This window comes from Saccoglossus kowalevskii, chromosome 22 (assembly GCF_978046115.1).
Source record: "Saccoglossus kowalevskii chromosome 22, keSacKowa6.1, whole genome shotgun sequence".
Lineage (NCBI taxonomy): Eukaryota > Metazoa > Hemichordata > Enteropneusta > Harrimaniidae > Saccoglossus > Saccoglossus kowalevskii.
In genome coordinates this window covers 26338318-26482496 of record NC_140662.1, presented here as the reverse complement: position 1 = coordinate 26482496, position 144179 = coordinate 26338318, and the positions used below count along the sequence as shown (strand labels likewise).

Below are 144179 nucleotides of genomic sequence, written 5' to 3'. Positions count from 1 at the left end.
AATAGCGCCTCACCTTAATCCGTTCACCACCAGACTTTCTCGTCCGAATTTGTCAAAACTTTTTTTTATATTCCTCAAAATTTCTGGAGATCATTCAGTGAACCTTAATTTTGGAGTCAATAATTTGAGTCAATTTTTGGTCTTTACTCAGAAAAATTGGTTATTATTAAGGTTGAGATTGACTGTACAAGATCAAGGTCTATCAAAGTTTGATATATTAAAGTCATCCCAGGTTTCAGTCATTGCTGCACCCAAATGTTATCGTCTGATTAACACTCGCGGCCTCACGTGACCACCTCTATCGTTGAGGGTGCACCTAAACAAACATACTAGTACGCTTTGTTCCATAAGGTTACTAAATATGATTATGGGATAGTAAAACTACGTTTATATCACCCAGTAACTGAGTAAACAAGATGGGAAGCACTTTTAAAGAATAAAGGGTCAATACAAACGGCGTTTTGTCTGGCTTTCGTATGAATTGCAAAAATATTAGTACATGACAAGATTGGGAAATAATCCCGCGTGGAATAAAGAATGCCACAAGTCATCAACCAACCCACGACTGACACGTCTTATTGTACAGAATAACTTTGAAAAAAACGTGATAGAATCATAAACGCAGAATGTAACTTTTGAAACCCGTCCTCAATGCGAGATGTCACGATGTGAGCGTGTCGTCTCCTTGGCAACACTAAGATGAGTTGAAACAACGCTCTAGAAAATTTCGTCGTGGACATTGTAGAAATCACATTACTAGTCTGTTTGGTATCTGAAATGCAAGCATAACAACCTATCTTTCATTGTGTTTTTAGGACCATGTCACTTGTTACGTCGATATGTTGTGCAAACCTCAGATGTTACAACAAAACAACATCTGTGACGTCATTGACAGGACCAAACTCAGCGTAAACGAAACATGAGCGTGACGGTACTGCGGTTGAAAAAAAAAACGTGTCAACAAATACGCCTCTTTTTGATTGATCTGCCTATCCTCGGGGGCGGACATCCGGGCATTTTCACCGCCTGGCAACCGGAGGCGGTGAAAACAATGGCCCAAAACTCGCAGAAAACGGTATTTTGGGATGAATATAGAGACTCCTCTGAACAGTGTAACAAGATTAGCCCTACGTGTGTAACATATATAAATTTGGTTGTTCGGGATTACTTCAAAGTTGAGTTTGTGTTGTTTTCTCGAATTTTCACCGACTCGACCGGCGTTCCACAGCAGCGCGCACAAAGCCCATAGAAATACGTGGTACAGTGATGCGCGTCTAAGCAATGTAGAACGTCCGTGACATAGCTCCGCCCCCGGGGATTAGGTGTTAGGGTTGCGGGCCAGTCAGGCAAAATTATCTTTGGGTATTATACACTAATTTACAATGTATCATATATATATGCCGTTCCCGGGACATTCTCCGATTCAGCGAGTCTGGACGCCGTCGCCAGTCTAGTGTTTACTCACAAAAGACTCGCACATGGGGTTTTCTATAGCATGCACATTCATGTAACTATGGTGACGCGACAGCAATGGAATGGTCAAATTGAAGAAGTACTCAAAAATTCGACGTTGTTTCGGTTTCGGCCCGGAACATGGCGACCGCCATGGCCGTTTCTATAAAAACTGTAATCATGTTGAAACATATCTTTCGAAAAAAAACTAAACAAAAATTAAATAAATAAAATAACACGATCAGTAAAGTCACAATCGTCATCAATATACAATTTTCTAGTCGGAGATGATATGTCACTGCAGTGCACAAGGCAGCTGACGTGAAAATAATCCCACGACTTTTAAAATAAGAATGAATTTCACTATTATGCAGAATATACTCCGAGTACGCTTGGGTCAGGACGACCTAATTGTCGAGATCAGGCGATCATGCCTCATTAAATGGGAACTGACGTGCTAGAAATACTAGTGACCACTTCAATATCACTGACATGATTTGTCAAGGATAAAGGGTCAATCATTTGAAATCACGGGGGTGGCAGGAAGAGTGCGACCAGTTCACATTTTTCTCATGTCTTATTTTGTACATTATATTTTTCTTGAATGCAACGACTTGCATGATTTTTGTTCTCTCTTTTTTCAGCCACCCCCATAATTTCAAATGGTTAACCCTTAATGCACTTGTTGTCTGGGTAGCGATAACTCGAAGCAGGCTATCAAACAAAGCAAATACGGCCCAATGAGCTGCGAAGCACCTGCATAAACACAATTAATAAAAAATAGATTTTTCATTTGACGTTGAATCAACCAATAAATAACATCGCTGCACACATAGAGAGCTAAGTTACTAGCTGTAGATTATTTCATGTTTTCACACAATGTACTCATGGGGGCGCTAAATTGAAATCTCTCGGTTCATTACTTCGATTTCCCCTTCCACCAATTACAGTGACTAATTTAAACCAATTCTTCTCCAGGGTGTTTTTCAATTAGTGGAATGCTACATGTTTTAATGCACTGCGTTGTCTGACGATGGACAAGAAATTCTCTCTTTGATGACAGTCACGGACCAAGGAAAGTAATTTCGATCAGAGCTGACAGGCAAGTATTGTAGTGCGTCAACATTCTGACAATGGGGGTACGTGTGTGTGAATCGCCTAGAAAACTATCGGAGACGGCGGATATGATCGAATAATTAAAGTGGCTCGCCGTGTCATCATTAAATCTAATTCACGCATAGTCGCCGCAGGCTTGTTAACACAGGGTCAGCACAGAACCACAACAAGGCATTTCCATTTATTAATGGGCTACCATTGCCGAGTTTTGGGCAAGTATGAGATGGGTGACCTGAAGTAGGCTAACTGCAAAAACATAGTAACGTTAATAGCGGAAGTGAGCGCTACACTAAGCTTGTTCAAATGTGTGGATAATTGCACGTGAAAAATACAGGGGAAAGAAACACAGAGCTCAAAGAATATTTTGTTTTGAAATTGTTCGAAGGTCTGACATTTAATTAATTAATTCAGACATGCCGCCAACTTGGCGCATGCTGCCAACAATGGCAATACTCCAAATGATTAAATATAGTTGATTTTGGTTATATTTTCGAACATTCATGTTTATTGAATATATGAATCACGTATTGATTACATATAATGGAGCACTCGTAAAAAAGAAAATGAATTCCGTAATACTTACAACATCAATAACGAGCGCGTGATGGCGCCATTCATAAATCATGTCTGTAATAAACCAAGTGGGTCTGCCATTCGCAATTAATTAATCAATTAATTAACCTTTTTTAATTATATTGCACTCGTATGCACATGAGTTAGTCACTTGGACGGTGGTCTTCGAGACGCGCTGTGTTAAAACCAAGGAGACGTCACCTGCGCATGCGTCAGATGACCATAGCGTGTCATTGTTTACAAACAAGCGTCTACCCATGAGCCTTTGCATTTTAGCGTGTCTTGTTATCGTCGCTTGGGACTCAATTCCCGCGCGTGCGCAGGTGACGACCCTCTCGTTTTAAACACGTGTTACTGATACACAGTATTTTATTGAATAAATCAATATGTATTTTATTATAAACTCTGTAATCTACACGTTATTGGTGATACAGAGAGAAAGAATCAGAAAACGATGACCGATTTTGTAATTGCCACATTATGAAGAGATGTCTGTCACTGTCACGTACGTGCATATGAATTGTGAAAATGTAGAATGAACATACACCACAGATAGAAGTCGTGCAGCGCACCTTTTAATTTAATGTAATTTAATTAATGTAATTGTATACGTCGCATAGGACTCACATAAAACGCACCGCAGCGACTGTGATGTGATGCTTGCCTTCAAATATTTGAAATAGGATTGAACTGGTCGTAAATAATTCAGGCCTAGTCGAGAGAGGGCGCTAGACTGTGAAACTATTTGGCAAAAGCACAATCTGACAAGCACAGCGCAATATTAACCTGGAGAACTCAAAGGATTATGCTCCCTGGGTCATAGGTCAATTTTAAGTACAACTGTGATAACGATTATGAAAAAATACTAGATTGTTTATTCCAAATTAATTGTAATGGACAACCTGTTGTGACATTTACGTTGTTTTGTGCCGCCATGAAAAATAGTTATTCTATTTTTCTCTGATCTCTGAATTTTCGTGAAAATTGGTTTCATTTCGACCCCTTGGTTACGTCACAGTGGTAATGCGGCGCGCGTTTGTAAATAGTTGAAAGCTGCCAGAAAAAAATAATTTACTATATAGATAATAACAGTAGGTACTCGTAGTCCTTGGTAATTGGTCAATACAACTACACGTTTCGGACAAAGTAAATTTTCCTCAATGGTAAATTTGAATATACTATCGAATATACTTTCGAATATCTTGCGCGTGTAGTTAAATCTCCGAAGCAATGAAAAAATCGTATTCTCAGTAAAACTGTACCAAAATGCATTCCGACAGCCAACGTGGTAGTTCTAAATTGATCGATTCTATCGCCACGATGTGAAAAACAATCGATAAATAGATGTGAAAGTTTTTTATGACATTTGTTGGTGTTCTCTTTAACATGATCATAACAGGTCATGGAGAATGCAGAGGTACATCAATATTTCACTATAGTACTATAATTGCTCAAAATTGTTACCAGCCTAAAGTTAATTAACTAGTATGCATTTCGAGACATCACTGTTTCTGCATGCCCTGTTGAAATGGAACAATTTTGAACGCAATAATATCACGAAGCTAGTGGCGCCAAACTGGCTGCCTTTTGAATTGTTTTGCAATACACACAGTTTTAGAACCTGTATATTCCTATATCGTGGTTCTGAGTTTTGTTGAGAATTGATATGTAGAGAAATCGCTGACATGGTTTTATCTATTCGTAAAAGGGATGTTGTATATTGCTAGCATTATTAATATTTTATACCGGGTCTGTTCTGTCGGGGTTAACACATTTGCCAGTTTCTACCCCTGGTTCCTCAGTCTGTTTCTACTCTTCGCTACCGAAAATATACTTCAATACATTTGCTATACGATTCATCTGCGCCTTGAAATTGGACGTAGTGCTTTGATTGGTCACATTTTTAATGAGTAATTTATTTATTCACGTCATTCAAACGCTCCTATTTGCCGGTAGTAAAGAAAATCTAAATCGGCGCCATCGTCAAATGTCTCACAAATCCTGTATGCATAAAATCAAATCTTTCGATTAATTTTCCGTTCTATAATTCGCTAGAATATACCACACAATGAGCGGAAAGTTTAACAATAGCAGGCTGGAAAGTTCGTTTTCGTTTTGAATGTTCATCGAGTATTCGAGAAATTAATGTTTGTTGTGCGCTGCGTTTTTCGGAATTCATACCTCGGTACGATGCAGGTAAATTAACGTTTAAGCAATGAATAAATTAAGGTATACATTAATGGTCATGGATACTCAGTTTCATATTATTGTTAACCTTAATAGACACAATTTGAATTTAAAAAAACAACAAAATCACGTTTGTCATTTATCCATCATGACTTTAAATATAATAGTCGGCATGTAATAATGTTGCAACCGGGAAATATGTAATATCTTAATGATATTGTAATTGTTATTGACATATATGGTTCATTCTGTGAGTAAACCTGACCATGGCTGTTAAATGCCTAGATTAGGTCGATATTTGGGTACAAGATATAATCAGATTGTACGACTGTCAGAGAAATGAACCATACCAATCACCAATTGGTGTACCTATGGTTTTACGTGATTCGTGCGTGATATCCTATGTGTAAGATTAACCGGTGTGAATAATTGTTCTTATTTATATATTAACCTGTACTAGCGACCACCAGTCTAAATTATCCCCGATTGGTTAACGGAGCGGTAAGAATGTTTATTATTGGGCGTTTTGGGTTATATTAACAGACCCAGTTAGCTTGTGACATTTGGTGACAGTACGACTGGACAGAGTATATGCTATATATTGTTACACTTGCACATATTTTGGTTACAATTTTAATGACAAAATAGTCTGTAAAATCAGTGAGGTCTGGATTACCCCGCCTCTATTAATATTTGTTCTAGTATATACATGATCTTAAAATGGTTAGAAAAATTACCTTCAATCGCAAAATATAAAAATCTAACATTTGCCGATTTACAAATTCGAGGGGAAGGGGGGGGGGTAAATTGAGGAGAAATTTGGTGGCGGTTGAAAAAGAATTAGTTTAACAATCCGCTAAATTTGTGCATGAAAAAGCTATTACGATTTCCCGGATCCGAGCGAACTTTGGTGTTGCGGACAAATGCATTTCAATCCGTTCTGTAATATTGTGACATTGTCACAATCCTAGTTCAATATCCTAGCCAAAATGTGAGCCATATAGAGTCGCATTACGCAGCGATAGAAACTGAATGTTTCGCCATAGTTCAGGGAATAAAAAGTACCAGCCGTGTTTACAATTCTGTGAGATTGAGACTGACCACAAGCCTCTAGGCTATATGAACTGCCAAATTTACTAAATAATTGAATCATGCGATGGACTATATACCGTCAATTGTTTTCTTAATTAGCAAAAAGAGTAACATAGGGACAGACTATTTACTTACAAATCCCGAGGATTAAGTACAAAAATAAACCAATAGTCTTAAACGAAATAAATGTAATAAAGCAATTTATGGTCATAAATCTACTTTGTACTTCTTGGCATTTGTTGCTACAGTTTTCCTAACCTGTGACAATTATCACTGATTGTATTTTTAATGTAACCATAATACCATTTTGTGACATGGTTGTATCTTAACATGGGGTATGCCAATAGACATCTGGACTGTATTATACGAAAATGAATTATGTATTGTAAATGTAATTACGTAATTTAACTATAGTATAAATTGATTAGCCCGGAGATCAGAGGTAGAACGTATAGCCCAGAGTCATAGTCATGTTTGGGACTACATGACAGGGCTTTGTGACCATCTCCCTATCAAATGGCAATTTGTATGCGATATTCTGGCGTCAACCAGGCTCGGTCGAAAACAAGCACTTGCGGACCTTAACCAAGGTCGCATTCTTTAGTGAACTTGGGTCTACCGGCCATGAGTCTGATTAGATATCTAAAATTGGGTTGTATTACGTTCCCAAGATAATGTCGCTGGACTTCAATGGATTAATATACTGGTTATGAATGAACAGGTCTCATGCACCAATTAATGTTTTAGGCAGAGGGTAACCCGCCTATCCACATAGTTCATACCTACCATAGACTTCAGGTCAGTCAAAATGACTATTTTGAACTGTAGGCATTAATCTGCGATTCAGCCAATGACGACGGAGAGAGAAATCTAGTTCAGGGGAAGCCCAATGACCTCATAGATTTTCTTCCATGTCACGCAACACGTGACCGAGGCAAAGCCCAATGACCTCATAGATTTTTTTTCCAAGTCACGCAACACGTGACCAAGGTCATTTCCCTGTATGCGAGGACTAAGCCAATTGGTGGTGGGTTTCAGAGCAATAACACAAAACAATAAAGGGTGCTCCAGCTCGGGACAATATTCCCTACTTACAACTACCACCTAGGTAAAACCAGTGACAAACGGTGTCTTACCTTGCCAGTGTCACCCCCATAACAAAGCAACTGCTGATAAGGTGACGAGGATGCTCGACCCAAACCCAGATTCTTGAGTAACTAGCATTCCAAACAAAAAGAGGCCGAAACAGTTCTGCATGAGGGCATAGGCTGACAGCGAGACCTGGACATGTCCAAGGAGTGCTGACAGGAGAATCGTCTCTGCACAAATCTGTATCAGAGACTACTCTATCACCTATTCACAGGGATCCCTGCAGTCGTTTGGGCCGGGATCAGTCACCAAAGTCTGACCCCCTATGACGGAACCCAACCTAAAAGGACACCCCTCAATGGTTGGGTGTCTCTTAGGAAATAACTGGTAAAGTTGTCTTCATTCTCCAGAAGCCTGCCTCAGTATATGCTCGAGGGGGGCACCTGATGCAAGAGCAAATGAGTTAGCAATCGCACGGTCCTCATGTGCTCATACTTGGTGTCTCTGTAGACCCTGTGTCATGGATGCCAGATGGTCATAAACCTCAGACACTGTCGCAGTGATCCACCTGGAAATGGGAGTTGGGGAGGCTGGTCTGTCCTTATCCTGGCCATAACACATAAACATGTGTTTGCTGCCATGCCTCGACTCACTAGTGCGGTTCTCATAGTAACTCAACACACAAACCGGGCAAAGAAGCAACTCCTCTTGATCCTCCGAGCTGACAATGTTGGCCAGATGGGGGATGACAATTGACTATGGATTGTGTCCTGGGATTTGGTACTTGGCGAGAAACCAGATTCGTGTATTTAGCACAGCTTGATTGTTCATAAAGGCGGCACAATCATCCAAGAAGGACAAGGCCCTTAGCTCAGAACAACGCCTACCAGGCGAGAAGAAGTAGGAAGACTGTTTTCCACGTCTAATATTTCAGTTGTGCTGATCCAAGAGGCTCCAAGGGTGGTCTTCTTAAAGCAGACAATGCAACTGACGAGTCCCAATTGGGTGGTTCCCTTATTTGGGGTCTATGCCTCTGATGGAAAGCAGTAAACAGTCTCATAATAATAGGACAATCAGCTAGTTTTGACCCTAAAAACTCTCGATGGTGGGTGACAAGGTTGATCTAGACAATACTCGCTGCATAGGACAAGCCCAACTAGTCAGCCAAATGGACGAAAAATTCAGCTACCTGGCCAACAGAGGAATGGCATGGATCAATCTCTCTTCAACTACACCAATCAATGTACACCCTTCATTTTGAGATGTAGACTGTGTTGGTGGAATCCCTATTCGCCCTGGCCAGGACGCTGGCAGCCCACTCAGATCTGAGCGAGTCTACTGAGAGCCTTGATGTGTGTAATTGGTACACCACTGGGCTCATTGGCAGTGCACCATCTGGTTCGGACAGCAAATCCGGTATGAGCGGAAGCACCACTGGTGTTTCCAACAGCAGTGGAAACCAGGCCCTGCTTGGCCAGTTGGGCACCAAAATGCAGGTGCGCTCAGGAAAGGCGTAGGAAATGTGGACCCATGGGATCGACAGAGCATCCCTAGCCCAGGCTCCTGGAGTCAACAGGAGTGTTCCGTATGATAGGAGCTTGCATTCTGGAGTGTGGTGAACAGGTCCAACTTTGAATTGTCCTATGGCCGAAACAGTCTGGAGGCTACCCATTGGGGTATCTGTCACTCTGCCGCAAGAGGGCTTCTGCTTGACTGTTTTGCATCCTTGGAAGGTGGTGTGCGGTTAGCTCCACAATGTATTCCAGGTATCAAAGGAGAATTTGTGCCACCAGAACTGACAGCGATGGGGATGTGGGTCTCCCCTCCTTGTTGATATAGGAGACCACTGATGTGTTGTCCATGCGAAGTAAGAATCTGTGGCCTCAAACTATGGGTAGAGAGTGTATCAGTGCTAAGTGCACTCCTCTCAGTTCAAGCCAATTGACGGCCGTGAAACCGATACAGAGGCCATATTCTTGGTCTTGTTCGTCCAATAGCTGCACTTCCCAACCTGCCATAGCCGTGAGGTGGCAATTGCCATCTACCAGAGCAAGGCATCCCTTGCTTGGTCCAAGAAAGTTACTCGCCTCTCCAGTTCTTGTAGGTGAGCCAGGTGCTGCAACAAAGTGTGCTGTACCGGGCAGTTGCATAATGCAGATTGGGGAACTTCACTGCAAACTCGTCGTCTAGGTATGGGTTGATGTGTACCGATGCAGCCATAGCACCTCCTGTTTCAACACTGTATGGAGCCATGCAAAACCCCGAAGGGGAGCACCCTGAACTCGAATTCCTAGCCCAAATGGGCGATTCAAAGGAGTTGCTGACTCACTAGGTGGAACCACAAACACTTGCGGATGGAGGCTCAGACTTATCGCCAGGTTCTCTATCTTGTGTATAGTGTAAGCTTTGTAAGCAAACTGTCCAACTCCTGTCAGATTCCTTCAACTATGCAGGGATCCCCTGACACCCCCAGCTGGATCTTGTAACCGTGTATAACCACCAGAAGAGTCCAGGAATCGGTTATGTGCTGCCTCAAAGCTGGAATACACAAAAGCAATCTGTGTGCGATAAATATGGCCATGGGTTCAGCAGTTCTACATCAGGGGTGATCTTTCCTCCATCAAGATGAGACCCTGTGAGGCCTGTACAATTCAAAAGGTTCAGACTCCTGCTGAACATATTGTTGCAGGCTGAAGCATCGAACTTGCTTCCCCTGCAAGCTGGGTGGGTGACCATCCGAGGTCCCTCCCCTGGAAGAGCCGGGATGCTTGCCTCCTGTTTACTTCTGGCCAGTGGGTGCTGACTTTGGTCATTACGTTTTCTCAGCTTGGGGTCCTTTCTGCTTGCCCTTGGCAGCAGCCAAACTGGCTCACGGGTTTCACCTGTACCAACTCTTTGGTGGGATCCTGTAGCATGAGACTGCTCCTTCCATTCTCAAATCAAAGCGAGTGGAGGAGGTCAAGTCTGCGTAACTGAGGCAGTGACGCACCATGTGACTCATTTCACCAACGAAAACAGCCCAAACAGCAGATATCCAGCATAGCCTTGTGGTGTCCCAATGACTGTGTCTGCTAGTATATGAGGCTGGTGCATTCTGCTTTTGACACTTCATAGTGCTAGAGGTGAAAAAACAATGGGTTCCAGTGGGCCGGCCACAAAATCAAAAGGTAAGGGTCGCAACTAAGGGCGTGGATTGTTTCTGACTGAACTGCCAAAAGATTCCATAAATGCAGCCATTCCCCTTTGCCTGTCCCATGAAACAAAATTCATGATACCAGGGTTGGGAGAAGGAACCAAGGGAACTGGTCGGTATGCGTGATTTAGCTCCAGACTCTATTGGCTTTGGTATCAAACACCTCATCAATCGAGTAGAGCTTGGTCCAGTGTAAAGGGTTAAGCATGAGATTGCCTCACCAAGGTCCACCCACCAACACCATCTGTGCGGTTCCACTATGTTCAGCACTTGGCTGGACCTTGAGAGTCAAGCAGTCAGTGTTGCTTTGGACCCCACCGTCTGTATCCCTGAAGCGACAGCACTACTGAGAGTGACTGCTCCAGGATCGAGGGTGGTCCATGCTTTGGCATCACCAAGAAATCTTGCGAGCAGATCCACATTCTACCATAGCCCAAAGTCAGAACTCAAACTGGGAAGGAAGTATGATGATATGATGGCGAGTCAAAGGCTTCAATTCTTGAACGCTATTCGCTGGAGAACAGACTTCTTAACATGTCATAATATGTCGGGTATCGAACATTTCTCCACACACTAGTTAGTCCATGGCTTTCGATTGTGAATGTCATACATTAAAATATGTTTATGTTGTATGTTGTGATGGTGGTGGTGTTTTATGTTTATAACTAAACATTGACAATGAAATAAACTTACATCATTGAGTTTTCAATGCATTCTGACAGGATAATAAGATGTGCTGAAACGTGCCCGCTATCTTGAACTTTGCTATGGAGCTGTGAATTCTGATCCTTACTGAAACAAAAGAACTGAGGGCGCTATAACAAAATCTGGCGAAACTAGTGTATAGCATATTATCAGATACATTTGCATATTCATCCAATATGTACTTGCCATGCACAAACGCCCATAAAAACTACTGAATTAATGTTTTTAATGTGTAGTCGAAATTTGTGTATGGAAATATTAATTTAAATATATTAACACCTGTCCATTTAAATTGTAATATCCACATGCAACCCCGAAAAATAAAGTAATAACATTTAGATTTTGTAAGAAAAGGAGTTAAACCATTTTTGCGTGTGTTGTAACATTTTGACAACAGACTAATATTGATGTGTATTTTTTCAAAAAGTAAAGAGTTTTAATCAAAAAGTGTTTAAATATGCACATCATCCTTAATTTCAGGTACTAGTATACAGGCTTTGAACGTCTGCATCAGATTAAATATACACCACCAGACTAAGATGTTGATGTCGGTAAAGTTTCAATCCAAGGTTGCCACGAAAGCATTTGAGAGAAGACAACTCTAACAGAAATATCCGTGTTAAAATATAAATGCAAACAATGTAATGTGATCAGGCAAATATGTAATACAATAACATTCCACAATTATTTAATCAATGTTTAAAAGACTTCATTTTAAAGAGGACGGTTGTCATCTGCGCATGCGCGGGAATTGAGTCCCAAGCGATGATAACAGCACATGGTAAAACGCAAAGGCTCATGGGTAGACGCATGTTTGTAAACATTGAAACGCTATGGCCACCTGACGCATGCGCAGGTGACGACTCCCCCGCCTTAAGATTGAATAAAATTATATCATATTACACAAAATTCCCATGGTATAAATTGAATATACTAGTAATAAATTTATTTGTAAATACTAGTTACAAAATGTGCAAATTAGAACAAGTTTAGAACTTGACTCAACACAAGGATACCATAGACCCCGCTTTTTGGCTACACACAATATCTAATCGTTATGATAAAATACATGTTTACGTTGTAAAATAGCATACCCCCCTAAATATACGTTATCCTACATTTCAATCACCATTTAAATACAACGACTTATCTGCGGGGACGGACACCCGGGCATTTACACAGCCTGGCAACCATCAAGGTGAAAACAAAGGCCGAAAGCTCCCAGAAAACTGTACTTTGGGATAGTTATTGAGACTCCCCTGAACAGTGTAATAAGATTACCCCTATATATGTGTCATGGTATTTTCACCGCTAAATAGTGTTAAAAGTGAAAGTCCATGCGTGGGCGTTGGCCACACTCAATTTAATGCAAGGAACTTGACCCTCCCAGAGGATACATGCCAGAAAACATATGGGATTCTATTTATTTTAGAATACTTGAAGTCACATAGCCATGTATGGCAATGGGCAGTTAGAATATACCAACCTAGAAATATTTCATTGGCTCTCCCAAATGAAAGCCAACCTTCTTATGTTTTACGAGCCATGGCCTATTTAAGGGCTAGTAATATTGTACTTGGGTTTTCTAATGCTTACGAGACAATACTTTCATTAACCAGGTATTTATAAATAGTTATTATATCGTGAACTACATTGGTTGCTTGTTGATTGAAATGGTATTATACTGGCGTCTTCACATTACCTAAATAAGAAGATTATTGCAATGTGCAATATATATACACTCGGATGCTCAGGATTACTTCAAAGTTGACTTTGTGCTGTTTTCTCGACTTCAGACTTTTTCACAGGCTGTTCGACCGACGTTCCACAGCAGCTCGCGCAGAACCCAAAGAAATACTTGGTACAGTGGTGTGCGTCTTGGCAACGTGGAACGTCTTCTGACGTAGCTCCGCCCCGAGGATAACGATTACTAAACCGATGATTACGATATAAAAATAATAATTCAAATAAATTACATGTAATCCATGCAAATTATAAAAAACAATGTTTGGTTGCACACCATTGGTCATGTGCTTGGTTCTTTACTACAAGTGAAATTGTCCAAAGCAGTTTAAATATTACAATTACGGTAACAAAATAGGCTCGCGAAGTTACTATCTTACCAGTAATGGATTACACACAATATAAACTGGATGGCATCGTTTTGGTGCACAAACCAATAAGAAACAACCTCTACCAAAGTCACATGCACACGTGCAACCAAGGTTCAGACTTATGACCAATTGCAGGGCAACCCTTGACCATGAGCCTAAGCAATCCTGGTGAGCCGGTCGGGGTCACCGACAGTCAGTGAACTTGCTTCAAAATAGAATATGGAATTACAAATCTGATAAAGTAGGAAATTACAATGAGATATTAAATACTTTACAAGTACACTGAATGAAGAATTAACTCATTACAAATAAAAAAAATGTTTTCTCTAATATCATTCGCTCTCTATAGACAAGACCGTATATACAAAAAGTGTAAACTGCATACAAATCACTCAATATTTACATAACCTACAAGTAGAAAGCTTGGTAATATAAGTTACTTGTTGATATCATATGGGATATAGTTCGTATAATAATAATGTTCATTAAACGACTAATTGCACGTGTAAAGTATTGAAAACTATAACTAGACGTACGTTGTCATAATCTTAATTACTATTAATTAAAAAAGTTTGCTGACTGTTGTCGATACTGCATTACGCAGCCGAGTTCATCGTTACTCATAATAAACTATAAACACTAGCGTCAGTTTCAAAACTTAGTCGTTAGGGGTTTCTTCGGGGGTTGTAATTCGACACAAGGCGCTGCATCCGTATAATGTCAATCAACCAGCCGACACCAAGTACTCCTAATGTGAACGCGTAAAACACGCACCATTTTTTACGACCAAGATACAATTGATGAATACCTACAAAATAGCAAACATAGAAATATCAACAGTTGTCTCATATACTTGTTTATACCATCACAACCGATGCTACAAATTTAATAAATAAAACAGGTTTCTCATATTGATAATGCTGACTTCTCACTCTAAATGTATGCCTGCTATTTCAAAACCAAATGCAAATATTTGCTATCTAAACAAAAATAAAATAAATAAATCTCGATGCTGCCTCAGCTGACATGAGTCGCCTCGGGCCGGCCAGCAATCTTCCACGCAGAGTTTTATTTCTACGAATATATATCTGCTACCAGAAAGCGTAGATTCTGGCTGTCAGAATCTTTTTTTTTATTTTCCGTGGCACAAACGGGATGGCAGTAGAACGAGTTAACCGTTAATACCATGAAGTGATTTCTTTTGTTGACAGGACTGTCAGCTTGAATAACCGAGTATTTTTTTTGGGGGGGGGGGGTAAATTATAACTATTTCACCCTTTTCTTTGCTTTTACAAAAAATATCATTATCAGTAAAAAGAAATCCTAGAATTTCGAGTGTTTTTGTTATTACAGGACTCTCGTGTTGATGTATTAACACTGGTAAGTTTTAAATTATCTGTTTGACAAGTCATGGAACATATGTCACCATATGACTCAAGTCTGGTTTTTGGTACTTTGAGTAATTGCTTGTTGCTAAAGCGAAGAGATCTACCAGGATTACTTTGTTGTATGAAATCCGAAATGTACGGTGGAGCCAATGGATATAGAGCTTTGTATTAAGTAATGAGGAGTACTTTGAATTGGATTCTGTGACTGGAAGCCAGTACAACTGTTGGAGTATTGGTGTTATATGATCAAACCTTTTTGTGTGAGAAATGTGACGAGCAGCACTATTATGGGAACTTTGAATTATGGGATTCAGCCCAAATTGTAACTCGATGTTCAATTAACAGTTAACAGAACTTCGAGTTATGGGCAATCTATATCTTTGTTGTTGTTGAACATCCAAATTTAGTAACTTTACTGTTATCATTTTCCACCCATTCCATACTGTTTGTAACCTAGTTGACCCATATCTTAGAGTACCTTAATAATTTTACAGGAATTATTGACTCATATCCAGCAGGTATAAACTGATGAGAAGATGGTCGCACTCGAAAAGATATGGTTTCAAAACGTCAGTAGCAGTGGGTAACATTCAATCACACAATCATTATTATCTCAGTCAATCTACGCCTAGAACCCCTACAGACCCACCATTCATCTCTCCTACAAGCATGGGTGCAACTAACTTTATCTCGGTCACCAATAATAATTTGTAGCAATGTGGTCCTTTTTAAATGCATCACTGAACCCTCGGCCTGTATTAGATATTGACCAGTATCAACCAGACAGGGACTTCAACTTTTAAAATGTTATGAAACAGTTTGTCAGAAATTTAAGCATCATCATTTTGACCTTTCACCCATTTGTTAAATTTGTTTTCAGTATAAATTGTTGTTGTCCAATTGCTGCACATATAGTACTCTCTATTAAAGCACCCTCTAGCTATTTTATTATATTCAGTGTATAGCGCCACCTAGTGGCAGCAGATTTGCACTCTGCTTCAGTTTTTGTTCCCCTGGCTGTTTGGTATTTTGCCTTTGTTCTAGAAGTCCGTTTATGGTGATGGCAGGCCGTCATATACGCAGTTGCTCCACCTGCTCAGTTCCCATAACTTCACACAGTGGTCGGGCGGGAAGCGTTTGGCGACTCAACAGTGAAAGTTTTTTTATGTCTGTGGAACAGCCACAAAACAAGATGGTGATGTTAAAATCCCGTGATTCGACACTACGAATGTCGGCCCCCAAACAAGACAAGCACGCCTCCTGACTCACTAGCTGAGAACAGAAGGTAATGCTTGATTCTATAAGACAATCTAGAACCGGAGATCGAATTACAATGACAAATGCTCAAAAACAGTAATTTGAAATCAGCAACAGCTGTTCCCGCCAAATTCATCCAAGCTAAAACCATCCGTTCTAAACATGACGACTCCATCTTCAAAGAAAACAATAAGCAGCTCAAATTAGCAGACCATAACTCATCATCAGACAGCACCACTGAATCTTCCAGAAATACAAATACATCAAGCCAAGATAATACTGCCATCAAACAAACCCGATGTAGCTATTAGATTATGAAGTTTTCAATTTTAAAGCCAAAAAGCAAAAGCTCAAATTGAGTGTGGCACGTTGTAATGTTTTCACACAAGTCCAACCAGTGAGGCGGAAATAGCTTTTATTCACTCACACGATGTGTTTCATACAGCCCGCCATTACAAGAATGTCGTCAAACCAACCAATAGCTTACATCACGTATTAGGGGTCATCTCCAGTGACCTACAAGTAAGGGGCGTCTCACAAATACGTAAGTATAAGCATACATTACACTTCCCCCTTTTTAAGCTGAGAACTTGTACAATAGAATCTCAAAGTTCAAATGTTCTTTGCCTACTTTAACAAAACAACAACAATAAATGTTAAATCCTATCATCAGAGGGGAGGGGTTACTCGCACAAATCACCCTCAAATGGGTCCTCAGCATCCATTTTCCCTACTCTACAGTTTCGGTTTCACAATATTCATCCACATCATGGATATGGGTATATTCTTTGAACTTTGAAAACATCAAATTCATGACAGTAAAAACTCACAAATCTAAACGAACTGGTGGTTTTCTTATGCGTGTAGAAACCCTCAACATTGGTTTGGGTGTAGGTACAGGTAACAACGGTTTACTAGGAGAAGCAAGTGGTTCGATCGGAATCTGTTTACTTACTAAATTTTCCCCTCAGCATGCATCTCTCTGTCATCATCATGTGTAGAAAGGGAACTATACATGTTGTAACCTGTACTAAACCATACTTTAGATAATCTAACATGATCAGTGTGGCGTCTCACCTCACGACCATATTCTAATCTAACTATATAAGAAGAAGCATTCTTCTCTACTACCCTACCATTTAACCAATGTGGACCTGGCCTAAAGTTGCAGACAAACACAGTCATTCCAACTTCAAACTCTCTGGACTTTGTATGCGTGTCATGCCCAGATTTTTTGCTTTGCTTGAGCATGAAGTACAGTTGATCGCTCATTTGGTTTTGGTTAGACCAAATGTGTCCTTAATTTTCGTCCCATAAGTAGCTCTGCAGGCGTTTTACCTGTCGTAGAGTGTGGCGTCACTCAATATTTGAACAGAAATCTTGACAACTTTGTTTCCACACTCTCACTACAAGGCTTTTTCATTCCTTTCTTGAACGTCTGAATCGATCGTTTTGCCAGGCCAAATGGATAATACCATTTGCATTCATAAATGCTTGAAAATTACTGCTTGTGAATTGGGAACCGTTGTCTAATACCAGTGTAGTTGGTAATCCCTGCGATGAGAACAGTCCTCTCAGTTCATTTATTGTAGCTTCTGATGTTGTACTAACCATTGGAATTACCTCCATCCACTTGGAATAAGCGTCAGTCACAATGAGAAACATTCGGTTCAGGAAAGGTCCTGCGAAGTCAATGTGAACACGATCCCAAGGTCCTTTAGGATATTCCCATGGATGCATGGGCGTTGTGGGTGGTAGTTTAGCATTGATCTGGCATGCATTACAACTCTGCACAGTAGCTTCAATATCCTTGTCCAGATATGGCCACCAAACAGAATTTCGTGAGAAGGCCTTCATTCGGACAATTCCAGGATGAGACTCATGTAGTAATCTCAGAATGCGTAATTGGCCCTGTGCTGGCACAATCACTCTACTTCCCCAAAGAATGACACACTCAATTCTGTTTCGCGGACAAAATATGGCTTTATTTCTGATTCATTCGCCCTTATACTCGCTGGCCATCCATGATGAATAAATCATTGAATACGTGATAGGACTGGATCACTGTCTGCCCATTTCTTAATATCACTTGCAGTCACTGGTGAAACATCTAAGAACTCCATTAATAATACAGTATCTGTTGGCATAGGAATTTTTAGAGGACTTTCGGGTAGCGGAAACCTACTTAGTGTATCTGCATTACCCATCAGTTTTCCGGGTCTATACACGAATGTGTAGTCATATGCAGACAATGTTAAACTCCATCGTTGTATTCGTGGTGAGGTCATAATTGGTACACCTTTAGCTTCATTAAATAATGATAGTAAGGGTTTATGGTCACTCAATATTTTAAAGTGCCTACCAAAGAGATAATTATGAAATTTCTTAACCCCAAATACAACTGCAAGTCCCTCCTTTTCGAGCTGTGAATAGATTTTTTCTGCTGGTGCCAATGTACGCGAAACAAATGCGATTGATTTCTCTGAGCCTGTGAGAGAGTATGGCTCCAATACCATAAGGAGATGCATCACATGCAAGTAACAAATCCTTGCTTGGATCATAATGAACCGACAACCTTGAAGTATTGAAAGTAAACTCTTTGGATTTCCTGAAAGCATCATCCTGTTTTTTACCCCAGATTCATTTTGTGTTCTTGTTTAGTAACAGGTGTAGTGGGCTAACACGGTAGATAGATTACCCACAAAACGACCATAGAAATTGAGAAAACCCAAATAGAACTGTAATTCTGTGACATTACGTGGAATGGGTGCTTCCATTATCCTTACTTTCAACAGGATGTAACCCTTCAACATCAATTTTGTATCCTAGGTATTCTACTTCTTTTGCATTGAAAATACATTTTTTCTTTTCTTGCTTGAATCCCCACTTCTGATAACTTGCACAGAACTGTCTCTACATTCTGCGAATGTTCAGATTCTGACATGTGGTATACCTTGCAATAGACTGTCCATACATTTCTGCCATATCGACGGTGATAAAGAAACACCAAATGGGAGGCGGTTATACTGGAAGAGACCACGGAGTGTATTTATTGTGGTATATTTCTTGGTTACTTCATCCAGAGGAAGCTGTAGATATGCATTGCTTAAGTCAAGCTTGGTAACAATGTAGCATATAAATCTTCAATTTTTGGCCTTTGACACCTGGTTTATCATTACCTTGTAATCCCCACAAATACGGAGAGTTCCATTACCCTTCAGAACAGGGACAATAGGTGTGGCCCAGTCAGAGAACTCTACTGGCTCTATGATTCCATCACGGAGAATTCGATCCAATTCTAAGTTAACTTTTGTTTTCATCGCATATGATACTTGGCGAGGCTTGAAGAATTTCGGTTGAGCATTTGGGTCTACATGAATTTTCCCTGACATTTTCCTAACAGTGCCTAACCTTTCTTGAAAGACTTCAGCATACTTGTCCACCAGTGTTTCATGAAACTGTGAACTCTTAATATGACAAATATCAGCCCATTTTAGCTTGAATACCTTCAACCAATTTCGGCCTAATAAATTTGCACCACATCCTTCAACTACTAGGATTGGAACAGTAGCACTTTATACCTAGCATGAACATTCATTGCACCCAATACTCTGATTTTCTCACCTGTATATGTACTAAGCACAGAGGTAGATTTACTAAGAGCTGGTATTTTACCTAAAACATTAACATACGTTTCTACACTCATCAGAGACACAGATGCCCCAGTATCAATTTGCATGGTTACAGGCTTATCATTTATCTGAAAATCGACCTCTAGAGGGCGCACTTTCTCTTGATCTTACCCCACAACATTGAAAAGTGTATAACTAGTGTCAAGAGTTTCTGAACTAATGTCACTTTGTACTAAGTTTGTTGCATATTGATCATCCTTTCGTTTCCATGCTTGTTTACCATGTTGTTTACTTCTGCATGCTTTGGCAATATGTCCTTTCTTGTGACAATGATGACATTCAGAATCTTAGTCGTTTGTGTTCGATCTGCTCAGTTGTTTGCAGGTGACGACTCCCCGCCTTAAAAGCGGGAGGGTCGTCACCTGCGCAAGCGCGGGAATTGAGTCCCAAGTGACGATAACAACACACGCTAAAACGCAAAGTCTCATGGGTAGACCCTTTTTTGTAAACAATGACACGCTATGGCCTTCCATGGCCATCTGACGCATGCGCAGGTGACGAATCCCCCGCTTTAAAAAGCGGGAGGGTCGTCACTTGCAAAATAATGTATTTTGTTTCCTCTGAAAACAGACGACCACTTTCGATTCACGTGTAATTTGTGGCTGTGATATTCTGTGTATATACCAAAGCATGAGCTACTCAGTTGGTGGCTGTCATAGAAACTGTGGTGACAACACGAGTATGCAAAGATGGTGTTATAGCAGTTATAGTTTGTGTCAACCAGGGATGTACTTAATAGACGTGTTGGTAATATACCACAGGTGTTGTTAGTATTTACTACCTCTATTCTCAGTCATATTCTCGCTCAGTGACGGAGCTACGTCACATAATATATTACTCAAACTCACACCTCTGCACAATGTATTCCTAGTAGAAGCTCTCCGCGAGCTTCTGTGAAACGCCGGTCGAAGAGCCGGTGAAAATAGCTTAATTGCAAAAACAGCAACCCAAATTTATATGTTGCACATGTATTGTAGTCTTATTACACTGTTTAGACTCAGACTATTGTATTACTAATCTGAGGTTTAGAGGAGTCTCAGCAACTATCCAAAGTACAGTTTTCTGAGAGTTTCCGGCATTTGTTTTAATAAGTGATGACTGTCAGGCGGTGATAATGCTCGGGTGCTCGCTCACTGCCGTGCACATAATACCATTGAACTCAAGTGACCATTGAAGTCACGTGACCTACACAGTCATCACCCTTAGAATTTAACAAGCCTCGGGGAATATGTGACGGTGGTATATCAATGAAACCTTTATATGTTTTGAATAAAGCAGTATTACCAAAGCACAAGTAAACACGTCACCATCATATGATCCATGATCATCACTTTCGGTTTCGATGTTTACTTCACGTTTTACTGTGTCGTCATATGTCAGCCATAACTCAACAATAAATTCTAGAACTATTTTAAACAAAACAATTTAACTTTAAAATTCTTACAACAGTACAATCAATGTAGTAACGCAGTGACAATGGCGCTAATTAAGGTCAGGGGTCACACGCAACAAATTAACTGGGCCTAGACAATTAGAAATCGCAGCCAAAAATTCAATCAAAAACGAGTCAACCTATCCCATTGCTACCACCAGATGTTATGGAAATCGTTAACCTGTAATTTATGGTGGACCCCCCCCCCCCCCAATAACATAAGTATGATCACGCACTGACTCTCTTACCCACTGGAATTATTCGAGGATTGACAGCTCGACTAGAAAATTATAAACATTTAAATATCCTGAGTATAATGGAAGTCAAAAATTGACAGCTTCCCTAGCCATCCAAGTGGTATCACTAGAATATAGGCATCATCTAGCCTTTTTACAGACTCGTCTTGGTTTACAGCTCTCACAAGCCATGGCAGTCTGATTATGTCGACAATCCAACCAAATCCCAATGCCCCGAAAGTTAATAGATAAACGATTCCGAAAAAACGTCGGCCTAAATAAAAATGGTGCAGTCCCAGCCAACCAAATGGAATGCACAGTATGTATGCATCACCAATACTATAATCACCATTTTCAAAAAATAGACTCCTGAACGTATCGCTAAGTTTTGTCATTTTCGTACGGAATTATGAACTAAACATGTAGTGACGCAGATAGTATAGCTTTTGAATGCCTTATCATGCATGTCACATGATTGAAAAGTGATTTTCCAACTAATTTGCATAGCTATCAAGCACCCGGACACACGCAATTCAAATAGATTTCGGCAGATTAATAAGGTTTCTTCATTTTAACCATGTTATTTGAGAATATTTATATATTAATACCTTATCAGGTTAAAATTTTGCACACAAGTAGATTGGCACTGAGGCGATGTGTAATCAAGTTTTTTGCTGACTTAATAACTTCTACGAGCGCCGTCTATAGACCACTTTCCCGGAAGTAGCAACTAAGCAAGACTGGGGTGCAAAAATACCATTGCTTTATCAGGATATACAAACAGGACATACAAACAAGATATACAAACATTTCAGTTTGTTGCTAGTCTCTTGATTTGTTATACTGACTTTCTCTCATTACAATATACATATTGCTATTAACCAATAGAAAATGTTAATTCTAAATGTAAAATAAAGATATTATTATTTATTATTATTATTTAAACTGATCACTGTGAGAGCGTCAATGTGTTTGCTTTTGAAATAGTACGCCTCGAAGCCGACCTGCAATGTCAAGTCTGAAGACATCAGCCTGACATTGTTTTCTACCTTACTTTAAAATATTACATATACGTCGTTTCATGTCGTATTGTTCTTTCCTATTTTTCAATGTATACGACGCAACAATCTCCTCGTCATCTGCGTTATCCTATATGATGAATCACTATTTATTTACATTCATAGCGGGACACGTCTGGGCAAGAAAGGTCAAGGATGTAAATGGCCGTTTAATTACAGTTATTCTTTTTCTTTTAACAAGCACGGTAGGCAAAAGTAGTGAACTGTGTGCCAGTATAATACTATAATGAAAGATGAAAAATAAGTTATTACTATGAATATGTGTACTAATATTAATAACTTATTTATTTATAAATGTGTACACAAATTGTTTTATTAAAATCTCAACAAGTAACTTGAATTCATTACAACTACGGAAGATGAGTCGTACTATCTAGCAGGAAGAATGATATCTCTTGTACATGGGGGGGGGGCTGCTTTTTTATTTCAGAAACCTTGTACAACAGTCTTGTTCAAGGTGAAACCAAATATATATCTGTTTGTTTATTCTTGTTTTCAATCAAATTTTAATATTTATCATTTGACTATTGGTCACAATATCCACAGATTAGTGTAAAACATCACTCACATATATGGCCTTGTAAGCATCACAATATTCCTGTTAAAGGTCATCATTGTTCTACATGTACGTCATGTTGTTCATATATGATATGATATGACAGCATAGACTCCCATTGTGTGTTTCACACACAGAAGTCAAAGTTTTACTTTTGAGAATTGATAAATTTACCAATTCTCTAATGTGTTTTTACGAAAATGAACTTGTACCAGTAATAAAAACAAGTTTATTAGTTTAAGATTGATCCAGAATTTAAGCTGGCTACCGTTTAATTCTGAAATAGATTTGTGGTAGTAACTTGCAATTACTTTTGGGTTACTATTGGTGCTAGCTGCTTGTGCCCATATGACCTTCCTTCAATATCTGTATTGAAAAATATCATTGTTTGAATTAAATGGCATACTGATAGTATATAAGGTTATCATACAAATGTGCATTAACTTTAACTTAATGTCATTGAGCAATATATAATGACAGTTTAATGTGATAGATATACTGAATACAAATTTGTTGATTTCTTAGTATTGGATTTATTATGTATTAGTGTATTGTTCGGAATGAGGATTGTGCATTATCAATTAACTTGCCCCAAATAAATAATTGGTAATTGCAAGGGGTCATAATGATTTTTGGTTGTTTTTCTATCGTTGCTTAATATGACAGGAAATGTTTAAGCACATGCCCTGTTTGTTGTACATGCGAGGTTTAAGATGAAAGAGCACAGAACAAAATATAACTGCAAACAATGACCAGGGTGGTTAGCCTGAAAATGACTTATATGTTAGGCATTTTGAAAAGATTAATTAGCTCATCCATTAAAAATTTGAAAAGATTTGGTTGAAAAAACAACTCAAAGTCAACTAAAGAGAGCGCGGACATATTAATAAGTGACTGTTGAAACGTGCAAACACTAATACCACATTGATCAATATGCCATGTGACATTTTTGTTATAGTCTATAACTTATTTTTCTGTGCTTGTGAAACTGTGTAGGACAGTTGTGTTTAATTACAACTACTTAAACAAAACAATTCATTTATACTTGAACAAAGAACAGAAAATGGATTGGTGGAGATGAAATGACAAAATACTTGCTTCAAGTTCATTATTAAGCAAATTAACTCATGATGGTATTAACACACAGTTAATGCAGTTGTTGGAATACAATAGTTTTTCAATGATTATAATGAATAGTATAGTCATAAATTATATTTCACCGGTAACAGGGGGGGGGGCGCAACGCCGAATGGTCAGTGGGATATATATCAGACAAGATTGAACAGTAAATACAAGTTCAAAAGACACGAGTCCGGTCTAAGGCTAAGTACGGAGATGGACCTATCAAGTCCATGGGCTAAGAGAGTGATAGAGGGACTGCGGTTAAGTACTGTCCAGACGCTAAAATTACTACCTGGTGCAACAACACTTGACCGTTTAGGGCAAACCTACCTTCTCCTGTGCAGTGGCGGATCCAGAGGGGGAGGGGGGATATGCCTCCCAAACGCATGACGGTTCATATCATCTGGATTACGCATAGCTTCTCTGCGATTTACGCTCCGTAATTTTAAGCGACGCTTGCACCCCCCCCCCCGCCAATACATTTTGCTGGATCCGCCACTGCTCCTGTATACGTGAATCCATCATCTGATTGTTGTTGGAAAATAAGAGATTTAACGAAGTCACTATATTGAGACAAGAACTTCACGGATTCACGCCCTGGTCGCCATTCCTGTTCGACTGTACCATTTTCTTTGCGAGGGGTTGCTGCTTTGATTGCGTAGCGTAAGTTGCAGAGTCAGCGCAAAACGAATTCCTAAACTTGCTTACATGTCGCGGAAGTTGCTGAGTTGGCGCGGAAGTTGTTAAGTCGGCGAAAAACTTGCTCACATGTAGCGGAAGTTGCTGAGTCGGAGCGGAAATTCCTAAGTCGGCGAGAAACTTGCTTACATATCGTGGTAAGATGCTAAGTCGGCGCGGAAAGTTGCTGAGTCGGCGCAGAAGTTCAAGTTGGTTATATATCGATGATTGTCGCCATGGGCCACCGTATAAACTAAATGCACGTACTACTCATGAGCCACTAATTTTCATTTTAGTTAAAGCGGGAGAGTCATCACCTACGCATGCGTCAGGTGGCCATAGCGTGTCATTGTTTACAAACAAACGTCTACCCATGAGCCTTTGCGTTGTTAGCGTGTGTTGTTATCGTCGCTTGGGACTCAATTCCCGCGCATGCGCAGGTGACGACTCTCCCGCTTTAAGTAAATCCATAAACAATTAGAAAAGTATTTAATGTTGTGCCACCGAAACTGGTCCGTTTCATAAAGGCGGAGTAGATGGGAAAACTAGTCAACTAATCTAAATACGAGAAAAAGTTAACGTTTTTGATATAAGATGGAAGAATGACCACCCATAATCAGCCAATCTAGACTTAGTAATATTGAATCATTCAAACCAATGTATATAACACTAATATATTGTATTACTAGTGATAATGTCTGGATGAATGTTCTTCTGGGAAACTAAGTTAAGATTATTTCAATGCGATATACTAAATATTTGCTGGAAGGTGATTATATGAATTGAAACAATAATACTAACAACACGCTTTGTGAAATATAACTACGAACACATCGTTCCTTTTTAGTATAAATATTAGAAATGCTATTCTAAACTGTAATGATATTTAGTCCAAAAATATTAACTGTCTATTAATGTACCCATATAATACAATTTTCGATTCGATGTAAATAACGGTCAAAAACTGTTTTTGAACAATCGATATTCTATTTTAGTATATTTTCAATATTCTATAGCTAATAAATTATTTTATTCGGTAGTAGTATTGCATTTGCTACGCTCATTGTGGTGAAAGGCGGCCAAGTGTATTCTAGATAATGGTCGATTAAAAAGTGGGAAGTTGGACGAAATGAGGCTGTAGTTCAAGTGACATTAGCGTATTTCTAATTTAGTTTTAACACATACAATATTTATTCACTCACTGTTTACTATAGCTAGAACGCTGTATGTTTTTTCACTTTCAGGTTAGTTCTTCTGCAGATTTCTAGCAACCAACAACGTGATTTTTTATTTGGGATTTCGCAAAACTTAACATGAATCGTTATGGCATTCATAACACAGCACCTCTCCATGTTTCAACTTTTAAGTTGTCAGTTAACAAGGTCATTCATAGTAGCACTTCTATGGGATTGATGTACTAGAATGAATTGGTTTAATTATCGTTGTTCACTGATGACATCATTGACTGGCCCTCTAGAGGCGAAATGACGCCTGGCAAAGCGGACTTTTGTCGTCTGCTTCACAGCCCGTTTTATACCCGATATTTAGGACATTTCGCAGCACATACAAGTTGTTTTTATCGACAGAATTCATTCATAGATCTCAAATTACATGTACAGATTGTCAAGCCAGACCTCTGCTCCCCTTAAATTGCTTCAATAACGTACCGTTTTCGTAGTTTATGCAGTGGGGTGTGCCAGCTGGTATCTAGTTCCCGGGCTCCTATCCCGGGGGTGGACTTTGGTAATGGATACCTTGGGATGGGGATTACCGTGCCCTCCGGATGGTCCAGGAAATATGGGACCAGAACTGGAGATGTCACTGTTGGGATTGCACTTGAATCAAAATCTCGTTTGTTTGGACTACATGACAGGTATCGGTAAAAACATTAAATATGAAAAAGTGGTCAAAATGCAAACATGTTAGCGTATTAGGTCACGTATTACAAGCAACACATTATTCGGATCTTGCTTGGCCGCCATTTACTTCTGATTATTTCGATTGCTAAATGCTATTAGTGAATCTTTTCAATATTAGACAGTCCGAAACTTTATTTAAAGATTAAACGTCCTAGATAAGATTTCACAACTATCCACCATTCCACAGAAAAGGCCATACGCTAAACAACGGGACTTGTACTCCGATTACTGCCTCGACATTTTTAATACTTGGCGTTTTGCTGGGGAATATGCCCGGGGGGTCACTCTATATTAAAACCTGCGCCATGTGCGTTCTTGCTAAAAAAATAATAGACCCCTAGGGCTGGCAGCACATTGGCAAACCATACCCCCTATTGCGGACGCAATGTCAATTTAGTACCCCCTAGAACAGACATATTGAAGAAAAAAACACCCCCTATTTCAGACACATATTGAGAACATCCCACCCCATATTGCGAGCATTTTCTGTCGTTTTTTTGCAATCAAGTGGAGTGTGATCAACTCAAACAAGTTACTATGTGTGCAACTCCTGTTGGTGTCATTCATTGTTAGATGAAGAAAGATGAAAACTATTGACATGATTATGAATATGATCATTTATTTTATAGTTTATTACACAATGCACACAACTTTGCCTTGATTTTTATTCCCTCAGGTATCATTGCGCAATTTTATGTTCAGCTCCGGGTGACTTTGGCATGATTACAGGGCAGAAAAGCCAGAAAAAAAGCAGGCGCTAGATGCAAATGAGACCGAGGCGCGAAAGAAGTTTCGGAAGTGTGGATGACTCCGGGGAATGACTTTCTGTATGCGGCTTATTGTAATCGACGAAACGAAACAAATCGGGATAACACACATAATAAAAATTAAACTTTAATCAGTGAAAATGGGTTTTACACGCACAATATTTACAAAATACTTGCCGAAAATAATAATATTTAATACGTATATGGCTCGTTTCGCTAATTACAGATAATCACAAATCTGTAATCAGCGAGTACACGTACAATATTAACAGCCGTCGGTTGAAACTTGACCAGTATATTCACCTTTCAGTCGCGTATATAACGACATTAAACATTTGCTGAAAATAACGGGGATTTTATGATAAGTGAATGGTTCATTTCGCTAATTATAGATAATTGTTTTATGAAGTTTTATACACGACTGAAAGTTAAAAATACTGGTCATGTTTCGTCCGATATTTGTAATTATTGTATCTGTAATTTAATAAGACCCTGTTTCGCCGCGTGATTGCAGATTTTCGATTATCTGTAATTAGCGAAACGAACCATTTACTGATTATATTGTTATTATCGGCAAATGTTTTATTTCGTTATATACTCTTACTAAAATGTGATTATATACTGGTCAAGTTTCGTCCGACAGTTGTGAATATTGTACGTGTCAGACCCTTGTTTCGCTGATTACAGAATTCGATTATCTGCATGTAATTAGCGAAACAAACCATTTACTAATTAAAATCCCGTTATTTTCAGCAAATGTTTTATGTTATTGTATACACTACTGAAAGCTAAATATACTGGTCAAGTTTCCACCGACAGTTGTAAATTTTGTACGTGTAAGAACCTTGTTTCGCTGATTACAGATTTGTGATTTGCGAAACGAGCCATATACGTATTAAATATTATTATTTTCGGCCAATATTTACCATATAAAACCCATATTCACTGAATACAGTTCAATTTTTATTATGTGTGTTATTCTGTTTCGTTTCGTTTCGTCGATTACAATAAGCCTTCTCCGTATGCTTGTGTTGGAAGTGGCGGGTAATTCACAGTGGGAAAGTTCAGGCGGACATTTGCGGCCTAGTCGGGGCTATGGGTCCGCCAATTCGGGGCCTTGGGCGGTGTATGAGAGTGGTTGTTGCAAGAGCGGGCCTACAGCGGACGCAGCAACCCTCTATTGCAGACATTAGCATTTTAAAGGGGGCCTGTTTGCCTCCCGCGCGGGCCCGCTCTGGAAGGTGAAAAACACCCCGCTTACCCGCTAAATTTGGAACGCACATGGGGTAGTAACAGCATACAGAGTGAGGTACTTATATTAATGTGCTTGAGTAAAGCTTACTATTGTTTTACAGAGTTTGTGGGCGCCAAGTAGTGTCTAGAAATGACTCAACATACTTGCGAAGAAAAGTCGATTGAGCCCTGTTTCGATTCGGCGATTTACAAATGCTGAGGTTGTGGACATCACATTTTTCGGTAGGAAGATAATGATACTTATCGTCAGTTTCAGATAGAACTCGAAAGTAAAAATAATGTCATTTTTTTTTATTTTTAACATATGTGACATTATATATTACAGGGAAAATAAAATAAAAATATATGGATCATTCTACTCGGCTCGGAGTAAATGTGTGTACATGATGTATTGAAAATAGCATGGTTTGTCCATTTTATGGAATTTTACTATTGTTTCATAATTTAGGGACATATTGCTCGGTGAGACATGATAACTAATTTACATATGGTGTCTTGAAATGTGCTTGTGGGTATCTTAAAATATTTAAAAATGATATTATTTATAGTAGAGTTTTAATGACAAAATGCAGTCTATGGGAATATCACAATTTTACAGCTTTTGACAAACAAAAAGGACTCGGAACAGTGAGCAAAAAAACTGCATAATGTTGAATAATATTAAAATGATTATTATAAAAATTTTGACGAAATATTGTCACTGCGTTATGCTCTAAATATGCGCACATATGGCATTCTATCTAAAAGAAATATGTTTTTTTTCACTAGTCAAATTATTGAACCTAATTGAATTGAATTAAAAGACCAATATTACTAGGATATAAATATGATATGGGGTCACAAGACAGCTGTGTTGAATTCACATCCATAGTACCACAAATCATATTGGCAAATATGATAAATTCCTGTGACTATTACGGCAAACACTGCACCTAAAATAATCTCATATAATGATATAACGTTGCTGACAGAATAAAACACTTAGTATTATTGTTATTACGACACTTGTGCAAAAAGCATAAATCGTAAAAAAGCTGGGGTGAAGGATAAATAGTATACATTGTTTTAAAAAGTATTTAAAGAGGAGAGTTGTCACCTGCGCACCTGTTTGTAAACAGCGACACGCTATGGCCGTCTGCCGCTTGTGCAGGTGACGACTCCACTGCTTTAAGAAATATTACCGCAATGTTTAATTTTCAGCAGACTGCGTCATATACTGCTGAATAATTATTTACAATGTTTAGCATTTTTTGTTTTTTCCATGTTGCTATACACCATGGCTATATTATACTAAGGCTATATCATTATGGGATATTTGGAAGAAAGGTTAAGTTAAATAGTAACGGTATATTAATAATAGTAATTTCGACTTTAATTATAGTACCGGGTTATGTCTCTTGCAATACATGCAACAATTATAGAATAGAGCGATAGAATAACATACTAAATACAAAATCTGACTTCAAACATGTAAATTGTTTCAAAAATCTCTTCCACTTTTGAATGCCATATACAGAAGAAAATAACAATAAATATTATTGTTATATAGCGGTATTTGTATGAAAACAGAGGGCCTTATATTTCGATGAAGAGGGCATTATACGATAGGATAGATGGCATTATACAGTAACATGCAAGGAATTATACTGTAACATAGGGCATTATACCGTAACATATAGGGCATTATACCGTAACATATAGGGCATTATACTGTAACATAGGGCATTAGCCCATGATAAACAAGACAGTGTAGAGAAAAGTAGAATTCAATCTCTCTTACATATACAGGAATCCCTCGAGTTGTTACAATATATACAAATAATCTCACTTTTAATTGCTTATTTCTTTACGTGTACCAGAGACAACACTATATAAAATATGATTCTTAGGTGAATAAACATAACATGTCATCTGATACATGTATATTGATATACTGCCCCGCGGCCGTGTAACACTCGATGCAACGTTTACACAGCCAGTGTTTGTCTCTCTTGTTTCCCACTAAGGAAGTCCCCTTTTCTCGTCACTTTCTGATTTGGCTTTCTCAGATTCGCTTGAAAACGTGGGGTTATCGTAAACTGAATGTGGTGGCGGCGCATGCGACGTTGAGCCATACTGGCCGGATCCGGGCTGTCCTTCGTAGGGTGGAGGCGGCGGTGATGTGTAAGCAGGATTCTGTGGGTATTCAACAGTCGGTGGTTGGTTCTGATACGCTGATGGGTCGCCCGGTGAATGTGGAATGGAACTTGGAGGCAAGTTGTCGTATACATGCACTGTAATGTGGTGATTCGTATGGCCAGGTGGAGGCAGAGAAACGCCCGCAGCGGTTGGTGCATATATTTGCAGATTTTTGTGCATAAGTTCTTTATTAACGCTCTTCACAAGACAAGGCATTCGTATAATATCAACCAGCCAGCCAACGCCGAGTAATCCAAAAGTACACATATACAGAACCCCCCAGCACGGACGGTTTAAGTAAAAATGATGTAAACCTACAAATAAAAGAAAAACAATTATATTTAACACAATTTAATATATTACCATTATCAACTTTAGAACAATTCTTGGAAGAATTCTTTTATAAAAATTACACTGGTTGTCTAGAAATATGTAGGAAATGAAACGATATCGACTGCACGTCAATTCACAGCCAATGACAGGTTGATTATCGGACAACTCTACAAATATCGCCCCACGGTTGTTTAAAGTTCAAGCGCCAGCAATTTTTCGACGATTATTCCAATATAGGACTATCCTCCGGCGCGGACATCCGGGCATTTTCTACCGCCTGGCAACCCTCGCGGTGAAAACAAAGACCAAAAACTCGCAGAAAACGGTACTTTGCGATGGTTGTTGAGAGTCCCCTGAACAGTGTAACAAGATTAGCCCTTCGTGTGTAATATATATGAATTTGGTTGTTCAGGATTACTTCAAAGTTGAGTTTGTGTTGTTTTCTCGAGTTTTCACCGGCTCCACCGGCGTTCCACAGCAGCGCGCACAAAGCCCATAGAAATACGTGGTACAGTGGTGCGCGTCTTAGCAACGTAGAACGTCTGTGACGTAGCTCCGCCCCCGAGGATAAGCTACTAGTATTTTGTTGTTTCCATGACCACAAATGCCAACCATAAAATTTCAAGTGAATATTATATTATGCAAGAATGTCAAAGTCCGTCTGTTTGGCAAAGAACTAAATTTAAAATTAAGAGGAAATAAACAATTATTCGAATTATGTTTCTGATAACACCATGTGAGTATTTATTTTGTACAATGTGATTAAAGTTTACATTGATGGTCGGAGGTTTATAGGGAATAGACACTCGTTCCCTATTGGCGGAAAAGATATAACGTCATTTATTGGAACATACCAAATGGGGTATGTAGTTTTTCAATAGTTAATGATTAACTTCATATCGACCGTGCGTAATAGCCGACGAAAAAACTTAATCGCATTCACACTCGACCAGGGCAGTTACGCGTTTGACGACATACAAATTCGATTGTGCATTCGGATCACAAATATGTCCAATTTCAATAAATAGTGTAATACCCAAAATACATAACAGTAAGCCTACCTAGCCAGCCGAACGGTACAACCAGAATATAGGCATCGTCCAGCCTTTTTCTCGGCGGTAATGGATGTCCTATGGCTTTTTCACGTAGTTCTTTGTTTATATCGCTCACAAGACAAGGCAACCTCAGCAGGTCGATAAACCATCCCCATCCAAGTAATCCAAACGTACACAGGTATAAGGTACCCCAACCGTAGCGCTTCAAGTAAAAATGGTGCAACCCCAACCAACCTAACGGAAGACACAAAATATAGGACTCGACCAGACCCCTGGTCGGTACCTCAACGTAAATAGGAGTTTGAGCTGGTTGGGTGTTTACTGTTGGCTGGCTGCTTGCAACCGACTTCATCTCAGCTTTGGTTGCCATAATTGCAGGTGCACTGGACCACGTACGTGTGTACAAGGTGTCGTACTGTAACTGACGGCAATACTAATACCTGTGGATTAGCACGGGGTACAAGCCTGATGAATATATAACTATTAACACACGTGATATGGTGACGTCACCATTGCTTGAGGCATCACGTCAGTCACGGGTGTATGACAAAGTCGTAACCATGGAAACTAACTTTAAGTTGTTTGCATAACTCGAATATTGTTGAATTGGACGACGTTAGGATGCAGTCATTTTTTACCTCGGTGGTAAAACTATATTGGTTATAACAGATTGCCCCTTACTCCAGCTTTAATAAAATGAACAACCCTTTATATGACTCACACGAGTGTGATAAGTCATGTGCATCGAAAAGAGGACAAAAACCGTCCCACTATCAAATTGTGACGTCACAATACAGTAAAGCATGGGGTACAAGGCGTCGACATATATGAGTTCGCATTATGTCATTAGTCCGGTGTCAATCTAATATTTTGAAGAAAAACTCATTCGGTAATTTTTTTTAACAATATCACTATATTCATGATTTATTTTTTAACGCCAATTATTCTCGTCTGGTAGGAAAACACTGGGGTTATGAGTCGACCATTTCAAATGATGGACGGTTGACTCGGAAGCTTTGTTGAAAGAATGGCAGCTAGACACCGACATAGAAAATAATTTCCTGGCAGAAAAAATTGTTGCACATTCAAGAAAAATGTTGTTTTAAACTGAAGAGAAATAAACTTCGGTGGGGTACATATACACTCATGTACAGTACAACAATTCAGGAATATAAATGTCTTACAGTGTGGTGGTGGGCGTCGTGTAGTGCGTGTTTGATTTTTGTGTAAACAATGTAGTTTATGACGTCATACCAATTATTACTACTATTTGTATAAGACGGTCTTACTACTACTGGGTATCACCCACGAGGTGCACGACAGCTCTGGTGATTGTTGGTGACACCTGTAAAATCTTCAGTTGCAATTCACTTTACAGCGCTGAAACACAACAGCTCAACAATTACTAACACTATTTGTTTAGGTTAGATGTTTCATTTTAAGTTAAAAGTTCATTGGCGGATTTAGATGGGGGCCGAGGGGGCCGCGGCCCCCCTATTTTTAACAACCGACAGGGCTTCGCGCCTTAGGCCAACTTATCGGCCCCCACTATTCCAGAATCCTAGATCCGCCCCTGAAGTTAGACATAGTGCATTCGGGTCCGAATTTAAGAAGTGAAACCACATGCGCTATAGTCGCCCAAGCCCGATTTCACCTAAAATACAGTGTGATTTTATTCTGTTATTCCACAGAAATGTCTATACACCGAGTGATCTTTAAGTGTATATAAATTGAGCGACGATGCCTCATTGCAAATAACATTTACAATGCAGAAAACTAAATATAGCTAAGCTAAGGGCCCCAGGCTTAAGATAAAATCCTAAGTACAACTCCACAACAGTAAGTCCAGAAGCAAGTCCCTATGTGTATGCGAGTTTGTCACCCTCTGACCAACAACAATCAGATCCAGCCTGTAATAACCGGCACTGTCAGAAGAGAGTCTCGGAGGTAATGAGAAATGAACCATCACTAAAACACATGCGTGTTAGTTAGTCTAAGAGCTCTCTAATCGTGCATCTTGGTTGTAACACCCCTTTTGGGTGTGTCCACATTTGAATAGGAAAAGCTGATCGTCTCCACAACCAATCTGAAAGTGTGGTAACTGTCTACCCTCTGTATGGCCAATGAATCTATGAGCCTGACATTTCTTGGATTCCAGTGCTCACTTCCAGTCATGTCAGAGTGCTTGCTGGTCCCTTGTACAGATCTGAGTGTGAGAATAGCCTTTATGCATGTAAGTGGAACAGCTCCAGCGACACAGACAAAGTCAATGGGGGAGGAGGTATCCTCCTCAGCTGATCTATCAGTAGTGACCAGTAGAGTGGTGTCCATCTATGACTCAGTCAGAATTGCACTCTCAGTTTCAGTAGTGACCAGTAGAGTGGTGTCCATCTATGACTCAGTCAGAATTGCACTCTCAGTTTCAGTAGTGACCAGTAGAGTGGTGTCCATCTATGACTCAGTCAGAATTGCACTCTCAGTTTCAGTAGTGACCAGTAGAGTGGTGTCCATCTATGACTCAGTCAGAATTGCACTCTCAGTTTCAGTAGTGACCAGTAGAGTGGTGTCCATCTATGACTCAGTCAGAATTGCACTCTCAGTTTCAGTAGTGACCAGTAGAGTGGTGTCCATCTATGACTCAGTCAGAATTGCACTCTCAGTTTCAGTAGTGACCAGTAGAGTGGTGTCCATCTATGACTCAGTCAGAATTGCACTCTCAGTTTCAGTAGTGACCAGTAGAGTGGTGTCCATCTATGACTCAATCAGAATTGCACTCTCAGTTTCAGTAGTGACCAGTAGAGTGGTGTCCATCTATGACTCAGTCAGAATTGCACTCTCAGTTTCAGTGTCATTTGTGTGTTGTTTAGATAGAGTCAACTTTCTGAGTGTTGAAATTATAAATGGAAAAGCACCCACATAAATGTCCCCGGTGGTGGACACTGCGTCCCATGCCAGCCTCTGACAATGGGTGTGTCACAAACACAATCCTTGAACAGTTCTGTCGCAATCTGAAGTAAGATCTGCCACTCTATGCCTCAAATTTAGTCAGCGACTGCGATGGTATGTCAGCTATGACTTGCACTCTGAAAAAATGATATGCATTGTAAATCAGTCTGGCATTTCCTGTGTCAAACAGTTCAAGAGTCATGCTCCTCCTGGATGAGGTTGCTTGATCGCTGTTGAGACATTGTCACTCTTCACAAATACATGTCTGCTTCCAACGTGTGGTAGAACTGTCAAGAGAGCTGTTTTCAACTCAATCTGCTTTCTGAGCGATGTGTCAGAGACATTGTTCTGGTGTGCAATGTGGCCTAGGAGCCCGAGCATCTGCCAGAGCATCTGTTGATGTAGTTATGCCTGCCTCTTCTATTACATTTTCTGAAGGATGGTCATTGGAAAACAGACAGGCTAAGTGCACCTATTTTCACATTTGACTGTAATACACCTGCCCACATTGACTATGAACCCAAATGATCTCAGGAATACCATGTACTGTGTTTGTCTAGATTCTCTTTCAGAAGAAACCAGTTCATTATGTACAGGTATACCGAGATGTCCAGCATGTGGAGTTGAACTTACTACCACATTGCACATCCTTGTAAACACTAGCAGTGCTGGGCAGAGGCCGAACAGAAGACTCTCAAAACTGATATGCCTTCTACCACAAACCTCAACAATGGTTAGCTTGCTTGGTGCTTTGGTCCAGGTCTGGCAAAGGTCATGTTTTACGTTCTGTCTGATAGTTCATGCAATAACCACCTTGAACGACTTAAAGTTTATCAGAGGTTCAAGAATGACAAACCTAGTACTGGTCTTAGCTTGCGTGAATTGTAGGAATGATGTCACTGCCTGCATCACCTTTTCTTCCACATGGTTCCTTGTCAACATCCCATAGGGGGGGGGGATCGATGTCAGGGGTGGCGGTGAGCACAAGGTTGTACATTCCTCCAATGCAGTGTATTGTTTGTTAAGGCAACATTGATTTCTCTTGGTGTCCCCTCTCAAACAATAGATGAAGGAGGATGTAGCAGTGTATGTGACTGACTAACTGACTGACTGGTTACCACTCCAGTACAAATTTGAACAACCTGGCTTGAAAAAACATGGGATCATGAGTAGGACCAACTACTGTAAATGCATTAATTATTCACTTGGTTCTACTTTTACTATTTTTGCTAATAATTAAAATTTGCTAAATTAAATCTGTGTGAATATGTAAAATAATAAAATTGCCTCTTTGACAAATTCACAAAATTAAAACACAGAGGGGGTATCGATGTCAGGGTGGTGGTGAGCACAAGGTTGTACATTCCTCCAATGCAGTGTATTGTTTGTTAAGGCAACATTGATTTCTCTTGGTGTCCCCTCTCAAACAATAGATGAAGGAGGATGTAGCAGTGTATGTGACTGACTAACTGACTGACTGGTTACCACTCCAGTACAAATTTGAACAACTTGGCTTGAAAAAAACATGGGATCATGAGTAGGACCAACTACTGTAAATGCATTAATTATTCACTTGGTTCTACTTTTACTATTTTTGCTAATAATTAAAATTTGCTAAATAAAATCTGTGTGAATATGTAAAATAATAAAATTGCCTCTTTGACAAATTCACAAAATTAAAAAACAGTGAATATGCTCAAAAATATCAAAATAGTGAAATTAAATTTCAGTGACAATAAATGGTTTTAACGGTACATAGAATGTATGTTTTATTACTATGAGCATGACGAGAGACAAGCTTGTGACAATGTTCAGCATTGTGTCAAAAGCCCAAATAACACAAATGGAGAAATGCTCGCACTCATGACCACAGGAATGACACACAGGATGTAGATCATTATCACACACATTGTCGACAGTCTGAACAATGGTGTGGTATCCTCAGTGATTTCTGTGTTACCGTTTTTCCTGCCAAAACAGGTGTGTCAGCCATTTTGAAATTGACAACCGATCAACATAGACAGGTAAGAAACAAACTTTACAAATTTCATCACTGAATGTGATAATGAAACACATGCACAGCTTCGAGCAGCTCCAAAATTTCCAGCCCATGTTTTCTGTTATAAAAGTGAGAAACTGAAGATTTTGCAGGTATTACCCATAAACCCTGGAGGTGCTGTGCACTTGGTGGGTGATACCATTATTTTTAATTCCCAGGGTCCAGTGACTGGCAGTAATAAGACAAGTAGTAGTAGTAGTAATTGGTGTGATGCCATAAACTACATTGTTTACAACACCAATGCATGATGACCACCACACTGTAAGGCATTTATGTACTTCAACATTGCCAATGTGTTATGTCATTTCACAACATATCATTTTCAAAGCAAGCATTGAAAAAATAGCCAGGGTATTCCTGAACACATCAGTAATAAATAACATCCCTCTTGAATACATGGACATGCAATGATATGCAATTCTCAATCATTTATTCAAGACAACTGTGAATATAATATCAATACAGACAAGACAAGTAATTATAAATGAATATATATTTCTGTTAATAGCCAATTAGTCCTACATACAATAATACTGATATAACAATGTATCTAATACATACAAATAGTATCAAAGTAAAATTCCACTCTTCTATTATTACTGGCATGGTATGTAGCGTAAATAACAGTTTACATCCTAGCAGTAAACACACACACACACACACACACACACACACACACAATATAAAAATTTGCAATTGGCACAATATTTCCAAATTTGGGCATATAAAGATTTAATCTACAGCATTCCAATATTTGAATAACTGATGCTATTTAAGGTAAAATGAAAAAAACAGGACCATATAGGGTATATAGGATGAGAATTGCTCCTACATATGAAGTCATATGTAGCTGCCATATAAGGTATATGAATAGTCAGCTGCCATATAAGGCATATGAATAGTCAGCTGCCATATAAGGTATATGAACAATTAGGCTAAATATTAGCATGTATTGCAACTTGTGGGGGTGGAAATGGCTTCTAACACAAAAATGTGTGAAAAATCAACACATTAGTTAGCATAATATGAATATTCATGACATAGTTAACATAATGCAACATTTGTAGCATTTGTTAGCATAATATGAATATTCATGATATAATTAGCATAATGCAACATTTGTAGCATTTGTTAGCATATATGAATATTCATGATATAATTAACATAATGCAACATTTGTAGCATTTGTTAGCATAATATGAATATTCATGATATAATTAACATAATGCAACATTTGTAGCATAATATGAATATTCATGATATAATTAACATAATGCAGCATTTGTAGCATTTGTTAGCATAATATGAATATTCATGACATAATTAGCATAATGCAACATTTGTAGCATTTGTTAGCATAATATGAATATTCACGATATAATTAGCATAATGCAACATTTGTAGCATTTGTTAGCATAATATGAATATTCATGATATAATTAACATAATGCAACATTTGTAGCATTTGTTAGCATAATATGAATATTCATGATATAATTAACATAATGCAACATTTGTAGCATTTGTTAGCATAATATGAATATTCATGATATAATTAGCATAATGCAACATTTGTAGCATTTGTTAGCATAATATGAATATTCATGATATAATTAGCATAACATTTGTAGCATTAGTTAGCACAATATGAATATTCATGACATTAAGTAGCATATGAATATTCATCATATGAATATTCATTACACAATATTACCAAATTCAATATAATTCATGAAAAAGTTTTATAAACTTTTGTCAGAAGCAAAAGCTACAAAATGTACATCTACTATACATCTCATAATTTGAAAAACTTTGGAATGTTTCAGAATTCTTGGCTTTTCACATAAACCCCGCATTAATCAATATAACCTTGGAAATGTATCCTATATTGTTATCAGACCATACCAAAAAACATAGTTAAACTATACAACACCTTGCCCATACTGTCATCAGACAAGTATCAAATACAAGTATGACAATTTTTTTCAGCATCTGCTTCTCGACCAGCAAGAAACATCACAATATTAGGCAATTAAAGCAAAAAATTATAACTAAGTTACAATTAATATAATAAAAATAAACATTACAATTATTATGAAATACACACTTACTTGTAAGTAAAGCCTTTATATAATATTTCACAAAACTGATAATTCCCGAAAATCAAAATTACATCAAACGCACATTTCCATGAAATGAATTCTGAACATTCTTAACAGCCATTTGTCTTTCAGAACATATTAAAGACAAACTTTAAGTACTCATATACACATTGTAAACTCCTGATTTATGTAAATGTTTTATTAAGTATGAACGCAATTATGGATTTTTAGACATGTTAGAAAAATTTAAATTGTAAAAAAATAGTATGAAAAATATTTGAAATAGCAAAAAATTGGGGCTAATTCAAGCAATTTGAAGAATATGTAAAAAAAAAAGTGAAAACAGTTTAATTTTTATTTATAGAAACTTTTCAGATTTGTATTCAATATGGCTCCCATGATACGTGTAAACAACATTATTTGTTGTACACAAACTGTCTTTCCCTTACAGAAATTGTCAATGCCTATTCATTATTTTATTTATTAATTTTTGAATTGACATTTTAATAGCCGTCAAATGCCCTCATACTTTAAGTCAACATTGTCGCATTGAACCAAAACAAGTTTACAGCTCAGTATTGCATGTTTTGATCATTTCTATCCAAAATTCAACAAAATGATTCACCATGGAGACAAGCATAATATGGAGATATGTTGATCAACAAAAATATCTAGCCATTCATAATTTTTTAAAAACCATATTATAATGTAGACGTAAATAATGCAATTCAGCAAACATCACAAATTTGTAATTTTTTGTGAATTTTTAACTGTGATTAAAATATTTTATCCTTCACTCCAGCTGCTTGTCACCGTATCTATCCCCATGACATCCAGAAAATGGATAGGTTGTAAAGCGCCCTCTATATTCACATTCTTAGAAGAACTTGTTTTTATACCAATCTCCCACGATTCAAAGCATTTATCCAGCATTGCTTGACAGCTGTGTTAATCTTTCAATAATGTCAGGAAAGATACATTATATATGTCATATGAATATGCATAACATATTCTTCTATTATTTAAAGATGAGAAGGTGGTGCTGACATAGCCATAATACGGGATCCTGTCCTCGTAACAAACTGACAATCTTTCTGTGTTCTAAAGTATGTGGTCGGCAGATATGATTCAACAACAGATATAAACAAATTATTTACAAAACAAGTCATTGATCAAGAAGAGAGAAAGAGAGAGAGCTGACACATATTGATTGGGATATGGTCCCTTATACAATAATATTCAATGGCAATATACAGTTGTAGATTATTGTTGTTATCTCTGCACACTAGATGTCTAAGGGGAAAACCTTTCTTGCTGTCATGTGATATCTCCTCGATGGTCTTCTAATAAAATCTCTTTTGGACGACCGGATGATTCAAAGTGTTTATGTTTATTTTGACGAAACTCCAGTCTTAAGTGATTGAGTTCATCTTCTTTTGCCTAATTGGAGTAGAGAAACAATTATTAAAATGAATTACACCCCCAGCAAATAATATATATTAACCACACAGCTGCTCGTTGTATCCACATTGAACTTTATACTAGTTACAGGGCTAAATGTAGTCATTCAAAATACTTGGAAGATGATTAATCAATAATTCGCCAAAATGAATCAATAAATGAATTGATCACAATTGTTAACCATTGTCCATAGCTTAGAATTGGCTATTTCACTATTCATTAAGGAACAACGTCAAAAGATCGATGTCGGATACAAAACTTAATTCCTTTAGTTTTTTTCAACCCCCCACCCCCACCCCCCACTGAAACTTAATTGATAAATATTGGTCATGGCGTCAGACTACATTCACTATTAAATACAAATTCAGTGATAATCGGACAGTAGTATGCAAATGTTCCAAAATCTGTGGGAAGTGACAGGGATGATATAATTTTAATAACAATTTCCATGTGGTATTATCTCTTGCATGTACATTCCCAGGGAGAGGGTTATCATATGTTTGAATATCCTGGAGAGGGATTGATAATTTCAGCAGAAGTAGGTTTGCGAGAAAAATACGAAACTAAGATATAAAAGCAAAGTTAAATAAATGTTTAATTTTTTCAAAAAATAATCATGTCACTGCGAATCCACAGATTAATAATAAGAAAAAAATTCCATGGTTACCTGTAACTCATCTTTTAAGTTTTGTGTTTCGTGAGCTATACTGTGTTTTATTTCTTCTATCAGGCTGTTTTTCATCTTAAAATAAAACACAACAGATATTGTACTTTTGTAAAAGTATGGAAATTCAATGCATCCCATTTTCATCATTTCAGTGGAAGTTTGCACAAGAAAGAGGCTACCACACATACCGGATTCTGCCGTAAATTCGCCCATCCAAAAAATCGCCCTGGGCGGTTTCACGGCTGGTGGGCCCTTATTTGGGGTTCAAATTTAAAAAAATTATCATCAAATATTTTTAGGGGGGGGGGGCTTTTATTTTCATTGAAAAATCCACCTACGCCGATTTTCAACACCGGCAGTTGGACCACCAAAAACGAAAGAAACTATTGCAGAAGCTCATCTAAAATTTTATACATTTTTTTCTAGCTGGATTAAAAAGTAGACCGCGCATCTTTCTCAAAAAAAATCACATTAACGAACCTCGTGCACCAAATACAATTTTTTTTTTTTTCATTTTATTAGTAACTAGTATATTCTAAATAAAAGAAGTTTTAAATAACAACGAACGCAACTGCACTGCTCAGTAGCAAATGGTCGTGGTAGTGCAATCCGGTCATGCTGCGTTTTACAATTGTTGATTACTACCTAGTAATGATTATAATAACATGCAAAAAAAAAATTTTTGAATTTTTATAAAATGCAAATAAATTCCAACTTATTTCATCGTAAGCGAATGATTCCGATCGCATTTTCAACGTTCGATGCTGTAGAAATGAATATCCACCATGTTTGACCTGAGATGTTGTTCTTTGACCTGACAGGTCAAATCGATAATTAACCAATGAAAACGATGGATGATGCCAACGTGTTCAAAATACCATAGCTCATTTGAAAATGTTAATGTTATTGAACGCAGTACGGAAGAGATTTGCTGATGTTGTTGTACGATCTTTTGGCTTGGATTTTGATTAGAAAGCGGCATGATTTGTTTTTAAATTAAAAAATTAGTTATTAGCATTTAAAGAATAATTTAACATTATTTACAGCGATAACAGCTCATTGTCGAAACAAAGCTAACCCATTCATGCAAGTCGCAATAAACATCAATACTCTTAAATAGGCGTCAATGACTACGGCAAAACTTTTAGGCATCAGATAAGATTAAAATAACACCTAAAAAACTGCTGAAAAATCGCCCTGGGCGGTTTCTTGGACCCATTTTATTTTTTTTTAAAAACCCAAACTGTCGTTTAACGGCCCTGGGCAAATTTACGGCAGAATTCGGTGATTATAAAGCAAAACACATTCATAATCAACATCAGGAGAGTTCTTCATAATCTCACTAGAAAGATATGCAGTAAAGATGTATACCCTTATTTATGAATGAATACTAACCTCCTGCATAGATCTTTCAATTTCCCGCTTTGCCATTCTCCGTTCCCTTTCTAACTGCCTCTTGACACCGACAAGTTCCTGCAGTAGATCATCTTTCTCTATCGCCCATGGCAACGATGATTCCATACTGATGTCGGACATGGGTGTTGAAAAACCAGATTGCCTCGCTGACATTGACGATTGTACTTGAACGTTATACAACAGGCTGCGATGATGAATCTGTTCTTTTAAGAGGTCAATCATCTATTAAATAAAAACAGTAACATGGCAATCAGGTGCATTAACATTTTGCATGAATATAAAATGTATTTTTAAAGCGAAAAAGGTCGTCACTGACGATAACAACACACGCTAAAAACACAAAGGCTCATGGGTAGACGCTTGTTTGTAAACAATGCCACGCTATGGCCATCTGATGCATGCGCCGGTGACGACTCCCCTCTTTAAATACATCACAATCTTAATGTTGCGTAAAAACTGTGTTTATTTCAATGCTAAAATCTTTCACATTTTAGTTATTTTTTTTTAAAAAGCTTTCATCAATTTTAAAACAAATGGACAAACAGAATATTTTCAAATTAATTTGAAATCTTAAATGAATCAAGCACGCATATTGTAAACAGACAAATTTTTGGAAATTATAACCGTATTATGTTTTTTTTATTAGTATGAGAAAACATTTAATATTGCTGTTTTTTATAATTGTATTGCGATCATTATGCCTTGTATAGTAGCATATTTGTCATTATTATACATCTGTCACCGTAACGCCATAAAGTACAGCGTTCCGTAATTTTGCGGTATTTTACAGGGTATTTTTATCCTACCATATTAGGAAATACAAATTCCAAATATGGAATGATTACGCGTATAAGTGTTCTCTAATAATAAAAACAAACATGGCTGCCACCAGGGTTTGACCGGACTTCATACAAAGAAGTTCGCTGATTCTGTTCTAAACAGATTTCGCCATTCCCATGATGTATCCTTGGTAGGAAAAGATGTATAATAATAAGGTTATTACAAAATTACCTCAAAGTATGCACTAAGACAGTACGCTGTCGCATTATCCTCCACTGCGCGTCGGTCAATACTGTCGCTGTACTCTCTTCGTTTATACTTTGACGTATCTTCGTAATAACCTTATATTATCACAGTATTAATATCACTGATAATGTTGAATTTTGTTGATTTCGATAACATTACAAAATTGTGACCAGGGAAACAGGGATCGAGTCACAGTGAAATTTTGTCTTCATAAACTTAACAATGTCTCATGACAAGGATTTAACAAAACAAAAAATCTTCTTCAAAACCACTGGACATATACAAAGACTGCTATATACCTGTTTAATCATATCTAAACTCTGACAAAGATGTTCTGGAACTGTTTCTTCATGTAGTCGATGTCCCTAAGAAAATAAAACAGTATGCATAAAAAATTTAAACTTTCATCTTTTTAGTTGAAAGCTGAACAGAATAAACAGAAGATTCAAAGCAAACAAGAAAAAAGTTTTCAGAATTTCATAAAAAGTAAATAAAGAATAATAACGTGCATGGAAGACACTATTAGTTCACAGCAAAGATCAATATTGCATCTTGAAAATGTTATTTTTTTTAATTTAATATTTTTAAAATATAAATAAAGTATCTAAATTATTTTTATTTCAAGATACAATTACATGCTTTTATTCAATTCTTAGATTCTGAAAAAAAGTATTCCAAATAAAAAACAAATTCATTCAAAATCATTTCATAAAATGACTCACTCACTTGCATGAACTTATATTTAAATATATAAATAAAATATCTATGATATTATTTTTTACTCAAGATACAATTCACATGCTTTTATTCAATTCAAAGACAGAAATGAAAAAAAAAATATTTCACATAAATATTAAATCCTAGTTTATTCAAAAATATTTCACAAGTGACTTGCTTGAATATAGTATCCATCCCATAATAGTACTCTATGTGCCTAAATAAAGTGAAAAAAATAATTCAACAATAAAAAAAAATAGTGCAAAAATTTGAAACATGCAAAACATTTATTCCATTTACATTTATGACAAGGAAAATGAAAACCATTATTATTTTTAAAGAAATAACTGATTACTTAATTAACAAAATTAATTATTTTTCAGCGTTTTAAAAGATTGGGGCATCTTGGTGGATGACATGACGATAAAAGATAGCATTATAAATATACATTATCAATATTTTGACAAATATGTAAATAATTTTTGTTTAAACTAAGTTTTTTAATTGTGCCAGAGAAACTGTTACATCTGAGAAAGACTCCTTTCAATAACTGATATACATGCATAGGCATGTTAAAATACAATGATGAACAAATCCGATGGAAAATCATGACTGTCAAAATAAAATGAAGAGAAACATAATTCAATTTCAAAAAAATGTAATTATTCATATTATGGTCATCGAGGAAAGAACACAGAAATACCATCCTTGGTCACCTAACACAAAGGTCAACTGAGGTCACTGGAACAAAGGTCAACCGAGGACACTGGAACAAAGGTCAACTGAGGTCACTGGAACAAAGGTCAACTTAGGTCACTGGAACAAAGGTCAACTGAGGTCACTAGAACAAGGTCGACTGAGGTCACTAGAACAAAGGTCAACTGAGGTCACCTGGCATTTCAGTCACTGGACAAAAAAAATCAAAATAGGTCATGAGACAATGTTCAATTAAGGTCACATAAAACTAGAAACATACCTTATCACGTATTTTTGAAATTGTCTTAGTTCTTTCTGATAACAATTTTTCCATCTCATAGACCTCTTCAATAATCTTCAATCTCAATTCTTTCAGAGACTCCCAATCATCTCTGAACAAAAAAAGAATGGTTGTTTGAATGATTCAACAAAAAAGTAATGGTTGTTCTACTGTTTGAGAAAAGACTACTAAAATTATGAATACAATGTCTCAATGTCTAAAAAAAACATGAAATTTCCTGGCACTGAAAAGTGTCAGGGATGATTAATTATCTGATTATGAAACAACTACAACAGTATAAATTGTTTTTTTAGTACTGTAGAAAAGATGTTGTTTATTAAAATGTGTGTGTATATCTTTGCATGAAAATTGATAATGGTTTTTGAGTATGTGGTGGCCCTAAACAGATCGTCTGGTTTGTGCCTTCACAAGAAAAAACTTGCATAAATTTTTGTTCTGTTATTCTGCAACTCGTTTCACAATTTTATTTCCCAAATAAGACATAATATTCCCCCTAATCTGGTGTGGTGAACAAAAAATCTCATTTGGACAAACAAAAAAATATTCATCTTTTCTGAGGTGGTCCTTGGGTATAAGCCCACCCCTTACTTTCCTTGATTTTACATGTTAAGAACCCCTAGGCCTAATACCACATATATACGGTATCTGTAACATAATTTATCAATATGAACCTAAATGCTGTCATGGTGAAAATTCACTGGAGTTCAATTGGTAGATTGTGACAGTAACTTTCTTGGGATTGGTGTAGTATAAAAGTATATAATAGTCTTGTCATAGAAATGCCTTTTTTTAATTGCAGACACAATTACAATACATGCTGATGTTGGGAGGGAAATTAGGGGAGGGTTGGGGTCTGTATATTGTGAAGGTTTTGGTTAGCTGATAAAATCATAAAACTGCTGTTACCTTGTTCTGTATTGCCAAATAGAGTTTCATCTTTGAAATTTGTAATATATTTGGCAAATACAAGATAAAAAAAAATATTTGGTGTCATGGACCAATTACAGAAAATTTCATTGCATAACTAAACATAATGAAACAATGTGTATTGAACTAAGTTTAAAAAAAATGAAATATGGGTGATACTAAGATATGCTAGTTTCAGGAATTACATGCCCTATGTTACTACATGGGCAATAGAACATGTTCTCTTTTGAAAATGTCTGCGCGTCCACTTTGAACCCACCCATACCCATGTATTTGTGAAACTGTATTAAAATAGACTATAATGTCCCTACATTCATGTTTTGTCTAATCCTATACTAAGCTAGACAAAGGTCTAATTTGTTAATGCAGTAAGACTGACTCAATGACTATCAATGAAAGGAATACTGATCTATCAAAGAAACTAATTTGATTTTAATTCTGATCCACTTAGTTTGAATAAAGACACATATTCTTTGAGAAAAAAATTACCAAGTGAACCTGGCTTCCCATATATTTCAACTCATTTCACAAATGTCCACTGAAACTAAAATCCTTACCTTTCTTCCGGGTCCAACTGATCATACACCGACTCAAACTGTTGACCTGATATGATCTCCAACGATATAAGATCTGCTTTATATTTCTGCACACCTTGCTGTAAATATCGTATCTCCTTCATTGCGCTCTGGAGAAATCGAAAAACAACAATATTCATTCACTTTTAACCAATTATCACATGAATGATGAAACCAACCACGTCCACAAGAAAACAAATAAAACTAATTTCCATGACATTGTATGACCTCACCTGCCACAACAATGTGCATAACAATTAGACAGTCTTTCTTAAAGTGGACAAAAGCTTACCACAGGGCAGAAGTATTGACTCTCAAAACATACTGTTCAATCCCCTTTTGTACGACGCTTCTGCATCTTAATCCTGCCACAATGGCTGCCTACGTACCCACTGTTGTCCTTTCACAATACTATACATGTATACAAATTGATTTAAGTTTCTAAAGACAGTACTAACTATATTGACAGTTCTGAGGTGGTCGATGCCATGCATGTACAGTAGTATAGGTGTATAGATTTAATGAGTTAAATATCCTAATCCAAATGTTGATCACTGACTTTAAAAAATGCAGATAGTTGAAATCATGATATTTATCAAAAAATAATTTCAAATCACGGGTAAACATGGAGGCTAAACAATATGGGTTTTTTTTTTAGTTGAAAAGCACTTGAAAAAAAATATTTTTAATTGTTGTAAACTGAAAATGTATTTTTTGATAAATCCAACTTTGCTTTACAGATAGTTGAAATCATGATTTATCAATTTTCAAATAAATTTAAATTATGGGTAAATAGGAAGAATAAACAATATGGGGTACCTTTTTTAGTTGAAAGGCACTTGAAGAAAAAATGTTTAGTTTGTTTTTTTAAAAATCCAACTTTGCCCAGGTTGAAATATCTTTACTAGTTTGTCAAATTACACACAATTACCATTTTGGTAAAAAGTTATTTTCTAGCAGTAAAAAATAAAATTGTGAATTATTAAATTTTCGCTTGGAATTGTTTTCGCTGAAGCACATATGATTTGAATGGAGCAAATAAAGTACTTGTGAATGAATAGGTGTATCTTTTTTCCGCACCTGCTGTAATCCACAAACTATACTATAAAACTTATCAGAAAATCTCTTAAATTATGTTTGCATTACAGTACCTCTAATTCTGTCAGTGTCTCCCACTGTGTTGGCTCATCTCGAAATAACATAGGCGGCAACTGAAGACCAACTCGACGATTAGCCTGTAACATTAAAATACAATAACTATATTGACAGTTTACAACAGGCATAAAATAAATGACTGTTGAAAACAAAATGGCCATTGAAGACAAAATGGCTGTTGAAAACAAAATGGCCATTGAAGGCAAAATGGTCGTTGAGATCTTATTGAGAGAGAGAGCCACAAGACTTATTTTTGCACCAGAGTAGTGTCTACACTCCTAGTCTACAGCTTCCGTGGCCATGGAAACCATGGTATTTGTAAGTGAACATGATGGTGGTTGAGAATCGAACACTATATGGAGGGGGGGGGGCAACAAGTTGCTTGGCTGTCAGTCGCATGAAGATCTTGACGACCATTCGTAAATACGGTCTATTACATAAAATTTTAACATGGATTGTGCACTGATTTAACTTGAAATGTAGACAATAAATTTATTTCAGAAAATGGTAGGAGACACTTACATGATTTGGTTGTTGGAGCAAAGCTTTCAAGATTAGCTCATCCCTCATTCTATCATATTCAAGTCTTGACATCCAAACCTCTCGACCACCCCTCATAACTCTAATGAACTCATCCTCTCTTAAGGGAGTGACATCATCATCCTCATAGCTGCTTCCATGAGATAGGAACTTTGAAAGTCTACTTGAACGGCCGTATAATTCGTCCATGAAGGCTTCATGTGGGGAATCATTCAAAAATGGCTCTGTGTCCAAGTTAGCTTCCTCTGCCCAGCTTTGTTGATGCTTCAAACGTGGTGGGCAATTACGTTCTCGGCCATCAACACTACGATAGGACTTTTCCGATCCTGGGTACTGACTGGATCTGGTAACCCTATCAATGAGATCACCGTCTTCTGATGCGGTTAGCGATGGCTCTGACGCGACATAATGCCGCTCACCTGTAGGAGACACCACGTGTTGATGTCTCATGATGGATTCAGTCCCAATATTCATCTGTTTGCCGCTTATCAGCGACGAATCCGACATGCTTTGATTACTATCTAATGAAGTAGACGTTCGTAGAATTGGAGAGATGTCAAGTTTATTCAAATGGGTCTTTTTTAGATGTTGATTCTCAGTAGAGTATTCGGCATCCACTTCAACCTCAGTTTTGACTCCTCCAATGACAGCATTACATATAACCTTATTTGTATCAGCTTTTTCACTGTTTGAATTACTTCTGTTATCAGATGCAACATCAGTAATGACACCTATTTCTTTCTCTGGATCCAGTCTTGGTTCCTGAGAAGATTGCATGTTCACACTCTCACTCACCACAATTCCACTTCTCTGTAAACCTCTAGCAGTTTTTACAATGTGGTCCTCTGGTACAATGGCGTCTGTCATGATGCCTATTTCACACTGGGACCTTCTTTCATGTTCATTCATCTTGCATCTAATATCCAGGGGAACAACATTTTCTTTCTCCTGGTCTCCTTTTTTCTCATTTCGAAAAGCCTTTCTTGCATCTCTGCTATTCTCAAATGTCATGTTCATCTTCATCTCACAATCTTTCTCGGATAACAATTTCTCTTTACATATCTCACTTTCGATACTTATCTTCTGTTCCATCACACGATCTTCATCCATACTACGCGTCTTTCGCAATCTCCTTCCTCGCGGTACATTGAATTCTGGCGTACAATCAACAGAAGATGTTCTTTTCAATATTCCTCTTCTCTTGCCTTCGTCAGGATCTTCAGGAAGAACTTCTGCCAGCACTCTTACGAATTCGTCTTCACTTCCTGACCGTGATCGATAAAGGTATCGCTCAGTTCGAACTCTCCTTCGTGGACGTTTTCTAATTTCTATATGACTGGCACCTGTAGTTTCTTCTATAGTCTGTTGCAGTGATTCTAAGATCGTTCCAACTTCCTCAGCGGGACTAGGTTCAGTAAGAGAGATTTTAACCGGTCGCAAAGAGGACGGGGACTCACTAGATGCTGGAGATAATACTGAGCCTGATGAGAATTTTTTTCTTGAAGTAGATGGTGATTCAACTTCTAAAGGTACAGTTGAAGCAGTCATTGTTTTTGCAGGGATAACAGGTGATCCAGATACTGCTGGCTCTGAAGATACAACACAAGTTGATGTTGGAGACAACAAGGAGACTGAACAAGATACAGGCATCTTGGCATGAGAAATGGACGAAACTACAGGCAGAGCTGGCGTGGCAGTTTTTGTAAGTTCCGCTTTCTTATTTTCTTCAGATGTATAGGGAAATTTTCGTTCAAATTGTGTTGCTATGGTAACATCAGATGCTGAAGATTCAGAGGATGACATTTTTACATTTGACAGATGAGAATTAACTTGTTTTGGGTCATCTTTTTGGGGGTCAGAAATGTCGTCACAACTATCCATAGTGGTGAACTGAGAAAAAATAAATAAAAGTGAAGTGTTTTTTTTTAAAAGAAAAGCAAATTTTGAATTATATTTCAGCAAACGCTTTCAAGACCTCTGTCAGTAAGAAGAGAAAAAATGACGAAAAAGCAGAAAATTCTTTATAAAGGTTATGACAATGATTAAAAAAAATGCGACAAAATATATAAAAGCTATTTTTGGTGAAGAATGTGGTTATTTTGATGTACCTTATCAGTGTGGTCATTAATATGTTAACAATCTTATGACCAAACCAAAAAAATAAATATGTTTCTTGTTCCAGATTTTTTTAATTGTTAGTTTTGATGCCATCAAACTCTTTGTGTTGAACTGGACAATAAATTAACCAAGTTGTATGGCTTGATAATCTTTGAACAATTCATTATTTGCCAAGTAATTAGCATTTAAATTGAAAACCTGGCCATGCATGGCAAGAGTTGTGTCCCACCAAGTGACAGCTTTCATTATTTCTTTTGTTTTTTTCAATTACAGGTACTCAAAAAAGGAAGAAAAAAAAAGCAGCCCATTTTAAAACTAAAGTACGTGAAACCAAAAATAAATCTATTTTTGTTTTGGCCTAATACCATATTTATCTAATACATAATATTTATCTAATTTTTGAATCAAAGAAAGCTTAGAAAGAACTCCCGTGTGCTGAGAGTTTTGAAGACACATTAAAAATTACTAGTAATTCAAAATTACTTATACTTGAGATATTGACGGAAAAGCTGAAAACTAATTATGCAAATAAGGTAACTAATATGAACAGATTTACCCCGGTAAGTGTAAAACTAATAACCCCTGCACAATGTACCAAGTTTCATTGAAATGTGATTAGAACCAAAAAAATATTAATTATGCTAATTAGAGAATTAATATGAACAGATTTTAACCCAAAATTAATCAGACTGTTTATTGTCCTAGAGCATTTATGTACCAAGTTTTATTCAAATGTGATGATCAATACTCGAGATATCAGTATTAATTAATTATGTTAATTAGGTGATTAAGAAGCATAAATATTTACCAAAAACTAATATGGTGCACAGTCTTAGGTTCATTGAAATGTGATGGGTACTCTTTAAAAGTTTCATTGAAATCCAATTAGTGGTTTTTAGACATCATAGAACAGCAAAAAATTAACTAATTATGCAAATTAGGTAATTAATAGGCACATTTATTTATCCCAAAATTAATCAGGTCTCTGCATAGTCCTAGAATATCTATGTCGCAAGTCTCATTGAAATGTGATGATTAGTACTTGAGATATCAGGTGAAAAGCTGAAAATTAATTAATTATGCTAATAAGGTGATTAATATGCACAAATTTTTACCCAAAAACTAATTAGGTCTTCCTACAGTCCTCAAGTAACTATGTACTAAGTTTCATTGAAACGTGATCATTACTACTCGAAATATCAAAAGCTGAAAATTAATTAATTATGCAAATTAGGTAATTAATATGTACTGATATTACCCTAAAAACTATCATGTATGTGCAGTGTCATATGACACCTATGTACCAAGTTTTATTGAAATGTTATGATTAGTACTTGAGATATCAGTGGAAAGTCGAAAATTGATTAAGCATTATGTAAATTAGGTAATTAATAATATTAACAGATTTTTACACAAAACTAATCAAATCTGCGCATTAGTTCAGAGCATCCATGTGCCAAGTTTCATTGAAATCCAATGAGTGGTTCTTCAAAAATCAGTGGAACAGTTATAGAACAGCTTAAAATCAGTTAATTATCATGCAAATTAGGTAATTAATATTCATAGATTTTTACCCAAAACTAATCAAATCTGTGCACTAGTTCAGAGCATCCATGTGCCAAATTTCATCAAAATCCAATGAGTGGTTGTTCAGATATCAGTGGAACAGTCATAGAACAGCTAAAAATCAGCTAATTATCATGCAAATTAGGTAATTAATATTCATAGATTTTTACCAAAACCTAATCAACTCTGCGCATTATCCCAGAGCATCTATGTACCAAGTTTTACCAAAATTTGATTAGTGGTTCTTGAGATAACGGTGGAACAAAAAAAGTGACATACATACATACATACATACATACATACATACATACAGACAGGGTAACTGCAAAGACTCCCTTTTGTGCTTCGCACACGGGAGTCAAAAACTTAACTAGTGAGTGTGACACAGACTAAATGAGGCAGGCCAAGCTAGCGGTCAATATTCATTCACTCACAGATACAACCTTAGTTAAGATGCTTGTGTTCAACCAGGCACAGGATAACACAATAAATTATTATTTATGATCAGATGTCATGTAGTCTCAAAATGTATTTGCAATTTGCACAGTAAAGAACAAGGACATTTATTTGATTCAGATCTATCAATGATACAGCGTACATTTCCCAAAACATCTGGTAAAATTGAATAATTACCAAGAAATATTTTATATATATTTATCCTAGCAACTTTCTCCTATTTTAAAGGTACATTTACTGACACAAACACAATATAATAATAATAAAGACTAAGCTCACCTTGATTTGAATTGGGACAGGAATATCTACATTTGCGTCATCAGCAAAGCCGCTGCTGTCTGATTGTGCGCTGGCTGTGCGCATCAAGGTGCCTTGGGAGTGAACAAAAAAAATAAAGAATTATTTACAAAGCAATATTCAAACAATTCCCACTAATTAAATAATGTAGCAACAGTTCATAAACAATGATTTGCTATTGTGTAGTAAAAAAGGAATACAGTAAACAACTTAATTTTCAAGATTTGATAATTACGGGTATATGACTTTCGTGAAGAAAAAATTTTGCTAATGCACCTGACACTTTATGACGTAGGACCCGAGAAACATTTTCCATACTACCAAATTTTACCATTTTCATCGACTCTTGAAAATTTGACTCTTGGTTAAGTAAAGGGATTTACAGTAGAAATAAATGGCAACATTTATACCTGAAGTGATACTACGATTTGGTGGACTGTTATTTGACTGGATGAAATAGTCTTCCATGGTCTGGTCACCACTGTCAATCTAGAAAAAAAATAGTTTCCACAATTATTGAATATATTAAAATACTGTGAAATACTTTTTAGCTGGAATTAATTTTCGCTGAAGAATCTTTTTGGGCGTTTTGTATGGAATTTATTTTCAATGATTTTTGACAAGTTGAATGTGAGACATAGGAAAAAAAATATCGCTGGATTTTATTTTCACTGAAGCATCCTTTCAGCGAAAATAACGAAAATAAATTCTAAGCAAAAAGTATTCTACAGTAACACTCAGATAGGTGAAAGGTCACTAAAATTATTTTCCACAACTAGAAATTACCTGGCACAATGAATTTTGTGAAATAGGACATAAATTTTTAAACATATCATCTAGAAAATGTTGTACTTGTTCCATTTGATGTACATCTCCAGTAGGACACAAATAAACAAAAAATTGCATTTATAAAACACAAGATCATTAAAAACAACTTATTTGGGAAACAAACAGACCTGTCATTTTATGTAAAACACATTTGCTACTAATAGAGTAATTACAGTACATACTGCCAAAAAATGATGGAAATTTTAATAAAGACAACATTTTTACTTGCCTCCTCAATTTCAAAAGATTCTTGAGGAACTTGTGGCATTCTCTTAATTTCTCGATGATGAATTCTCTCTTTCTCTTCTTTAGCATGTGGTTTCCATGACATTTTACAATCTGAATCTTTACCTAGTACTTGTGTGCACACAAAGCTATTTTTTTCTTTGTACATGTTATTCCCTGCTGCATCGTCTTGTTTCCATAGCAACTGGTCTCGTGTGGTAGTTTTTTCAATGTAAGGTTTGTTCGTTTTGGCAAAATGTGCCACATTTGCTTTCTCACTTTCAAATTTTTTTGATGCTTTCCGCAAATGTTTTTGTACTTGTTCAAGCACATCTTTGGCATTAGTCTCTCTAAGAATACTATCATCTTCAAAATAATCTACACTTTCAGAGTGGGTATAATTTGCTTTCTCAAATAATTCATCGTTGTCTGTTGTAGTTTCATGTACACTCTCTGCTGTGTGTGAATGCCCAAATTTTTGTGGTGTGTGCGAAAACACCTTCCCTGACTGATCAGAACATTCTCGTCTGTGTGTTCGCTCATCCGCAGAAATACTATCTTCAATGGTATGTATTGCACTGTAAATATTATCAAACTTAGAATTCAGGCTTTCCTGAAATGACTGATCCTTGCGCTCAGCGTTATTTTCAGTACTATTAACTGATTCGCTAGATGCATTGAGATCTATCAAATTATGGCGTCCTGAGTTGTCATGTGACACCTGACTTGCTCCTATTGTTTCACTTGCTAGGGAATCAATGACTGTAGACGTAGTTTTAACAATTGGAATGCTTTCAACAGAAACATTTTCATTTGTTTTCAAAAGTTTGTCATGGATGTTGTCGGATTTGTTATCTACTTCTTTATTATTATTCTGACTAGAAAGTAAGGTAATTTTCAAAGTTCTTTCTGCTGAATTCTGTTCAAGTTTCCGAGTATCTACAATATGAAATTTGGCGATTTCCTTGAGGTGTGTGTACTTTTCCACCGAGACAACAGGACAGTTTTTGACATCATCCATTGATTCTTTTTGCTTGCCAGACTGAAGCCTGTCTTTTTTTAACTTTCTTGTAGAAATGTCTGAATTCGAAAAATCTGGCTTGTTTGTACTAACGCTATCTGAGTTTCTCATCCAAAAAGCATCATCACTGAATTCAGCACGTTTTTTTGTAACCATTGTATCAACTTTACATCTATTTACAACAGGATCAGGAACCTTGGCAACATGATCAATCTGATTTTTAGTAAAGCTGTCAGAAATGTTACATAGGTCATTGTTTTCGATATCATCGATAACCATGACAGCAACAGGATGAATTTCATCCTCCAGCGTATCCATGGCAGCAATTTTGATATCCTCTTCTGTCAGTGTTCTTTCGAGCAAACATTGGTCATCATCATTGTGCTCTAAATCCTGAAAGTTTGCAATTTCACTAATTTCAGTTTTGGTAATTTCTTGCCAATTTTCATCAATGGTATGTTTTTCATCTTTCACATATCTTGTTGGCACAGGGGTTGAATCAGGATCGTCTAATGACCCGTTAAATAAATTATTTCTATTACCAGATTCAAGATAATGTTTTGTTTTTTGACTGCATATATCTGGTTCTTTTTCTTCAATTATCACTTCCTGTATCAGATTCCTTTGAGGACTGGTTTCCATGGTGATAGATGCACTGTCCTCCCCCTGACAGTTATCAGACTGTTTAGTTGCCTTGGCAACAAGAGACACAAATTTCCTAGGTGATGATGGGGAGAGTGTTCTTTCTGTTTTTTCATTGTCTTTAATTTTTTCATCAGTTATAGTAATTTCTTTAGTGAAATTGGAAGGTATAGAAGTTGTTGATTTCTCTTCTGAAGCCTGTGCTACATTTCGCTTCATCAGGTTAATAATGCTGTTCATTGTGGCAACTTTGTTGACGACCGTGGCGCCCCCTTTGCGGAAAACACCAGCACCTGAAAAAAAAGCATGAAAATTAAAAATGGCCTTAAATTATCATCACAAATGTAATTTCTTGTCAGTTATGTGTAATTTAAATTGCTCATCTTCGATGCTGCACTGGGAAATTGTAACTATCAAATATGACATAAAATTTGTACACAACATAGAATTGAGTTTGACACCAAAGTAACACATACCATCGATGCATGTCAACAGTTGAAGGTACAATTCAAAAATCACACACAGATGAAAATGTCGATTGTGTCTATCAAATAATAGTAATTACAAGAGAAAAATGTGTAAAATTTCAGGAATTTAGGAAAAGTTGTGAAATTTTGCAGCGATAATTCTGCTGCTGTTCAAATTTAACTGCAATAGAGTACTAAACAATTTTATTCACTGGTATTGTTTGATCAAAAGCATTCAGAACAGATCATTTCATGGTTGCTTGATGAATGTGTTTTGAAATTGTCCAAAATACATAAAAGCTATTTGTAATTAAAAACAAAAGGAATGTTTATTAAGTATTTCAAAAATGATGGTGCTAAAATATATTTGGCACTCGTATGCAAGTTTTAATATTACACAAATGTACAATAAACCAAACTATTAACAAAACATGTTGTACCATTTTGGTTTCTGAAGAAAAATATCCTACAAATTGAACATCATTGCATTTTCTAATAAATAAATACAGTTTTCAATTTAGTTTTTCAATGAAATATTTCTTTGGCTGACATTGTGTATAATTTTATCTGTACAAAATGTTTCATATACAGAAACAAACTTTACTTGATAGATAATGAATATTGTGCTGTGAATTGCACCATTCCTTCATGAATACCGTGCTGTGAATTGCACCATTTGTTTATGAATATCATGTAGTGAATTGCAACATTCCATTATGAATATCGTGCTATAAATTACACGATTCCTTTTAACTAGAAAATCAATTCATTTTGTGTTAAAGAAGAACACCAGATGAGGGCACTATTTAGCAATTAAACCCCAGTGCAAAAGAGGTACATAACCATTGGTGCTTACTGAGTAAGAGCTACATACAAATGCAAAATGTTAGTTTGCATAATTGTGATATCACATCATTGGAGTGAAGAAATAACCACCATCTATGACAATAAACATCCTACCTCAATGAGCTTACAAGAAATCGTTCAATACCTGTGAATTTAATTTTCAAAAAAAGACAGCTGAATTTCTCATCATTTTATGCATTTGAACTCAAAAAATTAATTTCTACTTATTCATCTCACTGTGTAGAAAATGTCAGATCTATCAATGTACTGGGTAGATGACATTGAAAAAATGGATGCCTTTAACCATGCCATCAACCATTCTACTTTAACCAAAAAAAATTATGCAAGCAGCATATCAGCTGATATACCTCAACTGTTAGTCATTTGGCAAGCATTTTGTATCATAGCATATGATAGAAGTTCTGTGTGCAGAGTTAATGGATGGATTTGATGTAGAGGATATTTATACTGGGGTAATAGCAAAATTCAGAGTACTGTATTAAAAAGAATCCTGTTACATGGAACATAAATCTGCAATTTCGGAACTTCAGCACTGAAGTTAATAACATTTTTTCCAAAGATGATAACAATATGCCTAAAAATTTGAAAACTCTTGAAAAGAACAAATCTGAGCAAGGATAAACAAATGTACATGTACCTATACATGTTTTCTAATTATTAAACAATCAGACTATCAAAAAATTACAAAACAATAGAGAATTAATTATATTTTCACAAATTTGATAAAGTTTCACACCAAAGGCTTTTCAAGGACTGAAGCAATAAGATAATTAGATTTCAAGAAAAATACAAAAAAATAATTTTTACCAAATTGCTAAAAATAGAGACTTAACTTTATTAACATGAAATAAACAAATTTGACGGAGCTTTATCTAAAGTACCTGCCTATCAAGTATCAAGGTAATTAGGGTGGTAGTTTTCAAGAAGAAGTTAAAAATATAATTTTCCAAAAATGACAAAACTATTTGCCAAAAATAGAGAAGATATCGCCAAAAAATGAACAAATCTGACAGAAGTCTACCTAAGGTATGTATACCGTAAAATCTGTATTAGAAGCCGCATCCCTAATAGAAGTCGCACCCATTTTTTTCGAATAATTGAGAACCAAAAATTCATCATTTCTCATATGTGTAGATGCTCTAATAGAAGCCGCATCCCCTCTGTTGCATTGTACTATTTTAATAGAAGCCGCGGTTTCTAATACAGATTTTACAGTAGTAACAAATATTATTTTTTTACCAAAAATGACAAAAATATTCATCAAAACTATAAAACTGATATATCAAATATCAAAGCAATTAGACTACTGGTTTTCAACATATATTGATTCATATCAGTGAGACTGAAAATGTCAGATGGTGAAGGTCAGAATGCCTAGCAACCAGTAGTGGGAAGCGATAAAATAGATATGAGGGAAGAAACGTTACACCAATAACACCCTTTAATGATTTTAAACACTGAAAGAGTTGTGGAGTTTGCCAAACAACAAAACAAAAAAGTTTAACAAATTTACAGAGAATAAATATTTTGCGTGCAGTGAATATTACACATGCATTATTCAAACTTCAAACCCATTTTCCAAGCCAACACGCCATCAATCTCAATACAACAACAAAAATCCTCTTTCAAGAACCCATTTTCAAAGCCAATATAACCAAGAAACCCCTCATTTAAACTCAGAAACCCACTTTCAACCCAATCAACCAAGAATCCTCTTTCAAACCTAAGTACCCACTTTCAAACCAAATAAGCCATGAATCCCCTCTTTCAAACCCAGGTACCCATTTTCAAACCCAATATAACCAAGAAACCCCTTTTAAAACCAGGAACCCATTTTCAAAACCCAAAATAACTAAGAAACCCCTCTCAAAGCCAATATAACCAAGAAACCCCTCTATTAAATGTAGGAACCCATTTTCAAATGCAATATAATCAAAAAACCCTCTTTCAAACCCAATATAACCAAGAAACCCTTTTTTCAAACCCAGAAACTCACTTTCAAACCCAATATACTAGTAACCAAGTAATGCATTTTCTAACCACAAAACCCACCTTCAATCCCAATATATCCACCAACAGCAGCCGCTCGGTTCTCTACCTTCTCCTGCTCATGTTCCAGGAATTGTCGTACATTGATTCCTTGAGCTTGGGATGGTTGTCTAAGAAATCTCTCTGGGATTCTTGATGTGGTATCCTCTACCTTCGTCATACCAAACCCAAGGTTCAATAACAGTTCCTCTGGATCATTACGAGCCTGTAGTAATTCCTCAACACTGTAAATTCAATAATAAACAAATAATGTACATAATGTACAGGTAAAAATAAAAGTGTTTTTTTTTAATTGAGAATTAAAACATTATATAAGAAATGGTGTAAAAGTGCATCAAATACTGTAAACTTTTTTTAATTTTGCTGTAAGGAATTTTCATAAACTTTCACGAAAGTCACTGAAACTCCATGTTGTAGGACTCCAGAAAAATGTTTACTGCTTCAAAATTTTGCTACTTTCACAGGTATGTGAAATTCATGAAAATTTGTCGCTCACACAATTGAAGCAATTTACATACTTTTATTGGAATTTATGATTGTCAAATATACTGTAGTGACAATACTATTTTTCAGTTGCACATATATCATTTCAAAAATTTCTGTTCTAGTGAAAATAATGTCAAGGTTATTTTATTACATAAACTAGATTACTATACATCTGTCACCGAAACGCCATAAGTTACAGCGTGCCGAAATTTTGCGGTATTTTACGGGATATTTTTATCCTACCATATTAGGAAATGCGAATTCCAACTATCAAATTATTACATGCATAAGTGTCCTCTAATAATGAAAACAAACATGGCTGCCACCAGGGTTTGACCAGAAGAAGTTTGCTGATTCTGTTCTAAACAAATTGAATTTCGGCATTCTCATGATGTACAAAGGAAAAGATGTATAATAATAAGGTTATTACGAGGGTACCTCAAAGTATGCAGTAGGCAGTACGCTGTCGCATCAACATCCACTGCGCCTTGGTCGATACTGCTGCTGCACTGTTATGGTACAAACTTTGAGGTATCTTCGTGATAACCTCACATAATTTTACAATTTTTTCACAAACCACTTTGTCATCAAAATCATAAGTTTTTTTTAACTGATTTGAAGTCAATTCATAGATATTGGCTGTAATGTAGTGACTATCAATTTATTAATTCAGAGTTCTAACAACTCATGTTCTCAAGTGACAAAAGCAAGGATGTGATGTATGAAATACAAATAGGTGAAAGCTACATGTAAATTACTGTAAAACATGTTGAAAAAGCGACATGCAATTTTAGCGAATTGTGGTAAAATGATGTAATAGTGAAATGTTGATTTAGCGAATCTCTCTTGTCATTGTTGATTTCCTGTTTTCACAATACTTGTCTGTCGCGTGCCAAAACAATGCTACCACCTGTATAAAACAAAGAAAAACTGTCAAGTGTAACTAGGAAGCGCTCCAGATTTTTATCTATTTACTTTTCAATAAAGTGTATCTATCATGTCAGTACGTTTTCTTTGTGTTGTTTACAAAGTGTGTGTGGAGAAAAAAAAACGTTGTTTGGTGGCCATTTTGAATTTATAATAAAGTCATTAGCGACATCTTTAATTAGCGAATCAGTTCTCTCGCTAAATTCGCGAAAAAAACATGTTTTACAGTAATCAATTTGGTTTATATTGTAATCAGGCTATTGTCACTATGAAAAAAAAAAAAACTTTCCAAAACAGTACTCAACATGACCAAACACCAAACCATATTTTCACTTCATTAAAGCAACATTTAGTCACAAACACTGTGCTAGAAAAGTTCATTATAATTTTGTAATTACCTTGATATTGTTGTTGTGGTTGTCAATTCTGACAGATCAGATGTCATACTGCTATGTTTTTCCGACATCATGGATAACCTTGATCTTTTATCATTGACTGTTATTGGTGTTGAACTTGTTGTTCGACCAGCATATGCTAAGATTTCTTCATTTGTCAAAGACTGTTTTGCACTGAGAAAAAAATGAGAAATACATGAGCACAATTTTTAATGTTTAATCAAAGACACAGGGACACTTGCAACAACAGCCTTTTGTTAAATGTAATGTCTCTTGAGATCTGAATGGAATTTTCAACATTCAGCAAGTGAGATTAACTATTGAATATTTCAAAAATTGGTAAAATAAACTACTAGAAAATGTGTGATATGGGAGTTGTGGACTTGTTGCACACATCCTAGATACCTATGTAATAAACATGATGCACTCAAAAATGTTTCATGGAACATTCTCTTCAATGTTTATAGTAGCTGCCTGTCCCTGTATTTCCTTGCATACAAACATGCAAACTGAACATAGTGTCTCGATATACAAGTCACATGTTTATGTTTTTTTGTAAGCACTTCGTCCAGCAACTGCATGGTAGATAAAAACTAGTCATCCACAACAGAATATAAATTAATGGCATTGTACGCTGTTGAAAGTGCCCGACATGCAAGTTCCCAAGTTTAATAATTTAAATACAACTACATTGTCACATTAGATCGCAAGCTAGTGTTCTGTGTTCAACATTTGTTATGGATATGCCAGTTAGAAAAAATGGAAACAAATATTGTCTCAGTTCCAGTTTGCTTCTACAAAAGTCTTGATTTGTGAAATTAAAATGTTTTCTTTCTTTATTTCAGTATGTTGTTATTGAATAAGTGAAAACGTGATTTGATGTGAAATCAATTTACATATTATTCATTAGAGGAATCACATACTGAAGCCTGATTTACTAAGACACAAATCTGAAAAACTTATATAAACTGACCTAGGATTAGGAACTGCAACCGACATGGGTCGACCAATTATCTCTGGTTGAGTGTAATGCATTGCGTCAGCGCCCAATGAGAGATCATCTTCACTACTTGAGGATCGAATCAATTTACCTGGAAATAAATAAATATATAATAAAAATTTAGATATAAATGAAGCGGGAAAAAAATCAACACAAAATAATAAAAATAATGGGCATGAAAAGAAGAATACATCAAGGCAATAGACTAAACACTTAGAAATAGAGTTTTATACTAAAAATTGTGGACGATCGTGAATACATCCCTGAACGTCACTATTCAACAGACTGAATTTGCTCTTAGTTTAATACCACCGAATGTCAACACCATTCCTGCAGGATTCAGAAGGAGTCGTACAATCCCCAAGTGTCAAAAAACCTCATGTCTTTTTTTGACATTACCATGGTAACGACTGCATCAAAGCTCGATATGAAAAATAATATCACAAGTTCATGAATAAATTAAATAGGTACTCATAGTGACCTTCATCTGCTACAATTGGCCATAGGCATTGATGGTACTCAAAGTTGTGAGAGAAATGTTATTTTTGAAAACAATTCAAGATATTGTAGGTTTATATAAACTTGGTACAAATTTAATTTTTAGTTCAAGTCTATTTGTATTTGTATCAATTAGGGACGACGTCAAAAGATCGATGTCAGATAAAAAACTTAATTCCTTTAGTTTTTTTCCAAAACTCCCCTACCCCCCACTGAAACTTAATTGATAAATATTGGTCATGGCGTCAGACTACATTCACCATTAAATACAAATTGATAATTGGACAGTAGTATTGCATAGCAGTTGGTTGTCGGGTGGGTGTAAAAAGATTTTACAAATGCACCTCATTTGACGCACAGATTTACACTCGAACCAAACCATTTTTCTGTTTTTTTCCCTTTTCGGTTATTTCTGTACATGATTGGATAGAAAAAAAACAACTACAAATACTCCAAGATTTTTTTGACTTCATTAAAAAATAAAATCGTTTTTGTAGGATGGAAACTTTTTGAGGTCAAAACCCCCCACCCCCAAACTAAAGGAAATAAGTTTTTTATCCGACATTGATCTTTTGACGCCGTCCCTTAATGTGAAGCATTCTCAATTTAACTGGAGCAGTAAGCATGCCCTCTGTGTTGAACAATAAAAATACTTTTGTTTTTATAATGATGGAGATTTTAAATTTTTTTTGTCTATTACTTGTAACACAAGGATAACATATTTGCTCTATTAGAAGCACAACAAGAAGTGCATAAACTAAAAATTATATAATCATTAAAATATGACTTATTTTAACTATAGAGAAATCTCTGTAATTTGCACATATCAAAATGAAACTGATTGTCTCAATAAATCAACTTGATACAAGTTTGCCTTATAGTATTTTTACTGTTTCCCTCAACATGTTTCAAGTATACAAGAGATGTCCAAATTTAACAATAAACACAAACTCTACCAAACTACACTGTGGGTGCCGGGGTTTTCCTCATTTTTTTCTGGCTATCAGTGCAGGCTTTCAGCATGCATCGTGTTCAGTTAAAAATTAATTTCAGAATCAAAATGTCTTGTAATAAATAAGAAATTCCAGAATATTCCTTAGTTTAAATCCAATAAATTAGGATATAACATTAACAACAAAGAACTACACTTGTCACTTTAGAAGATGCTTTAAAATGAGATTGGATCCCTCACATAATTCCCTGTATCAGAGAATAAAATGTCAAAAACATACAAAGAAAAGACAAGTTGGTCCAGTAGCACAGAGTATGTATGTTTTCATTGCTAACTATTTGATGAATATTTAGGATATTTTTGATAAAATCACCATGATTTGTGTCGTAATCTCTTTGAATGCCAATGTCAAATTTTGTTACCTTTCACAGACTAAACTGCAATTTTTATCCGAAAACGTTTATCCAAATTTTTAGCCAATTGCAAATTGTCTCCATTTGGACCAAAATTTACAAAGAAATAATCAAAAATATGTACATGTGCAAATCCTTGCACCAAAATTTTGGCTAGAAAATAAATGTTTTTCCGCTTCACAAGGCATGGTCTCTCGTAAAGTTAAATCTGTTAACAGTAATTACAATCAGAGCATGACAGACCCGCTGGTCTCACAAAGTTTGATTGACAGTTACAGCTCGTTTTAATTTACCTTCTAGAATAATGAAGCTGGTGAGAAATAGGTCAGAGTTGATCATCGCTAAGTTGCATGTAGTCAAGCACAATGAAATACATCACGTAGAGGTTAAACGTATCGACGTCTTACATTTTGCTGAATCAACACCATGATGAATCAATAGATTTTGATTTGTACACTTGAATTATTGTCCCCACTATGTCTGCTGTCACCTAACAGCTATGCAATTTTTTTTAGGTTTCAAAAAGTTTGGACATGTACTTTTATTGAAAATATGATGTAAAGTGCTTTAACTTTAGGTAAGTGTACATGATTTTAATGAATATAGGTAAAACAGTGAAATTTGGGAAAGTGAACATTCCAATTTTGGATCTTAAAGACCGAGAATCATCAGAACTTTCAAATGATGATATTTGAAAGTTTATAGAAATTATGGAGGATATTAAAATAAAATTGAATTCTACATCTAAAGATATGCAGACAATAGAAATATAATATTATACATGTTTAAGGAATTTATGAAATATCGAAACACTAACCAGTTCTTACATAGACTCACTCATTAATATCTCTCAAAATGCACAGCTGTCAAATTTGGAATCATTTTGGAATTTGCACATGTTCATCCAATATCACCTTACTTACATAACCTCGTCTTATAAGTCATTGACTGAATATAATATGAGATAACTAAAAAAAATGTTATATACAGTTTTAAATGTATTCAAATTGCAAATTAAGACTCAGATTTCGGAACTAACTGTGAAATATTGACTTTTTAAAAGCAAGATGAACCCATAAAAGCATTCAGTTTTAAATTCAGAAAGAACCACCTAAATTGTACAATCCTGATAAATGAGTAATTTTTGTTGTCATTTAATTAACTACTAACTCTGATTAAAATATATATATATATAAATAAAATACTAAACTATAAACAATAGAGCATATTTGAAAAAACAACAACATGTAATTTCTCAGATTGGATTGATTTGTTACTATAAAAGTACAGCAATGAAATATGAACCAACTGACAACTTACAATAACATTACTCAAAAAGAGATGCTTTGTCAAGTATGTATCATTGATGGATTATGAAAACCTGGCCAGACAAATAAATCACAACTTTCATTAAATTTACACCCACAGGAAAAAAAAGTTTTTAATGATGATTTATTTTGGGATGTTGCTGATTGGAATTAAGTTAACAAACCACACTAACATGAAATGTAATCTACAAAGAACCAGATTGAATGTGACTATTTCATTATGGTATTTCAAAGATGGTAAAATTTAACAAACATCATATTCTCTTTTATTTTGCTCACCGTTAACTAATATTAGAAATTTATTGACGAATTCTGCAATATACACACACAGAACATCCAAGACTGTCCACATCTGTAACATGTTTTTTAAAGTACATTACCTTTAGCTAATTTCTTTCTTTCTTTATCTTCTGTTACCATGGCAGCAGGTGGAGGTGATACAGGACTGTCTGGTATGGCTACATTTTCTGAATCCTTGGAGTCCAGCCATAGACGGAAAGCTCGCTCACCAGAAGATGAGGATGCAAGGGGACTTGTTAGGTTACTAGATGATATGGAATCTACAGGAGAAAAGGAAATATTGTAGTTCATTATTTTAATTGGTAACATCAGGGTCAATGTCAACATCATTTGGAGGGGGACATATAGCTCCAGTAAAACTACATTATCTGACATAAAAAAAAGATTACGAAATAATTTCATCCTTTGCAACACAGCTGCGCATGCCATGTTTGTTAAAATTTCAACAAATAATTTATTTATTATTAACGTACGCAGCCCATCCTTTTTTAGAACGAAAACCATGAACAAAATTACCACTATAACACGCTTTCAATTGCTCAAAGACAAGGTTAAAAAATATGTAAAATATTGATAATTTCAGTGATGTTTGTTGTGAATACTGTTTGGATATACTGCCCATTATCTGGTCACTCAATATTCCTCACCCAGTCACCTTTTAATCCATGCTTGTTTCAGATTAAGATAAGTAATTGTCCCGCTTTGTGCTGGTTTGTGTGAAACCGCAATAATACGCTCAGAATGATCCTTATATAGACCAGTTGGAAAACATTCAATGACGTTCAAGAGATTGGATTAATTCACACATCAACAAATTTCTGTTTCTAAACTGAGAGACTGCGGGTGGGGTTTCTAAAAGCAAATTATTGTGACCAGTTTAAAGTGAATTCAGGGACCAACTTAATTATAAAATAATAATATTTGATTCTCACCTCCACTTCTAAGTCTTCCCAGGGACTGACGTCTGGGTGATAATTCTTCAACTCTCTCATCACTTTCAGCTTTATCTGTTAGACACTGTGGTTGGTCAACCAATTTAGGTCTCTTTGAATCCAGGCTCTCCTCATCAAGAGGAGACAAAACCCCTAGCTCTTCATATTTATCAATGCTTGGCAGACTACTCACGTAGTCAGCAACTCGCTTTTTCCAGTCTCTTCGCCGTGTTCGTGTGGTATTTGTTGCCTTGCTGGAATTCCCTAGAAGTGCAGCTATGTCATCGGTTCCATCCAAGTCTGTTGCTATGGCAACTAAGTCACTCTCCTCATCCAAGGAGGTTGTGTTGCCCTCAGCATCACACGGTGTGTCATCTTTCACATCGCTGCATTTGACGTCCCTATTGTCATTTTCATCAGTTCGAAGAGAAGTTTGAAAATCCTTAATTTCTTCAATTCTATCCATCATATATTAGGACCAAATAAGATCAACTCTGTAATCCAGAAACATTCAAGTTTTAATATTTTAATATTTTGGTACAAAGCACTGTTTATCTGCTGGAAATGATTCCGGACAAATTTACAGTCTACAATTTTAGACAAAATTACCATAAATTTGATCAAGTCACACAAAATAAACAACCTATAGTATTACCTATACCTACCTACCTACATGTACCAGTATGAGTACCTTTGTACAAACTTTCAACTGTATCAGAACTGAACATGAACTAAAAAAAATGTTAACCAGTTTGAATCATAACCCAATATACAAGATCCTCGTACAAAGTTTGCATGAAAACACTTTGTTCATCTCCAAGAATCATATTTGTGTATCAGAATTTAGCAAATTTGAGAAAAATAAAAAAAATGACTGCCAGTTGGCCATATTTCATCAAATGGTAACAAAAATTGACACGGTTTTTGTGTTGAGATTGAATGTGATAAGCATGACAGAGAAATGACGCTGGACATATGTACATGAGCACAGAACCCAAATTAATAGTCCCCAATGTCAGACAGGAACAAATATAGTGGTTGAATTTGTTTCTTTTGTTTAGTTCATACAGAGCATAGCGGAAAAAAGATGCATCTCTAAAAGGTATATTAACTCTATGATGTCATGTGATTTGTCCATCACCATCTTGCATTGCAGTAAAACAGTTGATATCGGTTATTACAACTACACTAGAAATAATATATCAGTCAAGTAAAAGTCATGCCAAGAAAACAGTTGATATCGGTTATTACAACTGCACTAGAAATAATATATCAGTCAAGTAAAAGTCATGCCAAGAAAACAGTTTATATCGGTTATTACAACCCAATATACAAGATCCTCGTACAAAGTTTGCATGAAAACACTTTGTTCATCTCCAAGAATCATATTTGTGTATCAGAATTTAGCAAATTTGAGAAAAATAAAAAAAATGACTGCCAGTTGGCCACATTTCATCAAATGGTAACAAAAATTGACACGGTTTTTGTGTTGAGATTGAATGTGATAAGCATGACAGAGAAATGACTCTGGACATATGTACATGAGCACAGAACCCAAATTAATAGTCCCCAATGTCAGACAGGAACAAATATAGTGGTTGAATTTGTTTCTTTTGTTTAGTTCATACAGAGCATAGCGGAAAAAAGATGCAGCTCTAAAAGGTATATTAACTCTATGATGTCATGTGATTTGTCCATCACCATCTTGCATTGCAGTAAAACAGTTGATATCGGTTATTACAACTACACTAGAAATAATATATCAGTCAAGTAAAAGTCATGCCAAGAAAACAGTTGATATCGGTTATTACAACTGCACTAGAAATAATATATCAGTCAAGTAAAAGTCATGCCAAGAAAACAGTTGATATCGGTTATTACAACTGCACCAGAAATAATATATCAGTCATGTAAAAGTCATGCCAAGAAAACAGTTGATATCGGTTATTACAACTACACTAGAAATAATATAGCAGTCATGTAAAAGTCATGCCAAGAAAACAACTCGTACATTGTAGCTAAAAAATCCAAATGTGGTTTAATTATATCTATAGAAAACACTCAGCCTGCGGCTAAGATAGCTCCGCTGTTAGCAATGCACATTTCAATTAAAGAACTGAATATATCATTAGAAAATGAACAATATGTATAATATCAAAGCAATTTGACTTGCTGTTTTCAACAAGAATTCAAAAATATCACTTTCTACCAAAAATGACAAAAATATTCATCAAAATTAGATACTTGAAAATATCATCACGAAAAGAACAAATCTGAGAGATTGTTGACACGGACGACGAAGGACAATCACTCATATAATAAGCTCCGCTCAACTAATTTGACAGCGGAGCTAAAAACAAGCTTATTTGATAAATACAAATTCATAAAACAATGTAAATCTTTCTGTCACGACAAATCTATTTATCACACACGTTCAATGACCTATATAAATGCATAATTAATGAGATGATATAATGTTTTGTGTCATTAATTGTAATTATTGTGGTGCAGAGAATCCAACATAATGACAACAGAGTACATGCTGAATGCCCAATAGATTGTGGTTTTCCTTCAACCTTTAACCTTTGAATGCCAAAGTCAACATTTGTCAACCATCACAAAATAGATGTACAAGAATATAAAAATCTTTATTATAACCAAAAGTCAACCAAATTGTTAACATATGCATAAATATATGCAAAATGTTGGACAAATGGTTTCAGAAAAAATTATGTCATTTATAAATTGTTAAGTTAATTTCCAGTAATTGATGAAATCTTGCCAGACCTGGCTACCATGACAACCAGTTCATAATCATGTGTCATAGACTGGATATGATTTCTCTCTTGTTAATTACAAAATGTATATAGTTTCTTCTGAATTTAAACATGAAGAACTTCAATAAGTATAAAGAACCAGTTGCCATGGTTACATAAGTAACAAAACATAGAAAAGATTAAGGAATGTTGCTTCCCATAAAACGTTTGTTCGAGGTAAATAAACGAAAAATTATATAATTCACTTACCAATTATTCAATTACAGTTCTTGTCATTTCAATATTAAATACAAGTTTATATAAGTTTTTCATAATCTGGATTCAAATCTGGAAGCAGAGAAACAAAAAATATGTTGAATTTAGAAACTTGAATTTCAGCCAAATAAATGTCCTATCAAAAAGAACTAAATTATAGAACCAATTTAGTTTTATTAATATCAAAAATACAATCGATTACCGGTATATAATTGGAGAGGAACATTGTCAACTAATGTTATCTACATAATATTTTTTTTTAAATATTAAGTTATTGATTCCTGCAAAATTTGATGTTATTATTAAATGCATATTTATGATTATTTTTATCAAATTAGCCGATGAATAATTACCAGGAAATGATATTAATATGAATCATGTTGATAAGTACTGTAACATATGTTCTACATTGTAACGAGTTCATAAACACAAAGTGAGATTATTTTGTACTAGATATAAGACATCTAGTTCTTTCCCAAATTGACCACACAATAGTTTATATCACGTTGCTATGTGTAAATTTTCAATTCTCCCAGTGTCTCGGATTACTGTAAGATACTTTATTTTTCGCTTGGATCTAATATTCGTTATTTTCAAAACTAATGACCCCTTAGAGAATAAATCAATGTTTACAGAATACATCCTGCATGACATAACAACACAAGTGTGGTATTTTCTTTTATAATTGGCATAGTTGAACACTATTAGTGTAAATTTCACCTCATTTAAAATTCGATTACAATTATTGAGTTTATTCCATTACAAATACCAAGGCTCCCTCTGAGAAATACATGTACACACATGTTCACAGTGAAATAATATATTTACATTAAAAATATAAAAAAACAAAAAAATATAACCTTTTTTCAAAAAATTATTGACTTTTTATATCTGTAAACACTGAACAGTGTATGACCTTTAAAACAATAGAAGTTATAAATTCTGGTTGTAATAAGTAAACAAAAACACAGATGTTTAGGTTTTAGCTTTCAATATTATGCATTACTAACTGTACATGTACATTGCCTTGACATTTATTATGAAGTGTGTAATAAATCTATACATGCTGTTTGCTGATATAAGTGTACACTCCAAAACAATCATATGCCTCACTTCTTTAAACTTTGGCAATTTTTGGTATTTTAAACAACAGTTAGGTGTGTAACAATTATATAAAAATGTATTTATTAAAAAAAAAATTATTGTCCCTTTTTTACATTTGGTTATAGTGAAAAGTGATTATTCCATAACTTTTAAAGGTGGGCTTCAAATTGGTTGAAAGTTTAGAGCAAGGTAGCATACCGCTACCAACCATACATATAAATATAAATGTATTAACTTGTAAGTTCAGTGTAGATTACCTGCTATCATCACTCGTATTAACCATAGACCTTAAAATAAATAGTGTTTTAAGGTCTATGTATTAACTTAGATCTAGCTCTGTGTTATTATATTCAGCATAGAAACTAAGACAAAACAAACATTATTTACCGGTATGAGGGAAAGGGTTTAAAAATGTATCCAACCTCCCTCAGATTACTTGAAAAAAGGTTACTCACCCTATATAGCCCATAGTAAATGTTATTTTGAGTAGTTTTAACATAATTACTTGCATATTAGAAAGTTGTTTCACATTATTAATTTCTCAAGTTTTAATTAAACTAAGTTCTCCGTATTAAATCCATATGTTCACATAAAATAACAATACAATTTACTTTTTCTATAGAAAATCAGTGAATTTCGATCTAAATGTATAAATGTATAATTCAAATAAAAAAATAATGAAAAAAATACCATTGAGAATGAATAATGTCTGTGGGATAAACATGGCTAGTGGTTGCTATCATCTTTCACCAATCCTGTAATTGTGATCCACCACAGAAATGTAACTGAAAATACATGAATACATTGAGACTTGTAGCAATCTAGCATGACCTGCAGACTGTGATAATGTCAAAGTATTATAATATCCAGGGTGGGGCAAACACAGTTTCTGATGTATGAGGTAAAAATATCTAATAATATACTGGTAAGATTACTGTACAAATGACATCAATCCAGGCCTATGTAATAGTTAGGTGCAATTATTTCAACTCCCACAAAACAGTCCCACAACTCCCACAAAATAAATCACATATTTTAATAATATTTTAAGCAAGACGTGCAAAACAAAGGAAATTATGTCCATTACATCCAGAATTAACAAATAATTTATAGTTGAGTGAATAAAAAATGTGCACCAAAATTTTGGTGAGAAAATTAAGATTTTCAAAAGATTATACCGGTACTATTGTATTTAACTATTTCATAAATTTTGAAATCTCAAACTGCATAGAAAATTTCACCAAGTGTTGCTAGAGAAGTCACAGTGACTTTGAGCGACATCTCTTGATCCTGTAAAAGGTATAAAATTATTAAATTGCAAAAAAATTCCTGCAAAAAATTTACTGGTTTGCAAAGTCATTTTATCTGATATTAACAGTAGCTCTCACCTCATAGTGGATCGCTTTCAAGTGGACACAGAGGAAAATACAAAGCCATCTACAATTCATCGACTACTTCACCTTTTTTTAAAAAACAGATTGCTTTCCCAGTAAACTTATGCTATTTTCAATTCTTCTATATCCCCTAGCTGTTGGCCATCTGCCATTCCAACAAATGAAGGATTGTTACAAGTACACTGATTGGTCAACATTTGATAAAGCAACTATTACTGACCAATCAGGTAAGTTTTTGGTAAAAAAAGCATCATAAAAATTCTGATTAAACATTTTTTAACCTGACTTTTGTAATATTTTAATGATTTAGTAAACTGAGTTAAAATGAGGACAAAAATTGTTTAATCCTTACAGACAACTGTTATTGGTGGCAAATCAAATTGAATAGACAAATATTCAGAATTCTTGGCAACATTTTTCTAATTTCAATTTTATTTCAGATCAAAACAGACAGAATTTACAATATTCACAAATATTGACCATAATTCTAAAATTATTAAATAACGTTTTTAAGTTTACATTTAACTGTTGTTTGATTTGAGATACACATCTCATAGAAAAAAAAAGGTGACAGTTTTGAAACGGTTAATAAAAGAAAAGATAGTTGTGCTATCATAGATAAAAAGCAATTAATTGAATGACCAATCAGTCTTTGTTTCTCTGTCCTAAACAACCACCTGTTGATCAACCAATCAGTGATGGTTTCTTCCAAAAACATGCCAAATCACAAATGCAGTGTTATAAAAGTGCAAAAACAAAAACACATCTATTGAATGAATGAATACTTTCACCAGAAATCACTATGAATAAAATACACATGACAACAAACAACTTCTTTGTAAAGACACCTTTGATCAAAACATTTGTCAGTTGACCTAGTTTTCAATCCTTTATGAGATTATAACGGTACAACCGAAAGAATAGAAATTTGAACTAAACAACCAACCTGCCTTGAAACTTCAAACAGAAAACATTCTCAGCATTACCACCAAATTAAAGCAGAGTTTACACAGATGTTGTTTTTTATAGAAATTCTGTGATAGAGTGTAGGAATGAAGATTCAGCGATAATTCGTAACACGAACAACAACAAATTAGACCCATATCTACAATTGATGAGAGCCATAGCGAAGAATGGCACCGCTGAATCCAATACATTGTGAAGAATCAAACAATACAAGAGGAAAGAAAAGTTTGTACGAGGATCAGATTTCTAAGCCATGTGTACAAAACCTGTTGTTGAGTAGTGTCATTTTAATGGCTTGACAATAGTGTGTCTGTTCCTTGTACAAATTTCACCTGACAAGCTATGCAAACAATCAGAGACAACGATACTTAATCTTGACCTAGACAATGTAAGATTTGGAGTGGACTGATTTTAATGATTTTAAGTGCTGGTGCTCATAGCAATATAACTGCTGTGGTAAAAAAGATTTTATCAGTGTCACCTTTAACAAATCAAATCAGCATAATGTTTCATGAATTTTTCACAAATTTTGGTCAAGACTAGAAGCTCATGGGGCAGTATGTGCATTTGATCCAAAATTTGAAAAAATATGATAGAAAAATACATAAAAATATGCTAATTGTTGCACCATTACTTTGATTAAAAATATGGCGTTTCTGTTTTAAGAATTTACTGATACTTTGTGAATAAATTACATGGTAATTTTTATACACCCAAATGATGCCGAGATACTTCAAAGATAACAAAGTGATATAAAAATATCTACGACAGAAGTGAAATTCTTATTCACATCACCATGAAACACTTGCCCTCTCACGCTAAATTATTCTTTCTATGGTTTGACTATGCATTCTACGACACTTGTTACCTACCATTCAAGTCTCAGTATTTTTCCTGTTAAAATACATGTTCAAAAAGATTCTTTTAAGACTTTCTCAATTTTTTATTTATAATTCTGGGTAAACAAAAAAGGGTTTGCTTTTGTTCTTGTATCTAAATATGTAATATGAAAAAAAAAAAACATGAAAAGGGAACACTAGTTGATCAATGAAGAAGTAGGAACCAACCATTATGCGAATAGGGGTGGCAGGATGAGGTACAAGAGCAAATATTTAAGGGAAACTAGCAGTATCCATGACACAGGCAGATTAAAATTACATGATATTTTAAATGTTTATAGAACAAAGGTTGGGATGTTTCTCAAAATTATTCTAGCATTTCGTCACGAATTTGATCCCTGCAGAATACCAGAACAGAGTGGGATTTCCACCTTTGCTTCAACAGTTTTCTTATCAGATTACATTTGGTAATTAGTAAGGTCAGTGAACAATGTTGCTATGGTTTCCAATATTGAAAATTTTACCCTCCTGCAGAACAAACACTGTCACTATATTTTATTTTAAGGGGTGAGCCAAATGAAATCATAGAGCGGGAGTTAAACTCAGTTTAAAAAACAAAAACAAAAAACAGTTGGCTTGTGTACAGCTGCCAAAAGAAGAAAGACTTAAAAAGAGTTACATAATTCAGAGAGAAAATTACCACCATTTTCTTCCCTCTTTGAAAAACCACCTGCTACCACAAAATGTTCCATTCCTACTAATTGTCAAGGAATCATTATTCTCAGCAAAAAAAACTACTTAAAATGGAACCTAAACATTTTTTGAGAACAAAAGAAACAAACTGCAAATCCCAAGCGACAGAAAGTAGATTGCATCGTTAACAAAACAAAACAATCCAACGCAAACATTCTCCAAGCATGGTACTGCGGGTTCAAAGGTCATATGGCCCTCATAATATGCTAGCTCGTACGATAGAAATTTACATTCATGCCAGTTACACAATTGTTAACTACAAATTTTGTTTCCCGTAAATAAAATTCAATTTGCGCCAAGGTAAACAACAGGCTTTCTATAACCAATGCTAAATCCCATGTGTGCGTCAAGTCGTAAATTGAACTGATTGAACGTCACTGTATATTCAATTCCAATGTTCTGGTTGTGTGCTTGGCACTTAGATGTGACCGATGATGTCGACCACACTCACGTCCTTCATGAATGATCTACTGATTGTATTTTTTGTCCATTCTACAATCTGCCACATCTCAATACGAGACGATTCCATGTGTTGACGACTATTCAGGAGTTTCTTCCATCATAAACATGAATTCTTATAGAAACAACAGTTTTTGTTAAAAGCATTAATTTTTATGAGTGAAAAAATAAGTTTTCTTTTGAAATTCTGCATATTCACATGAATTTAATTTAATTTTGAAAAAATTTTGGATTTATCATAACAGTGTTTAAATATGTAGATTTAATTTAGTATTTACAGTTAAAATTGCAAATTAAAACAGTGAATATTAATGATGTTACAGTATTAATTCAGCATGCACAAATTAGTGTAAAACAAGCAAAGATGGAGAAATTGATGGAATTCTAATTTTATACATTGTCACGTAAAAAATATAACTGTGGCGACCATATTTGTCTTCAGGTTATAAAAAAAATTTACTTTACCAGAAAAAGAATGTTTTCATTTACACTACTCCTGGTACTACTGTAATTTCAAATTTAATCTTGCCAAACCCAAATAATATTTAACCCTTACATGTATCAATGTCAATCATTTGGCATACTGTACATTGTATGTGATGAGACCAAACTAAAAAACTTGTTGCATTCTGGAGAAACTGTCATGGACACCATGAAAAACAAAATGGCCACCAGTCAACCATATTTGTTTGAACATACATCCAAAATATGGACCAAGAAATAAATAAAATATACTTTGCATGTTGTTTTATACATATTTAAACTCATGCCACTGTAACCATAACTACCCCGTAAAATCTGTATTAGAAGCCGCATCCCTAATAGAAGTCGCATCCATTCTATTTGAATAATTGAGAACCGAAAATTCATCATTTCTCATATGTGTAGATGCTCTAATAGAAGCCGCATCCCCTCTGTTGCATTGTACCATTTTAATAGAAGCCGCGGCTTCTAATACAGATTTTACAGTACAACTAATAATAATATAAACTTCATTTGTGACAGAGTAGATATTAAATATCTTTACCAGGTGAGATAGAAAGTAACTACTATTGTTCCTGCATTGTCAAGGACAATCCACATTCATTATTAAAAAAACACAATCCATTCAAATTGTTACAATATAATGAGTAAACAGACACCAGTAGGTATACTTAAAGTAATCAATGTCACAGTTGAACACTTATTAATAGGATCATTGTTCAAGTCATATGAACCAGTAATGTTGTTATACACTTCTGATGAAGTGAACTGATGAACAGTAAAACTACCGTGTTGTTCCCCTGAAAAAGAAGTTCGTCTTCTTTTTTAACGACCAATGACTCTTTCTCATGATATCGATCATCAAATGATTATTACTTAAAGCAAACGACATCAATGAATCATGACGGTTGAATAGTACAGGAAATGTACACAATAAAGTACCGACTGGTAAATGCATGAAAACTAAACACAACAGACTAATGTGTTGTTTTGTATTCTACAAAGGCAAGCTGACTAACTGTAATTTCACTATAGGTTATATTGAATAAGTAATTTTGCTGTGAATTTCTTCTATTTCTCCCAACATGTTTTTAAATCTAAATTGTTTTTAATTAATTATGAACAGTAAAGAACGTCTAATAACATTTTCTCACAATAACATTTTCTCACAATTTTACGCTCTAATGTGTCTCACCTTGTCTGGTTCGTAATGGGTCCCATACAGCGTGCATACAACAAAAAAAGGGTTGTTTAACATGCAACAAGCACAGATTAAAAACCAAATACAATGTACAATAATTTAAATAACCAGATATACAAACAATAACAGGAAAGAAATTACATCATTCCTTCTAACCTATGAACCACATGACATATCACATAAGCAGAGCCCAATAATAATTGAGCAGTACGGAGACTTGTTTACCAATGAAACAAAACATATGACGGACAGACGAAAGGACGAACAGACAGGCACGAATCTTAACTAATTACAGCACACTTTGATTCACTGAAGAAAATGCAAAATTCAAACCTATTTTGCATGTCTATACTTCAGCTTTATTTCAAGGACCATACGATTATAATTTTTTTTGTTATGAGGAATACAGTTCAGGCAAACACAGAAACGTTGCTGGTAGAAGACAGGTGTGGAAATATCAGAATATCGGCTTACAAAACATCATACAGGACCTGGCTAGTGTGAATAATGAATAGGACATCATATAAACTCTGACATTTCAATCAAACTAAAATTAATGATACTAACAAATCGGTCTATAGAGAATAGATATACACACCATTAATACACAAAGCAGTATACTAGTAGTACTTTGAACTGGACAATACTGGACTTCAAGGCACTACATTTTGGCCATCACTGGTAACAGCAATGTAGGACAAACCTTGATAGTCCAGTCTACTGGTCATTAATACTGGACTTCAAGCCACTACATTTTGGCCATCACAGGTGACAGCAATGTAGGACAAATCTTGATAGTCCAGTCCACTGGTCATTAATACTGGACTTCAAGGCACTACATTTTGGCCATCACTGGTGACAGCAATGTAGGACAAACCTTGATAGTCCAGTCTACTGGTCATTAATACTGGACTTCAAGCCACTACATTTTGGCCATCACTGGTGACAGCAATGTAGGACAAATCTTGATAGTCCAGTCTACTGGTCATTAATACTGGACTTCAAGCCACTACATTTTGGCCATCACTGGTGACAGCAATGAAGGACAAACCTTGATAGTCCAGTCTACTGGTCATTAACACTGGACTTCAAGGCACTACATTCTGGCCATCACAGGTGACAGCAATGCAGGACAAACCTTGATAGTCCAGTCTACTGGTCATTAACACTGGACTTCAAGGCACTACATTTTGGCCATCACAGGTGACAGTAATGCAGGACAAACCTTGATAGTCCAGTCTACTGGTCACTAATACTGGACTTCAAGGCACTACATTTTGGCCATCACTGTTGACAGCAATGTAGGACAAACCTTGATAGTCCAGTCTACTGGTCATTAATACTGGACTTCAAGCCACTACATTTTGGCCATCACGGGTGACAGCAATGTGGGACAAATCTTGATAGTCCAGTCTACTGGTCATTAATACTGGACTTCAAGCCACTACATTTTGGCCATCACTGGTGACAGCAATGAAGGACAAACCTTGATAGTCCAGTCTACTGGTCATTAACACTGGACTTCAAGGCACTACATTTTGGCCATCACAGGTGACAGCAATGCAGGACAAACCTTGATAGTCCAGTCTACTGGTCATTAATACTGGACTTCAAGGCACTACATTTTGGCCATCACTGGTGACAGCAATGAAGGACAAACCTTGATAGTCCAGTCTACTGGTCATTAACACTGGACTTCAAGGCACTACATTTTGGCCATCACTGGTGACAGCAATGTAGGACAAACCTTGATAGTCCAGTCTACTGGTCACTAATACTGGACTTCAAGGCACTACATTTTGGCCATCACTGGTGACAGCAATGTAGGACAAACCTTGATAGTCCAGTCTACTGGTCACTAATACTGGACTTCAAGGCACTACATTTTGGCCATCACTGGTGACAGCAATGTAGGACAAACCTTGATAGTCCAGTCTACTGGTCACTAATACTGGACTTCAAGGCACTACATTTTGGCCATCACTGGTGACAGCAATGTAGGACAAATCTTGATAGTCCAGTCTACTGGTCATTAATACTGGACTTTAAGCCACTACATTTTGGCCATCACTGGTGACAGCAATGTAGGACAAACCTTGATAGTCCAGTCTACTGGTCACTAATACTGGACTTCAAGGCACTACATTTTGGCCATCACAGGTGACAGCAATGTAGGACAAACCTTGATAGTCCAGTCTACTGGTCACTAATACTGGACTTCAAGGCACTACATTTTGGCCATCACTGGTGACAGCAATGTAGGACAAACCTTGATAGTCCAGTCTACTGGTCACTAATACTGGACTTCAAGGCACTACATTTTGGCCATCACAGGTGACAGCAATGTAGGACAAATCTTGATAGTCCAGTCTACTGGTCACTAATACTGGACTTCAAGGCTCTACATTTTGGCCATCACTGGTGACAGCAATGTAGGACAAACCTTGATAGTCCAGTCTACTGGTCACTAATACTGGACTTCAAGGCACTACATTTTGGCCATCACAGGTGACAGCAATGTAGGACAAACCTTGATAGTCCAGTCTACTGGTCACTAATACTGGACTTCAAGGCACTACATTTTGGCCATCACTGGTGACAGCAATGTAGGACAAATCTTGATAGTCCAGTCTACTGGTCATTAATACTAGACTTCAAGCCACTACATTTTGGCCATCACTGGTGACAGCAATGTAGGACAAATCTTGATAGTCCAGTCTACTGGTCACTAATACTGGACTTCAAGCCACTACATTTTGGCCATCACTGGTGACAGCAATGTAGGACAAACCTTGATAGTCCAATCTACTGGTCACTAATACTGGACTTCAAGCCACTACATTTTGGCCATCACAAGTGACAGCAATTTAGGACAAACCTTGATATTCCTGTCTAATGGTCACTAAAACTAATCTATTTTGGCAATGTCTGCATACCTTCAGAGAAAAGAGCAATTTGGGCAAATAGATGACTTAAACAGGACATAGAACATCAATTTATGAATGGCCATTTTTTATCATCAAGCACAATTATAACACATGAACCTATAAAAAGTTTTAACCAAATGAATGTCTAAATATCATGTATGTATTAAATTAAATTGTAATTTAATTTGATTAGAGTGATTAGATTATATATGATTTTTTGTGTGTCCAGTTTGAATCAGATCTGCCATAATTTTTGTACATGTATGTCCTAGATATAAAAACTTAAGTGAACAGAAAAACATAACATTACGAGAGAGTTGTTTTACCTTGTGTGTACTAAGAGGAATAATCAGAGTAGATGACAATCCGGTTCCAATGCAGATAGAGAGAGTTTCAATCTGGTGACTGGTATATATCGCATCAAATTACATCGGAAAAATGACTATGCACATGTAGACAACATGCAAGCAACTCTATTCTGATTGGATGTGTCAACCAATCAGAGCCTGCCTCACTTGAGATCAGTCTGTTCCACAAGATTTCATTGGCTGCATCATACAAGCAATTTACATAGGGGAACAATTTATTAAACATGAACAGAGCCTTGTACCTACATCCGATTGGTACATGATTGGACTGTCTTTCAATAATATTTATGTAGTAGTAACAGTGTCAGTAGCACTTGACTCAAACACAGTACACCTTATATAAGGCCCACCGACATGAATTGACAATGTGACATGTTTAATACATACAGGATACAACCACTCAAGAAAAAGATATAAAACTTCAGGCTGTCAATGATGTCAATATGACAAGCGGGATTCAGAGGAAACGTATAAATATTTCAAGTATATCTTTCAAAAAGAGTATTCTTCATCCCACACAGGTGTTCAAGTGTAAAATATATAAAACAGCATTTTTAAAGTTTGTTGTTTTTTTGAGGTACATTCTGAATTGGGACCAACCGTTGGGTTGGTTTGGAATTCTCACCTCATGTACCAGAGTAGTAAGACTCCCTAGCTTAGGATTAGTAAAAGTAATCATGTACCAGGTTAGGACTCCTTAGATTAAGAATTAAATTTACTCTATGCTCAATGTTAAGATACATGTACCAATATTTGAAGTTTCAGCATTATTGGTCATTCAATAAAATACTTTTTTTTTATTTTAGCAATTGATGAAAAATGTGTTTTGCATTAAAAAATGAGATACAATAGACTTTTACTGTTTAGACACTCCTTTTATTTAAACAATTTATGTGTGTCCTTCCCTTTACATAATCACAAAACTTACTACATTTGTACATATGTGTTAATAATTCTGTTTTCATTACATCAATCTGTATTTCAAGATTCTATAAAATCGTAGAGAGCAGCAAGAGATTTTTATGAGATGAGGAACCTTCTAAACTATCATAACTACATCTACTGACACAGTTTAAATAAGTTTAAATGAACATTATTATTTTTATGTTTTTTATTGGTATTAAACATTTGTCATTGCGGAGACAAATCTGCACTTCATAGAACAATGACCCATGTTCAGTAAATAGCGGATACATATAAAGATTACTTACCCCGTATAGAACTGCAAGTATACATTCATTTCTTGTGACCTTTGACCTTAGAGATTGTGAACTCACCTCTAAATCTCCAAAGTCCATTAAAACAACAAAGATTTAGAAAGGACAAATATAACACTTCATAACATTAAACAAAATGAGAAATAGTTTAGAAACGTTTATTTTAAAAAAGTCAAAAGATTTAGGACATTAGATTCCAATAAGTGTACCATTTTCAATGTTGTCCTTTTTTTAAGCATCATATTGCACATTTTTATGCATTTTCTCAATTTTTTAGTTAATTCTGGAATAAATGGACAATATTTTTCATAGGCTACAAGTTAAGACATTTTAACAATAAATTTTTGCTGTGAAAGGTAACAAAAGATGACTTAGACATTTGATGGGGTAGAGGGATTTTACAGGCAAGCTATTATGAAAATTGGACAAAATCCGAGTATATCTTGGGGTTAATCATGTCAGTGACGATAAGACAAGATAAGATACAACAGGCTGTGGCCACCGTTATGCTGCTCTATTTGTGTTAATGTTAAAATGTGTGCAGTATTTACCACTGATATCAATAATTCCGTTTGCAAGTTGAAAAAAAAATGTTTTTGTCCCAACTCAAAATAAAGAGACAGACACTGACTTGTACATATCATATAATATATACAGTATTGACGACCCGTACACTTTTGTTATTTTAATTGTTTATCATCTCAAATAATATTTATCATTTGACATTCATCAGGAACTTGTATATCAGACAGTTTTAAATACTTGTCCTACATTGTAGTACTGTAATTCTAGATTCTGAGTCCACCTTAATTTCAAACACTGTATGTAGCGAGCGCAATGAAGGTAAAATCTAACCAGAGAATTGCAACAACACTGGGTTTTTCTCAGAATTGTTATTTATTATATGCATAAATATTTTATAATTGTAGTTCATCTAGTACAAGTATAACAAGAGATGACATTAATGCATACAGTCGTGAGTGGAGGTCTACTAAGAACACACATAAATAACCATAAATCTGAAATAACACCAGATTCAATTATCAGACTTCAGAGTTGCAGTATTACTACACATGAACTTTCAACACTTAGACAGTGAGATTATTGAACAGTCTATTATTCAACAATTATTATTCTATATAGACCATGGATTTTACCCTCACATTTAATGTATAGACTTGGCTATTTTGTCAAGTACCTGTATTAATTCATTACATAACTTGTATCACCGCTTTCCGCAGTCTACATAACTTCTGTACTCTCTTTTGTGTTTATGTTATAAGGTTGTGGTTGTCGCGCTGTGCATGCGCATTGTGTTGATAAACATTGATTTTCAGCAAAAAGGTTTGATACCACCAGTATACCACCAGATACTACCAGTTCCCTGTACCTCTAATATTTACTAAATAATGATTTTGAATAAATGAAATTTTATTTGAATCAACAAAACGTGGCAGATTTTAATCGTACAGAAAACTGAAAAAAAATCTGCGAGGCACTGGTTTCAAACTTACCAATGAAACAAGAAGCAAAACCTATTTTTATGGTTTTGCAAAGATATGCAAATAACAGATTAACAATAATAATTTTTATCCAATTTCTTCATTACTTACTTTATTTATCAATTTAATTTATTTATTATTTAATCAATTAATTCATTCATTAAAATCTTAATTTATTATTATCCAATTATTCTTTACATCCATTGTATTAGTAATCACTAAACAGGTGTTGTAAATAATCGTCACTCTTCAATAATTCTTTTTTCAATGCTAGATTCGCTCATCCATAAGAGATCATATGAGGTCATGTCAGCCGGACTCACTCTATTAAATTTGTCTTCTAGGCAGACAGAGACCAGACAATTGACAACAAAGAAAAATATCCATACTCTAGTAAACAAAACACTGCAGCAGAACCTTTCATGATCCTACATTCTTGTAAGAGATTTGACAAACAGAAAACACTGTATAATGTCTATACAAGAGGAGGTACTTATCAGACGCATGACGCCAAAGAAACACTAAACAAGAGTTATTTCATTATTGTGTGTTTGGAAAACTATACATCAACAAAATCAAAAATAATCAAATATAATATATTGATTCTACCGGTAGTGCTTTACAGGGTGAACTAGTCATTTATACCTTGTAAAATTTACTCTGACCTTCAAACATGTACAATGAATTAAAACAAAATTTTTGTTTTGTGAAGTTCTCAAGACCCTGTGTAAAAGAAACCATTTACTCAAAGATATTTTCAATATATATCCTAACTCTATCATGATAATTTACTTAAAAAACTTGTTACCAAATTTTAATTTGATCTAAGACCAATATAATTTGACTTTGTGAAATCAGGAATCAGCAATATGAAGTTCATATTGGTAGCATAGTACATAAATGACCGGTGTGTCTTATAGTTAAAATGAATCATATTTTAAAGATTCACCATAAAATAAATGCAATGTTTTGGTGATTGTAAGGTACTTTTTTTTGTGTAAGGTATTGTACACCTGTGGTAACTAGTGCAATATGCACCAAGGTTGAGAATCATACTCGTGATTTTCTTAAAGAAACGCATTGGATTGTGGGTAAATGTTTATCAACACAAATGAGGCACATGCGCAGCATGTCAACCACTGCTCTCTAAGACAACCAACAATCTAGAAGTCCAATAATCCAGAGGAGTAGTATGTTTCTTTTGGTAAATGTCAATCCTGATTGGTTCCCCATATTAAGCAGAGACGGGTTTAACCACAATTTGGTTTGGAACCAACAATTTATGACGAATCATATACAGAATCAATTTTCTACTCTTCTGGACTTTCTCAACATTACACAAAAAGGTGATTATTAAAACGATACACCACAGTGGGTTTGGACCACACCTCTCAACAGAGTTGTAGTGTTCATCAGTTTACAGTGTACATCACACTCTATTAATTAAGGTTTATCTTTTATAACAAGTACATGTATATGCATAATATTACAGTTATCAGTTAATACAATAACTATCATTTTAATATTTTGTTGTGGTATTTTTTACACACTTGATTGATGACAATGGTAGAAGCAGTCCAATTTCTATTTACATTAAATGTATACAATGTACCTAAGTTTTACTTAACGTTTATTAGCTAAATAAGAAAGCAGGTACCAGGAATGTTTCTCATGTGCAAAGTATGAATCTCACATGAACTTACAGACAACGTACAACATATATCACAATGCAAAAGCATAAATTCATGAGCAGCAGAGGTCCTAACCCAACTATACACATGTATACATAAATTCATGAGCAGCAGAGGTCCTGACCCAACTATACACATGTATGCATAAATTCATGAGCAGCAGAGGTCCTGACCCAACTATACACATGTACATGTATGCATAAATTCATGAGCAGCAGAGGTCCTGACCCAACTATACACATGTACATGTATGCATAAATTCATGAGCAGCAGAGGACCTGACCCAACTATACACATGTATACATAAATTCATGAGCAGCAGAGGTCCTGACCCAACTATACACATGTATACATAAATTCATGAGCAGCAGAGGTCCTGACCCAACTATACACATGTATGCATAAATTCATGAGCAGCAGAGGTCTTGACCCAACTATACACATGTACATGTATGCATAAATTCATGAGCAGCAGAGGTCCTGACCCAACTATACACATGTATGCATAAATTCATGAGCAGCAGAGGTCCTGACCCAACTATACACATGTATACATAAATTCATGAGCAGCAGAGGTCCTGACCCAACTATACACATGTACATGTATGCATAAATTCATGAGCAGCAGAGGTCCTGACCCAACTATACACATGTATACATAAATTAATGAGCAGCAGAGGTCCTGACCCAACTATACACATGTATGCATAAATTCATGAGCAGCAGAGGTCCTGACCCAACTATACACATGTACATGTATGCATAAATTCATGAGCAGCAGAGGTCCTGACCCAACTATACACATGTATACATAAATTCATGAGCAGCAGAGGTCCTGACCCAACTATACACATGTATACATAAATTCATGAGCAGCAGAGGTCCTGACCCAACTATACACATGTATACATAAATTCATGAGCAGCAGAGGTCCTGACCCAACTATACACATGTATACATAAATTCATGAGCAGCAGAGGTCCTGACCCAACTATACACATGTATACATAAATTCATGAGCAGCAGAGGTCCTGACCCAACTATACACATGTATACATAAATTCATGAGCAGCAGAGGTCCTGACCCAACTATACACATGTATACATAAATTCATGAGCAGCAGAGGTCCTGACCCAACTATACACATGTATACATAAATTCATGAGCAGCAGAGGTCCTGACCCAACTATACACATGTATACATAAATTCATGAGCAGCAGAGGTCCTGACCCAACTATACACATGTATACATAAATTCATGAGCAGCAGAGGTCCTGACCCAACTATACACATGTATACATAAACAATAAAACAAATTTGCTCTACTCGAAGCACATACACTTACATAATTAAAACAGGTCAAAGGTCAAAATAAGTTGTATTTCAATGATTCAGCAAACAATGAATGCAATTTTTGGTTTATGAGTGCTTCTATCGGGATGCGTGTCTGATTGAGCAAATCCTTTGTTGTTTTTTTAAATATTTAACTTTGTTAATCAGCCAGAACCTAGATTTCCATAGAGTTTTTCTAAATCGAGGTAACAATCAAAATTAACAATAATTCTATTACATGCATTAGTTGCTGATTTAGATATTTCTCACATTTAACCCAAGTTTGACGCCATCATTTTTACATCGAAATTTTTGTGCAACATTTGCCATATTATTAGGTTGTTTTTTTTTTTGATCAATTCTGACCAAATGGACATAATTTTCTACTGATTACAGTTCTTGAACAGAATTAAAACAAAAAATAATGCAGGTTTTAATTTGTGATGGTGGCAAAAGTTGATTTTGTTATCGTTCAAGGGGCTTCAAACAACTTGGAAACATGTACATGTACTTCAAAATCTTTTCCAATTTATCACTAAAATCTGAAATGATAACTGTAGATATAATCTCCATGATGCATCAATAGAAATGTTTCGGTTACAGCTAAGAGCAGGTACGCACACTACGGGTCTGGAATGTAATAAATCTCAGGGCTGTGAAACACACAAGAATGCTTTGAGTTGTTTCTGTTAAGTGTTTTAAGGGTCATATATTACTGCATTGCATTTGTAATCAATTTTGACTGGTGAGACTTCCATCTGGGAAACTTGTAATATGTAACTATGTAACGATCTACGCATTCATAGCCAGTGCTGCAAATTGTATCGCACACCATCAATGTAAATTAAATGTCTGTCAATAATGAGGCACACTATTTATTTTAGTGTATATTTTACTGTGTATACAAGACAACAGTGATTCAGACATAGTGAAAATTGCAATGAACTATATACTGTAAAAAACTTTATTTTAGCTGGAATTAATTTTCGCTGAAAAGACTTTTTGGGTGTTTTGTATGGAATTTATTTTCACTGATTTTTGACGAGTTGAATGTAAAATATAGAAAAAAGGTATATTTGCTGGATTTTATTTTCACTGAATCATAACTTCAGCGAAAATAGTGAAAATTAATTCCAAGCGAAAATAAAGTATTTTACAGTACATTTACGACAGTGTTTGTTTACATTTGTAGTTTAGAGTTAGAAATTCACAGTACACCAATTCTTGTCTTGTATTGAAAGAATTACTAAATAATTTGACTCAATTGGTATAACAAATTATGAAAGTGCTACACATAATGAGTGGTTATTTCTATGTACCTGTACCTACAAACTGATGTACAACCCAACATTATTACATTACTATTATTACGTTAGCGGTAAATATTTGCAAAAGTCAGAAGACAGGAAGTCACAGCAACATTTGTTAAATTTTAATATTCGCATGAAGGCAGCCAAATTATCACTTCACACAAATTTATAATAATAACAATTTTACAGTATTATTCATTACTATTCATATCCACAGGATGTACGTATTAACCAACCCAAAATTCTTTCGTTAACTCGCATATTTACTCAACTATTTTTCTTAACTTTTTCTTTCAAGTTTATCATAGATCTTTTGGTTCATTTATTTTATACTATTAACATTTGGGTACAGTTATAGCTAGTGGAATAATGGTTGCCGTAGAAACCAAATTTTAGGGAGTATTATTTTTGTCAGATATCTCAGTGTCAGGGGCTCTTTGCATAATAATAAATTCTTGCGTTGAGTTTTTTAACAAGTATTATTATACTAAAACATTAATATCCAACACATCATAAATTAGGTAAATAATTGTAAATTTTTAATAAAATATGATTGATTTTGTTAACAATCAAAAGAATCCGTAAAGCTTTTAGAGTAGACTACTAACAAGTTTAATAATGTTCTATATTACATCAGTTCTATTTTAGTAACATCTTATAATCGTGATAAACACTATAAGGCTTTTAACCAAAGTGAGACCCAGAAATAAAATATTCCCATACAGGAGTGGATAAACGCACATATGAACACACAGAGGAGAAATTTTAAGTTCCAGTTTTAAAACTACGTCCAACAAAGACTAATAATGAATTTGATATTTTTGTATCAGATCAATATAGGAAAGTAAATTAAAATTGGGAACAAAAACTGAAATACTATTGTCATTATGATATCAAAACTATTCTTACTAAAATAAATTGGTGTCACAGTTTTCTTTTATTGAATTAGGGTTTATTCAAGTCAAGAATGAAGTCGCTATTGTTTACAACTGTTAAAGGGAGGGTCGTTACCTGCGCACGTGCGGGAATTGAGTCTCAAGCGACGATAACACATGCTAAAAATGCAAAGGCTCATGGGTAGACACTTGTTTGTAAGCAGTTAAACACTATGGCCATCTGACGCATAGGCAGGTGACAACTCCCTCGCTTTAAATCATAATTTATTAAATTGAGTGAGTTAAATTTGAAACACGAACAATTAAAGTTACCTTTAAAAGCTAATATCAAATGTTATTATTTAACCTTTTTTTAAAATACAAACAATTCATAGTTCTTTAATTCCATCAGATTACCGTTCAAAGATTAATTATACAACATGCGCATTTGAAAATAAATCACATATTACTAATTTTTACAGATCACGATTGATCTGACAATCTCTATATCAAATTTCAACATTGAATTCACTTTTTGAATGAAAAGACCAATTTTTTTTATCAATACTTCAGAATGGACCCCCTAAGTGAAAAAAATAATGCCACATTATAATAAGGATTCATATTACAAGTATTATATTATTATTTTGACATCTTTTGGGAGGGTCGTCACCTGAATTGAGTCCCAAGTGACGATAACAACACACGCTAAAATGCATGGCTCATGGGTAGATGCTTGTTTGTAAACAATGACACGCTATGGTCATCTGACAGATCCAGAGACAATCCTAAGAAGAATACATGTAACTGAAAGGTTTCCAAATGAAATTGGAAAAAGAAACATTTTGCTAACCAACATGGAATTTTTGGCTTAAAATTAAAAAAAAGGGTAAAATCTCCTAATTGTTCAAGCTAGAAAATTAATTGAGAGGTTTGTGAAAAATAAAACACCATAATGGATACTTATAAGGATAATATTATACCAGCATTTCAATTGTACTTTTAATTATGCAAGTTGTGGTCTGGGGGGATTGGAATGAGTGGGCGCCGTTGGATCTGGATGGAATTTTTCAAAGTCAGTCATCCATAGTCCACCATCGAAGCAACAATATCCCTTTTATGAATAGATGGAATCATTTAAACGATTTCTGTACAAAATAATCCTCAAAGAAATTTAGAAACATTACATAGAAATATACAGGCCCTAAAATTATTTCTATGGCAAAGCAATTCAACCGACAACCAGTTTGACACCACTAGCAGTGAGTTCTACACAGGATTTTATTGCATTAAAAATTATTGCATTTCAAACTGCACATACACACACACAGTGATTTCTCAAAATGCATAATATATATAATTAGATAACTTATTGCAGGTAAAAGTTATTGAAAACATTATGCCCAATTTTGAGCAATAGTACTAGAGTGAAATATAAACGTGCCTCTGCATAAGACTGCATTCTCCATGAATTTCATAACTTGCTATAATCACGTTGAAGAATAACCCTGTGGTTACTTTCAATAATTTGCTGATCAAAAACGTGTCTCAAAAATTATTTAAACCAATTGTGTCCTGCAGCTTCCCCCCTGGTTGTGGTAAAATACACAGTACACGGTATTTCATGTTCAAAAGTATAGGCCCCAAACATGAATAACACATAGCAGGGGTAAATGCACTTGATATTAGACGATTGCAACATTGACCTTTCACCTAATGGTTATCACACATAGGGAAAAAAATTAATTTCCCAGTGTACTCAAGATTATTTTAAAAACCACATACATCCTTTCCTTTTTACAACCAATACACAATTTACAACCAATACACAATTGCCAAAAAAAGTATTTTTGCTTGGAATTTATTTTCGCTATTTTCGCTGAAGGAATGATTCAATGAAAATAAAATCCAGGGAATATACACTTTTTCCTATATTTTACATTCAACTCACAACAAAATCAGTGAAAATAAATTCCATACAAAACACCCAAAAAGCCTTTTCAGCAAAAATTAATTCCAAGTATTTTACAGTAAACATAATATTAAAGCAGTTGGACAAATTTCCCTCATGTTTGCCATTGGCCCATCCCTAACAATAAGTACTTGGTGTTTAACATTGCTGCAGTATGGTACATGTATGCATAAAGTACCTGCAATTTAAATCAACAGAAAAGAAAAACAAATTCACTCCATACCTGTATTTTCTTTCACATATTAATGAAACAATTGACTACATCATAATTGAATATAGCATTTATCAGACTCCCCTACCTCCAACGATGCACCTTAGACTGTGCCTCCTCCAAATTCAGACCCCCCTACCTCCAATGATGCACCTTAGACTGTGCCTCCTCCAAATTCAGACCCCCCTACCTCCAACGATGCACCTTAGACTGTGCCTCCTCCAAATTCAGACCCCCCTACCTCCAATGATGCACCTTAGACTGTGCCTCCTCCAAATTCAGACCCCCCTACCTCCAACGATGCACCTTAGACTGTGCCTCCTCCAAATTCAGACCCCCCTACCTCCAACGATGCACCTTAGACTGTGCCTCCTCCAAATTCAGACCCCCCTACCTCCAATGATGCACCTTAGACTGTGCCTCCTCCAAATTCAGACCCCCCTACCTCCAACGATGCACCTTAGACTGTGCCTCCTCCAAATTCAGACCCCCCTACCTCCAATGATGCACCTTAGACTGTGCCTCCTCCAAATTCAGACCCCCCTACCTCCAACGATGCACCTTAGACTGTGCCTCCTCCAAATTCAGACCCCCCTACCTCCAACGATGCACCTTAGACTGTGCCTCCTCCAAATTCAGACCCCCCTACCTCCAATGATGCACCTTAGACTGTGCCTCCTCCAAATTCAGACCCCCCTACCTCCAATGATGCACCTTAGACTGTGCCTCCTCCAAATTCAGACCCCCCTACCTCCAATGATGCACCTTAGACTGTGCCTCCTCCAAATTCAGACTCCCCTACCTCCAATGATGCACCTTAGACTGTGCCTCCTCCAAATTCAGACCCCCCTACCTCCAACGATGCACCTTAGACTGTGCCTCCTCCAAATTCAGACCCCCCTACCTCCAATGATGCACCTTAGACTGTGCCTCCTCCAAATTCAGACCCCCCTACCTCCAATGATGCACCTTAGACTGTGCCTCCTCCAAATTCAGACTCCCCTACCTCCAATGATGCACCTTAGACTGTGCCTCCTCCAAATTCAGACTCCCCTACCTCCAATGATGCACCTTAGACTGTGCCTCCTCCAAATTCAGACCCCCCTACCTCCAACGATGCACCTTAGACTGTGCCTCCTCCAAATTCAGACCCCCCTACCTCCAACGATGCACCTTAGACTGTGCCTCCTCCAAATTCAGACTCCCCTACCTCCAATGATGCACCTTAGACTGTGCCTCCTCCAAATTCAGACCCCCCTACCTCCAACGATGCACCTTAGACTGTGCCTCCTCCAAATTCAGACCCCCCTACCTCCAATGATGCACCTTAGACTGTGCCTCCTCCAAATTCAGACCCCCCTACCTCCAACGATGCACCTTAGACTGTGCCTCCTCCAAATTCAGACCCCCCTACCTCCAACGATGCACCTTAGACTGTGCCTCCTCCAAATTCAGACTCCCCTACCTCCAATGATGCACCTTAGACTGTGCCTCCTCCAAATTCAGACCCCCCTACCTCCAACGATGCACCTTAGACTGTGCCTCCTCCAAATTCAGACCCCCCTACCTCCAACGATGCACCTTAGACTGTGCCTCCTCCAAATTCAGACTCCCCTACCTCCAATGATGCACCTTAGACTGTGCCTCCTCCAAATTCAGACCCCCCTACCTCCAATGATGCACCTTAGACTGTGCCTCCTCCAAATTCAGACCCCCCTACCTCCAACGATGCACCTTAGACTGTGCCTCCTCCAAATTCAGACCCCCCTACCTCCAATGATGCACCTTAGACTGTGCCTCCTCCAAATTCAGACCCCCCTACCTCCAATGATGCACCTTAGACTGTGCCTCCTCCAAATTCAGACTCCCCTACCTCCAATGATGCACCTTAGACTGTGCCTCCTCCAAATTCAGACTCCCCTACCTCCAATGATGCACCTTAGACTGTGCCTCCTCCAAATTCAGACCCCCCTACCTCCAACGATGCACCTTAGACTGTGCCTCCTCCAAATTCAGACCCCCCTACCTCCAACGATGCACCTTAGACTGTGCCTCCTCCAAATTCAGACTCCCCTACCTCCAATGATGCACCTTAGACTGTGCCTCCTCCAAATTCAGACCCCCCTACCTCCAACGATGCACCTTAGACTGTGCCTCCTCCAAATTCAGACCCCCCTACCTCCAATGATGCACCTTAGACTGTGCCTCCTCCAAATTCAGACCCCCCTACCTCCAACGATGCACCTTAGACTGTGCCTCCTCCAAATTCAGACCCCCCTACCTCCAACGATGCACCTTAGACTGTGCCTCCTCCAAATTCAGACTCCCCTACCTCCAATGATGCACCTTAGACTGTGCCTCCTCCAAATTCAGACCCCCCTACCTCCAATGATGCACCTTAGACTGTGCCTCCTCCAAATTCAGACCCCCCTACCTCCAACGATGCACCTTAGACTGTGCCTCCTCCAAATTCAGACTCCCCTACCTCCAATGATGCACCTTAGACTGTGCCTCCTCCAAATTCAGACCCCCCTACCTCCAATGATGCACCTTAGACTGTGCCTCCTCCAAATTCAGACCCCCCTACCTCCAACGATGCACCTTAGACTGTGCCTCCTCCAAATTCAGACCCCCCTACCTCCAATGATGCACCTTAGACTGTGCCTCCTCCAAATTCAGACCCCCCTACCTCCAATGATGCACCTTAGACTGTGCCTCCTCCAAATTCAGACCCCCCTACCTCCAATGATGCACCTTAGACTGTGCCTCCTCCAAATTCAGACCCCCCTACCTCCAATGATGCACCTTAGACTGTGCCTCCTCCAAATTCAGACCCCCCTACCTCCAATGATGCACCTTAGACTGTGCCTCCTCCAAATTCAGACCCCCCTACCTCCAATGATGCACCTTAGACTGTGCCTCCTCCAAATTCAGACCCCCCTACCTCCAATGATGCACCTTAGACTGTGCCTCCTCCAAATTCAGACCCCCCTACCTCCAATGATGCACCTTAGACTGTGCCTCCTCCAAATTCAGACCCCCCTACCTCCAACGATGCACCTTAGACTGTGCCTCCTCCAAATTCAGACCCCCCTACCTCCAACGATGCACCTTAGACTGTGCCTCCTCCAAATTCAGACCCCCCTACCTCCAATGATGCACCTTAGACTGTGCCTCCTCCAAATTCAGACCCCCCTACCTCCAATGATGCACCTTAGACTGTGCCTCCTCCAAATTCAGACCCCCCTACCTCCAACGATGCACCTTAGACTGTGCCTCCTCCAAATTCAGACCCCCCTACCTCCAATGATGCACCTTAGACTGTGCCTCCTCCAAATTCAGACCCCCCTACCTCCAACGATGCACCTTAGACTGTGCCTCCTCCAAATTCAGACCCCCCTACCTCCAATGATGCACCTTAGACTGTGCCTCCTCCAAATTCAGACTCCCCTACCTCCAATGATGCACCTTAGACTGTGCCTCCTCCAAATTCAGACTCCCCTACCTCCAATGATGCACCTTAGACTGTGCCTCCTCCAAATTCAGACCCCCCTACCTCCAATGATGCACCTTAGACTGTGCCTCCTCCAAATTCAGACTCCCCTACCTCCAATGATGCACCTTAGACTGTGCCTCCTCCAAATTCAGACCCCCCTACCTCCAATGATGCACCTTAGACTGTGCCTCCTCCAAATTCAGACCCCCCTACCTCCAACGATGCACCTTAGACTGTGCCTCCTCCAAATTCAGACCCCCCTACCTCCAATGATGCACCTTAGACTGTGCCTCCTCCAAATTCAGACTCCCCTACCTCCAATGATGCACCTTAGACTGTGCCTCCTCCAAATTCAGACTCCCCTACCTCCAATGATGCACCTTAGACTGTGCCTCCTCCAAATTCAGACCCCCCTACCTCCAATGATGCACCTTAGACTGTGCCTCCTCCAAATTCAGACTCCCCTACCTCCAATGATGCACCTTAGACTGTGCCTCCTCCAAATTCAGACCCCCCTACCTCCAACGATGCACCTTAGACTGTGCCTCCTCCAAATTCAGACCCCCCTACCTCCAATGATGCACCTTAGACTGTGCCTCCTCCAAATTCAGACTCCCCTACCTCCAATGATGCACCTTAGACTGTGCCTCCTCCAAATTCAGACCCCCTACCTCCAATGATGCACCTTAGACTGTGCCTCCTCCAAATTCAGACCCCCCTACCTCCAATGATGCACCTTAGACTGTGCCTCCTCCAAATTCAGACTCCCCTACCTCCAACGATGCACCTTAGACTGTGCCTCCTCCAAATTCAGACTCCCCTACCTCCAATGATGCACCTTAGACTGTGCCTCCTCCAAATTCAGACTCCCCTACCTCCAATGATGCACCTTAGACTGTGCCTCCTCCAAATTCAGACCCCCCTACCTCCAATGATGCACCTTAGACTGTGCCTCCTCCAAATTCAGACTCCCCTACCTCCAATGATGCACCTTAGACTGTGCCTCCTCCAAATTCAGACTCCCCTACCTCCAATGATGCACCTTAGACTGTGCCTCCTCCAAATTCAGACTCCCCTACCTCCAATGATGCACCTTAGACTGTGCCTCCTCCAAATTCAGACCCCCCTACCTCCAATGATGCACCTTAGACTGTGCCTCCTCCAAATTCAGACTCCCCTACCTCCAATGATGCACCTTAGACTGTGCCTCCTCCAAATTCAGACTCCCCTACCTCCAATGATGCACCTTAGACTGTGCCTCCTCCAAATTCAGACTCCCCTACCTCCAATGATGCACCTTAGACTGTGCCTCCTCCAAATTCAGACTCCCCTACCTCCAATGATGCACCTTAGACTGTGCCTCCTCCAAATTCAGACTCCCCTACCTCCAATGATGCACCTTAGACTGTGCCTCCTCCAAATTCAGACTCCCCTACCTCCAAGGATGCACCTTAGACTGTGCCTCCTCCAAATTCAGACTCCCCTACCTCCAATGATGCACCTTAGACTGTGCCTCCTCCAAATTCAGACTCCCCTACCTCCAATGATGCACCTTAGACTGTGCCTCCTCCAAATTCAGACCCCCCTACCTCCAATGATGCACCTTAGACTGTGCCTCCTCCAAATTCAGACTCCCCTACCTCCAATGATGCACCTTAGACTGTGCCTCCTCCAAATTCAGACTCCCCTACCTCCAACGATGCACCTTAGACTGTGCCTCCTCCAAATTCAGACCCCCCTACCTCCAATGATGCACCTTAGACTGTGCCTCCTCCAAATTCAGACCCCCCTACCTCCAATGATGCACCTTAGACTGTGCCTCCTCCAAATTCAGACCCCCCTACCTCCAATGATGCACCTTAGACTGTGCCTCCTCCAAATTCAGACTCCCCTACCTCCAATGATGCACCTTAGACTGTGCCTCCTCCAAATTCAGACCCCCCTACCTCCAATGATGCACCTTAGACTGTGCCTCCTCCAAATTCAGACCCCCCTACCTCCAATGATGCACCTTAGACTGTGCCTCCTCCAAATTCAGACCCCCCTACCTCCAACGATGCACCTTAGACTGTGCCTCCTCCAAATTCAGACTCCCCTACCTCCAAGGATGCACCTTAGACTGTGCCTCCTCCAAATTCAGACCCCCCTACCTCCAACGATGCACCTTAGACTGTGCCTCCTCCAAATTCAGACCCCCCTACCTCCAACGATGCACCTTAGACTGTGCCTCCTCCAAATTCAGACCCCCCTACCTCCAACGATGCACCTTAGACTGTGCCTCCTCCAAATTCAGACTCCCCTACCTCCAATGATGCACCTTAGACTGTGCCTCCTCCAAATTCAGACCCCCCTACCTCCAATGATGCACCTTAGACTGTGCCTCCTCCAAATTCAGACCCCCCTACCTCCAACGATGCACCTTAGACTGTGCCTCCTCCAAATTCAGACCCCCCTACCTCCAAGGATGCACCTTAGACTGTGCCTCCTCCAAATTCAGACCCCCCTACCTCCAAGGATGCACCTTAGACTGTGCCTCCTCCAAATTCAGACTCCCCTACCTCCAATGATGCACCTTAGACTGTGCCTCCTCCAAATTCAGACCCCCCTACCTCCAATGATGCACCTTAGACTGTGCCTCCTCCAAATTCAGACCCCCCTACCTCCAATGATGCACCTTAGACTGTGCCTCCTCCAAATTCAGACCCCCCTACCTCCAATGATGCACCTTAGACTGTGCCTCCTCCAAATTCAGACCCCCCTACCTCCAATGATGCACCTTAGACTGTGCCTCCTCCAAATTCAGACCCCCCTACCTCCAACGATGCACCTTAGACTGTGCCTCCTCCAAATTCAGACTCCCCTACCTCCAAGGATGCACCTTAGACTGTGCCTCCTCCAAATTCAGACCCCCCTACCTCCAATGATGCACCTTAGACTGTGCCTCCTCCAAATTCAGACTCCCCTACCTCCAATGATGCACCTTAGACTGTGCCTCCTCCAAATTCAGACCCCCCTACCTCCAACGATGCACCTTAGACTGTGCCTCCTCCAAATTCAGACTCCCCTACCTCCAAGGATGCACCTTAGACTGTGCCTCCTCCAAATTCAGACCCCCCTACCTCCAACGATGCACCTTAGACTGTGCCTCCTCCAAATTCAGACCCCCCTACCTCCAACGATGCACCTTAGACTGTGCCTCCTCCAAATTCAGACCCCCCTACCTCCAACGATGCACCTTAGACTGTGCCTCCTCCAAATTCAGACTCCCCTACCTCCAATGATGCACCTTAGACTGTGCCTCCTCCAAATTCAGACCCCCCTACCTCCAATGATGCACCTTAGACTGTGCCTCCTCCAAATTCAGACCCCCCTACCTCCAACGATGCACCTTAGACTGTGCCTCCTCCAAATTCAGACCCCCCTACCTCCAAGGATGCACCTTAGACTGTGCCTCCTCCAAATTCAGACCCCCCTACCTCCAAGGATGCACCTTAGACTGTGCCTCCTCCAAATTCAGACTCCCCTACCTCCAATGATGCACCTTAGACTGTGCCTCCTCCAAATTCAGACCCCCCTACCTCCAATGATGCACCTTAGACTGTGCCTCCTCCAAATTCAGACCCCCCTACCTCCAATGATGCACCTTAGACTGTGCCTCCTCCAAATTCAGACTCCCCTACCTCCAATGATGCACCTTAGACTGTGCCTCCTCCAAATTCAGACTCCCCTACCTCCAATGATGCACCTTAGACTGTGCCTCCTCCAAATTCAGACCCCCCTACCTCCAATGATGCACCTTAGACTGTGCCTCCTCCAAATTCAGACTCCCCTACCTCCAATGATGCACCTTAGACTGTGCCTCCTCCAAATTCAGACTCCCCTACCTCCAACGATGCACCTTAGACTGTGCCTCCTCCAAATTCAGACTCCCCTACCTCCAACGATGCACCTTAGACTGTGCCTCCTCCAAATTCAGACCCCCCTACCTCCAACGATGCACCTTAGACTGTGCCTCCTCCAAATTCAGACCCCCCTACCTCCAAGGATGCACCTTAGACTGTGCCTCCTCCAAATTCAGACCCCCCTACCTCCAAGGATGCACCTTAGACTGTGCCTCCTCCAAATTCAGACTCCCCTACCTCCAATGATGCACCTTAGACTGTGCCTCCTCCAAATTCAGACCCCCCTACCTCCAATGATGCACCTTAGACTGTGCCTCCTCCAAATTCAGACCCCCCTACCTCCAATGATGCACCTTAGACTGTGCCTCCTCCAAATTCAGACTCCCCTACCTCCAATGATGCACCTTAGACTGTGCCTCCTCCAAATTCAGACTCCCCTACCTCCAATGATGCACCTTAGACTGTGCCTCCTCCAAATTCAGACCCCCCTACCTCCAATGATGCACCTTAGACTGTGCCTCCTCCAAATTCAGACTCCCCTACCTCCAATGATGCACCTTAGACTGTGCCTCCTCCAAATTCAGACTCCCCTACCTCCAACGATGCACCTTAGACTGTGCCTCCTCCAAATTCAGACTCCCCTACCTCCAACGATGCACCTTAGACTGTGCCTCCTCCAAATTCAGACCCCCCTACCTCCAACGATGCACCTTAGACTGTGCCTCCTCCAAATTCAGACCCCCCTACCTCCAATGATGCACCTTAGACTGTGCCTCCTCCAAATTCAGACCCCCCTACCTCCAACGATGCACCTTAGACTGTGCCTCCTCCAAATTCAGACTCCCCTACCTCCAACGATGCACCTTAGACTGTGCCTCCTCCAAATTCAGACTCCCCTACCTCCAATGATGCACCTTAGACTGTGCCTCCTCCAAATTCAGACCCCCCTACCTCCAATGATGCACCTTAGACTGTGCCTCCTCCAAATTCAGACCCCCCTACCTCCAACGATGCACCTTAGACTGTGCCTCCTCCAAATTCAGACTCCCCTACCTCCAACGATGCACCTTAGACTGTGCCTCCTCCAAATTCAGACTCCCCTACCTCCAACGATGCACCTTAGACTGTGCCTCCTCCAAATTCAGACCCCCCTACCTCCAACGATGCACCTTAGACTGTGCCTCCTCCAAATTCAGACCCCCCTACCTCCAATGATGCACCTTAGACTGTGCCTCCTCCAAATTCAGACCCCCCTACCTCCAACGATGCACCTTAGACTGTGCCTCCTCCAAATTCAGACTCCCCTACCTCCAACGATGCACCTTAGACTGTGCCTCCTCCAAATTCAGACTCCCCTACCTCCAATGATGCACCTTAGACTGTGCCTCCTCCAAATTCAGACTCCCCTACCTCCAATGATGCACCTTAGACTGTGCCTCCTCCAAATTCAGACTCCCCTACCTCCAATGATGCACCTTAGACTGTGCCTCCTCCAAATTCAGACCCCCCTACCTCCAACGATGCACCTTAGACTGTGCCTCCTCCAAATTCAGACTCCCCTACCTCCAATGATGCACCTTAGACTGTGCCTCCTCCAAATTCAGACTCCCCTACCTCCAATGATGCACCTTAGACTGTGCCTCCTCCAAATTCAGACCCCCCTACCTCCAATGATGCACCTTAGACTGTGCCTCCTCCAAATTCAGACTCCCCTACCTCCAATGATGCACCTTAGACTGTGCCTCCTCCAAATTCAGACTCCCCTACCTCCAATGATGCACCTTAGACTGTGCCTCCTCCAAATTCAGACCCCCCTACCTCCAATGATGCACCTTAGACTGTGCCTCCTCCAAATTCAGACTCCCCTACCTCCAATGATGCACCTTAGACTGTGCCTCCTCCAAATTCAGACTCCCCTACCTCCAATGATGCACCTTAGACTGTGCCTCCTCCAAATTCAGACCCCCCTACCTCCAATGATGCACCTTAGACTGTGCCTCCTCCAAATTCAGACCCCCCTACCTCCAACGATGCACCTTAGACTGTGCCTCCTCCAAATTCAGACCCCCCTACCTCCAATGATGCACCTTAGACTGTGCCTCCTCCAAATTCAGACTCCCCTACCTCCAACGATGCACCTTAGACTGTGCCTCCTCCAAATTCAGACCCCCCTACCTCCAATGATGCACCTTAGACTGTGCCTCCTCCAAATTCAGACTCCCCTACCTCCAACGATGCACCTTAGACTGTGCCTCCTCCAAATTCAGACTCCCCATGAAAAATTCATACTTACTATATCCATGAAAAATTTAATACAATATTTGCAAAGTTAACAAATTTTCCGATTTTGAGAAATTATATTAATTACAATTCAAAAGAATTCCATTGATTTTGTACACATAATTAATTGACTGACAATTCAAATGCCAGTGGGGCTCTAATATCCAACATTCTGTGCAACTCTAAGATTAAAATCTTCAAAGCAGGCAATAGCAATAATCACCCAGGTTTCCATAGAAACAAACTCTTTGTATTTGCTGTAGTTTTTCTCTTACCCCCAGAAAGATCAGTGATTCAATTTACAAAAGAATATAACAATAATATGAAATATATCTTTCATTTCAATATTTACAAAAAATACCCCCTTTGTGCATGACACATCTGTGCCGTTCACAGTTAATTTGAGTTATCTTTTGACACTGTTTCACAGATAACCAAATCCACTGATTATTTTTACAGGCTTTTCCCTACCACTGCTACTATAAATGTTCGGTTATAACAACGTGCCCGCGGTAACCCACCTTTTGTTTACGAGATAAAAACAACACAGGCAAATAAAGATAAGACTCAAAACAGTGTTACCACCACGATTGAAACGTGTCAGAAACAATAGGCACTGTCCTTGTAAGTTCATTTGATTGAAAATAGGGTTCCCTCCGCGCAATAAACTCATGTGGTGCGACCTGATCACGATCCACGTATCTCTCAGCAGGAAGCTAAGAATAGAGCTCTATGCACTCGGCAACTGCCCACATACGACCACATGCGCGTGATTGCGTGAAATGTGAACGCTCAAAAACGCCTAAACACTCGAGCTGACGTGTGCAATATCTGGTCACATCAGAAATGATAATTATAAATACATCAAATAACGATACAGATTACAATCTCAAGTGAATAATAAGACTAACTTATTTTGTTGTCACTTGTACTTTAGTCGGATGGATAAGTTAATGTTTTGTTATGATTTGTTCATTACAATAATTATATTGTTACAGCTGGTGACAACTTTGCTAACACATGTCTACAAACATTGTCAGTGACTGATACACCATTGCTTTTTTTAGATCTATAAATAAATTAAAAAAACAAAACAATGTATTCGCGTTTCCTGATTTTAAAATTTCGTACATAGCTATATAGACGGCATGCTCACACCCAGAAATAAACACGACACAACGGGGAGGTTCACAAGTCAACTTACCAGCCAGTCGCTCCAAGCACCGATCGCCGCTGATCGAACCACCTCGACACGGTAGCGACGAGGCCCACACTGCAAATCCACGTCCGAATAATAAATGGACACCACTGGCATTCAGTTTGAAACTGGCCAGGCGTCGAGCAAGCTGAGTCACTCCGTATATTGAACTCCGCAAGGACAGCTCAAGAACTTTGTCGTGGTGTTTCTGTCCCGCTGTCGATGCTTTAGTACATATTATGACCTGGATGTTGTTACGGAGTTTTAAGTGTTGACAAATGTTTGGAATGTCAAGAATTTTGAATAAAACACCGTAAATCGTTCGACAGTACACCGATCACAGCACCTTTCAGGTGCGTCCACTCTGTGATCTGAGTTGATTACGGTACATCATGAATATGCAGATAGTAGTCACCCACTTCGCGAAATCGGGGTCAAGGGTCACGAAACAACAATTTAATCGCAAGACCAACGGAAATCGCACGTTGTTGTGACTTTATAAAGCCTCGTCTGTAAAAAAAACACCTTGCCTTAATATTAGATTTGTATTAAAACAGTACGTATAATATTTAAAGCTGATGATTTCAACACCCTTCCGTCCCCTAGCACCTCCCACAAAATTGGATAAAAGCCACATTTTGCTCACCATATCATTTTATCAGATAAGGAATCTTGCCGTGAATGGTGAACGAAATGTTATTCGAGTCGAAGGGTAATCCCAGTTTTAATTGACTGTATCTGAACTATTTGTATACACTTTTTAAATATAACAGAATAATTATTTTCCCACGAAGGTTTACAGAATTTATACTACTATATAAATCGCGAGAATTTTTGTTATTCCTCTCATCATTTAACTCAATTGGCAGGGGTGCAGAACTATTGCGCTCATTATTGTCCTTCCTTTAGTTGTAAACTGTATTTTTTTTTAGCAAGTTTACGTTGCTTTAAGTTGTTGTTGTTGCTGTTTGTTTTTGTTTGTTTGTTTGTGTTTGTGTGTGTGTGGAATTTTTATATAATATTTGTTTCTGTAATTTTTCTCTGTATAATCCTTTTTCATAATTCTACCCTTGCATTTCTAGTGCTCAACCCCTTATACTATTTACTGAGCACTACACTACATATTTCATGGGTTCATGTTTTGTCAATAACGTATTGGTGCAACTGAGAACACATACTAGAAACCAGCAGCGTGTCGCCACGGTGCCACAAACAGACTCGGACCACGAGATTTATTTATAGGGTCAGCAAGGGGTATTTTTGTAAGCTGTAATCAATTGTTTTATTTTTGTAATTATAAAATTTAAATAAATAAAAAAACGTAAATTCGTAGACGTGGGCAAGGTGTAAAATGTAATCAACTATTTTATTCGCACTGCGCACACCATAACAAGTACCTTTCCACAAAAGCGCCCTCGGACCCGACAAAGGCATGCAGTAAAGCACAAAAACAAAACAAAAAACAATTCTTGACACGAGGGGCGCTATTCCACCAAACGAATTCTTTCAAATAACGTCACGGTGTTGAAATAATTTACATTACGATAACATTACTTTGAACATAGACAGTATAGTAGTCCTACTATACCTACTGTACTAGACAGTATAGTAGTCATACTATACTAGACAGTATAGTAGTTCTACTATACCTACTATACTAGACAGTATAGTAGGACTACTATACCTACTATACTAGACAGTATAGTAGGACTACTATACTGTCTGCTTCGAAGGAACAAGTTCCAACAAATATTGGTACGGGAACATATCTAGGTAAACTTTTGCACCAAAATTATTAGATGAAGAGCTGTTTCCCGATTGTTAGAAACTAGGTTTTCAAAAGTGGGGCGCACACTAAAATTCACAATTGTGAATCGATTCTTTCTACACTACTAACTGTTTAAAACAATGATAGACAAACAAATCCTCCAGTTATTTGTAAAGAAGAAGTTTATTACATTCCCACAGTAAGCTGGCGTACATATTCAAACAGCAATTTCCCGGAACGTGTGGGGCAAACGCGATACAATAAAGATTCACAGTAAGACACACTGTTGGACATCACTTTACCACTGTAGTATGAACATAAAAAGTAGCACAAGAAAGATTCACAGTAAGACACACTGCTGGACATCACTTTACCACTGTAGTATGAACATAAAAAGTAGCACAAGAAAGATTCACAGTAAGACACAATGTTGGACATCACTTTATCACTGCGGTATGAACATAAAAAGTAGCACAAGAAAGATTCACAGTAAGACACAATGTTGGACATCACTTTATCACTGTGGTATGAACATAAAAAGTAGCACAAAAAAGATGCACAGTAAGACACAATGTTGGACATCACTTTACCACTGTGGTATGAACATAAAAAGTAGCAAAAGAAAGATTCACAGTAAGACACACTGTTGGACATCACTTTACCACTGTAGTATGAACATAAAAAGTAGCACAAGAAAGATTCACAGTAAGACACACTGTTGGATATCACTTTACCACTGTAGTATGAACATAAAAAGTAGCAAAAGAAAGATTCACAGTAAGATACAATGTTGGACATCACTTTACCACTGTAGTATGAACATAAAAAGTAGCACAAGAAAGATTCACAGTAAGACACAATGTTGGACATCACTTTATCACTGCGGTATGAACATAAAAAGTAGCACAAGAAAGATTCACAGTAAGACACAATGTTGGACATCACTTTACCACTGTAGTATGAACATAAAAAGTAGCACAAGAAAGATTCACAGTAAGACACAATGTTGGACATCACTTTATCACTGCGGTATGAACATAAAAAGTAGCACAAGAAAGATTCACAGTAAGACACAATGTTGGACATCACTTTATCACTGTGGTATGAACATAAAAAGTAGCACAAAAAAGATTCACAGTAAGACACAATGTTGGACATCACTTTACCACTGTGGTATGAACATAAAAAGTAGCAAAAGAAAGATTCACAGTAAGACACACTGTTGGACATCACTTTACCACTGTAGTATGAACATAAAAAGTAGCACAAGAAAGATTCACAGTAAGACACACTGTTGGATATCACTTTACCACTGTAGTATGAACATAAAAAGTAGCAAAAGAAAGATTCACAGTAAGATACAATGTTGGACATCACTTTACCACTGTAGTATGAACATAAAAAGTAGCAAAAGAAAGATTCACAGTAAGATACAATGTTGGACATCACTTTACCACTGTAGTATGAACATAAAAAGTAGCACAAAAAAGATTCACAGTAAGACACAATGTTGGACATCACTTTACCACTGTAGTATGAACATAAAAAGTAGCACAAGAAAGATTCACAGTAAGACACAATGTTGGACAACACTTTACCACTGTAGCATGAACATAAAAAGTAGCAAAAGAAAGATTCACAGTAAGACACACTGTTGGATATCACTTTACCACTGTAGTATGAACATAAAAAGTAGCACAAGAAAGATTCACAGTAAGACACAATGTTGGACATCACTTTACCACTGTGGTATGAACATAAAAAGTAGCACAAGAAAGATTCACAGTAAGACACACTGTTGGATATCACTTTACCACTGTAGTATGAACATAAAAAGTAGCAAAAGAAAGATTCACAGTAAGACACAATGTTGGATATCACTTTACCACTGTGGTATGAACATAAAAAGTAGCACAAGAAAGATTCACAGTAAGACACACTGTTGGACATCACTTTACCACTGTAGTATGGACATACAAAGTATTAGTGGCTTACCAAAACACATGCACAGTACTGTTGGGCATAATGGGCAGCTCAGTGCCTTTAATCAGAAACATATGGGCTGAGAAAGAAGACACTCATATAAAAAATGGTAGAACTACAAATGCAAGAAAAGAAAAAAGATGCCCTATACAACTAATGTGTATTGTAATCAGTAAGAGATCCAGGGTGGAATGGTGGTTATCAAAAGTACAGCCTGGAAAACACATGCACAGACGACATGCACACATTAATAAACAAAAGATATTTCAAACTGTCACCTAGGGCTGTGATGGCGCTATAACACACAGTAGTAAACATACATTAGTGGCTTATCAAAACACAACACACATGCACAGTATGGTTGGGCAGTTCAGCCAGGAAATGTATGTTGAGGAGCAGCATGTGAAAAGGCACATCTTCCATATGTTTTCAATTTATATTTTGTGGTGCAAAGAAGGTTCTTATTGGAAGAATGAATCGTACAACCAGGTGTATATAAATGAAGAAGATCAGTTAGGTAGTTTGGAACAAGGCTGTTCAAAGCTTCAAACATTAACAGAAGAATTTTGTACTCAATTCTGTGATGAACAGGAAGCCAAAGCATTTTTTGTAGAACTGGGATTATATGCTTAGATTTTCTAGTACGAGAGATGATTCTAGCAGCAGTGTTTTGGGTTCTTTGAAGTAGATTAATGCTATTTTCTTGAAGTCCAAATAAAAATGAGTTCCCATCATCAAGTTTGGCAGAGAGTATTGCATGAATTAAAGTGTTTCCAGTAAATACTGATGCTGAAAAAAGAATGCTGAACAAAAAATGACTGCTATCATAAGTTAACAGATTGTTAGAACAATAGGCAGACCAAAATTTGTGTATAAGGGGTATTTTGTAAATACGAATCATGGGACATATTGCTTGGGTCATGCATTGCTTGATTCCATTAACACTGTTTACAAGCATTCAAATATGTGAAAGCTACAGTAACTGTGGAGTCTAATAGACTCAGGTACACCAACACACTTATCCATTTAAACACATACAAATTTCAATGCGAAAGTTTGACTTTTATTGCACCCATCACTCATGCTATATATATTAATAATTACTATGTGAATAGTCTACAATATATAACAGATAATATTAGATATATAATGTACAACTCTAATCCTAGTTATACATCTAGTAAGGCTAAGTTCCAAGAACAGAAAATTGCAAAAATAGAACATGGTAACACGCGCACATCAGAAATGAAAACCAATTTTTATAAAATTTACAACTGATAAGATGCATCTAGGACATGCATCTACAGTGTTTAAAAATAAATCTTTGTCAAAGTGTAACCTTCATTTCTACTCCTTACCGCCCCCACTCATGAGTCTTGCACTGTTTATCTTATCACCCTCTTGTGAACTGTTGGCACCTTGCATAAAATAGTTTTCTGTCCTATCTGTGCATTTTAATTAGGTAATTTGCATATCATTTCACTGCCAAGTCAACGTTTGCTGTCTTCCACAAAGTACCTATGTTCTCTATCAATAGCATCAGCTCTTACATAAATGAATGGTGTTTGTATATAGCCAATGCAAGTCTAATGTTCAAGAACACAAAAAATGCAATTTTCTATCTAATTTGTACTTCTATTAGAGATGTACTTCTAATGAAGCAGATACAGTAGACTCATTCAACATCTGCTAGTAGATCAAAATCTATAAATAGAATCAAATTTTGTCTTGGTAGTTCAAAGGTTAGGTTGACCAACAAGGAACAGCCCACTGTTGGCATACATTCAACCTTGCAGTGAAAGGCTCATTCATATCCCTAATAGTGGCTTGTCATTGTGATTTTATGACAATCTCAGTCGATAGAACTAACGAGCAAACTTTAGCTCACCACTTGAACGTCTGACATGAACAAATTTGTATTTAAGCCTTCTTCAGTACTCTAACTTGAAGATAAACAATGGTGAAGGTGATGTTGCCAATTCCTTGGGTAATAAATGACATTGACATAAATTATTGACAGAAAATAAATGCAAATAAAATACTTAATTTGTTTTTTGGTGCACCAAACTAAATTGTATTTTCTATATTAGTAGCACATCTCCAAGACAAGTGCATGTGGAAGCAGACTTTTATAAGTACCGGGTATATAAATACCTTGAACAGAGAGCTAAAATGGATGACTCCAGTGATTCTTAGAGTGATCACAAATCATATACAGGCTAATATCATTAGCCAACATGACATATACAAGTCTACAACAATCAGCCTGCATAGAAAATGATATATTTTTAGCAACAAACTGCAACTTCAGATTACTTTAGAAGATATAAAAATGTTGCACATACTGCACCAAACATGCCATCAGAGCATTAATGTCCCAAGTATTAAAACTCAACAAAAACAATACATTTTCTCTCTATTACTTTAACCAACACATCTTTTCCATGGATGAGTTACAGTGGCTGCCAATAAAATCTGACCATATATTTGATAAATTGAATAGACGCATTGCAGTCAACTGACAGTGAAAATAAGATACCACCTAGATTGTAGCCAATTGACAAGTATGATTTATCATAACGTTTTTTACTCCTATTTTACCTGAGAAATATTGGTAATGTAATTAAACAAATTATTGATATGAGAGGTAGGAAAATAAAATCTTGAATTTGATGGGAAATGAATATGTAGATTTTGTTATTATGTGCCTATGGTTGGCTATGGGAGTTGCTGACAAAAGGAAATGTTCATACGTTGTAGCAGATAAATAATAGAATGAGACAAGTCTGGTTGTAAAAGAAATAGGTGGCAAATACAAAAATTTTAAAGAACTACAGAAAATTGTGGTAGTTGGCTACCATTAAAACTTACAAGTTTTCCTTGACTTTCACCTTATGGTTTTATTTTTTGCTGTTGCTCACAAAATCCAGAAAAAAAATTTATGGTTACCAAACTACTTCTCACAAAAAAATTGTATCAAACACCCTTGATTTTATAGCCATTGATCATTAGTAAAAAAATCATATCTCAAAATTTTCTTGAATATGGTTTGAAAATCACACATAGTTGTAAGATGGGTTTTTTCTTGAGGTTTTACCAAATCGTTGGAAAATTTTGACAAATACTATTTCCTAATACAAAATACAAATTTCTATGGAAACAGTTCCGATTTGTGTATGTTGCAGACCATTTTTCTCCCAAAAGATATTTCATAATGAATAAAAAAAGCCACTTTTCCATACTTTTGAAACAAAAAATATATCTTGTTTGCTCTTATTTAATAAGTTGAATACCCATGAAACACCATAAGCAAATGTTCACGTTATTCACACAACGCAATCTACTTTTCTCAAATGTGGTACATGTGTACTTCAGGGCTGTACTAAATTGGCAGTACTGAGCACGTTACTGCACATATATGCAATCCATTATGGGAGAGACCATCCCATTGCATATAATGGAAAGTATTCACATTGGGAACACTCTAAATTATATGTCCATTTTAACAAAATTCATATTCAATTCATTCACATTCAAAATTCATCCCATGGCACTTCAAATTTGGAAATAATTATAAATTATACAAAAGATAAAGAAATTTTGGTCTTTCAAACTCACGTTTCATGAAAAAATGTTTGGTAACCCTAATCTTTTCTCAATTTTGGTATTCTAATAACATTAACTCATAATAGATGTTATAATCTTCAATTCCATTCAAAAGTCATTAAGAGAATGAATTTTAGTAGCGGTCACTGTAACACATTTTGAACAATGACTTTCCATCACTGCATACGCAAGAAGACTGATAAAATACCCATAATCCTTCACACCAAAATAAAATAGCATCATCTTTGTGCAAATCGCCTGACATATTCATTAACTTTAGCTTTAAAACCAGCTCTGTCTCTATAAAAATGTTCTGCAGCATCAATGTTTAAAGGATCATCAAAATTAAGAAGGTCCTGGAAAAAAAGGAAGACATATCAACAAATTAGAGAGGAAAGTCTTTGACTAACAGCATTGTGACTTCTTTGAGTTTAGACATTTCTATTAATGACACTAACCAAGAAAAGAGAATTGAGACCCCATATGATATCTTTTAATTTTCTTGCAGGTGACCAACCAGTACCATCTAAAGAGTGTTCCCTAAGTAAACTGGAAAATAACAAAAACATAAGGTTAATGTAGCAAGCAGAGAAAATCCAATTGGGTTTGTGGCACACACACTCAGGGAAGGGGTAGACCCATTAAGTCTGTGGTACATGAACCCAGGGTAGGGGTGGACCCATTGAGTCTGTGGCACACATACCCAGGGTAGGGGTAGACTCATTGAGTTTCAGAGCAACAACTTTTAACTTACCTTAAGCATATATCACCATTTTCTGCAATATTCGGATGCCATATTTTAGTTTTACATTTGACTTTTGGTGGCTGTAATATAAAGATTAGGTAGATATCACAAAATGCACACCAGTGTAAAACATGGAAGACTTTTGGTGGTTGTAATATAACGGTTAGATGGACATCACAAAATGAACACCAGTGTAAAACATGGAGAACTTTTGGTGGTTGTAATATAATGGTTAGATGGATATCACAAAATGCACACCAGTGTAAAACATGGAAGACTTTTGGTGGTTGTAATATAACGGTTAGATGGATATCACAAAATGTACACCAGTGTAAAACAGGGAAGACTTTTGGTGGTTGTAATATAACGGTTAGATGGATATCACAAAATGCACACCAGTGTAAAACATGGAGAACTTTTGGTGGTTGTAATATAATAGTTAGATGGATATCACAAAATGGACACCAGTGTAAAACAGGGAAGACTTTTGGTGGTTGTAATATAATGGTTAGATGGATATCACAAAATGCACACCAGTGTAAAACAGGGAAGACTTTTGGTGGTTGTAATATAATGGTTAGATGGATATCACAAAATGCACACCAGTGTAAAACAGGGAGAACTTTTGGTGGTTGAAATATAACGGTTAGATGGATATCACAAAATGCACACCAGTGTAAAACAGGGAAGACTTTTGGTGGTTGTAATATAACGGTTAGATGGATATCACAAAATGCACACCAGTGTAAAACATGGAGAACTTTTGGTGGTTGTAATATAATGGTTAGATGGATATCACAAAATGGACACCAGTGTAAAACAGGGAAGACTTTTGGTGGTTGTAATATAACGGTTAGATGGATATCACAAAATGCACACCAGTGTAAAACATGGAGAACTTTTGGTGGTTGTAATATAACGGTTAGATGGATATCACAAAATGCACACCAGTGTAAAACAGGGAAGACTTTTGGTGGTTGTAATATAATGGTTAGATGGATATCACAAAATGCACACCAGTGTAAAACAGGGAAGACTTTTGGTGGTTGTAATATAATGGTTAGATGGATATCACAAAATGCACACCAGTGTAAAACAGGGAAGACTTTTGGTGGTTGTAATATAACGGTTAGATGGATATCACAAAATGCACACCAGTGTAAAACATGGAGAACTTTTGGTGGTTGTAATATAATGGTTAGATGGATATCACAAAATGCACACCAGTGTAAAACATGGAGAACTTTTGGTGGTTGTAATATAATGGTTAGATGGATATCACAAAATGGACACCAGTGTAAAACAGGGAAGACTTTTGGTGGTTGTAATATAACGGTTAGATGGAAATCACAAAATGCACACCAGTGTCAAACAGGGAAGACTTTTGGTGGTTGTAATATAATGGTTAGATGGATATCACAAAATGCACACCAGTGTAAAACAGGGAAGATTTTTGGTGGTTGTAATATAATGGTTAGATGGATATCACAAAATGCACACCAGTGTAAAACAGGGAAGACTTTTGGTGGTTGTAATATAATGGTTAGATGGATATCACAAAATGCACACCAGTGTAAAACAGGGAAGACTTTTGGTGGTTGTAATATAACGGTTAGATGGATATCACAAAATGCACACCAGTGTAAAACATGGAAAACTTTTGGTGGTTGTAATATAATGGTTAGATGGATATCACAAAATGCACACCAGTGTAAAACATGGAGAACTTTTGGTGGTTGTAATATAATGGTTAGATGGATATCACAAAATGGACACCAGTGTAAAACAGGGAAGACTTTTGGTGGTTGTAATATAACGGTTAGATGGAAATCACAAAATGCACACCAGTGTCAAACAGGGAAGACTTTTGGTGGTTGTAATATAATGGTTAGATGGATATCACAAAATGCACACCAGTGTAAAACATGGAGAACTTTTGGTGGTTGTAATATAATGGTTAGATGGATATCACAAAATGGACACCAGTGTAAAACAGGGAAGACTTTTGGTGGTTGTAATATAACGGTTAGATGGAAATCACAAAATGCACACCAGTGTCAAACAGGGAAGACTTTTGGTGGTTGTAATATAATGGTTAGATGGATATCACAAAATGCACACCAGTGTAAAACATGGAGAACTTTTGGTGGTTGTAATATAATGGTTAGATGGATATCACAAAATGGACACCAGTGTAAAACAGGGAAGACTTTTGGTGGTTGTAATATAACGGTTAGATGGAAATCACAAAATGCACACCAGTGTAAAACAGGGAAGACTTTTGGTGGTTGTAATATAACGGTTAGATGGATATCACAAAATGCACACCAGTGTAAAACAGGGAATACTTTTGGTGGTTGTAATATAACGGTTAGATGGATATCACAAAATGCACACCAGTGTAAAACAGGGAAGACTTTTGGTGGTTGTAATATAACGGTTAGATGGATATCACAAAATGCACACCAGTGTAAAACAGGGAAGACTTTTGGTGGTTGTAATATAACGGTTAGATGGATATCACAAAATGCACACCAGTGTAAAACAGGGAAGACTTTTGGTGGTTGTAATATAATGGTTAGATGGAAATCACAAAATGCACACCAGTGTAAAACAGGGAAGACTTTTGGTGGTGGTAATATAATGGTTAGATGGATATCACAAAATGGACACCAGTGTAAAACAGGGAAGACTTTTGGTGGTTGTAATATAATGGTTAGATGGATATCACAAAATGCACACCAGTGTAAAACAGGGAAGACTTTTGGTGGTTGTAATATAATGGTTAGATGGATATCACAAAATGTACACCAGTGTAAAACAGGGAAGACTTTTGGTGGTTGTAATATAACGGTTAGATGGATATCACAAAATGCACACCAGTGTAAAACAGGGAAGACTTTTGGTGGTTGTAATATAATGGTTAGATGGATATCACAAAATGGACACCAGTGTAAAACAGGGAAGACTTTTGGTGGTTGTAATATAACGGTTAGATGGAAATCACAAAATGCACACCAGTGTAAAACAGGGAAGACTTTTGGTGGTTGTAATATAACGGTTAGATGGAAATCACAAAATGCACACCAGTGTAAAACAGGGAAGACTTTTGGTGGTTGTAATATAACGGTTAGATGGATATCACAAAATGCACACAAAACTATAATTATTTCTTGATTACCACTATTCTGTCCTTAGTATGGAAAAGCAACATTCTAGAAAGCTCCCTTGGTTACTACATTACTGAGTATGTACACTGTATGTACATTTTCTATGGTAGGCAGAGGTTTTTCAAGAAAAAATGAACAAGAGGGAGCACACACAGGCGAGGGAGTTGAGGGAGAGTAGCTAGCACAGAAACAACATGGCGGATCAACCTGAAAACGCCATATCGGAAAGTATCTATCGCCATTGAAATATTTTGAGGGTAATTTTAGTGTATTTGGTGTCCAGACACATTGTCAGCTGGTGTTGCTAGGAAGTTTTCATGGAGAAAAATATATTTGAGAATGATTTCCTGTCGTATGACAGCACGGAAGTGCGCGGCTCAAGAAATATATTTATGACTTCAAAATTCCATCAGTAATTTGGTAAGAAGGTGCCAGCAGAGAGTATCAGGGCGCTGCGCCCCTGTTCCCTGATTTAGAAAAACCCCTGGGAGGTATTCAGACTCACCAGCATGTTGTATTCTTCTGGTACCTCTATTTGGAAATGAAATATCCCTCCTGCCCAGTAACCATCTTCTGGCACAATTTTCAACATGAAAGATGATAACTTATTCACATCTTCAAAGTGAACCTTACAGCTGTCTGAAATGATTCACACATTATCAGTAAAGATGTCTATATGTATTATTACCACTAGGTAATGCTGTAACCCTAACACATGGGTTTGGGAAAAGCAACGGAAATTAAAGCCATTTGTTATCATTCAATCTAATAAATAGGTCACGTAATTTTATAACTACACTTTTTCACCATAATGAAAACACACAAAATTTATCATAGTAAAATATTCAAAAATTTTTCATTTTCATGGATGTTTCACCAGTGTTTTGTTAGCGATTGTATATATATAACTTAGAACAAAAGCAAAGGAAATCTCATCATTTGCTACAATGGTAGCTAACTATTTTCATTTTCTCACTTCTCACAAATTTGTTTAAGGTTCGTAGATATACAGAAATAAGAAACTGGATCAATGTCACATATAATAAACTAAAAGAGACAATAATGATAAGGAATGACTTCTGCTGAGGATAAATATCCATGGCACCGTGGTATAATGAAAATGCAATTATTAAACATGTGTAGTAAAGTCAAGGAACAAATGAAAATCCAGGGGTTGAAGAATATGGGATTTTTCCACTGGTCCAGGACTAGTGATAAGAAAATTGTCACTAGTTCGTGTAATAATTTCACTGGTCCTGAATTGATGTTTTAACATTATTTTTTTATTTTCTAAAAGCATATTTCCTTTTTAATACATGTACATGAGTAAGTTACTTTTCTGATACAATCTCAGGTAATGGAGCATGTTCATCAGTTTTAGGTTGAGGTAACTTATGTCCTGATATATGCCTTGAAGTTGATGAAGATAACAACCATTCAACAATTGCTGGGTCAGGATTATAATCAGCTAAATCTGGTCCTTCGGACATAACAAATAATTGGTTCTGAAAGTTGTATAAAGTCTAGTTCTGAGTTCAGTTTTTACAGCCAAAACAAGGTCAGCTTGGACGTTCAGTTGCGAGACATAACAAAAAAAACGCAGGGAGTGATACATTTCGAAAATAAAAATACAAAATAAACGCAATCAGAGGCACCGACCACGCGCATTGGAAATAAATAGAATGCGTTGTGACACAGTCTTACCAGCGTCTTTCACTCACGCAATATAATTATGATGTTTCCCAACGCACTTATATTTAATACATTGACAAAAAACACCACAAGAAAAATGTAAATCAGGCTTGTAATTACTAGTAACTCAACTTGAACGCAATATTCATCACTGTAAAAGTGGATAAATTCAAACCAGCCAGCTCATGACCGGAGACGTCCGGTCGTCTTTGTTGATAACTCGTCAATTCAACACAATCCTGGTGGTAAACTGTTTAGCTGATTTTTCAAAAGATGGATATTCAATTTATATTCATCCTAACTTATTCTGAAATTTGAGACAATGTTAAAAAAATCCTGTACAGGGATATGTCTGATGTCAACTAATAATATGCAATTATCCAGGCAATATTAGAAATTATTGCTGATCATGGGAAGTTGGATACTTGAGCGTGTAGTTCCCGGGCGTGTAGTAGACGAGCATAATCTTACTGTCACATGTTTTTCGTCTTAGCCTTCTCTTTTCGTCTTAACCGGCACATTCTACTTCATTGAATGTTTAGTTTAATAATTGATAAACATATATTCAATGTGAGACTGTTGCTTTAAAGTTGTGTTAATAAAAGATGATTTAAACTTGTCCTTCCGTTGCCAACGTATTCAATATACGGAAATAGCATGTGTGTGCGTTTGCGTGAGTGAAAGATGCAGGCGAATTTTCTCGTCACAACGCGTTCTATTTATTTCCAACGCGCGTGGTTGGCGCCTTTGATTGCGTTTATTTTGTTCTTTCATTTGCGAAATCTATCACTGGCATCGTTTATTTTGTCATGTCTCACAACTGAATGTCCAAGCTGACTTTGTTTTGGCTGTATAACATTCACTTTAGAAAAACCTCTCTCACAAGCACTAGTACTAGGTGATACTGTCAACATATATTCCAATAATTTCTTGACTGGTGCACTAATAACATCATTTGCACTCTGTAGGATTATTGAGTATACATCTAAAAGTGTCTGTGACCTGTGTGTTTTACAATAAAACTTCAAGTTAAACCAATCATTAATTATTGTCTCTCTTTCTGATTCACTGAAATATGACTTGACCACTGTATTGTTCACGAGTTCATGAATATCTTCATTGCCATATGTAGCCAATTCTTGTTTATCCATAGGCCACTGATGAAAGTTCAAGCACAACAACTGTTTAAATGGTGGTTCATTAAGTTCAATAAATCTGTTGTTTATATATTTAGTGGTTTTGTCAATCAGTTTTTCAAAAACTGTTGTATTATATTCAGCTGGTAATAAAATACCTTTAATAGCAATATCCCAAAAAGTTTTTGGTTTATAGCAATCGATAAAATCTTTCATATTCGTACCAGGAACAGTTTTCAGAGCATTTAACTTCATAATAGTTTGCTTAATTTTATCAGGAATTTCAATAACTAATCAAATAAAACTTAGAAAGAACTCCCATGTGCTGAGAGTATTGGAGACACATTAAATATAATTAAAAATTACTTGTCAGAGATAGTGATAGTGATGGAAAAGCCAAAAACTAATAATGCAAATCAGAAAATTAATATGAACAGATTTTAATGGAAAACTAATGAGGTCTGCGCAATGTAACAGACCATCTATGTACCACGTTTTATTGAAATGTGATTGGAACCAAAAAAAATTATAAATTATTATGCTAATTAGGGAATTAATATAAACAGATTTTAACCCCAAACTAATCAGGTTTGTACATTGTCCTAGAGCATCTTTGCACTGAGTTTCATTGAAATGGAATAATTAGTACTTTAGATATCAGTGTGATAGCTTAAAAGTGGTTAATTATGTAAATTAGTAATTAATATGTACAGATTTTAACCCACAGTTGTCTATTGTCCTACAGCATCCATGTACAAAGTTTCATTGAAATGTGATGATTAGTACTTGAGAAATCAGTGTGAAAATTAATTAATTATGCAAATTGGGTAATTAATATACACAATTATTTACCCTAAAACTAATCAGGTCTCTTGATAGTCCTAAAGTATCTATGTACCACGTTTCATTGCAATGTGATAATTAGTACTTGAGATATCTGTGGAAAAGCTGAAAATTAACTAATTATGCAAATTAGGTAATTAATATGCACAAATATTTATCCCAAAACAATCAATCTCTGCATAGTCCTTGAGTATCTATTTACCAAGTTTCATTGAAATGTAATGCTTACTATTTGAAACATCAAAAGCTGAAAATTAATTAATTATGCAAATTAGGTAATTAATATGCACAAATATTTATCCCAAAACAATCAATCTCTGCATAGTCCTTGAGTATCTACATGTATGTACCACGTTTTATTGAAATGTAATGTTTACTACTTGAAACATCAAAAGCTGAAAATTAATTAATTATGCAAATTAGGTAATTAATATGCACAAATATTTATCCCAAAACAATCAATCTCTGCATAGTCCTTGAGTATCTACATGTATGTACCACGTTTTATTGAAATGTAATGTTTACTACTTGAAACATCAAAAGCTGAAAATTAATTAATTATGCAAATTAGGTAATTAATATGCACTGACATTACCTTAAAAACTATCAGGTCTGTGCAGTGTCATATGATTAGTGATGATTAGTACTTGAGATATCAGTGGAAAAATCGAAAATTGACTAATCATTATGCAAATTAGGTAATTAGTAATTAGGTAATTTTTACCAAAAACTAATCAAAACCAAGCATTAGTTCAGAGCATCCATGTACCAAGTTTCATCAAAATCCAATAAGTGGTTCTTTAGATATCAATGCAACAGCTAAAAATTAGCTTATTATCATGCAAATTAATATGCATGAAATTTTACCAAAACCTAATCAAATCTGCGCATTAGCCCTAAGCATCCATGCACCAAGTTTCATCAAAAACTGATGTATGGTTCTTGAGATATCAGTGGAACAGACGGACACACATACACACACACACACATACATACAGACACACTAAACCCAAAATCAAACTGTTACTCATGGCTGCTGTACACAAATATCAGAACTGTTTTTAGATTAAATTGTTATATACAGACACCACTATTATTTGTTATCGATAAAATCAATGGTCCGACGGACTATTAGTGCTTTTAATCCGGAGGTCCGACTAAGAAATTGACGAGTCCCGGACCTTTTGTAGTAGTTAATACATGCATATTTATGGTTATAGTGACACATTGGCAGTATTTTCATGCAATGTTGATGTTAATCTATTAGGAGATACATTGCAGTAACCACAAAATAACCTTATAATTATACATTTTCCAAATCTAACTGCTCTGTATGTGAAGCCCAGAACTGAACAAGCTGGTAAAAATTAGTGCAACTTTCTCTGTTATGAACTTCAATTTCAAACATGTGCGCCATCGTGGAAATACCACATATCATTCCATATTTGGGGGATACAGAGTATGATGTATAATTATAATTATTGACAAGACTGACAATCATACTACTGGTAATTTGATTTACTTTCACACACACATGTCCACAGTGACAGGCATCTTGATAATACTAACCTGGTAAATCCATCTCTAGTTCTTGAACTTCTTTTGTCAATAATTTATCTCGTATTGAAACCCTCCTTCCATCATCTACAGCAGGATATTTAGGTTGTTTCTTCTCTGCATCTTGTTTTAATTTTTTGGATAATGTGATCATTCTGGAATAAACAAAATCAGAGGTCTGAAGAATGCAAGGTTGATGTTTTTCGTCAAGACAACAATTTCAGTCTTAGTACATTTTACCTGTGAGATAAGGTTTAAATGGTTGTTCTAGGTTTTTTTGATAAAGTTAGTAATCTTACCTAAAAAAGTAAATAAAAGATACCGATAATCCATTATTCAGTTAATTTTTTTATTTGGTGACTGCTTATTTCCGATGGTCAGGGGAATAAAAATATCAAGTTTTTACTAACCCCTAGCTAAATGGGGTAGTTGCAAATTTCTGAATTTTGACACCAGGTAAATACAGCTTTACCAGATTTCATGAAGGCATGAAATATTTATAAATTCTATGGCAATTAAAAACTTGACCAATCACAAGCCTTGGAGGATAATACCGCCTATATCAAACTCTACTACCATTAACCTTTAATTAGTCTCTTCTTTGAAACTTGCTCTCATTCTCAATTTACAGCGGCTCTGACAATCAATCTGACAGTTAGTTTACATTGTTTTAGACTTAACGGTGCCACTCGACAAATTCACTATTTCATGGGGAGATCAACTTCATGGTGAGTATTCAATAACTATTTTTCATTTCTTGTTTATTAAACTTGTATGTAATTCAAGAAATATTAAAACATTCCATAATAACATGATTGCACTTTAATCTCATCTAGTATGATAATGAAATGATTTCATTGTGGAAATTAAACTGATCATGACATTCGCTATCTCTCTATCAATGTCACTTTGAAAGTTGCAATATCCATAGCAAAGTTGCTAGCATTTCTTGTTTTGACTTTACCTTCAACAGTTGAAAAGTAAACAATTATTTGCATATCAAAAGTTCCACTATGTTTGATTAAAAGTAGAGCGTAAATTCTTTTGCTAAAAATGTGACTTTATTTTGCATTCAAATTTGTACATCCTATTTGTTGAAATTGATTTTGTCCACTCATGTTTTTGAAGCCAAGAAGTTTTCAACTTAGTTTTTAATATGTTGTGGAAAGTTGTAATCAGCATAACATGGGTCTATTGACTTGTTTATAACTGACTGTCGTCCTTGTTTATAACTGAATTTAAAAGTCTAATTCACACAGGGCTGTGCGACTTTCCTTGACAAGAGATACAAATTTGGCATAACTCAGTTGATCTGTGTAAATATTGCGAGATTTTCCAATAAATCTGAAAAATTTACATGAGCAATATAGATTTTGTTGAACTCAATAATGACAGATTACCACAGAAACTTATATTGTTGATATACAGGTGATTTGAATATTGACCAGACTATTCAAACAATGTTTCATAATAATTAGCCAACATGACGGTCAGTGATTGAAGACACTTTGCAAAGACTTGAAGGATTCACAGTCAATTCGTCCCAATTAACATTCGTCCCACAAGTTGATTCATTCTCACATTCATCTCATTTCACATTCGGCCCATTTTTTTGGTCAGCATTACGATCTTGGTCAGGGTGATGTAGATTTTTATGTTTGTGTGCAAGGAGTTGAAATCGACATTTGGTGTGTGCTATGTCTAGACAGTTTGTGTTGTGGGTTGGACCAATTGTATATAGTTACTGACATGCTTGCTATATAACTCTAATAACACTTTCTGATAAGCTCAGTGGAATACATGTGAACCGTTGAAAAAAACGTCATAAAAACAATTACAAAATAATAAAAATATATCGCGTTATTTTTATTTATTTTTTACAGAACATTAATCAATTACAGTATAATCTTGAAATATGAATATATCCTTGGTTTGAGGATCAACGGGATAACGTACTGCAAAATGTGGTACAATAAGCAACTGGGATTTTGTGCCTACTGGGCAAGTTAGTAGTGGGCTAATATTAAACCTGACGAATCGACTTGAGAAACAAATCAACTTTTTGGCAAATAAACTTGTGGGATAAATTCGACTTGGAACGCAAGTGATTTGGGACGAATCAACCCCCCCCCCCCCCTACTGAAGGTATGGTTTATAACAGCCAATCAGAGGATGTTCTTTGTATTGAATGAAGCGCAATGATCTTTCGGGATAAAGACATTAGGAACATTTATCATAGTCCATGAAACAAATTTACGCCGTCATGAAAGCCGGTGAATAGTTTCAGATTCTTGTAAAATTATAAGTTTGGAAATAAAAGTAGTCTGCGCCTGAACTGCGAGTATAGACCTGTCATGGATCTGGAACTGCTCAATACTACAATTCGATATCTAGCCCAGTTAATTTAGCTTACCGAAATTACATTCATAAATCTTCAGCAACTACTCTACTTGGAAAAGTGTGAAGAACGTGACGGGTTTGCAACTACATTCTACAGACAGCATAAACAGTGAATAACAGAGTGGTCATTACACTGTCGACTAAAACAAATCAGACGTACGTCCTTAAAATCTTACCTGTAAAAAATAAGTGTCGCGCTCGACGAGGAAAATATGTACCATATAATATGTGTAGATACAATCACATCATCGTTTATGAAATTTGATACAGCCTAACAAAATATCGAATAACGACCGGAAGGCAAGCGAATTCTCGAGAGCGGAAGTAATCATTAGTGAAGGTTGAGGTATCTCCTCGTTCACAACTTAAATATTTTTACTAGAAAATTATTGTCAAATTGCTGAACAATTTTCAATTATTTAATTAGTACATTAATTTATTATTTATAAAGTTATATTTATATCTATTACCCAACTTGAACTTCGAATAATAAAATTATGTACGTTTGGCTTTCATATACTTGCGAATAAGGTTGAATGTTTTCCAAATGAGTTTTAATACAAGCATTGTAATTGGTCGAAATAACAAAGTAATAAGACAAAGCGTCATTGGCCAGAAGTTCGTGAGGGATAATGTAAGAATCTGGCACCAGTTCACGTCGCGTCTGCTGTCGATGTCCATAAAAATTGTCAAACTATTCCTTCGTTCATTTTCTGTTTTATTTCTTCGTAACAAAATTACGAAAACAAGTCTAAAAGTCACGCACCACCAGGCATGCGCAGATGAATCATCACAAATGGCGGCGCCCTCTGATTTTGAGTGGCCATGGCAATACAATTTTCCTCCATTCTTTACGTAAGTTAAACTCTTATTCTTGGGTTCGATATGAACAAGACATTTCAAACTTTGACAGTTTCTTCATAAGCACGCCCGACGAAGAAGTTTCAGAGTCTGACTGTACTCGAAGAACTATTATCGTCACTTGTAAACATTGCACTGAAACCCATTAATTCCGTGTACACGCGACATCAAACATTACGAGTTTATGTGTAGCATGGAATTGCAGTTCCATGATGTGTAGTAATATATATATATACATATGTAATGTTTGTCAGGGCTCTTCTTGTACTTCTGTGCGCCGTGGTACTCGGAGACTTAGCATTCCAACCACAGTAACAAATATTATTTCAGTTATTTGCAATGTTGACAAATCACTCACTGCTTTTGGTTCAGCGGAGGGATAAAGCTAGACTCGTTTCAAATGTTTTACAGCAAGTCTCAGAAGTATTGGGGCAGCCAATTTGCAAACTCGCAAGCGAATTGGCTAACTGCTTGGGTTTGACTAAACAGTTGGCTTTCGAATCTCGCTGGCGCCGACTCGAGGTCGCGTCCACTCTGGGCGAGCCTTTGCTGCAGTTTAGCAGCTCTTATTGGCCGCTTAAGCTATTTTGATATTACGTTGCGGCCATAGAGCTGCAGATCGCATCCATTGAGAACCGCACAGTTCGCCATCCCGGGGCGCACGCTAATTTTGATGTTATCGAACGATTTCAATGAAATTTAAAACGAATAAAAGTTATCCTTGCAAACACAAACATCTTAGGTATCTACTGACCGAAAATGAAGGACTATTTCTGGCAGAGCTCCAGAAGGAGTACCTACACTTTATGCAAATTTTTTTAAAATTATGCTAATTTATTCATGACGTAGCAGTTTCTGTGCTCATGAATATTCATTAATTTGTGGGTCATTACATTTTAAAAGGGGCGATATATTATTTTTGGGGGAAGAGTTAGAAAGGGGGATTAGCAATCCTTAGGGGGTCAATACAAAAGAAGGGACCCATTTGGAGAGCAGCCATGCTCCTCGTGTCTGTTGTTGCACGTGACCTACAGCTGTCAACTGTGTTCGTTCTTCGACTGTGTTCGTTCTTCGACGACTTCGGCTGGCTTCCACGTGGGGTAGTATTCTTGTGTTCTGTTTTCCTGACTTGAGTTTTTGAATCCGCTGTTTATGATTTTAACGTCTTTCATGTCTTTTGTAGGAGTGTCCAATCCGTGATTCGAACTTGCGATCTTTGAGTTCCCAGCGCACTGTCTTGTCCACTGTACCACGAGTGTCTTCACACAGGAGTTAGGATTTAAGTCCTATTCATAGGACACTGTCTTCACTAGCATTCAAAAATCTAACTAAACATACTGGATTCGAACCAGCGATCGCTCACATTGCTGACATAGTACAAATCAACTGAGCTATGTGGGTAGTCATGCAAATTAAATAATTTGTTGTCATATTTAGCTTTATTGCCAAATGGTGTTTGCGAAAAAAAGATGGGCAGGCAAGGGAATTGAACCCAGGTCCTCCTGGTCACTATGTAGAGAACTGACCCACAAGACCACAATGGATTGACTGGATGTATTTGCATTTGATAAGACTATATAGTGTGTATATATATAGAAATACAACATATTTCTATTATTGAGTTACAATTGTCCAAAAAATTGCCAATTTTGTGTTTTTACTTGTGTAAACTATATGCATGCCATAACCCGTTAGTGTACATCTTGCCAATTGGGTGTTTGCCATTTGCGTTGCCCATACCTGACCCGACCCTAACCCTAATGCCAAGACACGTTCCTGTTAATAATTCCGTTGCCCATACCTGACCCGACCCTTACCCTAATGCCAAGACACGTTCCTGTTTATAATTGCTCAACAATGATACTCTGTTGTGCACTGTCTGCGGGTAAGTTGCATTGATGTCAACTGATTAAACAAGTCGCGTTTAAGTAATTTCCACTATTAACAAGTGGTTAAATTGTGACAATAAATGTGTGGACAAATATTTGAGATTAATTTTGGTGTAGACAACTCTCGTTTAATTATTTTACACCATTACAAGTTGTTAAATTGAGAGAATAAATGTCTCAACAAATATTTAATACTTAGTTTGATGTAAACAACTCACGTTTGATTAATTCCCACAATTACAGGTTGTTAAATTGAAAGAATAAATGTGCGGACAAATATTTTAGACTTATTTTGGTGTAGACAGCTCTCGTTTAATTATTTTACACCATTACAAGTTGTTAAATTGAGAGAATAAATGTGTGGACAAATATTTTAGACTTATTTTGGTGTAGACAGCTCTCGTTTAATTGTTTTACACCATTACAAGTTGTTAAATTGAGAGAATAAGTGTGCAGACAAATATTTTAGACTTATTTTGGTGTAGACAGCTCTCGTTTGATTAATTCCCACAATTAAAAGTTGTTAAATTGAGAGAATAAATGTGCGGACAAATATTTTAGACTTATTTTTGTGTAGACATCTCTCGTTTGATTAATTCCCACAATTACATGTTGTTAAATTGAGAGACTAAATGTGCGGACAAATATTTTAGACTTATTTTGGTGTAGACAGCTCTCGTTTAATTATTTTACACCATTACAAGTTGTTAAATTGAGAGAATAAATGTATGGACAAATATTTTAGACTGATTTTGGTGTAGACAACTCTCATTTAATAATTTTACACCATTACAAGTTGTTAAATTGAGAGAATAAATGTATGGACAAGTATTTGAAACTTATTTTGGTGTAGACAACTCTCGTTTGATTAATTCCCACAATTACAAGTTGTTAAATTGAGAGAATAAATGTATGGACAAGTATTTGAAACTTATTTTGGTGTAGACAACTCTCATTTGATTAATTCCAACAATTACAAGTTCTTAAATTGACAGAATGAATGTATGGACAAATATTGACCATTATATTTGTGAGTAAATACCTGTTGTTTAATTAATTTCCACCTCTACAAGGTTGAGAGAATAAGTGTGCGGACAAATATTTTAGACGTATTTTGGTGTAGACAGCTCTCGTTTGATTAATTCCCACAATTACAAGTTGTTAAATTGAGAGAATAAATGTGCGAACAAATATTTTAGACTTATTTTGGTGTAGACAGCTCTCGTTTAATTATTTTACACCATTACAAGTTGTTAAATTGAGAGAATAAATGTATGGACAAATATTTTAGACTGATTTTGGTGTAGACAACTCTCATTTAATAATTTTACACCATTACAAGTTGTTAAATTGAGAGAATAAATGTATGGACAAGTATTTGAAACTTATTTTGGTGTAGACAACTCTCATTTGATTAATTCCAACAATTACAAGTTCTTAAATTGACAGAATGAATGTATGGACAAATATTGACCATTATATTTGTGAGTAAATACCTGTTGTTTAATTAATTTCCACCTCTACAAGGTTGAGAGAATAAGTGTGCGGACAAATATTTTAGACTTATTTTGGTGTAGACAGCTCTCGTTTGATTAATTCCCACAATTACAAGTTGTTAAATTGAGAGAATAAATGTGCGGACAAATATTTTAGACTTATTTTGGTGTAGACAGCTCTCGTTTAATTATTTTACACCATTACAAGTTGTTAAATTGAGAGAATAAATGTGCGAACAAATATTTTAGACTTATTTTGGTGTAGACAGCTCTCGTTTAATTATTTTACACCATTACAAGTTGTTAAATTGAGAGAATAAATGTGCGGACAAATATTTTAGACTTATTTTGGTGTAGACAACTCTCGTTTAATTATTTTACACCATTACAAGTTGTTAAATTGAGAGAATAAATGTATGGACAAGTATTTGAAACTTATTTTGGTGTAGACAACTCTCATTTGATTAATTCCAACAATTACAAGTTCTTAAATTGACAGAATGAATGTATGGACAAATATTGACCATTATATTTGTGAGTAAATACCTGTTGTTTAATTAATTTCCACCTCTACAAGGTTGAGAGAATAAATGTGTCGACAAATATTTGATACTTATTTAGGTGTAAGAACTCGTGTTTGACCAACTTCCACCATTGCAAGTTGTTAAAATAAATAATACTGGTATCATTGGATATTTGATTTAATTGTGAAACTTTCTAACAAAACGTTAACTGCTGGCTTCGAACCCTCAATCAACAATTCTGCAGACACGGTATAAATTCAACAACACCACAGAAGATATTCGTCTGTTGCCTGAATTGTTTTCGTAATATAGGGAACGCCATCGACACTTTAACAAAACTTACCTTGACTTGGGTCTTGTTTATCTCTTGTCACAATCTGGAAACTGTTGAACAAATTGCGCGTCGTCCAGTTTAAGACGTTAGTTATTTTATTATTTATTCATTCAGTTTTGTATGGTGCAGTTTTGTGAGGTTTATTATTTTTTGCGACGTTCTTTGTTTACTTGTTTACGGTTTGAGAGATTTCAGTTTATTTGATTTACGTTTTTACGGTAGCTCTGAGCGGGACTCGAACCCACTGTCTTTTCAAGCTAATTTTGTTTTATTTTGATGGCACGCTTGTGTACCACGCCACGACGTTGGTCGTTAAGTGGTGTTCATTTTTCTAACTACTCTAGTGTTCCGATGAGTTGAACGGAAAAGCCAAAACGATTGCTGGTTTCTGATTGCTTCGGTTCTGGTGAGTGTGTATCTAGTGTGATTCGAACCCATGTCGTTTGTATTGGGCGTTTTTTTATTTCCCATGGTAGCTACGCCGTAATATGCAACCACTTCCCCGTTTTATTGTGATTTTGAGTGTTTAATGATGTCTTCCTCACCCGTCACGCCATGACCCAGTTTCAACCACACGGCCATTTTGCAACACAGTTCGTGACCCTCGGCGTCACCCGACTGACTATATGAGCGTTCTCTTCAACTGTTAAGCTAGGATTTATTACCGTTATTATCATTATATTGTCACGTGATTTGTTTTACCTTATGTGTAATGTCTTAAGTATCTTTATTGTAATTTGTATATACCAATTCGTATATACCGAGGAAACGACCCCGATTGAAGGTCATGTATTTTATGACGTCACCAATTCGTGTGTAGGTACTGCTTCTAGATCTGTGCCCTATTTCTTCTTGAAAAGTATATATTTCTGTGTATAATTAGACCGAACGTAATTTAATCGATTGAACGACGGATTTCAAGATGACCTCTGTCATGTGTCCTGATCACATGACAATGAAGAAGCATGCGCAGTTGACATTTTAACTGAAAATTGAGAATGGCAGGTTCTTGCATTCATTGTGGAGATGAGTTCCAGAAGAAAGTTAAAGGGTATCGCAGGCAATTCATTGCATCTAGACTTAAAACCTCAGAAACTGTTGACAATGCATTAGTGAATGTTCTAAAGCTGAAACCCATTACCCCGTTGGCTTGTTGTCTCTTTCCGCATAATATTGAGGAGCATTGGTGGTAAAATATACATCATACTTTTGCCATACCCTGTTGGTAATATGGCCGATGTGTGTATATTATTTAAAATACAAGTAGTACCTTCTACTTGTTGAGCTTTTAGGTCAAATTTAAAAATATCTTTCAGATTCTGGTCAAAAGATTCCATGCTGTCTGCTGTCTGCTCCTGTCACTTGTAACACTCTTTGGCAAGTTACAAGATTATTTTTAGATTTTTCACAATATATAAATAAAACTGCTTGAAAAAAATATTTTTAATAATACATGTACTTTATTTGATTTTTTCAAAAAAAGATGAGTCACTTAATGGTGAAATGAAATTAAAATTATAAAAAGCCGTCTGCCGTTGTTTCGTCACATGAAGCGCTGTCCCAGACAGGCGCCGATGGCCGTCTGCTGTAGTCACGTGATTACACTCGTCACTAAAAGAGCCAAGTCACGTGATAGAGGTCGGCTTCAAAATGGCGGCGTTCAATCGGAGGTTTCACTTCGGCACAGTTTTAACGTGAAATAGTCTCATTTACACGAGCAAATTTGCTTAAAGCTTGCTGTAATCAGTAACAGATATATTTGTGAGAACATATTTGTCTATTTTTTCCTGCAAGTCGAGGTAATTTTATTACAATCACAATTTTAATGATACATAACTGGCATATTTAAAAATCTGTGCATTTCTTTAGGGAAGGGAACTGCAGCTCTCTGGTCGCCCCGCAACGTATACCACGACCAAGAGAGCTGCATAAACTGCAGCAAGGCGAGCCTATATTGCATTAGGGGATTTGCTTTGCGAAGCGTAATAATGTATAAGTAGTTTTCCTGGTAAGTCTGAGAATAGCCACAGTCAGCTGAGATACAAGTAATAATATGATAAGCAAATAATTCACCAATATTTACTACAGTAGAACGTCGATTATCCGGACTGTTAGGGGGACATGCTTTTTGTTCTGTTATGCAAACAGTTTGGATATGCGATCTTGTGTAGGCGTGCTCAAATTTACAGGCTCACGTACACACAAATTCTAACGCACATGACTGTAATGAAATCAAACAATAGTACATGTAGAGTACATCATTAAAAACATTTTTATTTAATCAGTAATACATTGTAATAAAAATGTTGCACGCTAGAATGTTAAAAAACGTTACAAAATGTTCGTAAAATGTAGCGATAATAAAGTTCCTTTGCTTCTTTCTTGAGAAAACCAAGTCCCTGAACGAAGTGAAGACTGATTTCTCTAAAAGATCGTCTTTGGCTGTTTTCATTATCTTTCGTTTCAGTCCTGCACTTGAATCCATTTTACTGGAAAAATCCAGCAGCTTTTGTTTTACCTTGATATCGGATATCGTCGATTTACCAACACATTACTCGGTAGATAGATTGCTTGCAGTTTCGTAACGTTCTAGTCGATTTATAATTGACACCTTCGCATCCAAATCAAGCACACAGCGTTTGCGTTTCGCTGGGGTAGCCATGCCAACGCTAGATAAAAGACGCTGATAAAGTAAACAGGCGAAAAGTCGCTTCATATACGCTGTGTATAGATCGGCTCGATGTTACCAGATTGCTTGTGGATTTTCGAATGGTAAACTGCTACAAGATGTCCCGATTTTATTGGATTCAGCAAAGTTTTTAACACCTAGAACGATTGACATAATAAATTGTTGTAAAAATCCAGGTTGGCTACTGTGATCACCGGACGTAAACACTTCGACACTGTGAACCATCAAAAACGGCCCGCCGACTGTGGTCATTGGTTGCCGTTGTCTGCTGATAAACCATCAAAGAGGCACACCAAGGTTTTGTCGTTTCGTCACTCTTTTTCACTGCACTAATAAACTGGCGTCGCTTCTGTGGCAAGACATCCCAGAAGTTATTTTCTTTCTTTTTTTATTCCGAAACGGATGTGACTTCTGATACTGGACATTAAAATTAAAAATCGGAAAAAACATGGGATCGGCTCATTGCCGTGTTTCTTTGACGACAGTGGAACCCCGTACAATTTTCCAGGGAAACGTATCCGAACTGCGGTGACTTACAACTTAGTAAAGTTAATGAGCTTACTGTAAACAGTGGAGAAGACATTTGATGAAGTTTGTGTTTTTAGGACATTTGTTATTTACAGTGGAACACTGGTGTTGCATAAAAGGCTTGTCTGAATTTAGGAAAATTTTGGATACAGTACAAAAATAATTCGTTTCATTTTTTGCGCAGACACTGTAAACAATGAACGTACACGTGAAAGACTTCGGATTACATGTTGATAATAGTTTTATTGAAAGTGTTGCACCAGGAAATCACACAAGACGACTGTAGTATTTATTGTTCACAGTTGACTTTTGTATTATATGGAACACAGCCAGACCTGCATACAAACTTTGGGGGACACACAGTAGGTTCGGATAACCGAACATTTCAGATAATCGACGTTCTACTGTATATATATATATATATATATATATGGGGGTAGCCAACTTGAACATTGATGGAAACTAAATAAAGAGACAAGTTTAGAAACAGATTCCTACAAATCAGAGAGAAAACAAACTTTCACATCCAAACGATTCGTTGGGGTAACATTAAGCCAACTGCTAATAAAATTCGACATCACTTCATTACACGAAGAACATAGAACACTTTCCCTGGTATATTTGAAAGCGAAATCGTCATCCAACTGTAAAAGCCATCGCTGACTAGCTTCTAAAGTATGACGACCGTCCCTACCAGGGTCCCTACTGTTATATAGATTCACCCAATGTGAGCATGACCACAAGAGATTCGAAAGCCAACCGTTTAGTCAAAACCAAAGCAGTTAGCCAATTCGCTAGCGAGTTTGCAAATTGGCTGCCCCAATATTTCTGAGACTTGCTGTATAAGTATACGTTTCTAATATGATGGACATACGTAGTAGTACGTTCATGCAGGGAGCTGGTCCTTGCTATTATGTGGCAGGGGAAAGACTTCCTTAAGGCCAAAACCCCAAAAACTCAAGCCCTGTGTCCTGTAGAGGGGGACATATAATTAAAATAGAAGAGTGGCACTGGAGTGACAAGGTTAGGATTAGAGTTAGGGGTAAGGGGCACTAAGTAAGACTTATCGTAGTAGGCAATGTCTGGCAAGTGAGCGCAACCGAGTAGATTTATGGATACACTAAAAATAGAACTGATGTAACCTCAGAACATTGAGGTGGTAAACTGTGGAAATCAAGTTATTAATTCGCAAGCAAGTTGAACGGGATTCAAGATGGCACGCATGATTCATGTTTCACTGCTAATCAAAATGACTTGAAATACTATTGAACTATTTTCAGTTCGTTGCTTTATCAATAAATATCATCGATATACAGGGTTTGTGTTAACCCCATATTCTGCTTCCTGGACCTCCAAAATTACTACATTAGTACAAAAATTGACCTCATTTGTACACAAAATATATTTCCAGTTCTAGTTCATCAGGACTCGATACACTAAAATGCATGAAGATCCCCTCCTTTAAGTATTGTCAACTGTAAGATTATCGAAAGAAAAATGTTCATTCCCTGAAAATATACTATTGCAGATGAGTGAGTCAGTGAAAGAGCTGTTAGTTTCAACTCATACTGATTAGAAGCATCCACCTTGAGAGGAATCTAACTTAGTATTTCTATAAATTTGAATTTGTCTTATGATAAGTGGAACCATAATTTAATGTTGACGTAATACATGTGTGTATCTTGATAGTCTAACTTAAATTTTTTTTATCCTACATGCATTTGACTAAAATATCGGACAGTTAGAAGTTTGATGAATTATCGTTATGACCATAATTGGATTTCTTTTGTTTTGCTCTGTAATAATGTGTTCACTTTGCTGCCCATTTGTTTGAATAAATTTGAGTTGCTGTACTCAGCACATACCGGGTACCATTCATTATTGTGATGAGTACAATAACAAAAAAAAATGTTCATACATAAAACAAATCTGTGTAATTGTTTGTGTATTTTTCAATTAATGTGATCAGCCCCTATTCCCAATAGGAAATTATAATAATTTGGTTCAAACTCAACAAATAATTTGTAGAAAAATTTAATTCTAGAGTGTATTAGTGTTCAGAGGGTCAAGTCGTTTGTCTTTTATTCTATATGCGTATTGTAGCCACTGCTTGCATGGGGCAGCCCTGGGTGACTTTCACTTTCTGAGGAAACAAATTATACAGAAACTAAAATATAATATGTAGCAGGAATTGTCATGAAAATATACTATTGCAGATGAGTGAGTCAGTGAAAGAGCTGTTAGTTTCAACTCATACTGATTAGAAGCATCCACCTTGAGAGGAATCTAACTTAGTATTTCTATAAATTTGAATTTGTCTTATGATAAGTGGAACCATAATTTAATGTTGACGTAATACATGTGTGTATCTTGATAGTCTAACTTAAATTTTTTTTATCCTACATGCATTTGACTAAAATATCGGACAGTTAGAAGTTTGATGAATTATCGTTATGACCATAATTGGATTTCTTTTGTTTTGCTCTGTAATAATGTGTTCACTTTGCTGCCCATTTGTTTGAATAAATTTGAGTTGCTGTACTCAGCACATACCGGGTACCATTCATTATTGTGATGAGTACAATAACAAAAAAAAATGTTCATACATAAAACAAATCTGTGTAATTGTTTGTGTATTTTTCAATTAATGTGATCAGCCCCTATTCCCAATAGGAAATTATAATAATTTGGTTCAAACTCAACAAATAATTTGTAGAAAAATTTAATTCTAGAGTGTATTAGTGTTCAGAGGGTCAAGTCGTTTGTCTTTTATTCTATATGCGTATTGTAGCCACTGCTTGCATGGGGCAGCCCTGGGTGACTTTCACTTTCTGAGGAAACAAATTATACAGAAACTAAAATATAATATGTAGCAGGAATTGTCATGTAAGCAAGTGCAGACAAGTAGTTTATTGATTGAATGAAAATAGAACTGACATAATCTATGAAAGCTGTTATTTGAGCTGTTATGAAAGTTATTTGGCATGCAAGCAGAATTCATGATGGTGCCATGCATACCTTCTGTGTCACAACTGCTCAAAACCACTCAAAACATCATTCAGAGTTTAACTGTTTTCTGTCCATTGCCAGAAAACAATTTCCTTATCATTGCGGTAATTTGTGAAACAACAAAGAAAATATTGCTGCCCATTGACCGAAAATGTTCAAATGCTTGGAGTATATATATTTTTTCCATACTCACCTCTATATATACATGTACACTTGTTATCTAAAGCCCTTCCAGCATTTGCTATTATAAAAACATATTAGAGAAAAGCAACAAAAAAATGACCACAAACTAAATGAAAGGAAAACATAATTTGCTCAGTTTTTCTATCACCTCTCCACCCTCTGAGTTTCTAATGGGTATGCTGTATTTGCTATTTATTTGTAGGTGTGAACAATTTTTCTATTCATACTTGTAATTTACTTCTGACAGAGTAAATGCAATCAGTTGTTGTGTATAGATCATCTCTTACTTATTTCAGTAATCAACAAATGTTTTTTTGTTTTTTTTACAGTCTTCAACCAAACCTGGAAACAAGGCAAACACAGCTTGAAGCATGGTGTAGTCTGGTATTATCTTATCATAAACATTACAAAATATTCAGTCTTGATGTGACTGAGGTGCAATCAAGTCCTTTATTTTCTAACAGTAAAATTAACAGTATCCTTTTACATGGTTTGTTATGTATGAATATTGAGTGTGTTGTGTTATTATTTTGACTTGCACATCAAAATAAGGAGCTAAAAGTCATGAAAACTTAACCAGTGAATAACCAGTGTCACTTCTACAGCAGTCTCCTCCAATCTAATTAATTCAAGAAAAATGATTTTAATAATAACATGTTTTGATAATTCCTTGACTATTTTCTACAGGAAAGTTACCATTGGATGCACTTTATATAGTCTTAGAAGAACTTCGAAAAAAAGGTTTTCTTTTCTTTCCATCGAATATAGAAGACTATAATAGAATCTCGTGCTTGCTCCATGATGTTTAAAAAAATATGGAATTTATTTTGACATATGATGACGCGTATCCCGCAGTCGTATTTTGAATGTAAATGAAGCATACATGACTTAAGAAGCTCATAATGAGTAAATACTGTTGTGAAATGTGTTCCTGAAAGATCTAAAACTGGTTTATTGTAGTGACAATGTTTCATACCAAATACCATAATGGCATTTAGACTAGACTGGCATTAATATTTGTATCTGATTGCAGAATTACATTTTTTGGTAACTTTTTCGTTCTTTCAACTATCTGGAAATAATACCAGGATGAACTTAAATCATAAATGAGTTTCTTGAAAATCTTTTATATGCAACTTTACCTCTGTGCTTGGCAATGCAATCAAACTGATTTCACAAAAATATTACACACACATGCTAAAACTTGAAAATGGTCGAGTGGTTGGCTATGTTGGTTTTATTTTCACTGGTTCATTTCCAGGGCAAGCTTTGACCATTTTTGTTCAAAGTTGGCACAAAGACAAGACATAATACTCTTCACATACCCATTTGTTTCAACATGCCATCAACTATTTCTCTGGTGTGCCTGCTTCAGTTCCATTCTAACGTAGTGTTGTCTGTTCTCACAGATTATTAGTCCCCGTTCGGACGCAGTCCGAAAACGGGGACTTATGTTTTGCCCTGTGTGCGTCCGTCCGTCCGTGCGTCCGTGATCACCTGTATCTCGAACATGCATGGACCGATTGAGTTCAAACTTCACTCATACATCACACATTATATGGGACATATGCACATGCATTTTTTTCATGATCCGATTAACGATAGCCGAATAGCGGCCATTTTAAGGCCGAAAATGCATCAAAATCGCACATTTTCACCATTCCGGACCCGGATCTCAGTTATGCATGGACGGATTTTGTTCAAATTTGGTACATACATTAAACATAATAGGACCTTGATGCACGTCAGTTTTTTTTTTGGATCGGGTTCGAAATAGCCGACTGGCGGCCATTTTGTTTTAAAGAATTCAGTTCTGGATCCGTATCTGAGACATGCTTGGATTGATCGAGTTCAAACTTCACACACACAAGGTACATCATGTCACAAATATGTATGTGCATTTGTTTCATGATCTCATTAACGATAGCCAAATGGCGGCCGCTTTAAGGCCGAAAATGCATTGAAATCGCACATTTTCACCATTCTGGACCCGGATCTCAGTTATGCATGGACGGATTTCATTCAAATTTGGTACATACATTAAACATAATAGGACCTTGATGCACGTCATTTTTTTTTTCGGATCAAGTTCGAAATGGCCGACTGGCGGCCATTTTGTTTTAAAGAATTCAGTTCTGGATCTGTATCCAAGACATGCTTGGATTGATCGAGTTCAAACTTCACACACACAAGGTAAATCATGTCACAAATATGTATGTGCATTTGTTTCATGATCTCATTAACGATAGCCAAATGGTGGCCGCTTTAAGGCCGAAAATGCATTGAAATCGCACATTTTCACCATTCCGGACCCGTATCTCAGTTATGCATGGATGGATTTTGTTCAAATTTGGTACATACATTAAACATAATAGGACCTTGATGCACGTCTTTTTTTTTTTCGGATCAAGTTCGAAATGGCCGACTGGCGGCCATTTTGTTAAAGAATTCAGTTCTGGATCCGTATCCAAGACATGTCTGGATTGATCAAGTTCAAACTTCACACACACATGGTACATCATGTCACAAATAGATATGTGCCTTTGTTTCATGATCTGCTTAACAATAGCGAAATGATGGCCATTTTAAGGCCGAAAATGCATCAAAATCACGTATTTTCACAATTCCAGAACCGGATCTCAGTCATGCATGGATGGATTTTGTTCAGATTTAGCACAATGTGTTGTACATATGCAGGTGCATTTCGGTCATGATCTGCTTTGAATGTATATGTCACTCAAATATGAACGGAACGGGGACTTGTCATTGACAATGACTTGTTTATATTTGTGGTTTGATTCAAAACTGGTGAATCCTCCCCATTTCAAGAAAAGTAATAGACTATTTTTCGTTCACTGCGAGAATCACGCGTTATGCGTGAAATCGAACGTAAAAACAGGACAAACAAAGGTCATAGCGTCGTAGTGGCGTCAAACATCGCGTGGGTTTCGACAAAGGCGAAGTATTTTGGGGGACATTTCCATGCTTAATAATGTGCTGTCCACATTTGATGATAGGCAATTTTTATTAAGTAAGGGTATTCAGAAGCAATATTCCCCTGTCGAAGATTGGCCGGTCGATGTGAGTTACGAAATAAAGAAATTCTAGTTCAAAATCAAATCGTTTGATGTTCGACGCACGTTTTTCATACATCTTGCGAGATCTCGCAATTGTACGGAAAATCCCCTATTCATGGCGGTATGAATCTTGCTTTCTTAGTGATATTTTGTAAATTACAATTAAACACTTAAGTTGCTCGTTGTAGTTCATGATAACTAAAGTCATGTACAAGGCTGGACTTTGACATTTATGTCTTGTTAATAGCTGATATAACATGCTCTCATATGTAAATTAGCTATATTGTAATATAATACTTTCCAACTAATCATGTGAATTTGAAATTTCTAACTGCAATAAAGCACAAATGTTGTGAGTCAAAGAAAAGAAACTTAAGTTTTGTAGCAGTGAACTTATAACTAAGGTTTGTGACAAAAATTTAATGATTTGAGATGAAGTCATAGTAATTGTGTCTTTTTCATTTTTTTTTCAGGAAATTTAGAATGGTTGGATAAAAATCGAAAAAGATGTTTAATTATGTGGAGAACCCCAGAGGAGTGGGGATCACTTATATATCAATGGGTAGGTATTTGAATAATGTGAGTATGCTATAGGACTGTACTGCAAAGGTTGATGTGGTCATTTTACTCTTAGTGTATCTTCATAATAACCTAATTAGTGTAATGCATCTTCCCAATCTCACTACTTGTTATATGAAGCCCATAATTGATCATGCTGATAAGAACTCATCTCGCTTTCATGAATTTTGTTTCAAACATGTCCACCATTCCATATTTGGAATTTGCATTACCTTATATGGAAACAGATATCCCATGTGATACTGCAAAATTAAGGCAAGCTAGAATATTTGAAGATATGATCACAGATATATATATATATATATATATATATATATATATATATATATATATATATATATATATATATATATATATATATATATATATATATATATACATGTAAATAAAAATTTATTTAAACAAAAAAACTATTTGGGCTTCAAAATTTCTAGTATATGTCATTTTTATGGCATCTGGAACATAGCACTAGGAAATAGCATTCTTTTATGTGTTACAGTGCCATTTTTGAGAAAATTGTCTTAATATTTTTTTTAAATCACTGTCTTCAGGAAATTAAAGAAAAATTGCATTGTTCTTTAAAACCCTAGTTTTTAAAATAATTCTGGGCAACAAAAGTAATCCGTCATTCCCAATATATTATTTTTTCTGTCTATGTCTAGACAATTTGAGATATGACATAATATCTCTGCCATAGGAACCTATGGTAAAAGCAGAATAAAAATGGCCACCATCCACTAAAATACAAACATCTCAGAAACTAGACTGGTGAACCCCAACTTTTTTTAAGTCAATATCCTTATATTACCCGAGAGTACAGTTTATTGAAAAACAAATAATTTCCAAAAATAATTTCCATTTATGAGTAGGCTTCTATCTTAATAAAACATACTTGCAAGAATCAATATGATAAATTGGTCTTCCTGTGATTAATGGCTTCTTCTTGCATTATTATCTTTTGTTTTCAGGCATCTAGTAATAGTTTATTGAACAGTGTCTGTACATTGTACGAGTTGGTCAGTGGAGATGATACAGTCAAAGAAGGTGAGTTTTCTTCAATCTTGTCTGTCTTTGATCGATAACAGCAATAACATCTACTTTCAATATTTTTAGCAAACATTGTGTATAGACTATCTTTTAGGTTCATTAATTAGCCAAGAAAATAATGAGGCCAAACAGACTGTCTATTCAGAAAGAAGATGGTCAATTGTAGCAGTGTCCAACCAGCTTGATGAAACAAAGCTGACATTCGGACACATGTGTCAATTTTGGTTATTTCTTATTTGTGAAAAATTGATTACTCAAACATTTGCTGGATTAAAGAGAGTATTTCACAATAACTACTATTGCACAATCTATTGATACATTGTTTTTGACAGGAAACAGAAGCATTGCAAAACATTGAAATAAAAATAAAATAAAAAACTATATGGGTCTTAATTATTCACTGGGTTTTGTTTTCGCCTATTTTGCTGATAGCCAAATGCTCTGAATTAAAACCCAGTAAACAAAATAGACAAATTATGTGAATATCCCGACAATACCAAATCTGCTAACAGTAAACTCAGTCCACAAAGTTGACGAATCCAGTGAATATCCCAACAATACCAAATCTGCTAACAGTAAACTCAGTCCACAAAGTTGACGAATCCAGTGAATATCCCGACAATACCAAATCTGCTTATAGTAAACTCAGTGAGTAATTCTCCCTCTGCAGTACTTAGAATTTTTCAAATCCGGACAATATGAAAACTAGAATATCATTGTTTTATACAAGATACACGTCGTGTAATATAGAGGATAAGACGAGTTCATAGGCTCTGCACTTTTTTGTCAATGACCGAGTTGTTGCCACTTCTCAATATTCCAAAACAAAAGATGGTTGATTATTACAACATAGTGTTTTATATTACAGAGTTCCATGATTTGGATGGTACTCTATTACGACGTGCATTGAAGACACTACAGGTGCAAATGAAAGCTGAAATCATAGTCTTCGATGGAAATGAAGGAGTCAAATTTTTCTGAAATATTTAATACATTCAACAAATATGATGAAAATAATTACTACATCTTTTTTGCTGAATATACAGCAGAATATCTTTCAAAGTTTTGTATTTCAAAAATTTGCAAGATATGTTAAAGAACATTGGTCATCAAGTTTGTGTAAACTAGCAATGTGGTTTTGGAACTTGTATCAAGCACAGCACAGCAAGATGACCATTGCCCATATAATTATTACTGAAAAGTTTAGTGACTGTAAAATAAGACTGCATTTATGCAAGTTTTGGCAAACAGTGAAAATTAAATTTTGGTGCAATCACATGGCAGAATGCCTTACAAATACAACTAGCTGTCAATCATCATTTTCTATTTATGGGTGAGTACTGGTAGTATTTCTAGGCCTCTGTTAACAGAAAAGTAGTTTTAGCCACAGTATTAAATTATTTCCTTTGGCCAAATAGTGATCTGTTTGCCCGCTGGAAAATGGTTACGAGAGAGCATAGTATATTTTATATTCATGTAACAAACAGTTATTTAATAGGCAGTATCTTTCCTGATGTCTAATTTACCTTTCCGTGGGTGACGTTTTTAAATGATATTTGGTTTGAAATTCCTTTTAGCCATCAGTGGCGAAAGTGGTATAATTTGTGGTAGCCGTTGGTGATTGACAAAGGGTCAGCAGAAGCCATGCATTGCAGATGTTTTCAACGTTCTAAGTAGTATGTAAACTGAGTAATGCATAATTATATTTTTACACATTTTGTCATTTAGGAATAAATACTGATCATTTCACATTAGTAGCCTTGCATTTACATAAATACCGTTTACTCGGTATGTCTGTGGTCAAAATAAGTTGTTTATTAATGATCCAGCAAGCCAATAAACAAAATGTTTGTTGTACAATGTATATGTGCTTGTATTATAATATAATGTAACAATAGGCAATTCAAATTGGTGTTTGAAGATTTAATCGAAAAGAAAAAATATTTTCGCATTAATGATGTACAATAATTACGTGAAACGTGAACATGGTTGATAAATAAACCCATGTACCCAGTAATACACAATCACACACAATTTTTGATCCTGAAAATAACTCCCCATGCCAACCTCTACCCCCATACTTTCAAGCGCAAACTTGTATCCAGAAATGTTGACTCCCTTGTTTGGGATGAAGTAGAAAAGAATGCAGCACATCTTGATTAAAATATGTGACACACAAAGTATACAAAGCCTGTAAAAGAATGTTTTATACAAACAACTGGTGGTTTAAAACGAGACCCTGTGTCACAGTCATGCCACATCTATTCCTATTTTTGTCTTGCCTGTAATGAAGTGACCCTATGCAGTGATCTTCCCTACCATTTGTAGTCTATCTTCCCATCTTGTGCTGTGATCTGCTTATATATTTAGGGCAAGCCATTTTAGTTTAACTATGTTTTAACTCCTTTGTGTTATGTGTATTCTGAATGCTTGTAATCTGCAATACATTCTGTCAATCATTAAAATATAAAATAGAATGAAATGAGCCTTTATTGTTAGTTGAGTTGATTACTGGATAAATATGCCCAGGTAATATATAATTACACATTTACAATGTAGATACCCTTTCAAAACTATGGGGACCTTGAATATTTTGTTGGAAGAAAATGGGGATGAAGAAAAAAAGAAAAATCTTCACAATACCTCCAATGTAAAATAATTTAGGTGTATAAAAAGTACACTAGTTTCGCACAAGTTGTCTCTCGGAGATATTTGACAGAAGTATTAATGAATAAAATGTTATAAATTATATTTTCAGTCATTACGCGTGTATAAAAATAAAAAAACACGTTTTCCACCCAACTCTAAAACCTGACTGTCAGACCAATCAAATAGCAGCTTGTTTGTTTGTTTGTTGAATGTTTGATGTACCACACTCTGCATTGTATATATGCATTGACTGCATATTCCTACTACCAGAAGTGAATCAACGTTGATGGATACTTTCGGGTGCGTGGAACTGTCGGCCATGTGTTGAGCAAAAGGCGAATTTTCATCTGACATGTGCATATGTTAACTGGTTAACTAAAGTCGTACTGTAATGATGTAGTCTATACTTGTTTTTACCTTGCCCATATCATCAAAGACGGAAGGGAAAGGTATATTAAGGGGAAAATTTTTGTTGGTGTTGTCGTCATTGTTGTTGATAATTGCTATTGTGTGCACGAAAAACTAATTCTATTCCAAACTTTATCCAACTTTTTTGACTAATACACATTCAAAGGTCTCTGATCTCAGTAGGAATTTGTATTGTTGCATGTGTTCAATGAAGCAAATCATTTATCTTGTAATAATATCGTAATAATAATCCAAATACCATGGGATACTAGACTGGGTTTCAAAACCAACTCATGAAGAGAGCTGTTGCACAGTCTGATACACATTTGCAAACCTACCAATAAAATCTTTACAGAAAACAAGATGTCAGAAAAATCGATATAAGCACTCCTATGAATTGGGTTCCAATCTTTTGATCAAGATCTGAAGCCAATAAAAAATCAGTTCAGTCTTAAGTTATCAAATCAAAAACAATACAGAAAAAATACACATAGTTGCATCCACATTTTGAAAAGAAAATTGTACTCAAAAATATGTATTCTGTATTTGACAAACAGTTCATTCGACAAATAAAAATAAAAATTAACAGGAATTTGTTTCAGCTACTGGAACAGGATGATAGAGCTTTTATAATACTAATTTAAAAACGCACTTCAAAAACAGAGATTGTAGTGTTTGAAGATGTAGATTCTCAGGAGGCAACAGTACTTTTGACTTCTCTCTCCACTGGACACCAACTAACTATTTGAGTTGATTTGCATACAAAGCAGAGCTTGCAACATGATAGTTATTCCTAGAGGGTGTTTTTTTATACTTTTCATATAATACAGTAGTCACACAATGAATATAATAAGGCAGTTCATATTTGTCTCAGTCAATCATTCATTTCTGACAGACACCTGTACAAAATACTTGGGCAAAAGCCAGCTAAGATTTGCCGTTATCTTGCTTGTTTTATGAATCTATTCACATCTAAATACAGCACTTATATTTTGAGATGAGGCATTTGTTTTTTATACTAAAATATTTGAATTACTTTGAATAAATCTGGAAATATGTTCCTTAAAATAATTAAACAAATTAGACACCAATGTTTTTGTAAGATATTTACATCTTTTAAGGACATTCGGTAGACTGATTCCCCACTGTTGGTTCAACCCCAAAACTTGTTTGTATTTAAAATTGATCATGAAAATGCACATTTATATTGAAACAAACTATGATAAAGGAAATAATATTATATAACAAATGGCAAGGTCACCAGAGTTTAACTATGTTATTTACTAATAAGTTTGTGTTACAAGCATGGCATATTTATTTTCGTCTTCTGAACGACAAGAATGAATTAGTATATTTTCGTACTTTAGGCCATCTGCCTTATAAGAAAACAAGCCACGCACGACACAGTCCCCGTTAGTTATCGAATTTAGGATATATAGTTTTGTTTATAGTAATATAATTTGAATATAAACATGTCAGGAATATGATTATGATGATTGTTTAAAGCGGGGGGTCGTCACCTGCGCACGCGTGGGAGTCCCAAGCGACGATTACAACACATACCGGTATGCTTGATATTTGATGATTTTTTAGCACAAAATTGGCCACCATTCGGCCATTTTTAATAGGATCGTCAAACCAATATATCTGTATATCTATGACATGATGTATAATGAATATTTAAAATTTGAACATAAGCAGTCAAAGCAAGTCAGAGATATGACACCAGAACCACATTCAATTAAAGAAAAACGACTACCAGTCGGCCATTTTGAATCTTATCTGAAAAACAAAATGATGTTTATACCCAATGTTTATACCCAGTTTGAACAAAATCCATCTGTAAACAGCCGAGAAATGCTTGATTTTGATGATTTTTAGCACAAAATGGCCGCCATTCGGCCATCTTGAATCAGATCGTGAAACAAATTGATATGCATATGCATGATATCATGTATAATGTATGTGCGAGGTTTGATTGTGATTGGTCTAGGCATTTCTAAGACACAGATACAGAGGTCAAAACAAAGTGAGAAAAATACGTAACGTCACGCCATAACAAGTAGACTGACCAAGTCGGGACTTCTTTTTTGTTTTACAAAAAGAAATAATTAATTATTTAACGTGATCGCAAAAACTAACGTGACCGCGAAAGAAATCCTTTCTTTCTCGGGCACGCTGGTTTTTGCGATCACGCTAAAAGGGCTAAATTGATAATTAATTATTTTTTTGTAAGTTAAAAAGAAGTCCCCACTATGATTCTCTCTGTTTGTAGTTACGCAAAATGTCGCAAATTTAAAGATTTTGAAGTAATTCAACCTGTGATTGAAAACTGCCGTAAAGAAATGACAATTTTCCCTCCCACTAAAGTGAAACTCGCCCTTTTCACCACCAGTTCCCACTTTTCATTACAAATTCAAAAAATAGTCGTGTTTATAGTTTACCTTTTCCTTTCAGAATAATGGAAGAAAATAGCCAATTTTGTTGAGTAAAATTGAGTTCATTTCCAGGAATATTGAAGAATATAAGAAAAAAGTGCAGAAAAATTTGGGCGAGAAAGTCTGGTGGTGAAAAGGCTAACCTGTTGTAGATTGCATAATTTGCATATTCTTTCACACCAGAGTATATATTCCAACCTTTCAACGCGTAGATTATGGCTTGAAGTACGTAATCAGTAATCTAGTTTGGGCAGTTCTTAAAATCTTCTTGTTAATAGGTGATTTTCCGTTCACTGCGAGATCTCGCGTAATGCATGAAAAACGCAGCAAGGACGTCTGTTGCAACACTAATTTCTCTTTTTTTTACAGCTCAATGCTAGATGCCGATCTTTCACAGGGGAGGATAACATTGAGATACCCTTACTTCATTAAAAGTGACAATCGTCAAAACGTGTTAAGCACATTATTAAGCGTGGAAATACCCCTAAATACTTTTGCGTTTGTCGAATCTCACGCGATGTCTTGACGCCACTGCAACGCTTTGACAGAAGTATATTTTCATGTGGAGACAATATAAAACTAATTTTGGAAATGATAAAATGCTGTCGGTCTATTGTATCCAGTGCTTCTTTTTTTAAGGGAGAAATTAAACTATATTCATTGCCCACTTTTTGAATGGTCCAAGCGAAACTGAAACAATCCGTGACCAACCGCGACCAACAAAAAATTATCGAAAATAATCGATATTGCATATCACATAACACATATTTTAGCTTTTTGAGTGTTCTGTGTTTCACTAGTGTCAAATAATTTGAGTAGTCATTAAATAAATGGATTTGTATTTATAAGAAACTATTTTACCTGGTTCATCACTGTCGTACAGTGTATATTGATTGTATTTTAGGATGAGGTGTACCTATATAGGTTCTTTTTGATTAAACTACTTTGTTTTTACTTTTTGAATAGGGTACATCAGTGGTAAAGTCCTATGAAAGTCTGAACTTAGTTTTTCATTTGAATGTACCATTATAGGTGCCAAGAATACTACTTTTATTGAAAAATATTTTTTGTTGAGATTTTGTGTTCAGTCTATATGAGGAATGTCGTCACACAGTTTTACTATGCACAGCTTTGGACTAGATATTGAAAACAAAATTTTAGGGATTTTTGAAAATAGTATATAGCAAGTGTGGTACAAAGAGTGTGATTGTGCAAATATATGTTGTTTTATTTAGGCACTCGACAATTTATTTAATTTGAAATAGCTTCAAAGCTTCTTCAAGTTGTCCGATTGTTTTAAAATGTTCAAACACCACAACCTTCAGAACGATGTCTGTATTTCATGATAGTGTCATGAATTAGTTTACGCGTATCGGTTGATCGACTTAATTAGCTGATTATTAGCGAATTGCTGTGTTATGTCTGTCATCGTTTAGGCCTATTTGAAGTTTTGGACGGAACTTGGCTCAGTGATTTGGAACTAATTACGAGATAACCGTCGCTATTCAGACTACGATTTCTGACAGTTGGTATCCGTAGTTATTAATGAAGTGAACGATTAATCAAAAGATATGACGTATTCAGTACTTAGTGTGATTGGCTTTATGATTGAAAGTTACGCCCTAGAGTCTTTTTACTGTTTTGTAATTGGTTAGAGTTTTGAAAATGAATAAAGAGAGTTTTGAGTTGGTCTTGGCGAGCAGACAAGAACAGACGCAGTCCTGGAGAGTCGTGGGGCGAGTCTTGACATAGTCTTGGGCTAGTCTTGGGTCAGCCTTGCGATAGTCTTGGGGATTTTTCCCCAGGGCGCTGTGTCTTATAGAGTGCTCGACTGATCGACTAAGACGAGAGTTGAAACGTATTTCGTTGTGTGCGTCTATTTGACTGTAAAGCTTAAGTGACTTTCCCGATCCCATACCTCAAAGGGACGAGATATAGAGACGAGACGAGATTCCCCCCTGACACGTGTGGAGAACCCCAGAAGAGTGAGAATTTACCCCTGATAATAGCTCAAGCAGAACAATATAAAAGTTTTATTAATGTAAAACATTGATTGACTTAACTTGCTGTTGTTTTCAAGAATTTTCCTTTTATTAACCTTATTTAGATATTTCTGAGTTTTTTTATTGCATTCAGAATGTTAATTTGTTTATTATTGTACAATGAGTTTTTTAAGTATTTTCTGAGCTATTTCACAATTGTGAAAACAATTTCGTATTTGAAATTTATTCT

At 36.5% G+C, this 144179-nt stretch overlaps 5 protein-coding genes and 2 long non-coding RNA genes across 9 annotated transcripts; 1 reads left to right on the top strand and 6 right to left on the bottom strand.

Annotated features, from left to right (window-relative positions):
• Nucleotides 1-18202: 18202 nt before the first annotated feature.
• Nucleotides 18203-24699, bottom strand: LOC146729462 (uncharacterized). Its single transcript, XM_085495855.1, has 6 exons — nt 24614-24699; nt 21539-21570; nt 21143-21264; nt 19346-19633; nt 19120-19255; nt 18203-18654 (listed from the first exon to the last, which is right to left on the bottom strand). Exons 1-6 carry the CDS (start codon nt 24697-24699, stop codon nt 18203-18205), a joined length of 1116 nt encoding a protein of 371 aa, XP_085351981.1.
• A 5673-nt stretch (nt 24700-30372) lies between these two features.
• Nucleotides 30373-32837, bottom strand: LOC144350005 (uncharacterized). The gene is made up of 2 exons (XM_078008379.2): nt 32474-32837; nt 30373-31393 (listed from the first exon to the last, which is right to left on the bottom strand). The coding sequence occupies exons 1-2, from the start codon at nt 32835-32837 to the stop codon at nt 30903-30905; spliced, it is 855 nt and encodes a 284-aa protein (XP_077864505.2). The 3' UTR covers nt 30373-30902.
• Nucleotides 32838-37865: 5028 nt separating this feature from the next.
• LOC102801861 (uncharacterized) lies at nt 37866-101545 on the bottom strand. Its single transcript, XM_085495854.1, has 18 exons — nt 101343-101545; nt 69849-69926; nt 66823-67316; nt 65971-66150; nt 62373-62490; nt 61403-61573; nt 59595-59815; nt 54550-56501; nt 53903-53981; nt 53475-53566; nt 49038-50945; nt 48512-48595; nt 47343-47470; nt 45838-45949; nt 44444-44509; nt 43098-43340; nt 41703-41777; nt 37866-41014 (listed from the first exon to the last, which is right to left on the bottom strand). Exons 3-18 carry the CDS (start codon nt 67289-67291, stop codon nt 40892-40894), a joined length of 6021 nt encoding a protein of 2006 aa, XP_085351980.1. The 5' UTR covers nt 67292-67316; nt 69849-69926; nt 101343-101545; the 3' UTR covers nt 37866-40891.
• Nucleotides 91204-93200, bottom strand: LOC146729461 (uncharacterized). Its single transcript, XR_014928296.1, has 2 exons — nt 91875-93200; nt 91204-91670 (listed from the first exon to the last, which is right to left on the bottom strand). It is a non-coding gene; the product is annotated as an uncharacterized LOC146729461 (long non-coding RNA).
• LOC146729460 (uncharacterized) lies at nt 93856-100117 on the bottom strand. Of its 3 annotated transcripts, none has more exons than XR_014928295.1 (3): nt 96770-100117; nt 94730-96259; nt 93856-94322 (listed from the first exon to the last, which is right to left on the bottom strand). It is a non-coding gene; the product is annotated as an uncharacterized LOC146729460 (long non-coding RNA). The 3 variants fall into 3 exon arrangements; XR_014928294.1 differs by lacking the exon at nt 93856-94322 and having other exon boundaries at nt 94519-96259; nt 96770-97024; nt 97178-100117; XR_014928293.1 differs by lacking the exon at nt 93856-94322 and having other exon boundaries at nt 94519-96259.
• A 4583-nt stretch (nt 101546-106128) lies between the features above and the next one.
• On the bottom strand, nt 106129-120579 carry LOC100368369 (NEDD8-conjugating enzyme UBE2F-like). Its single transcript, XM_002733737.4, has 6 exons — nt 120413-120579; nt 117849-117991; nt 113114-113247; nt 109448-109518; nt 109152-109242; nt 106129-109049 (listed from the first exon to the last, which is right to left on the bottom strand). The coding sequence occupies exons 2-6, from the start codon at nt 117988-117990 to the stop codon at nt 108933-108935; spliced, it is 555 nt and encodes a 184-aa protein (XP_002733783.1). The 5' UTR covers nt 117991; nt 120413-120579; the 3' UTR covers nt 106129-108932.
• Nucleotides 120580-120851: 272 nt separating this feature from the next.
• On the top strand, nt 120852-137469 carry LOC100368519 (vacuolar protein-sorting-associated protein 25-like). The gene is made up of 6 exons (XM_002733738.4): nt 120852-121091; nt 132079-132224; nt 132437-132490; nt 135300-135388; nt 136374-136449; nt 137321-137469. Exons 1-6 carry the CDS (start codon nt 120910-120912, stop codon nt 137431-137433), a joined length of 660 nt encoding a protein of 219 aa, XP_002733784.2. The 5' UTR covers nt 120852-120909; the 3' UTR covers nt 137434-137469.
• Nucleotides 137470-144179: the final 6710 nt, after the last annotated feature.

What these genes read in the sequence shown, in the direction of transcription:
- LOC146729462 (XM_085495855.1), bottom strand. Translation starts at nt 24,699, where the DNA reads ATGCGTAATCCAGATGATATGAACCGTCATGCGTTTGGGAGGCATATC. An exon ending in ACGTGTTTACTTGTGCTTTG is followed by an intron (nt 19,634 to 21,142) that starts GTAATACTGCTT and finishes TGTCATATTAAG; the next exon opens with AGTTCACAGTTTCATGAAAC. An exon ending in TATGGACAGTCTATTGCAAG is followed by an intron (nt 18,655 to 19,119) that starts GTATACCACATG and finishes ACTCTCTCACAG; the next exon opens with GCTCAGAGAAATCAATCGCA.
- LOC102801861 (XM_085495854.1), bottom strand. Translation starts at nt 67,291, where the DNA reads ATGATGGATAGAATTGAAGAAATTAAGGATTTTCAAACTTCTCTTCGA. An exon ending in TGCTCCAACAACCAAATCAT is followed by an intron (nt 48,596 to 49,037) that starts GTAAGTGTCTCC and finishes TTAATGTTACAG; the next exon opens with GCTAATCGTCGAGTTGGTCT. An exon ending in AGACACTGACAGAATTAGAG is followed by an intron (nt 47,471 to 48,511) that starts GTACTGTAATGC and finishes CGATTTCTCCAG; the next exon opens with AGCGCAATGAAGGAGATACG.
- LOC100368369 (XM_002733737.4), bottom strand. Translation starts at nt 117,990, where the DNA reads ATGATCACATTATCCAAAAAATTAAAACAAGATGCAGAGAAGAAACAA. An exon ending in AATGGTGATATATGCTTAAG is followed by an intron (nt 109,243 to 109,447) that starts GTAAGTTAAAAG and finishes GTTATTTTCCAG; the next exon opens with TTTACTTAGGGAACACTCTT. An exon ending in GTCTCAATTCTCTTTTCTTG is followed by an intron (nt 109,050 to 109,151) that starts GTTAGTGTCATT and finishes CTTTTTTTCCAG; the next exon opens with GACCTTCTTAATTTTGATGA.
- LOC144350005 (XM_078008379.2), bottom strand. Translation starts at nt 32,837, where the DNA reads ATGGCAACCAAAGCTGAGATGAAGTCGGTTGCAAGCAGCCAGCCAACA. An exon ending in TGTACCGTTCGGCTGGCTAG is followed by an intron (nt 31,394 to 32,473) that starts GTAGGCTTACTG and finishes TTTTATTTGTAG; the next exon opens with GTTTACATCATTTTTACTTA.
- LOC100368519 (XM_002733738.4), top strand. Translation starts at nt 120,910, where the DNA reads ATGTCCATAAAAATTGTCAAACTATTCCTTCGTTCATTTTCTGTTTTA. An exon ending in GATCACTTATATATCAATGG is followed by an intron (nt 135,389 to 136,373) that starts GTAGGTATTTGA and finishes TTTTGTTTTCAG; the next exon opens with GCATCTAGTAATAGTTTATT. An exon ending in AGATGATACAGTCAAAGAAG is followed by an intron (nt 136,450 to 137,320) that starts GTGAGTTTTCTT and finishes TTTATATTACAG; the next exon opens with AGTTCCATGATTTGGATGGT.